The 144,179-nt window shown below is 43.9% G+C and overlaps 1 protein-coding gene and 1 long non-coding RNA gene across 7 annotated transcripts; one reads left to right on the top strand and one right to left on the bottom strand.

Annotated features, from left to right (window-relative positions):
• Nucleotides 1-26,340: 26,340 nt before the first annotated feature.
• WT1 (WT1 transcription factor) lies at nucleotides 26,341-72,698 on the bottom strand. Of its 5 annotated transcripts, none has more exons than XM_074372204.1 (10): nucleotides 71,979-72,698; nucleotides 66,198-66,320; nucleotides 65,658-65,760; nucleotides 55,801-55,878; nucleotides 54,725-54,775; nucleotides 36,660-36,756; nucleotides 34,097-34,247; nucleotides 30,866-30,955; nucleotides 30,164-30,247; nucleotides 26,341-27,713 (listed from the first exon to the last, which is right to left on the bottom strand). In XM_074372204.1, the coding sequence occupies exons 1-10, from the start codon at nucleotides 72,421-72,423 to the stop codon at nucleotides 27,592-27,594; spliced, it is 1,344 nt and encodes a 447-aa protein (XP_074228305.1). In that variant the 5' UTR covers nucleotides 72,424-72,698; the 3' UTR covers nucleotides 26,341-27,591. The 5 variants fall into 5 exon arrangements, with proteins under 5 accessions (XP_074228305.1, XP_074228304.1, XP_074228308.1 ...); XM_074372203.1 differs by having other exon boundaries at nucleotides 30,155-30,247; nucleotides 71,979-72,474; XM_074372207.1 differs by lacking the exon at nucleotides 71,979-72,698 and adding an exon at nucleotides 71,460-71,892 and having other exon boundaries at nucleotides 30,155-30,247.
• Nucleotides 72,699-72,727: 29 nt separating this feature from the next.
• On the top strand, nucleotides 72,728-123,199 carry LOC105076533 (uncharacterized). 2 transcript variants are annotated; one of them, XR_836007.3, is made up of 4 exons: nucleotides 72,728-73,120; nucleotides 110,540-110,803; nucleotides 115,384-115,432; nucleotides 122,496-123,199. It is a non-coding gene; the product is annotated as an uncharacterized LOC105076533 (long non-coding RNA). The 2 variants fall into 2 exon arrangements; XR_012509629.1 differs by lacking the exon at nucleotides 110,540-110,803.
• Nucleotides 123,200-144,179: the final 20,980 nt, after the last annotated feature.

The raw sequence follows: 144,179 nt of genomic DNA, 5'->3' as shown, positions 1-144,179 counted from the left end.
GCAAGAGGCACCTGCCACATGCTGGGTGTGGGGCAGAGGGGAAGGATGTCCAGCAGCCCGAGCGACACGGCAGGGAGCCCGGGCGGGGCAATGGGCAGAGGCTGCTGGCTTTCCCCACTGGAGTGAGAGACACAGGGCAAAAGAGGGACGACACACCAGGAGCCAGCTTAAAAGGCTTTCCTTGGGAGACAGATGCGTATTTTTTTCTCTACGCTTGACTGAGGATGGCAGGGCTTAGAACTGTGCTTCTCAGATGCGATGGGCATGGGAACTACCTGGGGGCTTGCTAAACTGCAGCTTCTGATGCAGCACGTTGGAGGCGAGGCTTGAGGTCCAAGTTTCTAAAAGACCACATTGTGTTAGTTCTCTATCGCTGCCTAACACATTACCCAAAACTTAGCAGTATGAAACGACAAATACTTCTCATGCACACAGTTTCTGAGGGTCAGGAAGTTGGAAGCAGCTTAGGTGGATGACTGTGGCTTGGGCTTTGGGGTGAAGTGACAAGCCAGCTGATGAAGTGACAGCAGGCTGCAGACTCCAAAGGGACCATGCAGACCCTTCCAGGCTCAGGAACATCAGTCCCTGCTGGCAGGAGGCTTCAGTTCCTCACCACATGGCTTCTCCACAGGGCAGTTCAGGGTATGTCTTCCCCGAAGATGGAAGCCACAGTCTCATTACACACAATCCCAAAAGTGACTTTTTACTATCACTCTCGCCATATTCCATTTGTCGGAAGTGAGTCGCTAACTCCAGCCCTTACTGAAGGTAAGAGGAATTAAGCACCACCCTTTGATAGGAGGAGAATCAACACTCTGTTGACATATTTTAAAAACCATCACACATGCCACTGCTGCTGGTCCTTGGTCCGTACCTGGAGAGACAAGGGCTTAGAACAGTCCCCATGGTCATAGTACTGAGGTTGGAAAGTCACTTAAGTGACTCATCAGTACCTCATCTGAGAAACTGGCACAATGGAACCTGTCATGAAGGGTTGTTGCCTTATGAGATGAGGCACAGAAACTGCTCAGCACAGCCCTGATGTGTAGAAGTGCTCATTTAATGGTAACCAACGTTACCATTATCCATGATGTCATCATTCGAGAAGCTGACCTGCTCCTCAGTGTCAGGTGCAGGCGGCTCTGGGCTTGGCCCTCCTTGCTCCTTGATCCCAGACTTGGCTCAGCGCAGGCAGCCTTCTGTCCAGTAAAGCAGGAACGTGTGGACCGCACTGTGCCAGGGTTATCGAGAGCCCTCCCTTCTTCCTGTTCTCCAGCTTCCCACACAGGGGTTGGGCGGGTGGGTGAGTGGCTGGAAGGGACAGAAGCGAATGCCTAGACAGCATGAAACCAATGTTCGGGCCGCGGCACAGACAGCCTTAAGGTAGTGATGGCAGGTTTTAAGAGTCATCTTAGAACAAGATCTGCTGAATCAGAATCTCTGGAGACGGAGTCTGCTAATCCGCATTTATAACACACTCTCTAGGATAATTCCTGTGCACACTAGCCTTTGAGAAGCACTGCAGACAGATCTGAGAGATTTATTTGCTCACCTACCTCCCCCCTCACCTCCCAAAGAACGGGAAGGCTTGACTTTGAGTTCCTGAGAACAATAATGAGCTGTCCTCCTGGGGCCCCATCTGAGACCAGAGCTGGACTGGCCTCAGGGTTGACCCGGTGCAGAACTTCTGTCCTGGTGACTAATGATGCAGCGTGGCCCAGCCTGGCTGCGGTTTGTCTGCAGGCCCCGTGACAGGCCCATCCACCCAGATAACCGCAATCTTGTTTTGTGGGATCAAATACTGGCTCAGGATTTATGAGTCCAAGGAACGACATGACTGTGCTAGCAAGGGGGCAGTGGAGGGCGGGGGGCAGCCTCTTCTCCCCTGGAGCCTTGGCTGCCTTACCTAGCTTCGGGCCGCCGGGCAGGCCCCAAAGACAGGCTGCTGTTTTGGGTTGGGAAAGGGTCAAGGTGCCAGCAAAGAGCAAGGCCACTGCTCTGTGTCTCCACCCACCCCTTCCACTTGTGCCAGAGGGAAGACTCATCGCTTGGTACACCCTAGTGCATTTTGTCAGTCCAAAACGAAGACTGGGTTAAAAATAAAAAAGCATCATTCTCCCTTTCTGTAGCCAGAGAACGGAAAAAACGTTTGTCCCTCTATCCCCCCACAGCTGGCGCTGATGGCTCACCGAGGCTGCAGAGCTGCTGCAGGCCTGGGTCGTGACTTGCAGATGGGCATCTTTCTCTTTGTTCTTCTTTTGGGAACTTGAGAGTCTGTGTCTCATCCAGCTCTCGACAATGAGAAAGTTCCGGCAAAGGCCAACCTGACTGTCCAGGCGTTCTGCTTTCTCCGATGGTAGCAGGGCAGCGTTCATTCACTGATTTATTCATGTAGCTGACTTTGATGACATGCTGTTTGCCGGACACTTTCCTAGGCAACTGGGTAAACAGCAACTACCAAGACCAATGACGGAGCGTACGTTCTGGGGGGATGCTGGTGGAGACAAATAATACACAAGGAAACGTGTAAATTAATGAGACAACTTCCAGTGGTGAGGAAGCAGGCTTGGGAAGTGGCTAGGAGAATTTTTAACAGGCATCAATCAACCTGTGCTGTGTTGGAGAAAGCGAAAAATTAGAAACTGATCTGCAACCTAGACTTTCAGTTCTTTTTCTTATTTCTCTTCTGAAATGGTTCCCTGGCTTAAGGACTATCCTTCACTCACTTTTCACTTCCCATTTTGTTCGGATGGAACATCAAGCAGCCTCACAGCCCAGAGACCCCATTAATGGCATGGTTGTTACTACACAGATTTGTCCAGGTCAGGTTTTATTGCTTTTGGCCCAAGGCTGCTGAAAAATTTACAGGACAGAGAGAGGTACAGTGTGGTCTACTGAGCAAGTTGCTGAGTTAGAGTGAGTTTCTGTGCTTGAAGATACTTAGCATTTAAAAGCAATTTCATAAAAGTCATCATTAGACTAATATATCACAATGGCAATTCAACAATGATGTCTAAAAGTTGTTAACTGTGATTTTAGAGCAGCCAGTACAAAAAAAAACCTTGAATATGGGGTTGGGTGTATTTTGTTTATACGTTATGGGGGTGATTGAACCCCCTGAGACCTGTGAGACACCGTGAACCCTGGAAAATTGCACGTGCACTCACATAAAATTTCAGGGTCCATGAACTCCCGAAGTCCATCCATGGATTCCCCGTGGGGATCCAAGGACCTCAGTTTCCTGCTCTAAAATTTATACTCATGGAAAGAAATCCAAGATATTTTTAAATAAAAAAAAATAAATTGCATACCGTATATTCAGCATGATTTCATTTTTCTCTTAAATGCTATATTTACCTGAGGGGAGTGAGGTCAAGGGAAAGGATGATTTTTACCTTTTATTTTATATACTTCATTTTGAATTATTTCATACAGCAAACACATTACTTTTGTAATAGTAATTTCTTGGGAACATTTAGCCTTCAAAAATAGGAATCATGCCCATGACTGAGTCAGACAATGTACTTAACCATTTCTGGGCAACTGGTCTTGAGTGAGAACCAGTGCTTCCAGGAGGCTGTGGCGTGGACAGAATAGAAAGGGCCAGATGTGAGGTCACGTGGAAGGTCTGTCTCAGGCTGCTTTAGAGGTAGGGTGGCTGCATTTAGGAGTTCAGTTGGGAAGCCATAGAATAACTGGGAAATACATCTCTGAATGCACTTGTCTTAAGTGAGGAAAGAGGAAATTGAGCATGTGGAATGGGCTCCTCAGAGCATTTTAGGTTCCGCTGGAGAGGTCTGCAACATACAGCGTTTTGATCAAAGATCTCTGTCCTGGGAGGCTGATGCCAGTAAGAGCCCATGATGAGTCCTCATCAGAAAGAAGCAGGGCTGACCCAGGAAATGGGAGTAATGAACCTAGTTTCCCCAGTTCCAAACCTGGGCACAGTTCACAGGGAAGGCTGACATGTTGGAGAGTATTTGCTCACACACACGTGGATGTAGAGAAGTTGGGTATCTCATGTTTTAAATCATGACCCACCCCCGACCTCCGCCGTCACGTCTGACCCAGAGCTGCTTCCTGCTAAGGTGGTGAGTAGAACAGACAAAGGTACGAAGAAAGACACTTTCCATCCAGGAATCATTGACTGCTCTGAGGATGGGTTTATATTCACACAGTGCATAAAAGGGAGCTCAGCCATGCAAGGAAGAAAGAGACTGCACCCTCCTCTGAGTTAGGTCCTGGCCCGTTTTTGCTGTTTTCCTCCCACCGTGAAACCATGAGCTGTTGAGAGCAGGCCTGTGTCAGCGTCTGCTCTGTTTTCCCTGGCCTTGGGGACTGGAGGCCAGTTACATTTACTGGAGCCACGCCATCTGCTGTGCACTTGGCCAGGCCTCCTTAGCTTAAGCTGCACAGAGTTAATCATCACACTTCACAACGGCTCTTCCAGGGGAGGCAGGAGAGTCAGATGATTAAGTTAGCTATTATTAACCTGATTTAGCAGTACGGGCAGAGCTCCTGCAAGACGGGGCCTAGCCCTGCAAAGATCTACCTGGCATCTCAGGCGAGGTGACACTTCTGTCCCACCTCCAGGGAGTAAGAGCATTTATGGGGTTGGGATCATTCTGGCCCCTCTTATCTTCCATTCCCAGTCCCTCCTTGAGGCCAAGACCATCTTGGGTATGAGGATGGCCCATGGCATCAATAGCCCATCATCCAGTCGCTCACTCAATATTAGCAGCTGTAAGTGTCACCATCCTCCATTCGTAGGGTGCTTTCCAGCCTACGCAGCACAGACACGTGGAGCAGTTCTCTAATCTGACCCTTACAATACATCGGTGAGCCCTAGTTGAGTGTCCTCACGTTACAAATTAGGAAACTGAGGCTTGGAGAGGATAAGGAATTTTTCCCAAGTCTGTTCATCTCATTAGTGGAAGAGAAGACACTTGACCCCAAGTCCAATGTTCTTTCCCCTCCACCAGGTGAGATTAGGCAAGGGACCTCAAGCAAAGCACGGTCCAGCACTGAATCCGAAAGTGTCCCTGGGCGTGATCTGGGTTTGCTCTGGACATAGCAAAGGAAGCAATCCTTTACCCGCCAAACAAAGACAATAATAGCTAGGTACATAGCTCTTACTTTGTTCAGACACACCATGAACAGTCTTTCTCCTGGTCCTCAAACTACCCGAAACAGAAGTTATCAAGATTCATTTCATTAATGAAGAAACCGAGGCTCAGAGACATCAGATGACTTGTCCACAGTCACAGATAAAAAGTTGGGTGCCAGGATTTCATCCAGGCAGTGGACCTGCTAAGGTCCCAACTCTTAACCGCTACGCTTGTCTCCCTGTCCCAGGGGGCTTGTTCCTCAGTCCATTTATCAGGCCACCCACCCCCAACCCGACGCCCTAAGGACCTTCACTTGGTAGCAGGTTAGTTGATTGAATCGAGCTGAATGCTTCCTCCCCATCTGTTAACACCCTTCAGCAATGGCGCGTTCGGGCCCTAAGAGCCCTTAAACCAGCAACACAAAATCCCTTCTTTCTGCAAAATTGATCTTTCAGATGTCGGTCAAAGTCCACGAGGACACAGAGACAGATTCCTCAAACAGGGTCTCACTCGGCAGCATAATTAATAAACGTCCTGAAGAGGGTCAGGGGAAAGATTTGCTGCCGTTTTGCTGGGCATCTGGGGAGTGAAACACAAGCAATTCAAATACATTTTTTATTTCCACTTATTGCCTTTGTCAAGAATCTCCATATTCCCTGCACCAGATGAATTTTTTTTTAATGGTTCCTTGTTTAAGTGAACGATAACTCCCCCTTCCAACCTCTGCCTGATAAAAAGAAAAACCACATACGAAGAAAAAGGGAAAGGCAAAAACCTAAGCCCCTGTTGTTGACAAGTTCCACGGATGAAAAGTTTTCTTTTTATCCAATATGCTTGTCCTCGTGTTTCAGCCGAAAAAAAAAATTTTTTTTCTAAAGGCACTAAATGCTAAGTTGATACAATTTTGGTGGAAAGAAGTAAACTTGTAATGGATTGCCCCCCCCCCCTCCACCAAATGTGCTGATAATGAAGGCAGGATTTAAGATTTTGGAGAAGGTTTTTGCCAAAAAGCGAAAGAAATCCCCGGTGCCCGTGACCTGGAAGTCTCAGCCCTTCAAGTCCCGGAGTTCAGCCTCGGGTTCTGCTGTCCCCGCTGGAGACTCCGAATGATAGCTGCTGTCTCTTTGGATACAACTTGAATGAATTCCCAGGATAATGACCCGGCCTCCCATGATTTACTAACCTCACCTCTGTGCAGCCGCCCCATCAGGGCCGGTTAATCCTTTAATGGTCCCTGCAGTGTGTCCGGGGCTGCTCCGAAAATTCCACAGCCCTCCCTGGAACACCGAGGGGCATTGAATGCCCGGCTCCCCTCCCCTCCGCAGCCCCCCTCCCCCACCCCTTATCTTATCAGGTAGCTAATTCCCACAAATTATTGTGTGATTCCGGCAGAAGAATGAAACTGCTCTCAAATCATAAATTTGTCACTTTCTGGACAGCTGCTAAGTCAAGAAAATCTTGACCAAGTGGGGCTTAGTCACCGTTCTGAACAATTAAGATCCGTCAGTGCATGGTGGTACTCTCTCTCTTAAAGCAATGTTTATTGATGGGACGGAAGAAAACAGTTTATACAGAGATTAAACAGGGTATCCAGTCTTAAGTGGAGTGTAATCCTTCATCGGGGTTAACGTGACTCCCAACATACTGTCGCAGGCAGAAAGTCTCTGTGGTCCACAGCACCGTGTCACTGCAGCCAGCCTTCGGCTCCATATTTGCCTTAAGATGACGAACACCCAGGCTTCCTAAGTCTAGTCCTGCTCGGTGCTGAGAGTAACTTCCAGGGCTCTCAGAGAGAGCTGAGCCTCAGCAAGGACACTAAGGAATTTTTTTATAGATTATATATCCAAGCGTGCCCACTTCTCACTGCCTCCACCACTCCCAGCCTGTCCAAGCCACCTCTTAGATCATTGCAGGAGCCTCCTCATTTCTCTTCGTCCTTATCCCCTTCAGTTTATTCCACACACAGAAACCTGAGGGATCTTTTAATTTTTTTTCTTCAGTTAAAATTCACATATGATAAAATTAAACTTTTAAAGTACACAGTTCAGTGGTTTTTAGTGCGTTCACCATGTTGTGCAACCATCGCCTCTGTCTTGTTCTAAAGCATTTCATCATCCCCAAAGGAAATTCGCACGCATTAAGCAGTCACGGCCCACTCTCCCCTTCCCCCAGACCTGGCAGTCGCTAATCTGCTTTCTTTCTCTATGGATTTGCTCACACTGGACATTTCATTTAAATGGAATCATACGATATGTGACCTTTTTTGGCCTGGCTTCTTTCACTTAGCATGTTTTCATGTCTCATCTATGTTACAGCAAGTATCAGCACTTCATCCTTTTTTTATAACTGAATAATATTCCAGTGTGTGGATAGACTGCATTTTGTTTATCCGTTCATCAGTTAACAGACGTTTGGTTGTTTCCACATTTTGACCACTGGGAGCAGTTTTGCTGTGAGCATGCTCATACAAGCTTTTGTTTGAATATCTGTTCTCAATATTTTTGGTATATACCTAGAAATGGAATTCCTGGGTCATGATTCTTTTAATTCTTGAGTAAGTTCATATTACTCTTCTGCTCAAAACTCTCCAATGGCTTCCCACCTAGAATGAAAACAAAAATCCTTTCAGCTCTCTACAAGGTCCCTCTGTGTTCTGGCTCTTGCAACCTCTCTGAACTCATCTATTGCTGACTCACTTGGCCCCAAAAAACTGGCCTCTTTACTAGCCCTCAAGTCACCACGAGGCCCCCTCCCAGGCCCCCGACACTTGACTGTTCTGCCTGGAATGCTCACTCCTCCCTCACTTCCCTCAGGTCTCTTTCCAAAAAAACGACCCTATTTAAAATGGGACACTGGACACCTAGCCCCTTTGCCCTGCTTTGTTATTCTTCACCTGACCTAGAAAATATTTATTTGGTTTAGTTGTTACTGGTTTTTCTAATTCCTCCAATAGAATGTAAGCTCCATGAATGTTTGTTTTGTTCATTGGCATTCCCACCATCTAGAACAGAGCCTGCAAGGCTAATAGCAACTGGCCTGACCCACCAGAGGGTGGTTCTCATCTCAAGCTGTCATCTCTCTTATCTCCAATTACAGTTCGGGACATTAGTTCAGTCTCTATGCATGTATCAGATTTTTTTTAAAAGGTCCAACACAAAGGACATTAGGCAGCTTACCCAAACAGAAGTATTCTCCATATCTTAAATAATCTTGATAAGAAGTCTATGCATTACCCTAACTCATAGGCTTCTTGTAAAGAGGTTAAGTGACTTGCTCAGGATTACACAGCTAGCAAGAGACAGAGCAAGGATTTAGATGGGGTTTAAATATCCTTAAGCATTATGCTATATAACCTTACTATCTGAGTGCATTGAGCAAATGAATGAGCACACAAAAATATTAGGCTTGGAGATCCAAGTTTTCATTTCAAAAATCAAGAAAATAGGCTTAAAACACTTGCCGCAGTTTGGGGTATTAAACTGTATATTGTTTGACAGTTCAGAAAGCTTTGCATTGTGGCAGGGTAGTTACTAAAGTCATAACATGGGTGGCTTTTGCAGGTATGTGAAGGCAGTAAGCAGAAACAGCAAACCGTGGGGCGGTTCTTTCATTTGATGGGTGCATGTGGTGGGTTTGGATTTCAGCCCACACATTCAAGAGCACAAGAAACAAAACTTTATTTTCCTAGAATGGAACTTAATTCCTATATCAAACTCCTATGTCTTTGAGGTCTAATCGTGGTCGATGTTAAAGGTTCTAGTCTACGCTTCAGGGGATTCACCGCCAAAGCCTGGAAAGTGGTCCTTCCACTCTTCCAGGAATGTGAGCCTGTAGGTGTCCCTGGTCTGCCGGCCCCCTTCAGGCTGAGAGGGGGCTCGACATTCACCCGGCCGCCAAGGGCACTTCACCACCCAGTCTACCTAAGTCCCGTCTCTCAGCCATCCCCTCCCAGGGTCTTCCCTTCTCCCTTCTCAAGCCCCATTTTCTTTTCCCACCTCCTCCTGCCTGAGGGAATGTTTTTCTGGTCTTCAGAAGAAATCCTTCTTTCCTTTAAGTCTTGGTAATTTCTTCCTAAAGTCATTCCCTTTATGATTTTTTGGCAAATACAGATATTAATATAAAAGTTCAAAAGAGGGACCAGCTGGTCATTTCTTCTTGTCATACCTGTTTCCGGATGAAAGGAGCCCAGGGACTGACTGCTGGAGCAGGGAGAGGGAGAACAGAATGCTGGGGGAAAAATAAAAGAGTATTTCAGTATTTCTGAAAAAGCATCCCACCATGGATCTCTGAGCACATCCGTGGGCGGCGCACTGTTCTGGGTGCCAGCGATACAGAAAGGGACAAAATCTACACAGAGGATGTCTTTGTTTTCTACTGCTGCTCTAGCAAAGAAACTACAAACTACCACAAACTGAGTGGCTTAAAACAATAAAATATTTTTGCATAACACTTGGGAAGATCAGCTGTCCAAAGTGATTCTCCCTAGGCTAAAGTCAAGGTATCATCAGGGCTGCATTCCTTCTGGAAGCTCTGGGAGGAAATCTGTTCCCATGCCTCTCAGGGCTTCTAGAGGCTGCCCACATCCCTGTGTTCATGTCCCAATACCACTCTGAGCTCTGCTTCCTTTATCATGTCTCCTTCTCTGATTCAGACTCTCCCATCTCTCTCTTTTTCTATTTATATGTAGGGTCCACCTCAAGAATCCAAGATAATCTCCCCATTTGAGAATCCTTAACTTAATCACATTAGCAAAGTCCTTTTTGCCTTGAAAGGTAACATGCTCACAGGTTCTAGGGATGGGACGTCACTGGGGAGCCATTATGCCGCCCGCTATAGGGGGCTAACGTCTAGAGCAGTGTGGTAAGTACAATAATAGGAGAGATGTGGGATTGTGTGAGGGGTCACAGGGAGAGCCGGTCTGGGGATCAGAAAATGCTTCTCTGTTTAGGCTGAAACCTGGAGGGTGAATAAGAACCAGAGATTTGGGAGAAATGGGAAGAGGAGATATTCAAAGTTTAGGAGAAAAGCTTAAAGAGGATAGAGAATAAAGTAGGTCTTTGAAGTGATGAGTTTTTGGACAAGGTAAGGGTCAGGTGTTCAAAGGCCGGGTAAACCCCAGGGAAGTTTTGGCTTTATCCTAAGGGAAACGGGTGATGAGGCGAAAGGGCTTGCATCTTACACAAGTCCCTTGTGGCGGCTGGGCCAGTATAGATTGCAGGGGGGCAAGCCTGGTGATAGAGAGAGCAGTTATGGGAACAGTAATCCAGAGACAGATGGTGGCGGTGTGGGGCTGGAGACACGTGGAGGCAGTGGATAGGTTTAGGTTTAGATTTAGGGCTCCGTGACTGATTGGACACCAGGTCGGGGCATGTGGGCGGAGTCGCCCAGGATGGCTCCCAGGTTTCTGGCTGGGGCCACTGGTGAGAAGGAGGAGGCGTGGGGAAGAAGATGATGGATCCCACAGTGGACATGTTGATTTGCTGATCCGTGTGGGACATCCAGGTGGAGATGCCTAGGAAGCAGCTATGTCATTGGGTTCTTGTAAGGATCAAACAAAATGGACCATGGAAAGCACTTAGCCCAGTGGCTGGCGCATAGTAAGTGCTTAATAAATATGAGGTGTTATTACTACTTTTTAGTTTTATATTCAGGTCTGGACTGTGCTTCAATAAACCATGCTCTGAGAGCCATTTTTTGGGGGAGGAGTAGAAGTGGGATTAAAAAAGGCAAATAAATGAGAGGAGAGCAATGAAGAGGGTGATTCTGTGGCTACACCCATTCCATGCCCCAATTCTGGGTCCCTTGGATTAACGGAGAACGAGGCAGTTTGCTTGGTGAAGCAGGGGCATCAATCAGCATTAACCCAAAACAGAGAAACCCAGATACCCTGAGTGCACTTTTAGGAGTTTTTTAGTATCCCCTGGAGGAGCCAGGAGGGAATGCAGATCGACTGCTAGGATTAACTCCAGGCTGCTTTGTTTTTAATGAGAAGCTGGGTGGGCGTCAGGAGTGGGAGCAGTCCTTTCTCGGCAATATCAACAGCAGTGACGTCAGCAAAGAGTTGATTCTTCCCTTCGCTCTGATTTCAATCTTGTGTTTTCATCAAAGAGAGTTCTCGTCTACACGTCTGGGCACACAGGCACTTGTAAGAAGACTGGGGCAATCAATTTCTCTGAGGGTTTTAATATTAATACCTGCCTCTCAGAGAGAGGAATTAATTAGTACCTGCCCCTCAGAGAGAGGAATTAATTTCCCTGGGCAAAAGTACCATTTGGTACAAGGGAAACTTCTGATTTATGAGGCACCAGAGGCAATTTATTTCCTTTAAATATTATCATTATGAACATAGCAACTTCATAAGAGAAAAATGGAATTCAAGGAACATTAACCTCTAAACAGTTACAGCATTTCAAATTCCTGTGCTGTCTTCATTGTCAATAGGATAACTTTGGAAGTTGTGACCACAAGGTCAGACAATGCAATGAGAAATATCCAGAATCCAGTTGGGTGTTGTTTTAATATCTTTCATGTGCTGTTGGACTCCAACTCTGGAAAAATATTAAAAGAATGCAACATTCGACTAAGTTTCGAGGTCTTTAAAACTAGACCAGAGACATTTAAGTATCTTAAGAATCAAAGAAATACAAAATCCAGTCAAGTGAAGTAGCAGATTGGGAGGTATACAGACTTCTGTGAATAGACACAAGGGTTAGGAATTAATTGTGTTACTTGTATCCAGGGGAGACTCAGATACAGGACCGTATATAAATCCAATGGGTCCTATCACTCATGGCAAGTTTTAGTCAGCATCCAGACTCAACCATACATACCAAAGGGAACCCCAAAAGTTTCCTTGGAGGGTAAACACTTCCTTAATTCTAAAACTGGGGAGTTTTTTTATACTTAAGTATAAAAATGGCAAGCACATCAAACAAAGATACCAATATTTCTGTATTAAGACATCTGTACATATTTGGTATTTAAAGTGTAATGTTTTAAGAGAATTTGTTCTGTTAGAATTGTATTTCAGATACAATGCACAAATAAAATCCATTCTAATGAATTTTCTTATATTTTCTGCTCCTAGAGTCATTTTCTCTCACTAGTCAGTCTTGGGTGCTTTCCTGAGATCAACTGGAGATAGAATTATGTAATCTACAAAACAGTGATACTTTGGTTATATTTTCCTATAAATCTTAAATGTCTGTTCAAAACATTCCTGTAGAATAGATAAACAAGATTATACTGTATAGCACAGGGAAATATATACAAGATCTTGTGGTAGCTTACAGCAAAAAAAAAAAAAAAAAAAAAAAAAAGAATGTGACAATGAATATGTATGTTCATGTGTAACTGAAAAATTGTGCTCTACACTGGAATTTGACACAGCATTGTAAAATGACTATAATTCAATAAAAAAGTGTAAAAACAAAGTGTTTTGTATTATGCCATTATCTCTTGTCTCCACTTCTCCTTGAATAGTTTTGCCGGTGTTGCTAATCCATGTTAAATAGCAGTGATGACAAGAGACATCTTCATCTGCTTCCATTATGAAGGGGAACTTCATAGTTTCTACACTGAGGATGCTTTGGCTTTTGCATTTAATTTAAAACTCTTTTTTGTTATGGAAGTTTAATGTTTTGGAATTTTTGGAATTTGGAATTTTTGTTATGGAAATGTTATGTACACTAAGCCAGCCAACACCCAGCTGCAACAATTTATAACACGTCTATGATCTTGTTTTACCTGCTGACCCTACTCCAAATGTTCTTTTCTCTTCCTCTTCCTCAAAAATGATGAGGCAGACTGGAGTATTTTTTTAACTGAGGTAAAAATCAATGAAATGTACTAATTTTAAGTGTACAATTTGGTGAGTTTTGATAAATGTATACACCCAAGTGATCAAAACCCCAATAAAGGTAAAGAACATTGCTATCATCCTAGAAGCTCCTCTAGCCCCTGTTCCAGTCAATCTCCATGCTTCACGGGTGACCACTGTTCTGGTTTCTATCACCGTAGAGCTGCTTCGCCTTTCCTTAAACTTCAGCATCCCCCACAGCACAGAGTGAATGGACGGACAGATGACAGACACCTGCTGAATCCTGATGGCAGATCGAGGATATGAGATAAAGATTTCTGTGAAATTTGTTTTTAAAGCCTGCTTTAATTTTTGTGCTTTCTAAGAAACTAAATGTTTTAATGTTATTGTGGAAGGGACTACTTTGGTAAAATTAACTTCATTTTAAACAATTATAATTCACTTTTATGTCATTGCACAAAAACAAGTCAGTGGAATATCTGAAATGTATCACTGAAAAAAAAAAACAACAAAGCAGCTGTGGGCACACGTCTGGCACAGTACCTCCTGGCACACAGACCCGCTGGGCACTCATCTCACTTGCTGCGTTAAGTCTCCCACAACTGAGGTGGCTTAAAACCACCGATGCCTGTCCTCTCACGGTTCTGGAGGCCTGAAATACAGAAGTCTGAAATACAGGTGTCAGCAGGACTGGGTCTTCCTTAAGGGCCCAGAGGGAAACTCTGTCCATCCCTCTCCTGGCTTTAGGAGGTTGCCAGCCATCCTTGATATCCCTTGGCTTGTGACCGTTCCTGTCTCTGCCTCTGTCTTCATCCGGCGATCTCCCCTGCGTCTCTATCTCTGTCTCTCTTCTTATGAGGACCCAGCCTACTCCAGTATGACTTCGTCTTAACTAATGGCATCTGCAGTGACCCTCTTCCCAAATAAAGTCATATTCTGAGGTTCTGGAGAGGACATGCATTTTGGGTCAAACCAACACACGCACCTATCCACTCATCTTGGGAAACTCAATTTCTGATTTTTCTTTTTAACATTTTTTATTGATTTATAATCATTTTACAATGTTGTGTCAAATTCCAGTGTTCATCACAATTTTTCAGTCATTCATGGACATATACACACTCATTGTCACATTTTTTTCTGTGTGAGTTATCATAACGTATTTCCCTGTGCTATACAGTGTAGTCTATTCTACAATTTTGAAATCCCAGTCTATCCCTTCCCACCCTCCACCCCCCTGGTAACCACAAGTCTGTATTCTCTGTCTGTGAGTCTATTTCTGTCCTTTATTTACGCTTTGTTTTTGTTTGTTTGTTTCTTTTTGTTTTTGTTTTTTAGATTCCACATATGAGCGATCTCATATGGTATTTTTCTTTCTCTTTCTGGCTTACTTCACTTAGAATGACATTCTCCAGGAGCATCCATGTTGCTGCAAATGGCATTATGTTGTCGGTCTGATTATAAAACACATGCTTCATTTCTTGCACGCCCCTTGCAGACACTGATGCACTCAGAACACCTGGATTCCAGTTGCTGGCCTGCCTCGAGCTGGAGGGCCTTGGGAAATTTACTTCAGCTTTCTAGGCCTCATCCAAAAAGTGAAGTCAGGATAAGTGTCCTCTAGGGTTCTCTTCAATTTCACTATTCACAAGATTTGGGGAACCAATGAAGCTTCTTTCACGCAGGGAAATAAGGGAATGAATCATCAGGAAACCATGGCAGAGGCCGGGAGAGGGTGTAGATGGACACAAACCGGTGTCCCTGCTGGGGAGCATCTTGGCATCACTGAAGCTCATGGTGGGCGGGGGCAGGTCATCGCAATCCTACTCCAGATCAGCCCGGTCTGCAGCTGCACAGAAGGCATCTCTCAAGGTGTTACTTGCTAATTTTCACCATACAAAGCCTCTGGCCTGTGAGACTACTTTCCTCTGGGGCTTTTACAGGATTTTAGGCTGTTCTTCTGAGCCAGTTTCTCATTAAACAATGGAATTTATTACTACATAAATTAAAGACCTTGGTACATATTTTTTAAAATGTGGATTGATACCCCCAGCAGGAATCAAGAGAGCAGACTCCATTTACTGAAAGTTACCAGGCATTGTGATAAGGGCCCCTATGATGTCTTTCATTTAATCTCTCAACTCTTCGAAGTCTTGTTTCAGTTAGTCAGTTTATTGCCTCTCAGCTCCAAATTCACCCTTCAGTACCTGCTTTGCAATGCTAGACTGGACTCTTCAAGCATTTCTTCTTCACACTGAGCACGATGTTCAGCTTTGTCAGTAGAGGGCAATGGAGAGACATTGCAGGAGAAAGAAGTTTCTCCTCCTGGCTTTGGTGTGCTTTTTTGCTTTTGCTTGCTCCTGGGGCTCCATGCATCTGCTTGGGCACGTGTGGGGACATCTCATGGGGCTCTATCCTACCCCGGGTGTCCGGTCCCTCAGCAACCTCACAGCCCTGGCTGGAGCCCAGTGACCACCTCACTCTGGCCTTCCTGATGCAAATGCTGTAGGCCCTCCCCACCCACCTCAGGCTTCCTAATCCGTCCTATGACTGCCTGCCAGCCTCAGCTTGCCTGCACCCTGGACGATTGTTTCCCATGGCTTCCCAGAGTCAACACCATGAATTCCAGGCCAAGTGTCACCTGCCAGGGAAGTGGACTCCCAACACCCCACTTCCCTTTGCCCTCCCCCCCCCGCCCCCACCCTTGCTCACCTGTACCTGGGCTATTTCCTACTGCCTGGACACTGTGGACCAGCTCTGGGCCAAACAACCCAGCAAACCTGTCTCCCATCTGGTGGGCGCCACCCACACCTTCTCCAACCAAGTTGGAACCTCAGCCTCGGGAAGGACTCCCATCCCATATTTGTCCTTCCTTGCGTAGTTTCCCTCAGCCTTTAGGGTTCTCTTCACATCTTTGTAGTTATTCACCTAAGCAAGTTGAATACTTCTTTAGATTACACCACCCCTGTTCAAGTCACTGCATGGTTTCTGCTTCCTGATTGGACCTGGAATGATACAAGCAAGCACTATTATTATTTCCTTCTGAGGGATAAGAGGAGGAGACTGAGAGAGGTGACATGACTCACTCAGGGTCGCATGAGGAGAATGGCAGAGCTGGACACAAACCCATGACCCTGAAGCCTTTGATCTCACCACTCTGCCACACTAAGAGTCAGTGCAGAGACACCACATGAGACAGAGTGATGGGTGGGCCACCTCCACTCCCCAACTCCTCTCCCATGCTTATATGTCCTGGGTGTTTCAGATTAAAACAAGAGCAAAAAAAATGCAAAAATGAGGCCAGCTCCTAGAGGAAGATTTTCAATACTCAAGAATGTCAATAGTCATCTCGAGCTAGTGGCCAAAATAAACACACAAAAAAAGAAAAAGGAAAAAGAATCTACTTAAACATCACTTTTACACAACTTTACATATGGTCAATATTGTGCTCCAAATACATTTGTTTTGAGGCTAAAATTTGATTTTTGCCAATTTCCCCAGCTTTGTCTTATCTTCGAAAATGCCTCATTTTGCTAAAGAGAAAGATGAAATCCCAGTTTGGGGTCTCGCCTTATTTGTATTAGGCTCAAAGCAGCCAGATTTCTGGATGATGTATGTCCCTTCAGCTCTCAGGGACTGTGGTCCCCACTGGGGCCGTGCTCAGAGACAACATGTAACAGCTTCCATATTCCTGGAAATGAAGCCCCAGCCTCCTCTTACAGGCTCTCCCTTGGGGAACACAGCAATGTGAGTCCTAATTAGCCTCAAAATAACAAACCCCAATATTAACGATCTTCCTTGAAGGTTGTTCCTGTCTGCCAGCTTTGGTAGGGAAAAAAAAAAAATCCGGTGTGAGGATTAACCATTTCCTGCTGATTAGATGCAGTGAACTCTGGGCTAGGATACCCGGATTTGAGTCCTGGTCTTGCCAGTCACTGTGTGGCCCTTTGTCTCTCTGTCAACAAGAAGGGTGGACTCTAAGCTCCCTCCCAGTTCTGTGGCCCTTGGACTCAGACTCCTTTCAACTCCATTTTATCATAGCGAGTTAAGCCACAGTCACTTGCACTGTCAAGGTCTCTCGATGCGCCAGGCAAATCGCTAAGCACCTTAAATGCATGATCTTACATGATTCTCACAGAAAACCCATTACTGCCCACATTTTACAGATTCAGAGAGATTAGCGCATGATGATGAGCCACAGCTGGGGGTCTTCTCCCCGGGGGGGGTCACTGGTTGTCCCCTAACCCAATGACTATGCTCCAAATGGGGTCCAGCAGAAGACATGTGGGTAGATCCGTTACTCTTTTTTTTTTTTTTTTAAGAAAGGCAGCATCAGCCTCTACTCACCAAATGAGGGTAAGGCAGCGGGTGGGAGTAGTCAGGGCAATACGGGAGGGAAAAGACACTCACTGGCGAAGCCAGGCACTTTGCACACACAGTCTAGTTTAATCCTTACACAGCCCTGTGAAGTGAGCTTGTTATTCCCATCACACAGACGAAGAAAATGAGGTTCAGAGAAGTTCAGTAACTTGTACATACTCGCCACCACTGGTCAGCAGCAAGGCCACGAACTGAACGCGTTTTGTTTAACTCCTTCGATCTCACTGCACTGGGACGGCTCTTTGTGGACAGACGTTTCAGGGCCTGAGCAACTACCCACAGAGTTATCAAGGCCAAGACTATGTGAACTGACGGTGAAATAACTGGTCCATTATTCAGTGAAAAGGAGAATAAAATTTTTCTTTACAAAGTCAGTTTTCTTGACATTGGCTGAGCTGGGGTCTTCAGGGTGTGAGGCCCAGCCCCTGTCCTGCAAGGATCCCCTCCTGGACACGTGCTGTCCCACCCACAGGAAAGGAAATGAAGGGCATGGTCCTGGTCGCACTGGGGACTGACTTAAGAAGCCAAAGAAACACAAGAATACGGGCAGGGACACAGTCCTCACAAACCAAACCATCTTCAAATCAGAAAGCCTCGGATTGTTGTTGTCTTTCTCTTTGGCCTCATCTTTAAGGAGCAGCTGTTTAAGAGGAACCGCACAGCAGGGACTCCCTGACTTCCTGGGAGAAGGGACGAACTGACTCTGAGTACAAAGAGATGTGTTGCCCAGACGCTCTTGGGCCGTAGCTCTGCATCCACCGTCCAGAGTGGCCTGCAGTGGTGTGTGTGGACTGGCTCTCTGAAAAACAGACTAACAAGAGCAGCCCTGCTTTGTAGTGCTTGCCAATTTCCACAGTAAAAAACAGTCCCAAGTCAAGCTACTAATGCTTTGACAACTGGCTTGCAAAAGTCCTACCTATTTAACAACTGGCTCTCCCAAGCCAGTGGAAGCCAGCTCTGCACAGTGCTGGGTAGCCAGCCCTGAGGGTACACCACTCTGAGAAAGCGAGAGTCTTTTAGGACATGGCCCAGCACCCTCCTTCCCCACTATGGCTCCAGGTGTACCAAGATATTCCTGGTCCTTTTAATTCTTGCAGTTCTTTCTGCCTAGAGTGTCCTTCCCCTTCTTTTCCTTCTGAGAAACTCTTATGCGTCCTTCAAGTTCAGGCTGAAAATTACTCTGACTGCTAACCCTTCCCTAGCTTCTTTAGGCAAAGCTCATTCTTGATCCTTTGCCCAGGCCTGTATTATCTGCTGAAGTTTCTGCTTCTCCTACTAGACTGTGAGGCCCTGGGGGAGAGGACCATGCTTGCTTCCTCTCTGAACTAGGGGCCAGACACATAGGAGGTTCACGATATATGACTGTTAAATGAATGAAGTTATAAACTCTTCAAGTCTCTGATTTGAAGTTAGGCAGTGAATGACATCACTCCCTAACCTAGTTTAAAGGTCCAGGTCTCTCCAGATAAAGGCAGTTCTAATCGGAGTCATTGGGCAGCTGTGGCTGGTAGGGTATGTCTTTTCTGCAGCTGTGGGCAGGAACTGACCACTGCAAAGGACAGAGCTCTATCTGGCCAACCTCAGCTCTGAAGAGATGTTCTGGAAAGGCCCAAACCACTTCACTTCAGCTGAGCTGGAACTTTCTGGCAATCACAAAAAGGTTGGGGATGGGGTAGATTTCAAGGCCAGAACTTGAGCCTTCTCTTAAGCTCCACCCCAAACCTATAAGCGTTCCACCAGGATAGACTGCGTCCTCCAGGATGTGCCCCCAGGACTGCCATGAGAACCTCAGCATCAGAGGCAAGGACCAGACCAACTCTCTCAAACTGAGAATTTCCAATCTGCAAGAGAAACGTGGAAGGAGGGACTGGGAAGGGGGAGAGTAAGAGGGAAAGTTTAAAGAATAAGAATGACTGGAGAGAGTAGTAATGTTCTCTACATAAACAGGTAATAAAAGCTGATAACAGCAATGACAAAATTAAGAAAATAAAAACACTGCTCTGAAGATTTATAGACCAGCTAACACAGAGCTAAATTGGCAATAACTTGAGCTGATAAAAAGCAACAGGGCATCAACCACATAAACACCCGGCCACTTCAATGCTTCCGTGTATATTATGATGACACTGGTTTGTTGACACCACACTGTCCCCGTGACCCCGGGCACCAGGAATGGTGCCTGACTCACGGTGGGGGGAGGTGGTGCAGGGTTGATGCTGATGAGGAGCTTTTTCGGAAAGACAAGTTATCCTTGACTGGATGCAGATGGCCCAGTGAAAAATGAAATCTGCCAGCGGAGGCTGCCTTTATCAGCTGTGGAAGTTCAGCAGGGACAAGACTTCCCATCCCTGGCTCGCCTGAACGAGCCTCCGGTTTCAGCACCATATCACAGACTGTCCTAATGAATTCTTCTGACGGCTGGAGCCTGCACATATCTGCTTCCAGGAGTGCACCCTGGCGGGCTGGGGCATGGTACCGAACTCGCCTGGTGTTTGCATTCCGCCTTGGAGTCGGAGTGGGCAAGGAATTCTTGCAGCAGGAAAAGGGCTGTCAGACTCACCAGGACTGAATGCCCTGTCTAAACCGGGCCATCCTGCCATTATCCCGAGCCCCTCATTGACTCATTGACTCGTGGGCGTGGGGTGGGGGGCGTGCCCAGGAAAGGCCAAGAGGTGCCCCAGGGCATGCTAAGCCACACACCCAGTGGGTGTCCACAGTGTCAGAGACAAAATGACAAGAATAAGTTGCTATTTATTAACTAACTTCCTATTACATGCAAGCCCCACACCAGGCACTTGGCCTCATTTATCCCATACAACTGTCCCATGAGGTCCATGTTCCATTCACACCTCACAACCTCAGCAAATGGAGGGTTCAGTCCAGCTGTCCACAGTCATGGGGCTGGTAAGTGGCAGATCTGGGAAATGAAGCTCAGTTTCATCTACTGACAGACAGCCTGTGATCCTAAAAGGGCTAGTATGGAGGTAAACAGGCAAAAAGAAAGAAATTCCTGGAGATTCTGCAGTAGATAATCAGATAAACTTTTCAGTTTCCTCCAGGTTTAGTAGCACCCTGGAGATGATCACAGTAAAACATTGGTAAACTATGAGCTGATCATTGTGGTTTAAAAAAAAAACAAACCCACCTACTATAATTTCTGGGTCTCAGGACCCAGGACCAGGAGTTTTTAACCGCCTCTGCCTTTGTGTAAACTGTTGTTCTTCCTGTCTGGTACACCAACCAAGGAATGCAGCCAACTGCTTAGGAAGCAAAGTGTTTCCAAGGACGTGTTCTGTCCCCAAAACTGAGACCCACAGATCTCTTGATTCCTTGATACTGTCCCTCTTGCTGACACACTCCAAGTTTTGCCTCTGACTACTTTCTTCCTCTCTTATTTGGGAAGTTGAACCCAGCAGGTGGCATTTCGATGGGTTCAGAGAGGATCTTTACATGAAAGATGCCTCAGGACACCTGGGCCACAGCCATGATATCTGATGAGAGTGGGTCCCGGCCAGTCCCATCTGCCAGCCGCCTCCTCACCAAGGTGACTGACAGGTGGAGAGGTGATGCTGTGTCCCAGTCCCTTCAGTCTCCTGGCTTGGGGACTTCAAACGAGGATCACAGGGACAAATGTGGGTCAACTGGAGTCTGGCAGGGACCAACTGCCTGCTCCTTGTAGCTTTGCCCAGTGTGGCCCACCTCTCATCTCTGCAGTGAGGTGAGCCACAGCTTGCTCGTGGGGACGGCCCAGGGCCAGTGCAGGCTGGGACCTGGGGGCAAGCTCTGCCTCAGCCCTTCTTGAATGGCTTTGCCCTGCTCGACACACAGCTGGAGACCTGGCTGCCCTGATGGGCACGGAGGCTCAGGCCCTGCAGCATCCCCTTTCGTCTTCAGGACAACCCTGGAGGTGAACAGTGTTGTTATCTGAGCAGAAGCTGAGGCTCAGAAGGTGCTTCACGTCTCATAGCGTGAGTGGCAGAGCCTAGATCCCAGCGCTGGGGTGCTCCTGCCTCCTGGAGGACATGCCCACCCCGCGGCCTCTTTCAGCAATCCTCATCCTTTGCTCTGAGCACGTCTGGGCCGCTCCTGTCAGAGGTGAATGGAGGGACTGGCCAGGGGCTGGATCAGCAAATATAACCACTGCATCTTGTGGCTGGCAGTTGGAATTTACCAGACATTTAGAGGAGGGGCAGGGTCTGACAAGATTCACTTCTCCCCAGCTGCTTCTCCCAGGGCCTAGAAGTCCCGGCCTAAAAACAGTGGCAGCTAGTCTCTGCGTGACAGCATCAGGAGTCTTCCTCAGAACACGCTTTAACTCAGAGGCATCATCAGGAGGAGTCTACGAGAAAGGGTAAACTCTGCCTCAGTCCACCTGCTGCTGGGATGAAGGCAGATGCAGCCCCTCTGACTTCTCCCCCCATGAGCTCTCCATCCTCCCTTACCGAGGTCGCTGCGCCTCGCCTCCGCTCCTAGGGGGAGGTTTCCTGTAGTGGGGGCCAGAAACAAGGCTGTGCCCACTTCGAGTGATAGAGGCCACTGACATGGCTCATTATATTTTTAGACCTCAGAAAAATTGGGAGAAGAGACATCTTGTGACAGGCTCCCTGGCCTTCTTCCTTTGGATGGTAAGGGCCTAGAGACATCTTAGAAAAATGGAGGCTGCCTGCTGGGACCAAGGGGCAATCCTATCCAGGGGCCCCATCACGAGATTCCCCCCTCCCCCACTGTCCCCAGACACTGACAGCTTCCTCCTCCGCCTGCCCCCTCTGACGCAGAGCTCCTTGGGAAAGCAGGATGCTGCTTTTAAAAAGTACTCATTGACCTTGAACTTTTAAATGTGTTTCTCAATTTTCCCCTTTTATCACTGTCCGGCTAACATTATGCTATGTCATTTAAGTTCCGGTATTTAATATAAAATATTGAATGAAAACATACTTTATAAACAGGCTCTACAACTGGCTATGGGTGGAGGGAACATTTTGCCAATCCTGTCTGTCCTTCCTCTGGGTACTTGGCAACCATTCCGAGTATCCCAACAAGCTGGTGGGCAAGAGAGCATCACTGTCGCATTCTCTTGGCATTTCTGGTCCTCTGGCTGGTGGGGCCAACATGCCCTGGGACGAGCGGGATAAATACTGTAGAATGAAGCAGTTAAGAGTGGGGGCTTTGAGTCAGAGCTGAGTTAGAGTCTCAACTCGGCCATGCACAAGCTGTGTGACCCTGCGTGAGGTATTTCTTAGAGCCTCAGTTTCTTCATCTGTAGGCTGGGAACGTTCTCAATAAGAGAATGCACAGAAAATGGCATGAGTCTGCACATCAAGGTCCAGCAAATGGCACCCATTACTATTATTTGCATGTTAGCTCTTGAGCATCTCCCATCAGAGAAGACTTGGTGTGTGTTAACAGAGCTGGTGCAGGTTCCTGCGGGGGGCAGGCCCCATCAGACAGAAGCCCCCTCTTCCTGTCACACCTCCCTGACATCCACACTCCATCCCTCATCTGTCTCGTCTTTCTTCCCAGTTGTCCCCCTCTTTCGCCCCTCCTGCCTCTTTCTCCTGGAGTCCAACTGCCGCCTCAGTGGCTCTGAGAATCCCTGCTGTGTCAGGCAATCCTTCTCGCCCAGTGTCAACATCACCAGTGCTCCCAGGATGTTGTGAAGGGGAGAAGCCCCTTGTTTCTACCAACCCATCCTCTATGTTGATCTCAGCCCCATCCCCTTGGATCACTTTTCAATCCTCTCTCGTGCCATAAAAATATCTCTTTATCTCTTAAACTCACATTTGCTAATTGGGTCTGCCTTAACTGCCTACATCTGAGATCTGCCTGTGTGAGGCTTCCACTCATAGCTGGCTGATTTTCAGTCTGTGCTTAAAAGCACTGACTTTCCAGAGTCTCGGTCCTCAGTGAGGAGTTCATCCTCGTCCCCTCGCCAGTTCCTGAAACCCGACCTTATTCAGGAGGTTGTGCCTGCGTATGGCTGTCTGCTGGCTGGCCTGGTGGGATTCCAGCCCTCTGAGAGATGACCCTTCCTGTGCCTGGCTCTCTCCTTCCCTCTCAAGGTGAGTCTGAGAACACACAGAATCCGGATTTTGCTTGAAAAATGGAGAAAAGCCCAGAGTCCTCCACTGAAGCAGCTACTTTCTCAGTGCAAAAACCAAACCAGGTATGGTCATCATCATCATGATCGTTTAAATTTATTTGAGTTTTGCACAGATTTCAATCACTTGATAAATAAAATGGTCACTAGAAGGAAAGACCTAAAAAAAAGGGGCCAAGACCCGCCTATCTTCTTGGGGATTTGTTTTCCTTACTGTGGTTCTCACACATTTACTGTGAGAAATTCCTGTGAGCTACTCTGCCTGCCGCAAGGCTTTGAAGAAAAATGCCCCCAGTTGAGAACCACTGTTCTACACACACACACACACACACACACACCCGTCCCTGACATACCCATCAGTCCAGAATCAGGAGTGCAAACACCCTCAGGGAGGACAGGGCTCTGGAAGACACTGCCTTTTCCCTTTGGTACCCACAGAAAGAGCTCAGCAAGTGGCTCCTGGTAGAAGCAAGTCATGGGGAATTCCTGCCTGGCTCTCAGGGAACCCAGCTGCTCCACAGCTGTAGGACTTCCGTTTGTGGGTGCTGGCCAGCAGGGCGGCAGGGAGGTGCAGGCCTGCAGCAGAGATGCGGACTGGGTGAGGGCAAGGACTGGATGTGCAGGTGGGGCCTCGCACCACCCTTCTCCTTACCTGGACAGGTCTCCACGCTGTGGAAAGTCACTGACAGAGGACACAGTCACCGTGTCTGACAACAGATCTCCGCAAGGCGGCTTTCCTGACCACCTTCAGCACGCATGTCCTGCCCCACGGCCCCAGGGACCGTCGCAGCAGAGCCCCACACCATTCTTCACGGCCACTCTCTATGGGCTAACAAAGATTCAGGGTGGTCCCAGGATTGTCAAGTGCACAACTCATCAGTCGCCTCTTAGCAAGTATTTATTGAGACCAGCCTTTCGGTCTTTACTTTGGGAAGTGTGGCCCACAGGCCAGCAGGGTGGGCATCAGCCGGGCGCTTGTTAAGAATGCAGTCTCAGGCCCTGCCCCGGAACTTCCGGAGGGGATGTCCTCGTGGAAATAACATGGGACAGGGAGACGGTCTGCTCCTTCCCTCTGGGAGCTCGCACATGGTTAGGAAGATGATATGTAGGTATAAAACTATGGAGCAGGGTGCACGTCTACAACATCAAGCTCGCTTTGGAAAGAAACTTGGATGCAGAACACCACAACCAAGTCCTGCCTCAGCCACTACTGTCGCTGAGCCTCAGCTTTCTCATCTGTAAAGTGGGAACAATACCTGTCCTGTCTACATTACAGATGGTCCTCGATGGGAAAGCACTACAGCCATATAAGATACTGTTGAATGTTACATACTCGAAGTGCTACAGAGGTTCTGGGCTGAGAGAGTCTGGGATGGTCCAGCACAGGCTGGGTGGCCTTTTAAAGATATTGAACCACACACAATAGTAAAGCGAGGTGTAAAAGTGTATGTTTTGACATTTGCAACTAACAGAGCATCCAGCCCCGGCTACAGAGCTCCCTCTGGCCAGTTTTCACTCTGACAATCTGCTCATGGTCCACACCGTGGGGCTAGGAACACACACTCAGTGCCAATGGGTGCTTTACAAAAGACACAAAGCAAACAGACGTGTCTACATAAACCCTGTTGCTGCAAACTTAGCTCTTGTTTGCAGTGTATGGAAATGGACTTGTCATTTTGCAGATCTGACCCGTGAAGATGTCTGAGCACTGCAAGAGGATGCCCGGGAAGGGGTGGGAAGTAAAGGAAATCAACAGGTGAGTTCTCAAGGGCATCATTTTCCCAGATGGTGATCAGATCTTTGTTATGTGCTAGATGTTTTCATGCTTTTTTATTCATTTAATCCTCACTCCAACTCTATCAGGCAGATAGGGACAAAAAAGTCCCCATTTCACTGATGAGGAAACTGGGGACTTAGCTTCTGAACCCAGGTTGGTCTGCTTTCCAAAGGCCATGACCTTAACTGCAAGCTAACCTGCCCAAGCAGTGTGAGAATCTCTGCTCTTCCTCCTGCAGTTGAAACAATGTGACTGCTTTTGTTGAGAAACCTGGCGCGCTCTGACTCCCTGATGTTTGCCATGCTTGTCCTGAGCTTCTCCAGAGAAATGCTGTCTTCTGGCAGGAAAAGATAAAAACTGCTGATACAAATGAGTCACCACACTCGCTATAATTAACAACGATGCAAGAGCCAGATGCAAACTAAGAGGGGCCCTCAGGACCTGACTTTTAGGCAGCCCAAACTGAGCTACACTTCAACGCAGAGAAGGCTCTGTGCTGGGGTGCCGTCTGCTCGAGACACATTTTAAACGAACAAATGAAGCCTGGAACGCACGGGAGCTCCCAGATAATGGAGCCCAAAGGGGCGGCACCAAATTAATCTCCTTATTTACAACTGAAAAACCTTCCACTGGGACCAGAAAGAGAGTTTATAGTTTACAGATATTTGCTTTCACACTCGGCTGCCCTGGAAGTCTGAGCAGTTTGCAACCTGCTGAGCTGATTTATAGCAACTACGGTTTTAAATTCGGTTGTACTAGGTGTTCAGTTGACACCCTCCAGATTGCAGTGTGTGCCTGTGAACTTTTCAGCGAAGACCAGTTATCACCTGCATCTCTCTATTCTCTTTTGCTGACCTGGAGTAAGAAGTGATGTAATGATAGCCCGATTAAAATGAACCTGAGAACACAATTCCCCCTGTGCCGTCCACAAGCCTATCCGACCGTAGCACAATGTCACTTCATGATGAGCGGTGAAGGCGGTGCTCTCTGGCTGCATCTAAGACCAGTAATTGCCTCCTGAGGTTCAACAGAGCCTCAAATAGTGGTCAGGACCTAGACACACCTAATTAGTGGTCACTGATGTCAGTGGCAACTTCTCTGCTTAAAAAAGACGCAACTGTCCTCAAACTGAAACACAATACAGCTGATAGAATCTTACTACTTTCCTTTTGAATAGACTTTAATTGAGAGCGAAGTGAAAAATGCAGGTTACATTTTTAGTGTTCTCATCAATATGTTGGAAGATCAACACCAGTGACACATCTAACATTTATACATTTCCTAACTTTAGTTGTCAAAGAGCAAATCATTATCAGATACATATATTTACACAATAATTTCAAGCAACAGTACATAATAAACTTCCCCCCCTTAAAAAACAAAAACAAAACACACACACACACCCAACCACCTTTAAACAATGGATTTCCTCACACTAGTAAGCCTCATTTTTTTTTTCACATAAACTTGTAGACCCAAAGTTACTTAAGTTACTCAAGAACAGTCTTATCAGTGGAGATACTGGACCAGCCCTTATTTTCTTTTGAGTCACTTTAATTTATACAACTTGAAGCCACATAACCAGCGTGGTCTGTACACTATGGAGGACACCCCAAATGAGAAAAATGAACTCCACTTCCTTTGTGTGAGGAGATTTGTACATCTCTGAAGATGTGCATGATTACAACTCAGAAAGAAACAAAAACAGAATCTCAGATCTTCAAGCACGGTTTCATAAGAGCACTGTTCTAGTGTTAACATCAAACTGACTGAACGGTAAGATTCTTTTAGGTAACTGCAGAGGTACTGGTTAGTTCTGATTCTTTTTTCAGCTGCTTGAAACGCTTGAGTTTTAAAAGCTGCCTGGTAGCACTACATCCTGCCTTCCAGGGCAGCAGCCTGCCTAACCTCCGGAATGTCGGCTGGGACTCACCCCCAGTGCCTTGCTCTCTGATTTATTTCTTGCTGTTGCTGTTAGTAAATGGAAACCATGACAAAGTTTACATTAGCAGACACATCCAAATGCCCTGGCCTATAAATATTCTATGATGGAAAATGGTACAACGACTCTATTCCTCGTGAAAATGAGCATAAATGGAGAAGGGGAGGGCGGGGGGACACCTTCAACAATGGCTCTTCTTACACTGGAAAATCCAGACCAAATGGTGATGGGCTTTGAACTGACCGGACACTGTGAGCCACTTCTCCAGGGCCTTCTGAGTCAACGAAGAGTTGGCCAAGCAGAGACCAACTCCCTCCGGGCAAACCTGGTAGGATCCAGTAGCACAGACATCTTGTCTTGGAAGCTGGATGAAGAAGGTCAACCGCCAATTCCTTCTGAGAGAGGAATTTTAAAGTCAGCTCTGAGTCCTGCCTGGGACACAGAGCGGCGCCCTGGGACGGGGGTGCCTCAGAGTGCCAGCTGGAGTTTGCTCATGTTTCTCTGGTGCATGTTGTGATGACGGACTAATTCGTCTGACCGGGCAAACTTTTTCTGACAACTGGGCCACCGACAGCTGAAGGGCTTTTCACCTGTTGACACAACGGCCAGTCAGAGACACGTGTGGCGGAGAGACTAGGAGCAAGTTCAACTATCAAAGTCCCGCATTAAACCATCACAAGGCACCCACTCCAGGTTCCCTCCAGCTCGTCCCCTCACCTACCACCCCGGGCTCATCTCACAGGCAGTCTGGAAATGGCAGCACCTCTGGGGCCTTAAGGGTTAAAATATTGTGAAAATTATAAACTATGAGTAAGTCAGAAGACTTGGAAAATAGGAGAAAAGTGATGAATCGAGTTAACGGAAATGTCTGGGCAATTCGTATTTAAATAAGGGGGGAAAACGTTTGGCTCCACCTCTTCTGTTAGGCTGTTCCGTGAGCTGTGCGTGTGAGGAGGGAACCGAGCTCCACTGGGAGGCGAGGGCTTCAGGATCATTGCCCTGGAGATTGTCCGCTGACTGCTACCCAGGAGCGGAGCTGGGGCACTGGCTTTAACATCTCTGTTTCTGTAGATATTCCAGCTGGGGTGGGGGGAGCTGGGTATTTTTAAATAAATTTTTGACTTTTACCCTAAAATGTTACTCAGAGCATAACACCTATTATACAGAAGGCTCTAGCTGAGGCGCAGTTTTGAGTTTTTTAAACAAGCTTGCCCCAAAATTGAGGCTTCTCCACCTAGGACTCAGAGGTTCCTTCCAAGCCTCATTCTGGGTAGGGAAGATAATGAGCATTTACTAAGAGCCTAACAGACCCCAAGCCTTGTGCTGGGTATTTTATATATGTATATATATAAATATATATTTTTTCATGTACTCCTTATAACCACCTGTAAGGGAAGCATTATTATCCCCACTCTACAGATGAGGCTGGACCTCTGGTGAGGGCAGACCCACGCAGGACTTAAATCCAAAGCCCACACACTTTGCTGTGTCACACCCCTCGGGCCTCAGCATAATGAAAATAGAGCCGCCGTGGCTTTGTCTTAAGTGAAAATGCCACAGGAGCCAACCCCTGTACCACCCGGGGATCTTCCCAGGATATGGCTAGTCCCACTTGGCTTTCTCTGAGAACGACCAGTCAGGAGAAGCCCTAAGAAATGTCCCAGGGGGGTGCTGTCCCAGGGTCAGAACTGGGGGCCGATCAAATACAATGTGAAACAGTCTGCTGGTGACATAGGTCACTGTACAAATGCAGATGTACACAGGGTTGGGGGCGAGATACCAAGAATGGTAACTCCTTTCCACCAAATTATGAGCTCAAGACTAAGGCAAAGAAGTGACACCAAAAGCACCCGAGTAGGGGAACGAGGTGCCCATCCCGCCAACTCTGGGGCACAGGTGCTTGGATTCCATGTGGAAGTGCAGCCTGTGGGAGCTGAGAATCCAGGACTGCATGGGGCTCCTGACAGGATTCCCCTCACCTCCGACTCCCCGTTCCTCTGCTCTGCCTGATCTGGCTCCCTCTCTCCATCAGCCACACCATGCTGTCAAAGGTACCTCCTTATGGACAAATCCCAACCCTTCCTCCTGTCGTCATCACCCTCCCCAGCCTCTCAACGGAATTCAACTTTGCTGATGTTGGCTTTCTTCTTGATTCTCTATCCTCCCTGGGCTGTAAGGTGGACCCAAGCTCTTTCTCCAACAAAGAAGGCAGCGGGTAGGTGGGCTGGGAGCTGACAGAACCGGGTTTGCCACTTACTGGGTTTGGGACTTTATTAGACAAAATAATTTCGTCACTGTGTGTCTCAGTCTCCTGATCTGTAAAATGGGGATAAAACATACCTACCCTACTCTTCTTCCAAGGATGTTGTGAAGATAAAATGAGGTAACCTAAGCATTGGCCCTCTTTCCAAAGCTAGAGAATACATGACAAAGATGGTGGTATTTTCATTACAAATCACACCAGCCTTGTGAGAAGCAAAAACTTTCAGCAGCCAGTGAATAAATGTCCTAGTCCCCTCTCTATACTAGTACAAAGGAAATAATACCTACGCTTTGAGAGGAGTCTGGCAGAAACCATGACTGCTCGTGGGGCATTAACTTTTAACAGAGCAAGGGTCTGGGTCTCTGAAAATAGTGTCACGAAACGTGAGCTTCAGGAGAATAAATGTTTGGCTTGCTAGAATTTCTGCTACTTTTCTGTAATGTTGATTATTGTATCAAACTGAGTGATAAAAAGATGATGCCACAAATTGGGAACAACAGGGACCTAGCTTATCTCTTCATTTCACTCTGGACATTCACGAAAGGAGTTCTTTTCACATCTCTTCTGTTCTGTACCCTCCACCCCCATCCCTTCTTAAACAGTGTTATTATTTAAAGGTAGCCATATACTGTTCTTTCTCTCCTCTGAGTCTAAACCTGCTTAGAACCTTCACACTCATCTCTTCCAATCTCGCTCATCACAAGCAACTCCATTCAACAGTAGTTTAAAAAAATAATGAAAAATAAATGTGAAGAAAAGTTTACGCACTTGTTTTACCTGTATGAGTCCTGGTGTGGGTCTTCAGGTGGTCGGACCGGGAGAACTTTCGCTGACAAGTTTTACACTGGAATGGTTTCACACCTAAACGGACAGAGAAGGTCTAGCCGCGGCCCTAACCGAGTGGGGGCAGAGCAAGGCCCACAAGGCCTGCTTCCCGGTGGCCCGAGGAGCCGGGCATTTCCAGCCACACCTGCAATGTCTGCCTTGCCCTCAGATTTCCCCAATACCCCAGGCCCAGAAGGAAATCACCTGATTCTGTACAGTAATCCTTGAAGACCTGTTGCTTTGGGAACAACTATTGCTTAACCACAAATGTCCAGCCTCTCACCAAGGCCTCAGCTGTGTCTGAGACTGAAAAAGTGAATCACACACTACAAAGGGGATTCTGCTCTCCACCACCCACCCGTGTTCTTTACTGACACTCAGTGTGTCATCAGCAAACTGCCAGTGGGAATATCATGGTTCTGTGGTTTGCAGGGGAAATGTGGGATGTTGCCTTTTCTTTCCTTTCTTCTTCTTCTTTTTTTTTTTTTCCTTAAGAGAAAGTAAATCCCCAGAAGATTAGGGGGCAAAAAACTATTGGAGATACGAAACAAATGGCTGACCCTCTCCCATCCTTACGGAACAACAAAGAGCATCACAAAATCAACCATGACCCGAGGGAACACACTGCCAGCAGCGAGAAGTGAGCCTACAAACCTGTGTGTCTCCTTTGGTGTCTTTTGAGCTGGTCTGAACGAGAAAACCTTCGTTCACAGTCCTTGAAGTCACACTGGTACGGTTTCTCACCTTGGGGAAGACACATATTCCGTTGGAAAATGATACTGGAAGTGGGGATCTCATTAGAGGCAACTTCTTTTACTGGGACTGAAGGGATCCCAAAATGCCAAAGGCACTCGCGTGGAGGTTTTTAGGGATGTGCTTGAGGTTAAAGGCTCATCGCTACATACGCTCGTGGACTGGAGGCGCAGAACAGGGGCTAAGTGAATAAAAATGGTCCCTCACCCCCGAGGTAGAAGTGAACGGGAACTCAGGTTTCGAGTCTGACACTGGGGTCACATCCAGCTCTCCACTCACAGCACTGGGTGAGGTACTATTTCCTCACTGTCAAACGGGGCCAGTAATCCGACAACTTCTATGGATTTATCAACAGATTACAACAAACCACCCACATAAAGGGCTTAGCCCAGTGCCTAGCACAGAGGCAGTGCTCAAAAATTACTGGCAGAGAATATTTAAACAAATAATAAACCAAAGCAGTTTTAACTCCTGGACTGAGCCTGAGGCCGAACTCTGAGATGGACGTGCCTTGGAGCCAGCCCTGTGAAGTAAGTGCTTTATGTCTTATGGCCTGAAGATCTGGCGTTGGCTGCCACGGACTTCTCAGGCCCAAGTCAAGCATAAACAGCTCCGTGGCTGTGAGATGCTCAAGTCAAACCAGGATCCAGAGGCTTCAGAGTTTTGGGTATCCCTTTATCTGAGCGAAGTCAGGAGTGGGATTACACAACCTCCTGTCTCAGGACAGAGAAGCCCCACCCCTGCCCTCGCTAGAGAAAGTTCAGCCAACTCCTGGGAACTGAGCCCCATGAGTGCACTGAGCAACCTTGGGTCTTCCCACCTTCTTATGAGAACTCTGAGTCATCAGCGTCCTGGAATGGAGAGCAAGCCATCCCAGGATCAGCCGGCTTAACCTCCTCCGTCTCCCTGATGAATCTGTATTCCTGCTGCACAGAGCTCACCATTCCTGAAATCTGCCTTGTACTTTGCTCACACTTCGTCTCTCTCTCCGAACTCCTACCCGTCACAGAGTCTACTGTACGTCCCTCACGAATGCCGCTTCCTCTGCAATGCCTTCTTGGAAACTTTATGTTCAGATTGAAAGCCCTCCCCCCCCCCATTACAGAATTTATTACAGAACATCTAACATGATGAGCCATGTCCAGACCTACCTTCTGCTGTGGCTGGAAAATCCTCAGGGTAGGAGCCTTTCCTTAACCTTCTGCTGATACCCAGCCCAGTGCCTTATGCTGCCCCTCTGCCACCTGCAGAAAGCAGCGCCCCCTTTCATTCTCCTTTCTCTTCCCCACCTTTATGCTCCTGCTCATCCTTTACTTCCTTTGCCCAACCTTGCCAACCTTTCGATGGTTAACCCAAGCCCTTCCTTCTCCAAGTAACCTCCCGAGATGACTCCACTCAAATCTATGGCCTCTGAACAGCTCTTCTCGCGCCTCTAGAGTCAGTCTATCATCACACACGGTCTCAGTCCCTTTTCCTCTGTGTGTGTCCTGGCTCCAAAACAGACCATGAAGGGGGCTTGTGACTTAAGAGTTAAAAGGCATGAGTTTGAGTCCTGCTTCCCCTATATCCTGACCACCTGAGAACCATTTTATGTGTGAGGATTAAAGGGAATAATGCATGTAGAGAGTCTGGCACATAAAAAGTATTTAATATAAAAGTACTTAATATAACAGTCTGTACTATTATTATAAATAAACACAAAATGATTGCACTCTTTCAAGATGGGGGCCACAGTGTTGCTAAATGCCAACCTCCCCTCCTCATTTTCTGCAAGGAGGAGTTTCTTGAAGGCTCCAGAAGACCTGGGAGTCATGCATCTTGTCCACTGCCTTCCCTTCAAACAGACAGGCATCTACACTCACTGTTTTCTAAGTCCCTCCTTCCTAGTAAAATTTCTACCATCACACTGCCTTCAGTGTATTCTCTTGCATTTTTCCAGGCAGACTTTTACTTGATCATTTTCCTCATAATCTTAACAGATGCTTTTTAAATGATCCCACTTGGGGAAATATATAAAAATATAACATGCCACTGGTTCTCTCATCTTCAGCCTCCACTGTGTGCAAACTCAGGTCTGTGCCAGAATTGCATTCTCCGGACGCAGTGGCTTAGCAAAGACCAATGGTCTAAACAGCTGAATGCAGCTCACTTTCTCCTCTAGATTCCCCAAAGTCAAGTCCGCAGTAACAATAGAATAATAATGCTAAACACTGCAATGAAGCTACCCTTCACAGTCGTGGAAAGAACTGTACCAGCTCCCCAGTAGGAAAGCCTGAGCTTCACCCTACTTCCCTGTAGGGGACACCCATCTCCTGCCCACAAGGCCACGAGCAGACATTTGTGAAATGACTGTGCACATTCAAGGTGGCCACAGCCAGACGCGGCCAATCCTCTCCTTCCCAGAGGCAGACCCCTTGACCTGTGGGAAAATCCAGTTTTAACACATCATCAAAAATCATTCTCTTTTTTTTAAGATTGAAAACAAAGATTAAACCTATAATCCATTTTCCCATTCCTGCCTGGGAATTGGGCAACTCGAGTAGTTAAGCTTTTCTTTGAATCATCTCTTCCTAGCTCTTAGGACGACCCTGCGCATCAGTCTCTCAGAATATCTGCTTACCAAACTCCCAGGCTAGCTCCTCTTTATTAAGAGATGCTAACAGTATTATAACAGCAACTATCATTTATTTAAACCTGGTGATATAGAATACTGTACTAAATGCTTCATATCTGAGTCTTTTAATTCAATTTGATTTAAAAAGTTAAGCTAGTCTCAACAATTGTATAAGGTAGGTTATCATCTCCATTTTCTATGTGAGGCAAATAAAGTTCAAAGAGAGGTTAGGTCACTTGCTCTTGAAGCCAGAATTCAAACACAGATCCCTTTAAGTCTGTGAAATTCTCTTAGCACCTACTCTGCTCTGCCCTTCTTTAATAAAGGATGGACAATCAGGATACAAAATGGCCTGGCAGCCTTTTTACACCACCTGGGCCAGACCTTTGAAAGCAGTGCCACTCTCCATCCTAGAAGTCACCTGTGTCCTCACAGTGCAATCTGTGGGGAGCAGGAGATCCTGAGTCACTCCTGCCCAAAGGCCACCGGAACCAAGGCTGGATGGTGGACACACTTACCAGTGTGCTTCCGGCTGTGCATCTGTAAGTGGGACAGCTTAAAATATCTCTTATTGCAGCCTGGGTAAGCACACATGAAGGGGCGTTTCTCACTGGTCTCAGACGCCGACCGGACAAGAGTCGGGGCTACTCCAGGCACACGCCGCACGTCCTACAAGCAGAGCATTAAGAGAAATGGAGGCTTTAAGCCACATGTGAACATTCATGCTGGTCTCAAGGAAAGTGAGCACTGAAGTATATCCAAAGAAGAGATGGTGGCTAGGAGACCTAAAACCACTCCTTTCCACACCCCAGGTGCCCACAGCAGACATCACTAATGGATGACAGATCAGGACATTCTACAATGCAAGCTCAAACATCCTCACTGCTGATCAACCAGAACTGGGACTTTAAGTCTGTCTGGGGCTGCTGACCCAGAGCATCTGCAAAAGAAATGCTGGTGACTGGAAGCGCTCCCGGTCCATCCTGTCTCTCAGCTTCTCCACTTGAGGCAGTGAGGTCTAGAAGTCCAAAGTCGCAGATTCTATTCCATTCCCTCCCACTGGGATAGACAGCCACATGACCTTGGGCTCAACCTGCAGTGGGTGGGCAAGTCCTTATTAGAGAAAAACATGGGATACTAAGTGAGCCCCCAACTGAGCAGACCTTCCTTGTGTGAGTAAATGATGAGGAAGAAGTTGCCCCTGGGACTTGGGGTTCTGTCTGTGAAGGGAGCTGAACCCACAGAAGGCCCATGGTGTGGCCAGTGCAATCCTTTCACAGAGACACAAGGAAACGCTGTGTCTGCCTTCTGTGCACTGTACATCCATCACAGGGCATCCTGCTAACCCCTTTATCTTGTGGGGGCAAGTGTGGGTAAGGCTGGTCTTCCAGGAGGAGCAGAGAACAGTGAGGCCAACCCCTCATCCCGCTCTCGGAATCGATCAGTCATAGACACGAGCAGTGGCAGTGCCTGAGGGACCACTGAATCCCCCTCGTCCTCTTACAGGTGTGCAAGTCAAGGCCAAAGAGCACAGCCATGTTTTGGGTTAAAACCTGGAACCACTCCTGAGCTCAACCCACGCCTGCCCTGAGCATTCTCCACACCCCCTCAAGCTTACGTTCTAGTTCCTACTTCGCACTGCCTTGCACTGAGAGACCTTTTCTGAAGAAAAGGTACTGTAGTGACATACAAAGCTGTATCCTACTGATAGGCCCCAGTGTCTCAAGGCAAAAGGTGGCATAAATTTAAACGGTCAGCCAGCTGGGTCCCATCGGTGTGCACTAGGCGAAAATGAACACTTGTCTGGTCTGGAGTCTGTCAGAGGCCATGACAGTGAGTCTGACAACTGGGCCTGGTGGAAAGGAAGGCAAAAGGAGCTTTGCTCATTTCCTTTAATTCACCCCAGAGGCGGCGCACAGGGCAGTAAGACATAAAACCGAGCTATCAGTGTCAGCCGGGGTCCTGGGGAAGGATTCTTCTGGCACTTGTCGGAGGAGAGACTGGATGACTCTGTAGCTCCAGCAGGTGTCTGTGTTTCTGTAACCCTGCCCTTATTCTCGCCACTGGGAAGCCTGGGATGAGGGAGCACGCTGTTCTATCCCCACACTCTGGAAACATTCGTTGGAACATCTCAGAGCTGCCTGGCTCGCACACACCTTATTGCCAGGGTACCGACTAGCCTGGTGAGGGCAGCACAGCCTTATTACTCAGGTTGCAGCCACTGAGTCACACGCCAAAGTCACAAACGCAAACCCTTGGGAATGGAACATGGTTCCCAGTACCCAAGAGAGACTCCACAGAGGTGGCCTTCCATTTTCTGAATTCTCTGAAATGGTAACCTTTTTACTTTACCTCTTCACTCTCCCACAGAAATGCACAACACAGGAAGTGAACCCTAATGTAAGCCTCAGACTTCGGTTAATAATGTATCCACATTAGCTCATCATTGTAGCAATACCAGTGCAAGACGTTAACAACAGGGGAGACTGTGTGGGGGTAGGGAGGGGGCCAGGGGGCGGATATGGGAATTCTCTGTACTTTCTGGACAGCTTTTCCTTAAACCTAAAACTGCTCAGAAAACATTAATTCTATTTTTAAAAAGTCCACAAATAAAACTTAGCACCACGCCTGGCCCATAGAGAGTGTCCAGCCATACGTGGTACTGATGTTATTGTTATTGTCATTATTAGCAACAGTAGAGTCTATCTTTGGGCACTTTACCACGCAGACCAAGTCTTCTTAGAAGTCTCTTCTTAGAAGGTCCAGGTCATTAATTCAAGTCCATTTAGCCCCAGAACAAGAGGTGTGCAGCCCAGCCTGGAGAAGGTGAATTAAGCAGTAAAGGAGGAAAGGAGAGGGGGATTCTGCGAGAAGCATCCTGGTCTGAATCAGGGAGGCAGCCACATCCACACTGGCCTCTGGAGTAGAGGCCCCCTGACCTGGCCCAGTGGAAGAGGAGGGGGTCCCTGCTGTCACAGAAGCCTATAATTAGGAACAGACTTGCCAGAGCCAAATGACCATCAGCAAGGAAGTGAAAGGGTGTTGAGAAGGAAAGAGGCAGCCGGGCCCCAGCGCACTCACCTGAATGCCCCTGAAGACGCCGTGGGTGTGTATCCTGTACTGGGCGCCACAGAGGATGGGCGTGGTGTGGTTATCACTCTCGTACCCGGTGCCGTGGCTGCAAACACAAAGAAAGGAGAACAAGCCTCAGGTTGGATCACAGGCACCCTTTGGAAACGCACATCTGCAGCAGGAGTGTTCTTTAAAGGATCACGGGATTACACAGTTGGTTTCTGCCTCCCTCCATTGGGGCTACTTGGGAAGCTGGAGTTTGTGAAAGGCGGGGCTGCCCAATCCTGGCGTCTCCACCATGCAGCCCCTCACGCTCTGATTCTGGCAGGTGCACCATCTGGGTCTATGCCTCTCAGACAAGCCGGGGAAAGTCTCAGTGGCAGGATTTCATCCCCAGCAAGTTGTTTACCATCAAGCACACAGCAGGGCTGACAGCTGTGAATACCTTAGGAATGAGCAGTTGCCTCAAGTTTCACACTGAGTGCAAGGAATTTTTGTCAGCACCTCATGACTCAGTTTTTACCAAATAGCACCAAGAAAGTGATGACACTTACAAGAATAGATCTCATCCTCCGAAGAGGGGATTACACACCTGTGGCCCTGCTCCACTTAACCCATAGATCTGTTTTCCAGATCAACTTAACTCTTCACAGCCAGCCCGTACCATAGGTGGACACTGAGTAGATAATCTTTCTCCAGCATTAGACTCACTGGTCAGAACTCAGGTTAACTTTGGACTACTAGGGAAAGCTGATGGATGTAGAAAATTGAGAAGAGCATCTTGGAAGGGGTGGATGTTCTGCTCTAAAGTATCCTCCCCTTCAGGTAAAAGCTGGTATCTGTTCTGCTGTTACTTCCAAACAAGGCAGAGTGAGGATTCTAATCCACATGCACAGCACATTATAATCACATCTAGAATCACCATGGGGACTTTTGATGAAATGTCTGTACAATGATGCAGCTGCTTCGGACAATGGCTGGCAGTTCCTCAAAAGTTTAGACAAAGTTACCAAGGACCCAAAATTCCACTTCAAGGTGTACAAACTTCAGAGAAATGAAAACACCCGTCTGCATAAAAACTTGCACACATCATTTATTAGCAGCATTACTCATAATAACCATAAAGTGGAATCAACCCAAATGTTCATCAGCTGATGGTGGATAAAAGATACAGTATATTCCCAAAATGAAATATTATTTGGCCATAAGAAGGAATGGAGTACATGATAAAGTGGACAAATCTTGAAAACATTATGCTAAGGGTAATAAGTCAATCACACGTGACTGCCTACTGTGTGATTCTCTTTATAAGAAACGTCCAGAAGAGGTAAAATTACAGAGACAGTAAGTAAATAGGTGGTTGGTTGCTGAGGACTGGGGAAGGTGAGGGGAAATGGAGAGCGACTGGTGAAAATGTCCTCAAATTGTGGTAACGGTCATACAACTCTGTATGACATACTAAAACCATTGATTTGTATGCTGCAAATGGGTGAAAGCTACAGTATGTGAAATATATAAAGCTGCTTGAAAAATTATCTTTGGGGATTGGGGTCAATGCATTTTTTAAGCCTCTGGGTGCAATTAACTGGCTGTCAGGGCTGAGAACTTCCACCCCTGCCCCCATTACTCTAGAGGTTCCCAGGGTCTGGGTGAGGGAGGCAGGTGGCCCACTCTGTCTGAGGCTGGCTCAACTCTCACTCACCCAGGGGAGAGAATTCCTGAAGGGAAGAGTGTCTGCCAGGACGCCGGACATGTCCACACATCCTGCGGCCACAGCAGCTGTGGCGTTTCACATTTGGTTCTGGCTCCCAGCTTTTTAGAAAGAATTGCCTGTCTCCTCTGCAGAGCAATGAGAGCAGCTGGGGGAGGTGGGTGGCAGCTCTGCTCTCTCTTACGTCCTACACCTTGTCTCCACGTCCTTCAGGTGACATCTCCGGGGGAAAATGTCCCAAAGAGCTAACCCAGGGTCAGACACAAGAAAACTGGGAAGAAATGCCAAACCCAGATAGCGTCTGCCTTTCAGAACCTTAGCATGTGCTTGCCGAGAGAAAGAGGCCCCGCCTGCCCTCCTTACAGTGATATCATATAGACGGTGGGGAAGGCAGAGCTGACGAGAGTGGCAATGTGGTGGCAGAAAGAGGACAGACAGGACAAGAAGGGTGCTGCCAGGACATTTTGCCTCAAAGGCTGTGAAGAGATGCTGACTTTGCTTGGTTTAACCTTCTTCATGGAGCTAAAATGTGATTTACACATTTTCTAGGGCTTAGGGATTTTTTAGGGACCCAACAATAGAAATCTGAATTATTTTAAAGTTCTGCCATCAGAGGGGATGAGTTTGGAATCTCCTGTCTTGGCAGCTAATCTAGGGGTGTTATATGGATTCCTGGAGGTGGGAGACATGGGAAATAGACTTTTCTCAGGATACTTGTCCCAGGAAATGAAGTGTTGCAGCACTCAAAGGGAATGTCATGACCCTCCAGCCAGATGCAACCAACAAACAAAAGAAGCAACAAGATTGCACCTGCCAAATACTAGATTCTTCTACCAGGTCCATGAACAAGACAAACAGCGGGACCCTGCCTATTGGCTCTTATAAGACAAACACACCAATGCAATTCCACACGGTGGAAACCCTGCACCCCCACGCACTTCCCAGCGTGCTCTGCCCAGAACACTGAGTCCAACTGAGCCATTTAGTACGGTAATAACTCCCTCTAGATAAGAAAAGGAAAGCAAGTCGAGGGGCTTGGAACCACAGGTTCACAGAAGCAGAAGAGTCATCTACCCTGACCTCCACAAGAAGCTCCTCCAGCTTAGCCTCATTAGCTGGAGGACATGACTGGTGACCAGCTCTCAAGGCGGCTCATCCCATCTGGGAAGAACTTTAATTGTTAGGAAAGCTAACCTGAGCAGAAATCTGCCTCCTCACGTCTGTCTTCTGGAGAACCAGAGAATATTACTATTCAACAGCCATTTTTGAGTATCTCCTCCACTGTGTGGCAAACTTGGCCTTGAGGACAAAGAGTGACCCGCTCCGTTCTGTACTCTTGCCACTCTGACTGGAGTAAGGCGCACAGTCCAGAAGGATCCCGCCAGACGGGCTGAATCTTAAACGCCTCTTCCACGTGACAGTCTTTCAGGCGTCTGAGGACAGCTCTCCAGGCTACAGAGCTGGGGCTCTCTCAGCTCTGACAATGTGAACTGGTGTCCACAGTTTATTTGCTATCAGAATCATCATCTTCTTGAGCCCCTTTATTTTGTTAAATTCCTCTCCCAAGTGTGTGCTTAGCACGAAACCCAGTACCTGAGAACAGTATTTACATAAGGGACTGAAAAAGGAGGGTCATCCACAAACACCGAAGCCAGTGGAACCAGGGAAGTAACAACTAGCTAAGACCTCACCCAAAGAGATTCCATTCCAAATGTTTCAAAATCAGAGTGTTAGTCAACACAGTGCATTATGCCCACAAGCTGCCAGGGCTCAGCTCCCAGTCGGGGTGTCTGGGGCTTCCCCTCTCAATCTGGGCAGAGTACTGCCATTAACACACCTAAGAGCCCCTCCCTGCTTAGCACTCAGGTCACAGTGAGCCTTCCTCAGTCAGATAAAATCTCCACCTCCCATCCCAGCATGAACTGTAGGTAAGGCAGGTATCTCCAACTTTTAAGCTTGAAGGCTTTTTTTTTTTTTTTCACTGCAATGTACTACACATTTCTCCTTCAGATTTCATTCTATTTCTTTTAGGGAGCCATCCCCTACTGTTGAAAACTGTTCAACTCTTGATTTGGCTTCCAAAACATTTGCTTTCCATCCCATTTCATGTTATCTCCGTATTTGAAAGTTACCTGTTCTGTGTTTTCATAAGAGGGAAGGATCTTCCTTGCTGTTGTTGGGAACTATTACGTTTACAATATGTGTAACTGTTCTCTGGTGTTCCGGCAGTGATAAGATTCTAGAAGGTCTCTCCATGGGACAACATGAGGGAAGCCATCATAAAGAATCTAGTCATTTGGATGGGGTCCAGTGCAACAGAGCATACATTAAGTCTTCAGCAAACCTTAATCTAGGACAGAAAGGTTCAGGAATACAGTGGCTGCCATTGGGCCAATAGCTATTGTTAAGACCCAGCTGCCCGCTTAGATGGTCAAGTGAAACCAAGTTTTACCCCAAGAACCATCAGCCTTTAAAAGTTCCACGCTGTGGATGAATCAAATAGGAGTGAGGGTAGGGTTCTAGACATCTGAAACCACTAAGCCTTCCAAGAAGGGCAAGGAGCTACCAGCCTAGAGAAGAGATTTCTGGGGCCAAAGAAGCACCTTCCAAATAAAGGAATCACAAAGCCCTCGAAAGCAGGTTCTAGAGCAGAACATGAATCCCACCAGACCAAGCAATTGAGAGACCCACGTTTCCCTTAGGGTAGGAATGCATGCAGTGACTAAGCTTCCTTCCAACCCAGATAATGAGAGGAGAGTAAAGGAACCGTGGCACAATACACAGCAAGGCACGTGCCCCAAGCCTGGGCAAGGCTGGACTTTCTTAGGACAAAGACTGGTGCTTTATAAAATGTTTTCACGTTTTTTCTGTTTTCTTGCCTCATAAACTTCTCTTTGACAGTAAGATATTGGATTCGGCTAAATGACAGGGAAAAAGGATTTGATGACTCCTTGGCCAAGATAATCAGAGAGAATACAGGGATGTACAGTGAGGTGTAATGAGGGAAGCTGTGGGTCCAGCAGGTGGGGAGGAGAGCTGGTGGGTCAGGTGCAGGCAGGCAAAAATATGGGAGGCAGGGCTCAGAGTAATGTGACTGCTTCTTCCTTCCTGCCCCAGAGCACAGAGTGAGCAACCACTTGCCAACCTGATGAAGATATTTAAGACAGCTCCTTTGGTTTTATTGTTCTACCAGGCACAAATCATTCATTTAAGCACTTAGCCTTTAATTCTTTATCTTGTTCAAAGGACATCACAAATAACTACCAGATGCATTTTGGCAATAAAGATCCACTACATTAGTGCCCTTGCACTGAGACTAGTGATTCCACCACAAAGAGAAACAGACTTGAGCACTGCCTTATATATGATTAACACATCTTAGTTCCTAATGCTGTTTTCTTCCCTCTGTGCTCCCCAAAAGACAGCTTAACAGCTTTACCAAGAACTCATGCTAATCTCACTGCTCTGTGGTTTCCAGAATCTATTGGGGTTTTTTTTTCCCCCTACTTAAACACTAACATCTTTACCTCATTTAAGACTAAAACTAAGACAAATGTCTCAACTCCTCTGTCCACTCTCTTATTCTCCATGAATTTCTAGACTATTGGCCGAGGGTCAACAATTTTGCTAAACTGGTGAGAATATAGATTTGGTATTTTTTTCTTTAAAGCAGAGCCACAAATTCAGGTACCTACAGGGGCCAAGTAAGTGAGAAAAATAAATGAAGGCCTTGGAGAGAAAGACGGCACTGAACTGGCAGAGACAGCCACCCTGGCCACCTTACCCTCTGCCCAAAGACTAGGACTCTGCTCTACCCGCAAAGTATTGTCAATAATATTACCTCCTCCAGAAAAGCTGGAAATCAGGATTTTGATGTACAATCAGTTAAGGATTTAAAGAAAAAATGGGAGGGGGGCTGCTTTTTTGGAGGACGTAATTAGGTTTATTTATTTATTTATTTATTTATTTATTTATTTATTTATTATTTTTATTATTTTTTTTTTTAATGGAATTACTGGGGACTAAACCCAGGACCTAGTGCATGCTAAGCATGCACTCTACCACTGAAGTCGCCTGAATTTTAAATTCTGGCAAATAATTACAATTTTATAGAATCACCATCAGGTCAAACGAAACATACCTCTGGGCTAAGGGTCACCAATTTGCAACCTCTGCTTTAAAAGCTGAGCACTGAAGTTTAAGCTGCAAACTGGAAAGCTCCATCTGAGTTCTGATTTCTCCTCCCACATGGCAACAAAGTTTGGGAACTGAGTATCAGAATCTCCCAGACCTTGAAAGCTTGAAAGCAGGAATGGCCAGTGCTGCTGGAGCAAAACCCAGAAGTTACATCTGCAGGGGTCTGGGGTTCACCTCTCAGTGTCACTGGCCCACTTGAAAGTAGGTTTAACATTGAAATTACAGATAGAAAACTGCAGTTGCTGAGCAGTAAGTTTGAGTGTATCTGTTTTCTACATTCGCTGTAACAAATAACCACAAATTTTGTGGCTTAAAATGACACAAATTTACACTCTTACAGTTCCTGGAGAGCCTCACTGCACTAGCATCCAGGTGTTGGTGGGGCTACTTTCTTCTGAAGGCTGTGGGGAGAATCTCTTTCCTTGCCGTTTTCGGTTTCCAGAACTCATCTGCAGTCCTTGGCCCCTTCTTCACCCATCTCTGACCTCGTTTCCTTTGTTGCATCTCCTACTACCCTTCTGCAGTCAAATCTGCCTCTGCCTTCCTCTTGCGAGGACAGTTATTTTATTTAGGGCCCACCCAGATATTCAGGATGATCTCTTCATCTCAAGATCCTTAACTTAATCACACCTGCAAAGTCCCTTCTGCCACATAAGGCAACCTTCACATATTCCAAGGATTAGGACTTGGACATTTCTCGGGCTAATTATCCAGCCTACCATCCCAGATTTACTGGGTTTCCTACAGATACATTTGAAAGAGCTGAATTACCCTGGATCCTTTATCTCCAAGTTAATCTGAAGCACTAGTCTGCAAGAACATGGGTTCTGCATCTGAAGCCTGTGTCCCAGGCCCACTTTTAGCATGTATTGGCTCTGTGATCATGGGTGCGTCATCTAAACCTCTCTGTGACTGAGATTCATCCTCTGTAAAATGAAACCTATTTTATACATTGTTTGAAACTCAAAGAGCTTAGCTACCTGGGGAGTAAAAGTTATATATCCCTTAGTAACCTTATCCTAACAAAATGTTCAGGTCTATGGTTATATGCATTAGGTGACCAACAACCACAGAAATTAAGTCCCGTATGCTTCTTTTAGCCGGGTGATCGAGATCTATAGGATGTACATTTTTAATCCTTAGCACAGTCCTAGGAGTCATCAAGGGATATCACCTGAGGCAAATGACTTCGCCTCCCTGGCCTAAGCTTCTGGTAAAATGAGAAAAACAGCACCTCTCCATCAGACTGTTAACAAGTTCAAATGAGATTCGGCAAGTAAAGCACAGTGTTTTTGCATATGGTTATGCCCTCCATAAATGTTACCTAATGGTATTCTACCCATTTTACAGCAAAGAATACTGAAGTCTAAGGGGAGGTTGGGTTATTTGCCTAAAGTCAGGCAGACGGCAAGTGGCAGAAATGGGGTTTGCCTCCAGGTCGGGGGCAGCTCTTCTTCCTTCAAAACCAGCTAGACTGTTCCGGTGGGGCAAGCCCATCCTGGGCTCGCTTCTATCATCACGACACTTGAATAACTCCCAGCTCTTTTCTCCAGGGGTATGAATGAAATTAGGCATGCAGAAGGTTTGAAAAATGCAGCGGGAGTGGGGAGGGTAAGAGGATGGGGGCTGCCAGGAGGAGCAAGTTCAAAATATGCACTCTTAGCACCCTTTGGCTTCTGCTCTGAGGCACAGTATTTATTTTGGTATAAGAGTGAGGAACGCTGCAGGAAATGGCCTGCTTATATGTGATAGAGCAGTCGAAACCAAGCACAATTTTTACAAGAAAATTTCTTTCTACCTAACTGGGAAAATAAACTAAGCAGAAGCTGTTATCAGCAGAGCATACATCTCACGACTTCATTTCTGGCGGTGGTGTGGACTGTACATTTTCCTAAACAGCTTTAAAATGCATTAAAATGTATCCTGAGAAAGTTTGCTTTTCCTAGACAGCTTTAAAATACATAAACATGTGTCCCTAGAAAGTTCGCAAAAAGAGAAAAATGTCCCTCATATAACACAAATTATGAGCCCTCTTCATGCTAAAAACTTGTACATTGAGGTTCATCCCAGAAAAAAACTTAATGTTTAAAAGGTAGCTTCTTTAGAAATGATTAATTTTGATATTCTGCAGGCACAAGAAGATTAATAAAAAGGAATTGAGCTTTTACAGTTGAGGAAAACCAGAGCTGCCCTGAAATCCCTTATCAACAGAAGAGGTAAAAAAAAAATTTTTTTTTCTTTAAAAAGCACCTTTGGAGGGCAATTAGCATTTGATATGGATATTCAAAAGGGGGAAACCTCCACCTGTGATTTCTCTCTCCCACCTCTAATCCTTGGCCAGGTAGGCATCCCTCCATCTTCACCTCTGTCTTCTCACATCTGCAGAGTTAAGTCAGATGAAAGGGAAGCACCCAGGAAAACCTCACACTCTTGTGCATCCAGAAAATGGAATTTCCCCATCCATCCTTCTTCTCTCTCCATCCTTGACACTTATGGCTATATGTGAGATGCTTAGGTGCCTGATTACTTTTGGGGTTGAAAATATACTTTGCTGCTGGCCTTGAGAACCATCCCCCCAGCTAGTGTGCCACTTCTGTGGAAAAGAGCAATGGAACCATGTTAAGAAAGTGTGTGCTTTCTGAAAGTTTAAACACAAGAGATGAGACTGAACATACCACTGGCTCCTCAATTATTCTTGCCCCCCTAAAAAAACCCCAAATCTAATCAAGTCTATTTATATAGAACATACAGGCGATCGACGGCTAAATTTAAGACTGTAATAGGAAGCAATCTGCCAAATCCTGATTGTGAGATATTCCACTGACCAATTGACCTGCTATCTCCAACAAGTCAGAGCATGAGCAACAGAGGGTGTGGGGTGGGGAGGACAGTTACATGAGAAAACAGAGGGCGTGGGGCAGGGAGGACAGTTACAGTATAAAAGAGACTTACGGGAGGACAACCAACAGAATAAAACAAAAACCAACAAAACAATAAGCCTCACGCAAATGCTCACCATGCACAATGATGAGCCAGAGAGAGCTGGACCTGAAGGAATCAGTCCTCAAAGCCTTGGGGCCAAAAGAACCAGGAACTTCCTCTAAGAAGCCTTAGTGATCACGCCAGAATGCTTAGGTTTAAAGCTTCACTGAATGAAAATCAAATTTCCCTGTAGCCAGAGTAATTTGAAAACCCGTTTCATATCCCCTTATAAGATCTGACTTGGGCTTAAAAAAAATTTGACTTGGGAAAAAAATAGATATTAAAATCTTTTTGCACATATTCAGAGCTGATGGCAACCTAGCACAGCTACCTTTAGTTCAACATGAATGCTCTTTTATTCTTTGCTTGAGGGTGATGAGCTAAGGGTAATATGTAAATAAAATTCTGCACAAATACCATTAGCAATGCCATCTAGCCATCCTCTTTTCTTTGTGTGATTTAATCTTTTATAGTGGAACTATAACAAATCAGTGTATATAAATATATAAAATATTATATATAAGTGTATAATGTACGTTTTGTATAGATACGTATTTACTCTGCTCCAGAGAATGTAAACATCAAAAGATGCAGTTTTTTTTAACTAATCCAGCACAGAAAGCAGAACGTAAAAATAAAGTAATTAAGTTAAATTTGATGAGTTTAAAAAAAAAAACCACAATGTCTGTAATCTGATAATTCGTGGGTATAAAATTTTCTTAGAAGTACAGTCTACAGAAAACAATTAGCCATATTTTTACTTCAAAAATTTACTTTCCTCCTGCCTCAGGTGTTTCATTTCAGTTCAGACCTCAAGAAAAAGATAACATTTTTTACTTCTAATTAAAATATAATATACTTTTATGTCACTTTTAATTAAAAATCATACTATGGTAATAATTCTAACTATTGAACTTTTTAATGAACATTAGAAAGAAGGCTTCCCCCCACTCCATCCTTCATTTATTTTCTATCCAGGCATTGTACATCTCTGCAGCATCCAGCTCCACATCATTTCTGGAGGGGAAAAGGACTCACTCCACTTTCACTAACTCTTGACTTTTTAAATTCTCTATTGAGTATATTCCCCCCAACCCCAACCTTCCTCTGGTAATGCAGTCTTCTTTCCCTTTCAGGGAACCAATCCTTTTTAATCCCACCCTCAGGCTCCAGGGGTAAGTACATGCCTAGCCAATCAGATCACTGCATTCTCTAGCCACACGACCCAATCCAGGCCAATCAGAGCCCTCCTTGGGTCTTCTGATGGAGAAGAACCAACAGGGAGGCAGTCTTCTTGTAAAGCTGTAAGTGCCAAAAAACAGAGCTCTTTTTGCCACAGTGGAGAGAGCCTGTCTGAGAAGGCAGCCAACACAGAGGAGAGCAGAGACAAGAGACAATGAAACAGTGTTCTAATGACACTGTCTCAGCCAGACAAGGGGTTTTAAAATACATACAATAAGCTGCTAAATTTAAATTCTCCTTTTGATCTATGCCAGTTATAACTGGGGTTCTGTTACTTGCTACAGAAAGAATCCTGATTAATACATAACAGTTATCTAAAGGTAATTAGATTTCTTTTTCAGCAAATATATCAAAACATGATAGTTATAAATAAGCACTGTGAAAGATCCCTTTTGGAAGATTCCCACTTGTTCCAACCATGCTAACCATTATTACTAAAACTTGTTTGTATTCCTCGTTTGAAAGTTTTTTATAGTCACAGCTCATATGTCTTCACTTCCAAGCATCCTAGCCGTTGGCCACTATTTAATCGGGAATACAGGCTGAGTGGTTAATAGCCTGATAACGACGCTTGTATAAATCAGCCATTAGGAACCATCAGGCTTTCCTCAGCATTCGAAATGGTACACAAACCTCCTCCAACTGACTTTTTTTTCTTTTATTTTACACTCAGAACAGAATTAAAAGAAGTTTTAAATCTACTTTCCCAAGACAGTTTGGGGAGAATACAGCACTCCCCCCCCCCAAAAAAAAACCCCACAATGCTTACTGGCCCCTACTGCTAGGAACAATATTTTAAGGCATGACTTTCCTTCCTACTTCAACACATACAAACAGGAACATTCTCAAAGACCACCTCATCAGACCATGCAAGAATATCTGGAGCTCCCCTTACATGTGTCTGGTGTTGAGATAGGTGCTAGTTCATCAGAATCTCAATTTCATCTAACTCACTGGGTTCTGCAGTTCTGTATTCTCCATGCCGTAGCTCTATGGCAAGAGACTGTTGTGAGTCTCACCCCAAGACAAATCCACATAGACAAAAAACCCTACACAGGAAAAATGAGCAGGAGCTTTTCAGCCTGAGTTCTCAAAGGCTCCCACCCAGCTTGCTCACACACTCTTGAAATTGAAAAGGTTTACTCAACCATGCTGAATGACATAAAAAAGCCCTCCCTGAAACCCTGGCATCCTGCATAGGGCTCTTAAGACTAAGCCCTTTCCTGCTCCTCCAGTTGAAGTGGAGGTCTGCAAGTGTGATGGCCACATGCACAATCACCTCTTCCACAGGGACCACCTTCCAAGCTGACACTACAAAGTATTTCAAGGTGAAGAAAAGGAAAAATTGTGTAATATATTCAAAGGAATTACACTCATTCTCAAAGAGACTTTGAAGCCAGAGGCATTAGTGTTAAAAATCCTGAAAGGAAGGAAATTCAAAATAGGGACATCTGACATAAAACACAAGACTTGGAAAAAAGTTGAGAAATACCATCCATGTTCTTAAAGAAAGAATTAACAAATTTTCAAAAGTCAGTCTTCTCCAAAATTAATTTTTAAACCTGATGCAATTCATTAAAAATTCCAATTAAGCATTTTTTAAAATAAACTTATTGTTTTAGAAAGGTTCTAGATCTGCAGAAAACTTTCTAAAGACAGTAAGACAGTTGCCACATACTCTGTACCATTTCCTCTATTAACATCTCACATTAACACAGTGTATTTGTCACAGTTAATGAGCCCATATTGATAAAAACTTTCTTTGAAATTCACAAAATGAATCTAAAGTTCATCTTGAAGAATAAATAAGAGACAATAGCCAGAAATAGTTTGAAAAAAGAAGTACAATGTTAGGGAACATTCCTATCAGATATTTAAACAGACTATAAAGTTACAGCAAAGAAGATAGTCTGATACTTGGCAAAGAGTCAGACCCATCAAAAGAAAAGAATAAAGAGTCTAGAAATGAATCCAAGGAATTTGATAGGGTCCAAGGATTGATAAAGGTAATGTGTGAAGTCAATGAGGAAAGGATGGATTGTTCAAAATAGCTTGGGGATACTAGCTAGACATCTAGAAGCAAATCAAGGTGGAATCCAATTGCCAAAAAAAATTCAGAATGAATTCAATGTTTAAATGTAAGAAGTCAATCAAAAATATACCAAAATACACCAATAAGTGAATTAAAAAAAATCTTGAGATAGGAAAAATCTTTCTAGGTATAATAGAAAAGCCAAAAACTTTAAACTATGAAACATAAACTGATAATTCTTACTACAAAAATAAAAATTTCTGGCAGAAAAAAAATCAGTAAGATTAAAACACAAACCAGAGAATACATCTGCAGTACATATGGCAAGCAAAAGGTTAATATCCTTAGAAACAACCCTTGTACATCAATATTCTTACTGGGCGAACTATCCCAGTTCCTAGCTAACCAGTCTCCAGTTGTCCATGGAGTCCTTTGTCTCTCAAGGTCCTTGTTTCAGCAATTCTATCCCCTCTCATCATTAATTTTTTTCCTCTCTTCTTGATCATTCTCATCAGCAAACAAACATGCAGGTATTTCTACCTAAATATTAATTAAGTACATCAAAACAATAAAACCCACCTTCTCCTGACCCTTTCTCCCCACTGAACTAGAACCTCATTTCTTTGTTCCCTTTTGTGGCAAAACTCCATGAAAGTGTGTTGTCTCAACACAATGCTTCCAGTTTATCTCCTCCTATGATCTCTTAAACCCATCTCTATTAAGCTTTTGTCCTTTCCTTCTAGTCTTTCCATAGGCAACTATAGTTAATAGTTCAGTAAATGTTTCTAGAACTTCTTCTCTACAGATACAAATATACTCCAATATGTTTAAAAACTAGTTATCTCTGTGTGGTGAGATAACTGATCGCTTTTCTTTTTTCCTTTATAGTGTTTTGGTACTGTCTGAATTTTTTCAATATATAATAAGCCTGTGTTACTTTTATAATCAAAGGGAAAAAAGCTGTTTTCATTTTGATAAAGTCACTATCTAAGCCCTAAGAACACTACATCTGTGGCTTTACTTTGAAAATGAAGAGTTAGAAATAAAACTAAAATAAAAGAACTTGTTAGCTTTTAATAGGAAAAAAAAAAACCTACTAAAACAGGCAGTAGCCCCTCATTTGAGAGAAGTATTATTTGGATGACTTGTGAGGAGCGCAGCTTCTATATCAATGTTTTCCTAGCTCAAGGTTATGAATTTTCCTTGGGTAGATGACAGGGAGAAGGATAAACAGTCAGTAGAGGGTCTCAGAAGGGCCCAAGATGGGATCATAGACGGGACAGGTCCAAAAGACTCCGTGAAGTCATGAAAGATATCCCCCACTCATCTGTTATACCTTCTTGCCCTACACACACACACACACACACACTTTTATTAACAGATTGGAGCCCTCATTAACCCCACTTCACCTCCCTGCACTGACTCCACCATGCTCATTTCCAGCATGGCTCCTTCATCACCACCTTCCCTTTCTATCTTTTCTGCTTAGCTTCTTTCTTCTGATCTGAAGCAACCTGTCATTTTTCCTCCCCTTTATGAGGTAAACTAATTCCTTGTTTTAAAACAGAATAATGAGAAACAGAGTGTGGAGATGATAAGTCTTTGTAGACTTTTTAAGTGAAATATTTTTTTTAAATTTTTTAAAGCTTTTGGTGGGAGGAATTAGGTTTGTTTATTTACTTTCACTGGAGGTACTGGGGATTGAACCTAGGATCTCATGCATGCTAAGCATGCGCTCTACCACTGAGCTGTATACCCTTCCTCCGTTATGTATTTTTTTGAGTTTGAGAATATTTTCAAAAATGCTCTCCTGAGAGTCAAAACACAGAACTCCACAAAGGCCTACGAATAGACATTTGCTGAAACAGATCTAAGCAGAAGCCAATCATTTGGTATAAGAAAGAAAAGGACACAAATGTATATGTATGCATGGAAAAAGGTCTGCAAGTGTATGCAACATAGTATTAATAGTCGTGTCCTCTGGGCTACTGGGAGGAGTGTTAATTTCCTCCTATAAAGTTGTATTTTCCAACTGTTCTATAATTTACACATATTAATCACATAACGAAGAAATTAAGTAAGTTAATTGAATATATGCCCAAAGAGATAAAGAGGGAAGGACTAACAACAGGGAGGGGAAAGTAGCTGCAGGGACGTGAGAATCGAAAGCAAGGAAGCCGTTGAATTAGTTCACATTGAGAGGAACGGTGCACAGTTCTAAATCAGAGTGCCCATCTCTGTCCTGCAGATCCAGGAGAGCCCCATGCTTTCTTCTGGTTAAGTATGGCCAACAGAGCCTAGCCAAGTCCCAAGCAGTTACAACACATAATTGTAACCATATAAAAGGAGAAATTAACAGCTTTATCCTGGGATTGAGGTGGAGGAGTACCCTCGGGAATGCTGATATTCCCAGAGCTGCTTCTCTCCACCTTTGTGTTTGCATCACAAGCTCCAAGAGCCACTTAAAAGCAGGCTGTCCATTTTCAAGAAGTAAATCTCTCGGACGAATACCTTCTGTTCACGAGCTGGAGAGGGAAGGTGCCGGGCTGCGTGCTGGAACTCCCAGCCAGTGAAGACAGCTATCTCTTCTGGCACAGGTTCTCAGGGATGAGACCATGTCTAGTGGGGATTTTCTCCAGATTCGACAGCCTTGGCCCTACCAAAACACGCAGCTTTGTTTTCACCGTACATCACTCATCCTGAGCCTTTCGCTTTTTTCCTTTCAAGCATCCTCAGGTCAAATACTACGTGTTCCCAACATTCTGAGTTTCTTGGACCAGCAAAGGGACATTCATTTTGCTCAGCACTCCTTTCACATTTCTATTGTGTTCTATTTCCCACTCCCCCTACCCAAGTCCCCAGAGAATAACTTCTTCCTTGTTTTAGTAACTTGGACCACAGTCAAGGTTGATGTGTTTCTCCATTTTGCAGGATATTTTCTTCAGAAGAGACAAAACAGAGGCTGACAGGGTTGCCGGGCTTGGGAGCAGCGTTAGGAAATCAGCAGGCATTAGAAACACACAGAAAATGTTTCTAAAGAAATAGAAAGCAGACAACAACGTGGGGCGCCATACACAGAATTATTCCTAAAGGTGGACCAGTGCTTAGAAAGAGTCCCTGGCAATTTTTTCTCCCAGTGACCCACTTAGAAAATTTAATTTCATTTGTTGGTGGGTGAGGAAAAGGGTCAGAGTTAAGAAAGTGGTTTCATAAAGAACCTTCTCTTTGACTTAAAGTGAAATGCAATGTTCTTCCATTCAAGGTCATAAAAGTAGCTCTGATCCTCGGGGGCACGCAGAGATGAGAAAATGAGTAAAGGGAGAAGGAGGAGGGAGGAGCAGATCAGTGGCAAGACTCCTTCCTCCCCACCGTATCATGTTTTCTTGCCCAAGCTCTCCCTAACATCCTCCCCCCTCCCAGAATAACCACACTGCTCCCCAACGTCTAAGGAAAGATGTGTCTGTGGACACGCTTAGGACACAAGGAAACAAACTTACCCTTTTTTAAAAAAAATAAAATTTCCCAGGAAAGAAGACAAGAACAAGTATTTTGTGGCTGTTAGTCTGAGGTACATGATCTTTTAATAAAAACATGATAATGCCTCTCTTTGATGAGCAATTTAGAAGTTATATTATTTTTCTCCAAAACATGACTCACACCTCCAGTTTTACTGTTACAGATCTACCTTGTCACCATGATTTTTCTTTCCATTCATTTCAAATAGTGCCAAGATACTAGCTATAGGTTAGTGCAAAAATAGTTATTTCTCTATGTCTTCATGAAATCTTTCCTCCAATGTATTTTCCATGTTAACAGTGTTTTCATACCATGGCAAAGGAAAGTAAATTTGGTATCACAGAGAGGAAAGAGAACTACCCAGATTATATCCTCCCTGGGGAAAAAATCACTTTCTACTGGGATAACAGGTTCAACTGAATCCAGTTTTCAGCTATTTGTGGGCTTGGAGGAAAGAGCTAAGGAGATGCTTACTTTTAATGGCTAAAAGAGAGGCAAACTGTGGCTGACGATACATTAGTGAGTTGTAAAATCAATCCACACATTACAATCAGGATTTTTTTAATCGAATAAAGTAGAAAACATCAGTAGGCACAGCATGTAGTAAGGGTAAGTATTGTTTTGTGGAAACTGTGTATGCATGTGTGTATATTGGATCTCAATGTAAAAGATACTTAAAGTTTAAGAAACTCTAAATCTAGGGCCCAGATCCTGGACTCAGACAGAAGTGGGCTCCAACGTGGCTCTGCCACTTACTCACTAACTGAACTTGGTTAGGTGGGTTGATCTCTCAAGCCTCCTCATCTGAAAGATGGGTGTGACCATACTATCCTAGGATTGTCCAGAGATCAAAGAGGAAACACATACAAAGCCCTTCACACAGAGCCCAATAATGTTAGCATCCAGCTTTAGATAAATGCTCAGTTCACAAATGGAAGCAAACGTTATTCGATTTGCAGTATGTGCTAAAAGGATAAAAATCCAGTGTGAGACAAAATGTTAGTAAATCAGACAAGTGTTGTTTTCGTCCTCCTAAGAGTTACTCTTCTGCAAGACTAACTATTGGAGTCATTTGATGCTTTTTATACAGCTCTCTGAATAACGTATTCAAGAAATCCATTTTGACTTCAGAAACCCGTTTCTACAATGTAAGCACCAGACCAACAAGAGCTCTTCTAGGTGTTTTTTTTTTTCTTATACAGGATTGAACAAAACAAATTATTCACACTTCGTGCTTCATCCTTAATAATATAGCTTCTGACCCCTTAGCAAGTGACTAATAGCATGTGTCTGAAGACCTTAAGAGATATCAAAATTATCTCACCTATGTAAAGACCTAGATTCAAATACATGCCAAGGTTCCTTATCTGAAATGTTTGAAAAAAGCAAATAAACCAACCCTGTACTCCAGCATGAAGAAATTTAAAAAATTAAAATGCACTGCTCACTTCACAATCATGTTCTATCTATTCTTGGCACATAGTTTGGGGAGAGTTCCTGAATTCCGAGTAGAGAAGAGAGAATAAAATTGATGGGGCCCAGGAAGAAAGGGTGGGAAGCATGGAGAGTCAGTGGAAACACACAATGCTGAAACTGTCAGCAGCCCCTTGGATGGAAGTGGGGAGAGAAAAAATTCAAATCAACAGTAGGCTTTTTACTCTTGGGTCTAGAGAAAGAAAGGAAGTGGAGATTTGGTTAAAATAGCAGAAAAGTTAGAGGCTGTGGGTGGAGAGAAGGATCTAATAGTGAGTCTTAGTAGATGGAAAACAATTCTGCTGATCACTGAAGGATGATCCAAAAAACAGGACTGAGCCAACAACAACAAAAAAAGAAGGATGAGACGAAGGAGGCTGGTTCTGCTGTTGAAGCAGAGAAAATAAAATCAAAAGGAACAGTTAACAGAAACACCCCAGAGTAGATGCTATAAGGCTGGGGAAACAGATGTTTAGGAATGAAAACAAAAAGTCTTTGCAGAAAGTCTCACTTGGGGTAAAAATTAAGTTTTCCCTGAGAGATTTTAAGGTAAATAAAGAAAAATCAAGTATGATAAAGATTTGACTGATCTAACAGGAATATGTGTAATGCCACAAATTTAGTGTTTTTTGAAACATTTGCCAGGAAATGAGCACGGTTCCTACTGCATCATTTTTAAAATTGTTTTCCAGGAGCATGTTGATGAGAAATGTCACCACCTCCATTTTTACCCATGGTTTGTCTACAATAAACAAGAAGAGGCGGAGAGAGACAGAGAAAGAAATGGATAGATTCTTCCCATCCCTGTGCACCAACAGCTACCCTGATTACCCACTGTCAGTCCTAACTCCTGCATCACCCCAGATACCAGTCAACAACGCCTACGTCATTTGCTCTGCCATCATCGCATTGTCCACTCACTTGCTCTGCCCTTCTGTCCATTTCACTGAGCTGGAGCTCCCAGCAGCAACTCTAGAAGAGAAGAAGAGGTGGGCAGTGGGGACTGGAGCATGCATGGCTCTAGCAAGCCCCCCAGATCCCAGAATCCAATGAGAAGCCACCAAATACACAGAGACATGAAGCCAGCTGTCTAGGCAAGAGCACTAAACTGAGGCCTCGAAGCCCCCAGGGCTGATGGTGGGGTGGAAGGCAATATGGGGGACTGGAATCAGATCAGGTCTTAGAATCTCGGCTCTATAACGTAGTATGGTGTGAACCTGGGAAGATACTTAATTCTCTGAGCTTGACTTACTTATTTGGAAAACAGAATAACAGTTCCTAGGCATCATAATGCTGTCAGGAAGATTAGATGTGGTGATCTAGAAGAGCACCAGGTACACAACAGGTGCTTCGTGAGCACCACAGTCAACTGCTCATCACCTCAGATTTGAAAGTAGAAGTGAGTTCTTTTACTGTCTAAAGCAAGTTCTACCTGCATTCTCTTCTCATTTCTAGGTGCGGAGAACTGCCCTTACCTATGTTTGATTGCTGTGTTCTCCCTATTCTGGTCGAGTATCAAATGTAATAAAAGTCTGTTGGTGCAACCAGGAATGAGCACATCTGACTTTGGATAGTCCAACTCATCTTCTCTCAAATAGGAGTTTGGATCCTGGACTTTGTAAACTCAAATTATTTCGTGATAAGATAAAATAATGGTTAACAACTGTCATATCACTAGCGAAAAATAAACATTAAGTACAGTTGAATGGACACAACTTTAGAAAAACTCTAAAACATTCAGTAAGGAAAGGCCAGATTACGTTTTCCCAATATTCTCAACTCCCTTGTTCCAGACAAAAGCATCCCCTATTTATATTCCTGAAAATGTAATATGAACACAACTGACCAACTAGGGGAGGGAGGAAAGCATCTTAATTCTATAGAAAGCCACACTTATGCTTCTAAAACTACTCGCTTCACACGTTATAAGGACATTTACAATGGTTCAAACAGGTGTAAGTTACCATTTAAGGGCAATGGAATAGAGAAGACCTTACCCCTTTAACGTGGCTCCTAAGTTCATCTGATTCCAGGTCATGCATTCAAGCTGGGAGGTCATTTGGTATAAATTGTCGCTGTTAGAAAAACATCCAGAGTTAGAAATGCACAAGACAAAAAAAAATATGCAATTGTTTCTTCAAAGAGCAATGGACTTTTAACTTTTCTTTACAGTGAAAGCTTCCACATTCTCCAGGATGACAGAATACATGAGTCTGAAATGATTTTCATTTCATATCACCAATCTCTGCACAGTTATTCACTTCACACACAGCAGAAAGGATGTGAGAGTAATTTGGAAGCCTTTTTACAAAAAACCAAAAAAGTCTTAGTAGAGCAAACACTGAAGTTTCTAAAGAGGTATTAAACCTTTGAAGGGAAGAGGCTAAAGGGAGTGAAACTGAAAGGCAACACAGGCTGGATAGCTCAACATTAAAGTTAAAAGCCTGGAGCTGAAAGTAAAAAGACAGCAGATTAATTATTCGTGAAAAGGCCATTAAGTTGTTTTAATCAAAAGGATAAGTATCATGTGGATTATGAGGGCCTGAAAAGTCAAAGAGTGATGGGTGATGGATGGTCTAATACTCAAGGATGTGACAAGCAAAAAAAAGAGCATGATAAACTTTAGACACAACTGAAGGAATCATTCTCTGTAAATTTTATAATCCTGGTATAAGTCAAAGGGAGTTTTTTTTTAAAGCCCCAACCCAGTTCTATATTCTATGAGGGAAAACAATGGCTGATCATTTACATTAAGACCACAAAGGAGAAATATACTACCATATGAACCAACCAACTCTCCCTTGTTTTTCCTTTTCTTTGCACTTACAACTCTGATAAATATCTTTATTACATGTTTTAAAACACTTCTCTAAATGCATTATAGAAGAGCTATCATGTCTATTCTGTGAAACGACACTTCTCAAAGTTTTCTGCATGTACAAGTCATGAACATCTTTATTACATGTTTTTATTTTTATTAACCAACTTGTTTATTTATTTATTTATTTACTATTTATCTCCTTCCTAGAAAACTAGCACATAAGTCAATTATCAGATATCGTCTAAATAACCAAGCACCATTAGGAGTAAATTCAGTCCTGAACTGAAATGGTTAATTATGAAATTTGAGACGCAAGAGATTAATGGTTTTGTCTGGGAACCCTTGGTCTAAACACATTACAGAAGAACATTTTCCCTCCACCTTCATCGCAGAAGGGAAAGAAGGTAAGCAGCTTTCAATACCTAATATGCTATGCCAGATCGCCAATTCTGGACAGCCTCCGCCTTGTCACGACATTCCTTTGGGCTGTTTCATCCATCGGGCAGAGGCCAACACCGAAGTTTAATTAAGAGAAGGTTTTGTCAGGCTAACCAGACTGAGAACTTGTTGGGGGATGAGGGAAATTACAGCATTTACCCCTTGGAATAACTGAACACTGTGCTCTCTCTCAGCCTAGCTTGATAAATCATGGCGGAGTCCATCTGCCTCTCATATAATCACTCTGAAAATTATTTGGAACTCCTCAGTGGTGGGTACCTAGGATAAGGAGGAAATCAGATTCCAGGAGGGAATTTTACATATGAAATGTGAAGTGACTTCAAACTCAAAGTATGCGTAGTTTCATTAGTCAGTGCATATCTGGGCCCCATCATTCATCCCCGTGTCTGACTGGCTATTATGCTACCACAATATCCTACATATCAATGAAAAAAGCATGATTAGTTTCTCCTGCAGCTTCCTTGTTCGCAGCAGCGGCCGGTGCTGGTCTGTGCCACTACGTTTCGCAATTCCACGAATTCTTGCTGTAAGGCCAGTGTAATTAATTCCTGAAGGACCCCAATTTTTATTAGAAGTGCCAGCCTGCTGCATTTAACACAGGAGAGTTTCTTGAACTTTCTCTAGGCTGACAGTTCATTAATAAGCGGCCTCCTCCACAATCTCTACTGGTTTTTGTTCTCCTGCGCCTTTTCATCAAGCAATCCATTTATTAATCTTGCCATTAATCTCAGCCAACAGGCATTGTATTCCCCAGGCAGGTCTCTATTTTTGTCACTGATTTTTAAAAAATTGTTCACCAACTAAAATCACTCAACCCCAGTTGACAATTTTCCGAGGTCCTATTGGGATGTGGGATCTTTCTGAAATTATTTCATCTTTGCATAAGACTAAGAGCATCATAATTTTCAAGAGGTCTGAGAAGCAAGATGAGTGACACAAGTTTACACACATGAGTCAATGAGTCCCAAATATCTAACTTTATGATTCAGGAATTTTCTCACAGACTTAAATAGTCCAGTGGATTCCTATGGGTCTCTATAAAGAAGTTCCCCAATGGGAAAATAATTTTAAGGACATTTTCTTGGCCCCCAGAAAGCAACCTCTCTCAAATACAGGGTCTGTGTCTTACACATGTGTCTTTCCAATGGGTGCCTGCTAAACATCTATACCGCACTGCCCAGTGTGGTAGCCACTAGTCAGACATGGCTACTGAGCACTTGAAATTACGGCAAGTGTCACATGCTGAAATAACATTTGGGCTTTTAGGTTAAATAGAATTTTAAAAAAATTAATTTCCTGTTTTTTATTTTTTTCTTTTAGTGTGGCTATCAGCAAATTACATAGATGATGTACATTATGTTTCTATTGGAGAGTGCTACTCTGTAAGTTTTAGAACCTTGAGCAAATCAGCTCAGCTCTCTGCACCTCAGTTTTTTAATCTGTTAAATGGGAATATGAGTTTCAATCAGTCTAACTTTATAGGGATGTTGTGAAGCTCTAATAATGGCTCTTTCAAGACTCTACAGACAATATATTTTAATTTTTTCTAATCTGTCAAATTTTGCACAGTACATTCACACATCCCCAATACGCTTCACAATAACTTTGTGAGGCAGGGTTAATAATGATCCCCGTTTATCTGAGGAGGACTGGGGCTCAGAGAGGTGCCTAGTGCTGACTTGCCTGATGCCTCCACCTCCACCTTAACCTGCCCCCTTAAAGGCTTCCTGGCGTTATTTGGCCTCTGAGCCTTGTCCTCTCACTACCATTTAAATAATAGTAATAGTAACATCATCATCATCATCATCATCATCATCATCATCATCATCATAATACAGACAGGAGTCTGGAGATGAAAGAGAACATGCTCAAGGCAGCATCATGAATTATTCTGTCTCCAGAAATTTACAAGATGCCTAACAATGCCCCCTTCAGCTGATTAAGAATAATGGGCCGAGATCTTCTTGATTTTAGTGGTCCTGACAGCTCAGCTTGCAAAGCCTCAAAAGGAGAGAGAAGGTGGGATGGGCTGATGGGGAAAGACTTTCAGAAAATCCCCAAGCAAAAACAAACAGACAAAAAAAACCCAAAAGACAAAAAAAAAAAACCCCACAAACAAACAGGTTTCCTGAGGCTGGCGATGGGATGGAAGCACAATTTTAACCATATCCTGCCTTCTGTTGGCTGGGGCTCCCTAGCCGCTCCGTCAGTCGGATTGGCTGGCACCATCCTTCAACTGGAAGTCAGTGACAGCAATGACAATAGCTACTGCCGGGAGGGGACAAAATGTGAACTCAAGCTAAAAATACTGGGCCCCAGCATGCTCAAGCTCTGATCTCTTTGGGCAGTCGGTCAACTCCCAGCTCTCATCATGAAAACCCACGGAAAGAGGCAGCACCAGTCAAGGAATATATGGCCCCTGGCAAATAAAGCATCTAATTACTAAATAACCCCTGTAGGTGTCAACCACTTCATTCCCAGAGGAGATCAGATAAGCAGGTGGTTTGGCTCACAGCAACCACAGTGGTCACGTAGGCATTTCAGCTCCCCGTCTAACTCTGTCTGTTCGGAAGTGAACTCTGAAATTGCCGGCTGCCAAAACGTATTCCAAAAGTCATGTGTCTTTTATATTTTTTTAAAGTAGATCTTTAAACAAAACAAAACAAAAAAAAGGCACTGGTTTCCTACGTAAGAAATGTTTGAAGTTGGAAGCAAGGGAGAGAGGAAAGAAACTTCTATAACTGGGATTAATGCAAGTTGGAGTAAAATAAAAGGAAGTCAGTCCTAGCAAAAAGGGGAACTTAAAAGGAAATCAGTAGTAGATCATATAGAGTTTGTTTTGGCCTGGACTGCAGTATTACGGAGTTCTCGACCTCTGCACAAAAAGAAAGGAAGAAAAAAGCTCTCAGCTATTATCTGGACCAGAACTCCCTCACTCTTCAAATGCATGTGTAACTCAAGTACATTTTCATCTTTAAGTATGTTTACTATGTTTAGCAGGACAAGGTAGAAAAGTTATTGTCACCACTGAAATAGAACTATTGAATCTGATTAAGATTGGAGTTACCCCTGCCAGATGGTTGCTGGCTGGCAAATAGCATGTTGGTGGAAGAAAAGTGTTTCCCCATGGGATGAAGAAAAAAAAATGCCAAATAAGAAAAAGGCAGATGTAACTGGCATCTGTGATCAGTTCAAGACATTTCCAGCATTTGCTGTAATAGCTCTGCCCTACACCAACAGAAAGGCCTCTGTGGGTTTACCTCTACCTGATAACCAAGGGTTGTGTGCAGAGGCTGCAGCCAAACTTCGCTGCCACCTTTTTCCTGCGTTCTTCCCTCCAAGGCGCCATGGAGGCTGCCTGTTCAGAAATTTCTGCCCAGCAGGCCATGGTGAATAATTATTTTACAGTCAATCTCTTGGTATTGTAATGTCTCTCAAGCTCACCAGTTAACCAAAGAAAAAACCCACTGGGGATTCAACTTCTATTAATAAACACTTGGTCAGCACAAAAGTTGCAGGAATATTTGAAACTAGATTTTTCCCCCTCCCTGGAGACAAGTCCAATTCAAGACTTTCTTTGGCTTTGGTAACACTGCCCACCACCTTGGAAACCATTTCAGACTTTATGCCTTCATCCTTACCTACATGGGAAGTATCAGTAGTGTCTTAAGTGAAACTTGTACACCATGTAAAGTGTACCTAAATGCACATGCAAGAAAAGGCATTATTAATCATGATTTTATGTGTCTGGGTGAGAGCAGTCCTCTGATTTGTCTACATTGAAAGCCAACCTAAATGGTAGACTCTGCACTTTTCACTGACCAGATTCCCCAGAAGCTTCATGGTTGCAGAGGAAATTTCTCTCACAAGAAAGACAATCTACTGGTAACAGGCTCCACGGTCAATGTCACCACTGGCAAATCATCAACATTTGATTAAAATACTCAAGTCAGAGTTACTGCTTCCCAACTGGAGTAGTTTGACCTGCTACAGTGAGAGGTGGGCCATATGTATTATCATTTAAATTGGTAGCACAGTTGCTAAAAATGGACATGCAAACCTAATAAAAGAGCAAAAAGAAAAGGAAACTAGAGCATCTAAAAAAAATAGTGCATATGGGAATATTTTTCAAACACGGTGCACAGAACTCCTTTTCAAAGTAGCTGTGAGAATTAACCCATGAAATGGGCACGGTCAGGGATTGGGGGCTCCAACGTCAGCAAGCAGTGTGGGGAGAGGAAACTTGTGGAAGAGGACTCAAGGGAAGTGAGCAGGGAAGGCTCAGCTAGCTGCCTGTTCTAAGTCAAAATCAAGGGAAAACTGTTTAGTGACAGTGGACTTCACTACTCTGTCCCCTTAGGGGAGCACGGGGTCCAACCCTTCCTGGGACCATCTCTGAGCACGCACCAACCAGGAAGCAGTTGCTTGCCTGGGTCTGGATGGATGGGGAGAAAGGTCTCTGCCCTCGTTTCTTCACCCAAGTAGTTCATGCCCACTGAGTGGTAAAGGCAAAGTTAGAGGAGTTTGGAGTTTGAAAGACAGCTGCTCTGTCAGTTAAGACCGGGAGAAAGCTTAAGTTGGCTCCTACAGTCCTCACTGGTGAAAATATTACGTCCGATCTACTGAGCGATTTCAATTGAAAATTATGGGTAAAACTATTGGATAATGGGGTTTCTTTCACACATGTGGGGGATAAAGACGTTCCTCTGGTAAGACCTAGGGCAGATGCTACCTTTGGAAAGAAAATGGCACTTAACCATCAGGAGAGGCAGCAGGGTGCAGAGGCACAGAGGATGGATTCTGGGGCCTCACTACCTGAATGTGAACACCCTCTCTGTCCCTGACTCTGTCACACTGGGCAAATTCACCTCCAAGGGCCTCAGTTTCCTCCTCCGTAAAATGGGGGTGATAGCTTGTTGCTTATCTTCAAGAGTTTCAGATTAAATGTACATTAAGTAAGTCAATACTTGTAAGGTGCTTAGAATGGTTTCTGGTGGTAGTAAGTTTAAATAAGCATTCACTCTTATTATTTATTAGCAAAAGCACTGGCACAGACTGTATAAGGGGAGTATCCCAGGTGGAGGACACTGAGTGGCCTGGAACTCCTCAGCCATTCAGAGCATATATGAGCTTTGACGGCAGAGAGAAGGAAAATCCAATCCTGGTTCTGATTCTCACTTGCTGTGTGACTTGAGCAAGTTACTTGGAGTCTCTTGAACCTATCTCCTCTTCAGGAGAGGGGCTTACCTCTTTGAGTACCTACCTCATAGGTAATTAGAAGAATGAAATGAGTGAACTGAGTGAAGCATGCAGCACATAGTCATATGCAATAAATCCTACTTACTACATAATAGGGGCCCATGCATTCACCCAACCATGATCCCTGGGTTCTACAAAGGCCAAAATCTGGTTCCAGAATCCTTACTGGCCTTTAGACAAAACTCTACCCACATATAATATGCGGGAGGCAGAAAGGATGGAGAAAATCATCTCCTATCACTTTCCATGAGTTGATTGGGGGCATGTTCTATTTACTGCTCATCACATCTGTGTACAGCTGGAACTTTTCAGATCTGTTACCTGAGAGAGAGGAGAGAATCACTTTAAAGCTCTCTCCTAATGGGAAAGAGAATTTTGAGAATTTCCTCAAAGCAAATTCCAACTACACACTGCTTACTTAATGTCAGTTCATGTATCATTATCTTTATGTCCTTTATGTCATGTGGGAAGGGAGACTAAGTCCAAGATGGGGGTAAAAGAACCTTTGGGAGGGCAGGGGAAAGAAACTGGGCAGGCTGCCTTAGGGGGTTAAGTGCAACAAGGCAAACAAAATACAAGCAAGCTTTTCCCAGGAGGTCCCAATTTTAGAAAGAAAAAGTAATGGAGCCAGGGACCAGCAGAAGCACTGCTGAATATCTAAAATCCAAAAGTTTAGCCATTAAGTGATTAAAGTTTAGTCTATTTCCCATGCTTTTTCAAACACACTGTTCACAAAAGCATTTACATACCCTTTAAAACTTTAAAAATACCCTTTAAAACTTTTTTTAGAAGTAGGAAAGAAGGAAATGACATAACAGTAGTACTGTTGATGCATAAACCCAATTTTAAAACATCCCCACACTGCAAGTGAAGTACCTGATTTTTGGAAAGTGATTAGAAATATTGTGAATTTAGGGGGGATGGAGCTTCAAAGACTCAGTAGGTACAGACTTCAAGGGAGCAAACTGTTTCCTACAGGGGTCACAAATCCTTTTTTAGGAGATGTTATTGCTTGGAAATTTTTCTGCAACAAGACAAAATGGTATTTTTATGACTTTCATATAAAAATGAGCAAAAAAGCTCCAATTATGCAGAAAGAAGGGATAAGCAAATATTTCTGAAAGATGAACCTGACAAAACTGCTTTATACAGTGGCCAGTTAGAAGCTGAATTAGAAAAAATGTGAAATTTTAATGTATAAGCTGCAATCTAAGTGACTTTTCCTACTTCCATAGCAACCACAAATTCAGCTCTAAGTCAAAATCTACCACAGAGACTCGCTTTGGAGAACTGCTATTAAACCAGCAGTTGTGATCATTTTATCTCCAACTCCTTTTCTTTCTAGCTTGTTCAGTCCCTCTGATGGGCCCCTTCTTAGGGATCCACAGGGTGGATCTAGGCTTGGAAGAGGGGGGAGTAGGAAATGTGAGTAGCTATGTCAGGACTGAGCCAGACTCCAAAGCCTCCCAGACCTCAACCTCCAAGGAGGTATCCTAACCCATCTAAACAGTACCCACTCTGACGTCAAGGTCTTCCTCTCTGCTTGAGGGGAGGCATCGACCAAGAGCCAAGGAGGAAGGACTGGGCCAAGGTCATCCCACTGGGAACCATTCCAGCTGCACCCCCAATATCTACCAGAGTAAGAGAGATGCCACTCTGGTAACGAGCAGAAGCAGCTCTTCAAAAGGAGAGGCAATGATCCCGTCATGGCAGTTTTGCTTGGAGAGGGGGTTCACAACAGATATTTCGGATTCTACACCCATTCCAATGAGCTGACCCACCAAGGGGAGGTGCAGAGATGGTGGGATTGGGACAGATTACAGGGCCTGTGGTGCCAAAGAACAGAACTGGGTTCTAGCTAGGAAGAGAGAAGAGGATCCGGGAGGGTTCTAGCTAGGAAGAGAGAAGAGGATCGGGGGGTATGCCCATTCTACCTCTATCTGGGCAAATTGCATGCATTTGTTTTTGGCTCCCTCCCTCTAAAATTTAAAAAATATCTGGGGGGAGGAAAATAAAGGTGATCTTGAATCCAAGATCAGACTAGATATGCCATATTTCCCGATCAAAAGAAAAAAGGTTTCCAAAGTCTGTGTGCCACAGGCTACAGAAGTAGAAGGGCTGGACCCTGTCCTGCCCTGGGATAGGAGTATCAGACCAGTTCTAGGCTCAATTTCACAAACACGCCAGGACAGTGGGATGAGCCTCTGAGGTCTGGGGAGCGAAGTCTCCTTCCCCTCCTCCACCTGTGGGACTGGATGTCCCCCAGGCGCGGCCATTCCTTCCACCCAATCTCCCAGGGCAGGCGCTTTTCCTTCCTTTATTACCTCACTACCTCCTTCCCTTGACGTCAGCCTCAGGTCCTCGAACCGAGGGGAGGGAGGATGGAGATGAGTTTGGGGGCAGTCGGTATCAGGATCCCCCAGCACCGGGTGGGGTAGGGGTGGAATATGAGGTAATGCGCGCCCAATCCCGGGCCTCAAAGGCTGCGAACGGCCACTTCCCTCCCCCCGCCCCACCTTCCCGCCCGGCTCCGGCCGGTGTAGTTACTAGGCAACCCTATCGGCGACGCGGGATGCCGGCCAAGTTCACCCAAAGTTGAAGAATAAATTTGGGGGAGAGATGGTGGAGGGTGGAGCAAGAGCCGAGAGAAGGCACGAGCGACAGGAAAAGAGCTTGGGAGGAAAAAGAAGCTGATCTTCCGCCTCCCGGGAGCAGGAAGAAGGGCGGGTGCGGGCTGGAGCTGTATCCTCTCAGTACCGCTGCCACCGACTACAGTACCGCTCATAGTCCAGGGTAGCTGGGTGCTAGGAAAGATGTTCACAAAGCGCTGCCGCAGCCCAAGACTCTGGGGGACAGAGGTGTGGAGAAGGCGGTGGCCCGAGTGTACGCGCCTTCGACTTGGCTGGCGGGTGTGGCCAGTGCGCGTCGAAGGATTTGAGGAGTGAGAAGAACCGAATGGGAGTAGACCCCGTGTTTAATCTTTGATCCCGAGGAAGCTAAAGTCCTCCCAGCAAAGACCCCTCAAAAAAAAAATTCCTTAAAGCGCCTCTCTTCTTCAGCTCCAAAAAGTAATCGCCTTAATTTATATTCAAAATAAAAACACCAAGAGGCAAGGAAACCTACTTCTTTTAAGTAGGAGCCAAGAGATCGGTTTTAATTTGCATTAAGGAGCCGACTGGGCTAAAGGCGTCTGCCTCAGAAACCCTGCACGTCCGCACTCGGGGCTGCCCCGCGTCGGACGTTCCCGCGCCCGCCGGCTCGAGCGCCCCCTCCCGGGTAGCGGGGACCCAGACGTGGCGCCAAGGGCCTTCCTACCTGCTGTACGGCGTCCTGAGCAGCAGGGCCTGGCTGCCGGTGCAGCTGTCGGTGGGGGTGTGGCAGCCGTAGACCGGGGGCGGCACAGAGTACTGCTGCTCACCTGCAGAGAGCCGAGGAGAGCGGAGTGAGCGCGCGCCAAGGGCTGAGGGCGCGAGGCCGTGGGTAGCGGCTTGGGGAAAGAGCATCCCGAGCCGGACTCCGAGGCTAAGGCTGAGGGCAATGGGCCTGGATGCGGGGGCCGTGCAGAGAGACTGCATCCGGATCGTACCGAGCCAAGCTGCTCACTTCACATTCTTAGTGTAGAACACTGAGAAGGCTCTCTGGACTTTTTATAGCCTCGGTTGAGTGAAGCTGTCTCTACCATGCTTGAGGTGAGGGGAAACTTTTCTTTTGAGTGAGATTTAGCTAATTATTTCTAAAATTCATTTAGAGGTACCCTTCTCCCTTCCACAGTTTGCCTTGAGTTGGAAATATCTCGGGAGGGTGGGGTAGCATGGAAGAGGGGAGAAGGACCCCACATCATTCCTGCCCGCTTACCCAGGGAGCCCTGCTGGCCCATGGGATCCTCGTGCTTGAAGGAATGGTTGGGGAACTGAGCCGCGTGGTGCGAAGGCGTGTGACCATAGCTGGGAGTCCCATCGAAGGTGACAGTGCTGTATCCTGCGGGCGCGGACGAGAGAGAAACAAAATCAGCAGAGGGACGGGGACTGCGTGTCTGAACCAGAACCCGAACGAGGAGAGGCCAGCCCCGCATTCGGATCCCGCTCCACTAGCCTTCAAGGCTTTCGACGGTTTGCCGAGCCCAATGTGACCTTGGTACAGGCTCAGTAAAACCCAGATCTCCCGCCGTTTCCCAATTTATTTATGCCCTTGTCTTTCATGGTGTCTGCTGCTTCTACACCGAACCTCCCGCAAGTATGAAGACCGCCAAGCGCTCTGCGGAGAAAGTTGTCCTTCCCCCAAAACGAAACACCGCGCCTCTCGCGCAGGGGCAGCGCAAGCCACCGAAATGAATCTGCTTAGATGACCCGGCGCTGACTCGGAGCCGTAAATCAGAGAGGCCCGCGCACCAACTTTCATTAATTACTCAGAGCCAGTTTAACGGCGTGGGCTTTAAATGGGGAAAGTAATTATGGAGTAATGTTATCTGTCTGAGGCTGCGCGACCTGACACCACTGACACCCAAGGCTCTCGGGAAAGTTGGTGAAGGGAAAAAGAAAGGGCCTTTCCAGTTGGACCCGCGGGCCTTGACCCCCCTTGGACCCACCTCACGCCCAGCGGGTCCGACTCTGACCACTACTGCCGGGGTCGACTTCCTCAAAGCCCCAGTCAGGGAAGCCTGTTTGTTTCATTGAGCCTGAGACCGTACCTCCCTTCTCCTCCATCAGGTTTGCACGGGCCCCCTGCCTCAGTTTCCCTGGCGAGAAACCGATGGCCATGTGGCCCGTGTTCTTCCCCAGCTCTCCCAAAGTGAGAAAAAAATGTGGAGTCTCAGTTGAAAAATGTAGTTTCCTAAAATTATTGTCATTAATGCTTTAAACATTTACTCTACCAGCTCCTGGAAACTGTAGCTGCCTGGCAGGGTAGGGTAAGCATCCTCCAGCTAAGATAAAAATCAGTTCTGAGCCCTGAACCCAATGGTGGGGTCCCATCCTATGCGCAGGCTTGGTAGTCTCTGGCTCTAGCCTGAATGAGATTGGTCCAGATACTCATCCGCTGGCTGCAGGGCCGCTGGGCAGGACCCAGTCCCTTCCTTGCCCCACCCCTGGTCACTGTGCTGCGTTTCCAAACCCCACTCAATTCTCCGGAGTGGAGTGAGTCAAACAGCACCCATTTCCCCACTCTTGCTTTAGGCAAAATCAAGGCTCTACAAGTGTCCCAAAGACAAGACTTCGACTGGACAGATAAAGGTGGCCATTACCCACATCTTCCAAACACCCACCCCCCAAAACAAAAACAAAACCAGGCTTCTACAGTCCACTCCAGGGATTGTGGTGTGTCAGAGGGGGAGGGAGGGTTGGAGCAGGTCTTAATAACCGGATAGTACAGGGCAGGCCAAGTATCACATACCAATTGGCGCCACAGGGTGACAACTGAAGAAGCCACCAGCTTTTATAATTTGCATGACCCCAGAGGCCTCCATTTCTCACCTGCTAAGTGGGCAAAGAGAACACCCCATCCCCAGCCAGTTAGCTGTCAGGAGTGGGTGAGCACGCTTGCCCTTCCAGGCACTTTCTTTTGGGAGCGGAGGCCAGGCTATGTTTGAGGCCTACCAATAGCTGACAAACGAAATTTGGCTCCGAGCACCAGGTTTGCAGAGGAAAGGCCGAATTTTGAAAGAACAGTTTTCAAAAAGGAGAAACAGAAGCGGCAAAGAAGTTGTCTCTACACGAACCCTTCTCCATCCCTTTGAGCCTTTGAGAAGTTAGTGGCTCGGGCACCGTGCTGTCCTCGGAGGCGGGCTCCGCAAACGCCCGTGCGCGGCAAGGGCCACGGGTTGCGGGCTGCAGCTCCTGCGCAGGCGGCGTCGCCTCAGCGCCTGGCAAGGCTACCAAGGCCCCCTCCCAATATAGGACCTGCAGACCCCGATGGGCAGGGGCCAGCCTCCAACCCCCTCCCTCAGGTGCCCCGGGGCGGGGGTGCTGCGGTGCAAGCGCCCTCAGAGAAGGGAGGGCTCTTTAAAGTAGGAGCTTATCCGACATCGGACGCGGGACAGATTAGAGCGCGCTGTCCCGGAGCCTCGCGCTGGGCCAGGAGCAGAGAGCGCGGGGGCGGGGGCGGGACAGCTGCCTGAAGAAAGGGACTGCGCGTTCAAAGGCTCCTTGTACAGGCCTTAGAGGGAGAGGCTCTGAGCCGCCAAGGTAGAGCCTTTCCCACGGTTAGTCTCGACCCGGGAAGGGAGTGCAACCTTGACCGCGCAGAGAGAGGAGACATGCTCTGAGCCTCTCTCCCCCGCCTGCGGCAGCGGAGGACCCCGGGACCGCCCGGCCAGGCCAGGCCCTGCGGGAGCTGAAGGGCGGAGTAGATAGCCGGCTCAGTCAGGAAGGTGGTCGTAAGGCTTAAAATGATGACTGCAGCTGCGGCAGCAATCGGGGAAATCTGTCCCGCAACGAAATTCTCTCTCCAGTGCGAATTGAGGGAAGATCCCTTGGCCCTCCGGCTGAACTGGTGTCCCCATGTGACCCTAAGGTGGTCAGGTGATGCCAAGGCTTACACCGGCGCTTGGATTCTGTGCGCCTTTGGGGCTGGGGGAATGGCCCTGATTGTCAAGCAGTCCTTGTTTTGCCTTCTCAAACCCCGCGCTTAGTCTGGGACTACCCAAGTCCTCACCTGTCCTCAAGTCTTCTGCCCTGACAAACCCTCCAACCTGCACACACATACAGTGGGTACAGGGCCCATCCAGCGGGGAAGAAGAAATCATCTCAAGAGTGGAGCCAAAATCCCTGAAAAAGGAAGTAGAAATAGCCTAGAATGGTCTGGTTTGAGTCAAAGCTCTGCCACAGAGAGACCTCTTGCGCACTTTATTTCTCAGAGCCTAGATTTCCTCATCCAAAAATACGGGGCTCTTCTAGTGTCAGGCTGTGAGCTTCTTACAAAGGCTGAGGCACACTGTCTTAGCATCCAATCCCCAGTGCCTGACACAGAGTAGGTGCTCAATAAATGCTTGCTGAAGTAGTATTTACAAGATTAGGATACAAGCTATAATATTTAAGAAATTGTAAAAAATAAACAAGGTATGATGCTTTGGTGGGGTTGGGAGGTTCAAGGGTGCCAGCAATCGTCCTTGCCTGTGACCATGGCTAGGTTGCCCTGCTTGGGGACAGGGATCCAGAGTCTTGATTCTTCGCTGGGGTTTGGCCTCCAGCTGCTGAGAGCCATCCATTCCCACATTTTGGGGAAGGAACTGAGGCCCTTGCTTTCCCCAGCTCAAGCCTCCTATCAGGCCCTGCATTCCTGGGGCAGCTGCAGGAACCCCAGAAATCAAGAGAATAAATCCGAAATATCAGAGCCCACCCTGGCTGCCAACGCAAGGGCTGAGGTGGGTGCAGCTTCTCACAATCCATCCCAGCTCCCAGCTGCCAGGTGAGTCCCAAGGACTGGGCAAGCGTGACGCCTTTTATGTTTTCATTGCAAGAGAAAACCCAAGTCTACAGACAGGAACCATCTTACTGGCTGCGGCCTGGCTGTGGGGTCACCTTTCTACTGGGTTAGTACCCAGAAAGGGGAGGGGAGACTCCTTTACCTGCTAGTCCTGGTCCCCAGTTCCCAAGCTCTTTTTCTTTTTGGCAACCCAGGCCTGTTAGAGAGGAATTCAAATTTTTCCCTTACGTGTAGTGCCCACTGTCTAGGAAGCCCACAGTCTTATCCCTGAGGCTCAGTTGATGGGATTCTGCACACCAGACTATAGAAGCTTGGACACAAGGGCCCAAGCAAAGCCACAGAGCCCAGGTTCCAAAAACCCCACAGAACCTAGATAGACTCAAATAAATGATAATGGTAGTATTCTGCACAGGGCAGGGGCTTAGATCAAATGGCTTCTCAGGTGTCTCAGAATAGCACACATCCACACAGAGACCCACATCACACACCGGCATGCCAGTCTTGCTGTTTCTGGTCCAGGCAAGTTTAGATGGGCTACTGCCTTCTGTATTTAGAACCCCAAGCAGGGAGAAAGTCAGATTTTTTGCTTCAGGCACAGAACTTCAGGCTGGACTCAAACATCAGGTTGCCCATCCCTGCTCTCCTCTTAAAGATAGGGAAATTGAGACCTGGAGATTTGCCAAAGGTATCACCAGCCTGCTAATTAGAGGTGGCATGATCACAAAATAAGAGCCTCTGCAATGGACATTGAGCTGTTCTAACACCCCTTGAGTCTGAAACACTAATTTCATCTGCTGAAGACCTATATTGAAGGGACCCTGTAGGTGGGCCTGACCTTCTTCCTTGGGACATGGATCCCAGATTCCTCCAACGAAGAGAGGAGGAGGGTTTCGGTTTGGTCAGGGCATCTCATGGGCCAGGTGCTCCAGGCTGGGCTAAAGTAGGAACAGCCTGGAGATAGGCGTTTAGAACATGCATGCTAAGGCGGGAAGAACAGAGCACTTTTCCACCTTGGGAGCCACGACACCTCTTGCAAACAGTACACACTCTGCTTCTCCCAGCCCACGCATTCCAGAAACATCCCAGTCCTTAGGCTCAAGCGAATTTTTCCTCTAGGAATAGCATCCGCCACTGCGTTTGTAAAGCATTTCCTAAAATATCAAATAACCTGAATTGGTTTAGTTCTCAACAGTGTAAACGTCTAATTAGAATAAATTTAGAAATCAAAATACAGAGGTTCAAGATGGTTGGTTCCGCGCTGGTCCCTGAGAAAGAGAAGTGACCGGGCACCACCGCATTGAGGAAACTACCGGCTGTGTCCCTCGATGTACAGTGACTGAAAACGGAAAATAAATCTGTCCTTATTTTATTACCTCAAAGTCCTGCAAAAATCTTTCCCCAGCTAAGCCCCGCGTTCAACGACGAGGAGGCGCCTGAGGAGGGCTGAAAGGAAAGCCAACGCTCTGTCTCATTCCACTGCCTGTGATAGGGCCGGGTGCTGTAGAGGTTGGAATCGGATAAACCGGGTTCTCTTCCAGCTCTGGAGCCCACGTGGCCGCCACCTAAGCTGGAACCCAGGAGAGATCCACTTCTACACTACCATACGCTGGAGCCATATGTGGACATGGACGTGGGTCCAGAAAAGCCACTACTTAGTCGCTAGCTCATTTGCTCATTCTAGTGCTCCCAGGTACTTACTGTACGTCTAATGTGTACCAACACCGTATTAAGAGCTAGTGCGGCTCGTCACATTTTGGCGCGGCGGAGGCGGCACAGGCTGCTCACGCTGCGCTGGTCTCACTCAGAATCCACAGTCTAAATGTCTAAAAAGTCCATTGCCTGGCGACAGTTTGGTGGTGCCTTCAGAGACAAAGCCTCTTCCCGAGGCAGAGCCAGACACTGCACCGGTTCCCGCTTCCCACTCCCACGGGGACTTGCAGACTTAGAATCTCCCGGTGTTCGAGGGGCCCCAGATGACCTCCCGGCTCAAGCGAACAGTCCGGTTCTGGCGCTGGAGGATGTCAGGGGCCCATGCCGAGGGCTCCCTTTTCCCGGCCTCCTCTCCCCCAGCTGCCACTTCCGCTACCTTCACAGCTCTGTGGGCGGCAGCCGGGTAAGTGCTGGGGTCAGGGAAAGGGTAGGACAGGGGAGCACGCGCACGGCCACAGCCCGGTCGCCACCGCCCCGCGTGTAGGGGGCGCTCCCCATCCTGCTTACCCTGGTTGCGAATAGCGGGCTGGCTCTCGAGGCAGCTGGGCAGGTAGGGTGCGTTGGGGAACATCCTGGCCTGGCCTGAGGACGCCTGGCTAGGCGGAGGAGGACCGAAGGGTCCGTAGCGACAAGCTCCAGCCGTGCCAGTGAACTGGCCTGAGAAGTGGACGGTGAAGGCGCTCAAGCACTGCTCCTCGTGAGGCTCCGCGCCTCCCCAACTCGGCTCTTGTTTGATGAAGGAGTGCGGCGGCGGCGGCGGTGGGGGTGGCGGCGGAGCCGGCGGCGGCGCAGGACCTCCCAAGGAACCGTAAGCTGAGGCGCCGGGGGGCGCAAAGTCCAGCACGGGCGCCCACTGTGCGGCGCCGCTCACCGGCAGGGCACAACCGCCGCCACCACCCAGCGAAGGTACCGCCGGCAGCAGCGCGTTCAGGTCCCGCACGTCGGAGCCCATTTGCTGTGGCTCAGACCCGGCTACCCCGCGACCCCTGCGGTTTTGCAGACTCTCGGCGCTCGACTCCGCCGCTCCTAACTTGGCCCAGATGCCTCCCGAGCCCCGGATCCCCGGCTGCTCCGGCTGCTGAAGGCACCCAGACCCGGAGCGGAGAGTGTGCGAAGAAGCCGGCTCCGGGGCACACGTGGAAGCCGGCTCTTGCGGCAGGAGGAAGTCCAGGATAGCGGCGAGGCGGCGGCGGGGCCCCGGCTCCTGGGCTGCCGTCCCGGCTCTGGGTGGGTGGGTGGGTGACTGAGTGGGAGGGAGAGCGGGAAGGGGGGAGCGGGTAGGCGGTCGGGTTGCGAGAGCCCCCGGGTGTGGGCGCTGCCCTGAACTCCTTACCCCAGCTGCCTGGCTGCCCCCAGCTTCCCAAAGCTCAAATAAGTGGGGACGGCGGCGGGGGAGGAGGAGGAGTCAGGAGTCTGGGCCGCTCCATTCACCTCGTAGCCCTAGCGGATTCCGGCAGCGCGCGCTGCTCCTTGGGGGCGTCCTCGCGGTGGGGGTGGGGGGCGGGCCCGAGGGAGCGTCCCTCTCAGACACTTTCCTCTCCTGCCCGCCATGCGCTCTCCGCTGGCCTGTGGGACACAGACCTACCCCCACCTCCCCATTTCGGCTTTCAGGAGTGTGGACGCCTCAGGGCACTAGCGAGACTCTCCAGGTAAGCAATGAATATCCCCTCCGTTTCCTCGTGTGGTGGGGGGAAGGGATGGGGTTGTTAATCGAGGAGGGCGGGTTGGAGGGAGGGACAGAGGACTCCACGAGGGCGGGAACTTCATGAAGGCGCAGAGAAGTTTCCCGGACTTAAAAGAGGCGGATTCCCTTTCTTTGCGCTTGCCAGTCTGGCTCTTGCTTTTAAAGCCGTCGGGCTGGAATGGTGGCCATAATCTCGGGGTCACTGGGGAACGGGGTGTCTCCTTGTGGATTCCGGAGGCCAGACTCAAGGCGAACGTGGGAGACCTGGAGGGTGCATCAGTTGTGATAAACGGGGCGTATTTCCATCGTCTGGTAGTTGGTTACATGGTGAGGTCTGCGCCCAGAGAAGGGCGACTGTCGCCTCCTAAAATCGGTGTCAGGCGTACTTAATGTCATTTTCTGGTGAGAAGTATTCAGTTCTTCTACGGTGAAGCCGGGAAAACAGCGGCTAGTTTGGGAGGGAAGAAAACCTTCAGGGAAACGCCCAGATTCTGGTCGGAGAATTCTGGCGCCGAGTTTGAAGAGTAGGGGGTGGGGACGGTTTGGATACGAAGTTCGCGGGGCGAGTGTTGGCTCCTGGAGCCGCTTCCGCTTAGCTCTGCCTCCTCTCACTCCAGTCAGGAGTGTCATTCTGGATGCTCAGTGACTGATGGGGAGGCGCAATCCCGGTTAGACGGACCGAAAAGGAGAGCCTCCAGTGGCCCATGCAAGGCAGAGTTCGCACCGTTGGGAACTCCCAGAGTCTGACATCGCCAAATCAGATTCCTCCCTCCACCTTGTCATTATTTGGGAACCCCAAGCCCTAGAGCAGGTGTTTGAGGTTTTGTTTTCTATCGGTAACAGACCTTAGGCAAGGAGAAACACCAGGAACCTGGATTGGAGTGCGTTTCATGGGCGCGTGGAAACGCCCAGGAGACAGCGGCGACGGCGCAGACTGGGACCGCCAGGAGCGCGGGGTGGGAAGCGGCTGTTGGCTGCCAGACCTCTTACTCGAGTCTGGCTGGGGATGGGCCCCAGAACTTTTCAGCGAAGCCCATGTGAAGCAACCATCAAGGTAGTGGCAGTTTTACAAAAATGCCGAGCGTTTTAAAAGCTTTGACTTACTCTCCATTTCTGACGCTTTGGTTTTAGTTAATTTGCAGTGAGTAAACGGTAGCCATGAGTTCCGGCTACGGACCCGAAGCATGTGCAGGCTCAGGACCTATACGCTATGTGCAGTTCCCTCCTCTTGGAGTCGCTCTTCCTGGAGTCACAGGAGATGATGAGGGCAAAGGTCGGGAACATGCGCTACTCGTTTGATCGTCGGACCTCTTTTCGCGGTGATGGGCACTACTTTGGTGCCTGACTTTGCTAAGTCTCCACTTAGACACTTTTTCTTTCGTTCATTCGTTCTTTCTTTCTTTCTTTTAAGAAATGAAAAGGATCTCGAGACCAGCTCCTTCTCCCTCTACACCCTCTGTGGGCCTCCCACTCCGCTGCCGCACGCTCCATCTCTAAACCTGCAGCGGGGCTACAGGGCTGGGCAGAGGGCATGCGCGTTGTGTCTTTTTGATGGAGAAAGGTCCTGCGAGATTTAACTTCTCAGGCCAAGTTGCCCCTAGAACGCCCTAGGCCCGTCTCACACCTTCCACTTCATTTCTTCTTCGAAGTCGTTTTTTTTCTTAAGTAGAACTCACTCAAGCGCTACGAGGAAAGGCGAGCACTTTATGAAAAGCCAGAAATTTCCATTTCTAAAAGAAAAAGGCCGAGGTTCCTTTTTTATCCTCCTTTGTAAATTTTTTGGGCGGTATTTGGAGAAAGGTGGCTTGATTGTGAGCTTTTGTGGTTTTGAATCCCAGATGGGGCAAGGGCGCTTAACCTTCTGCCTTAAAAAAAAAAAAAAAGTTTTTGTCTGGGGGCGGAGTGGGGTGAGGGGAAAGGAGAGCCGAGCAAATTAAGGACTTCTCTCTCGTCCGCCGTACGTTGCCTGCGAATCCTTGATGGAGACAGAACAGTGGTGCGATCCCCATTTCAACCCTGGGTACCCCCTCGCCACGAACTTGTATTCGGAAGCGGTGGTAGGAGTTCCCTATGACCCACGGGGCCAAGAAATAAGTGCTGCGTGCCCGAAGCCTCGGCAGTTAGAGGGCCTCATCCCGAGAAGAGGTTCCTGAATGCCACCCACTGCCGCCCATCCCCATGCCCGGGAGCGCAGACGCCCCGGGGCCAACACTGGGGAACCCGCAAACTACTGAGCTAATTGGGGGCCCTAGGCTCCTCACTTCTTCCTCCCCGAGATAACGTTCACTGCGGGAGCTGCGCGGCTACCCCGGCAGACGCGCCCGCTATGCCGGCCTCGGCGCCCAGCGCTGGGCCAAGGGGCAGACAGTCGTGAAGAAGGTCCACCCTCCACCCGCCCCAGCAGGCAGGGCGCTCTGCTGCACCTCCTGCGGCTCGAAAACTGGTCCCCAGAAGCAGGACCGCGGAGACCTGGCCGCTCCCTTCTCTCATCCACCTTCCCACCCTCGGATAGTAATGAGACCTGTTGCAAAGGATGTGGTCTGAGTCACTGATTGGCAGAACTGGAAATTCAACTCCCCATTCTATAGAAAAGGAAACTGAGGCCCAGGCAGAGCGAGGAAGGGCAGCTGTAGAGTGCAATGGTTAAAAGCAACGGATTGGTGGCCAGAGAAAGAAATCTCAGCTCCACCAGGTAACCAGCGGCTGTGCAACCATAGACGAATTCCGTAGCCTCTCTGAGCCTGTTTCCTTATTGGTCACATGGAATAATGGGATACTAGTACCCACCTAAGGGGATCCTGAGGATTAGACAGAAGATAGTGTTGGCCTATGGCCTCAATAAACGTTACAAATTTTGTTACTATTATTGCTAAAGTACACAACAAATTAGAGGCAAAACCGAGCTGAAACCCACGTCTTTCTCTAGGTTTAAGTCGCCACCACCCCTCTGCCTCTTTAGAGCTAATGCAATGGGGAGTAAAGAAGAAGAGGGGGAGAGAGGCCCTGGAAACCCACATGGCTTTGTATCATTGGTAAAGCTCATCCTGGCCTGGAAGGGACTTAATTATTGAAAGATCAAAAAAATCGAGGCTGAGTGGGAGGAGGTCCTCTAAATGCCCCACTTTGACCCCGGTGCTGTCAATTGCATCTGACCAAGCGCCCACCCTGGCCCTGCAGCGCGGCCCCAGGGACCAGCGCGTATTCCCGAGCTGCGCTCTGGGCATCACCCCGCGGCCGCCGACAACTGAATAAACACACCGAAGCGCTGCGATCTGTCAAGGGCTGGGGCCGCCGGCGGGTGCCCGGGGCCGCAGACAACGAAAAGGAGTGGTGGGGCGCGTGCCTCAAGGGAGGAACCAGCGCTGGATTAGCGCAGGGGCCCGTGCCCGAGCTCCACGCGCTTGACCGCTATTCCTCCCCTCCCCGCGGACTCCAACTCTTAGCAATCTGCCTGTCCGGGGCCGCTTGTTTCCACCCCCTCACCCCGTGCAGACGGTAGAAATCCCAGCTTCATTATATTAAAAAATTTTTTTTTGAAAGTAAGATAAAGACTTCTGTTGTAGTCCACCCCCAGCTTCCTCTGTTCATTTGAAAATTAACTCGGTCTTTTTTTTTTTTTTTTTTTTTGGCCAATTCCCCATCTACAGTTAAAACTCAGTTTTTTCACCGGGTTTCGGGGCCCAGGACCGGTGCACATTGCCAGGTGCGTGGAGCAGAATTACCCCTTTCCCCAGTTCTCAGTGCCTGGAGCCGTCAGGGTTACCCGTTTGTTTTGATGCCACCGCGAGATGGTCCCCGAGCTCCGAGAGAGTCCCCAATGAAAGGATTCCGCAGCGTTGCCTCTATTATGGTACCGTAAATCTTTTTAAATTCTGGAACTAATTATATAGAGGATATGTCTCAATTTGTTCTGCATTAATGCCACAGTGGGGATGGAGGCCGGGCCATGGCCAGAGCAGATACGCAGGCCCATGAAATTGATGAACTGAGAGTTGCTTCCAGTCCTGTGCGCACCATCTGGAATTCCAGTCTGAGGTTACAATTAGAACTCCTGACCCCAGATTCAACTTTGCAAACAACAGGAGAAAAAAATGGGAAAAAGAAAAAAATCAAGGGGAAAAAAAAAAAACCCAACTTACTCTGCACCTGTGAAAAAAAAATCCCCACACAATCATAAAATCTTCCCACCTTAAAAGATCCTTTCCAAGTATTTCTTTTGTTTTTTAACCTATAAAAGATAATGGAATATATTTTATAGATTGGATTTTACCTTATCCCCTTTCCTTCTCCCAACTGCACTCAGCTTAATAGTTGTCAGTTTTTCCTCAGTGTTGAATTTAATTATATAGGACCAAAACATACCTCAGTAAATTAGCTTGCTAAATATTCTGTCACTTTGTGATTCTGCCTTTGAGAAACACCTTAATTACAGAAATCTATCTGAACCCAGGAACTTCTTTTTTTGACTGTTGCTACACCTAAACTGTATCAGATTTTATTTGTGTTGTAATTTTATTTGTGTTCTAAATCGGTTGTGCCAATTTCTTCTTTCTTTAGTAACACGCTGCTTTATTTTCCTCTCACTTTGACCCCCTGAAGAAAACGAAGGACCAGGCAGTACTGGGGAATCTGTTAAATTTATTAGCATAAATGCTTAGACAAAACGAGATATAAATCATTCAGATGTATTAAGCCATAAAGTATATTCCAATGAAGTCAGTCCCTCGCCAGGGTCCTGGTGTATAAATGTTCATATAAAACAAGGTATCAGTATTATCTTTCAAACTTAATATATATCGTAAAAATATCTAAATGTTGAGTAGGACTGGGGGCGATGGCAGGGCAGGAAAGGGATATTCTTTGGAGCAGCCTGTTAGCATTGTGGTGGCTCAAAAAGTGGGACAGAAAGGAAAAGTCTGAACAGTTTGCATTTAGACTATTTAGTAGACAGTTTTTTAAAGGATATATTTGATGGGAAGCACAGGAACAAGGAAAGAAGAGATAAAGAGCAAAAGGCATTACTTTCTATAGAATGCATTTTTCCCCCCAAAGGTCAATTTAAATTGAAAAAATATCTACTCAGAAAAGGCACTGGCTCTTCATACAGATAACGGATGAGCCATTAGTGGAGAGCCACCTGGGCCTTCGTCTGTGAACCCAGACTTGCAGCTGGTCTGCAGAAGGAGGCGTATTCACTAGAGGTGGACTGGGAGAAGAGGGGCAGGGGAGTGAGGAAGGGGAATTGCCAGAATTGCTAGCAGAGGTTTACCAAGACAAAAATCAGACAGAACGTTTAAGGAGCAATAGCTCGCAAAGCTCATAACCGCGGGCTCTCTGTAAATCTTGGCAAGGCAGGGTGGTGGGTTTTTTTTTTGTTTGTTTGTTTTTTTTACCATTTAAAAATGATTGCTCTGAAGTTTAAAAAAAAAAGTCAAGGAATCTACCAGAGAAACGGAATAGTCCCCTCTTTTTTCCAGCAGGGGCATCCTTACCCTTTCATTTCCACTCATTCACCACACAGCAACTATTCATTGGCACTGCCTTGTGCCAGGCATTGTGGCAGGGACCCGGAATACAGCAGTATGGGGACAGGCTTTGCCTTGCTCTTGTGAATCTTACCTGCCAGTAGGAATGACAGACAGATTGCAGCAAGTCAGATGCTTCCAGATCGTGGTAACTGCTCTAAAGGAACAAGGAGTCCTGCTAGACCAGAGAATGGCTTAAGGTGGAGTGGGGATGGGAGCAACATACCGCCTTCCTTAATTCCGCCCTCTACCCACACTGCCGCTTTCCAGTGTGTTAAGTATCCCGCCCCACTGTCAAGGTGCAGGAAAGGGTCGAAGGACTTGGAATGTTTGGTCTGGATAAACCTCTACCTACAAGGCAACTGGACTGTATGGAATTAGTCGGGCAGCTCTTTAGGTAGGGCTGGGTTTAAGTTGCCAGCACTGGCTGAGTGACTGAAAGTTACTTCCAGTGTGAAAAACTCGATTTTCTCCTCTTCAAGGTAAAAATAACAGCACCTATTCAAGTTGTGAGAATTCAGTGAGGTAAGGTATGTACATTTCTTAGCCCATTGGAAGCGCCCAATAAATGGTGGCTGTTACCTATATTAACATACATTCTGGGGTTGGGTGTTTTTGTTGTTTGCCTCTAATTAACTGATGACTTCTAGACTTGAGAGTTGTTACTGGTTCGAGTTAAGAAAAGACAGCAAACTGTTGGATCAGGGAGACGGGCAGGAAGGGAAGCCCCTTGCTAAAAAGTCTGACCTTAAGCAAGGATGTTGCCACCTTAAAGTAAATTGAAATAATTTTGTTCTACCCTGGAGCCCTGAAACAGGAAATATATGGCTCTTGCTTCAAAATCTACTTCTTTTCCTTCAGTACAGAAGTCTCTAGGCTCACATCAGCTGGAAAGTTTAGGATTGCCTTCTTCCTTATAGTCAGTCACATTTCAGGTGTGCAGCCTGGTCCTGAATAAAGAATCCTGGGCCAGCTATAAAAACACCCAGGCTCAAATCCTGTCTCTGCCGATGACTATGGCCTTGGGGAAATCACTTAAGCTTCTGATTTTTCAGTACCCTTATCTGGAGAAGGAGGTTGATGATAACAATGAAATAAAGCATGCAGAGTGATCTGAAAACTGCAAAGTGGTAGGCAATTCACAGAACCATCAGGACCATCTGTAACATGGGAACTAACAATGGAAAGGAATACTCTTGGGAGCACTGGGGTCCATCCCTTGCTGTCCTATTTGTTTATTTGTAAAGTGGGCTTAGGCCCTTTCTCCTGGGCTTGTGAGAATTAAATGAGATAATATATTCTTTTGGAACAACACTTGGCAGAGTGTGTGCTGTTACTGTTACTATTACCCTTCTCTGGTCATTGTCCTGGGCCGAGAGGTGGGCCTTATGTTTTCACACTGATAGCTTCTTATTCTGGAAGTAGAGAATGTATGAAGAATTTGGCTTAGGAATCAGATGGCTGGGGTTTAAATCCTCCTCTGCTACTTACTTTCTGTATGACTTCGGGTGACTTCCTTTTTCTCGCTGAGCCTTAATTTTCATAACTGTAAGATGGGGCTCATAATACCTTCGCCTCACGGAGTTGTTTTGAGAACAAATATACCACGAAACATGTAAAATGCTTTCGTCTTCTTTTAAACTACTCTGTATCATGTTGAAATCTCGCTATTTTATATATGAAAGACTTCGCAATCAAGGCATTGGCAATGTTTCCTTTTTGACTATGAGCCTGTTAGGTTAAAAGTTAGAATCCTATTTATTTTCACCAAATTTCTTTGCAGAACATCTAGCATATATCAAGGATTTGGGTAATCTCATGCTTTTTCAAAATAAGCAGGAAACTGTTTTTAGCCAATGGAAAGAAAAAGCAGTTTGACTCTTCCTGGAGTTGCCACGTAACATTTATTAATAGCTCTGTAAACAGGCTTGAACACAGTATCAGCTTGCTGCTCAAGATATTGCAAAAGTTTATGAGAAGTTTCTTAGGAAAAACAAGATAGAGTCATTAGAAATCTGATACTGGTCAATAGTGCATTTATTCCAAGTCTCCATAAATCACAAACAAATGAAACTTCTATTGTGATCACTGTTCCAGATCTAAAGGATCCCCTTCACCCTTTTGGTAGAAATTAAGTACATTTAAGAATGCCTAAGTTTTTTTTTTTCTCTACTGACATGGAAGCTAATCACAAAATTTCCCAAGAGATAATAAATATTAAACTCTAATCAACAGATTGACACATGATAAGTAAGAAGCACATAACTTTGATTCTCTATTTAGGGCAAATGTTTATCTTTAATTATCCCCAACCTGGGAATGGACTAACTGCTGTTATCTGTTATATTTATTATCTATGTCTAGAGTGACACTACATTTTGATTTTGCCCAGGACAGTATCAGTTTAAGCTATTATCCGAGCTTAATTATTAATTGTTTTACTTTTACTCCCCAAAACATCCTGGTTTTGGTGGTAAATGATAAGGACTCCACTTGCATAAAATTTTATTTTATAAAAAAGACAGATTTAAGAAAGCTGTTAAAACAAAAGTGAAAGATAAAGAGTTAAGTAGGGCTAGTGGGAAAGAAAGACTGGATTAATATTAGAAATGAAAGGATGAGGACAGCTAATATAATTGAGCATAAATCTTAGTTCTGAGCTTCCTGACAGCCAGGTCAAAAAGGGAAAATAAAACTAGTTATATATCTCTTATTAAGCAATAGAAGGAAGAAACCTATTTTTTCAGAAGAGACAAATGTTCTTAGCACTAAACTTTTAAGAGGAACTGAGCTCTCGCTTTTCTATAAGCATCATCAGCAATGGTTAGTAACTTCAATACTATTATTTCAAAAGCTGCTGAGACATTCTCTGCCTAGTGGTTTCTCATTTCAACGCAATGGCATAGTATTAAAATTGTAGTTCTATAAAGCTTTTTCTAAGAGGGAAGAGGCAATAACATTTTCCTTTTTTTACTGTTTTCTGAGGATCTAACCTGATTCAAATTAATCTAATGTGTTAATTTTAAGAAACTTCCAACTGATAATTTTTTAAAACATCTTTTATTCATTAATCATCAAATAACTTCGAACATGAATCAAAACCCTGCTAAGGACCTGACACCCCCCCCCCCGAATCCATGATCTGATCTGGGGAGAGCTGTAGGGCAGTGGTTAACTGAAGTGATTTGCTCCCCACCCCGGCGAGGAGGGAACACTGGGCAGCATCTAGAGACATCTGTGATTGTCACAACTTGGTGGGAGGAGGAAGGTGGATGCTACTGGCGTCTAGTGGGTAGAGGCCAGGGGTGCTGCTGAACATTCTTAAATGCACAGGGCAGTCCCTCTATGAGAAAGAATTATCCAGCCTAGAATAGCAATAGTGCTGAAGTTGAGAAACCCTGCCCTAGGGTATCGTCAGCAGAGGAGCTCATCATTTCTAGCAGGGGTAAAAATGAAAAAGTTTCATGGAGGAGGGGCCCTTGAACCAGATTCCCCCACCCCAGCCTAGTGGAGCTGGAGGATGCCTCTCCCCAGGCTCAAGAAGTGGTGGGAACAGAAATAGGCAGGTGAGAAGGGGTAAGGCATGTTGCAGGGATGCCATCCACAAAGGGAACTGTGGGTAAACCAATTTAGCTGGAAAAGAGGGAGAATCCATGTAGAGCAAATAGGAGAGAAAACCAGAGAGTACAGGCAAATTTAGGGCAAAGAGTTTCTGTTCTGATGTTATGCACCAAGATCTCTAAATATTGCTAGTGTTTTTTAAAATCCACACAAATCAAAGGCAGCATAAACTTTTATGTTCACAGAGATCATTTCTTGAATACTGGCTTGGGGTGTATATATGGATAGGCACATATTTTGCTTCCTCTCCCCCACATCATTTTTCACCACTTACATATTAGAGATTCCTTGGAACTCAGTTTTATATCTCATTAAATTAAAAAAATGGGTGCCTGCTTAAAAAATACAGCCTATCAAGGCACAGAAAATTCTAAACCACTGCTGTAATTAATAGAACATTGTAGGAATTGCCATTAAGAAATATTATTCTGACCCAGTCTGCCGTGTCACGCTGCAGATTGTCCTTTTCTTGAATCATGGAACTCTTTGTGAGAAGAGACCACAAAGCTGGGTCCCTCGATATTAGCCATCTCAGCCCTCAAAGTTCAGCCAGGAGTGGGACAAAACCCTCCTCACCATGTTGACATGTTTATTTCTGGAGTAAGAAAATATTACTGTTGCCCAATTTGGTTTTCCAGCCCATTCACTTGCCTGGAGTCGTATATTTTATTCTTTCCTTTGATGATTTACAAATAAATTAGCACTATCCACTAAGGGCTGCCAACATATATGCGTTACTGGAGAACTCTTGAGATGTTGAAAAATGATTGCAATTTATTGTATCGCAATACTTTCTTCTTCAGGACCAAATAAACAGCACAAGCTAGTTTATATACCTGACATGTTTACTGCAGTATTCCCACTGAGCACTTCCCATTGTCATGTGTTCTCACACATTGTTTTCACAAATTGTGTTTTGAAAGAAGTCAAGGGAAATTCAGCCCAGAGAAACAAGATGTTATCTTTTGGAAAGGATGAGCCCACTCTAATGGAAGAAGATAATCCATTCAGAGGTTTGGAAAGCTAGTGTCCTCCAGTGGGTGTGATAAATCCACAGAATCTGAATCCAGAATTTTGCACTGGGACCTTAAAGTCAGCAGGAACAATGTAGTCGTGTTCCAAATAAACACAGTGTATCATTATTATTATTGGAGAGGCATGAACATCTGTTAGGTCAATTTAGCCCCATTTCCTTTAGGCAACTGGATTCCCTGAACACAGTTCTAATTATGTCTATCACAAATGGGTCTAAGATGGGTATATATAATGCCATAGCTGCTCCTTGATCATCTCTGTGTTTGAGATCAGGTTTAAAAAAGAAAAAAATCCACCTGCTCATCTCAGATGGGTCACTTGTGTGGAGAATCCTGTAGAGACTTCAGTTACCTTGTGAATTCCATCAATAGAACCATTTTCAAAAGATGAGACTATTTGAGACAGCTGGACTTCTTCATTTTTAAAGAAGCATTGCATGTGCTTTAAGTAATTAATTATCTGGAGCAAGAGGAATCTAACTATCACTTTCTACAGAGTTCTTCACCATGTCCTTTTCTTAACTAAATATGGTGACTTCCTGGGTACAACACATCTCACACAGGATATGTAAGATAAGGTATCTCTGGGGTGAAGCAGCAGTTTGCAGCAGGTTTCAGCTGCAAGGGACTTTGAAAAGCTTCTCCTATCCCTTGTTTCTCAGATAAGACATTACATGACTTACGAAAGACTGCAACTAGTTAGGGGCAGAGCTTTCCCTAAGACCAGGCTGGTTGGGAGGTGAGAACCACCTTTCTGTGGTAAGATTCACTCATATACTTTACTGAGTGCCCATTATAGGCCCAGCAACCAAACTGGAGGTACACGGTCCTTGCTCTCGACTTGCTCGCGGTCTAGCTGTGCTGTAGGACTTGGTCCCGATGGAGGCAGGGTGTGGAATCTGTACTATGAGAAGTTTCCTTTTACCAACGCTCACTTACACCAAGTGTAAGAATTCTCTTCAGCTCCTCCATATGGTGATCAGGGAGATGAAAGGCCACTTCAGTAGGTTTTAGAGAGGGGGCTTCTGGTGGGTCTGTAAAATAATTAGCTAATCACAATATTGTTAAAATTAGGAAAGCATCATTGTACTATGTGGAGGACTCAAAAGGTGCTTAACATGCTGACAGCATCTTTTTGTTTGAATTAGTCAGTGATGCCTCGTAGACGTTTAGCAACAAGGATACCCCAAGGGGGAGCTCTTCTGGTTTGGAACTGAATTGAAGCGTCCGACTGATCAAACCCAAAAGCACAACAAGCCTTTCAGAGCTGCATTTAGTAGCATAGTCAAAGGAAGATAACCAGAAAGCCACAAAGAAGCCATTACTTCTCTCCACTGTGTATTTTGGTTGTTGCTTACTCAAAGCTGATGAAATCCTGATATCATAAGCGACCAGGGGGTGGGGATGGGAGGGTTGAGTGTTACACAATGTGCAAACATCACAGACATTTACCAAAGATCAAGTTCCAAGATGTAAAACAAAATAAAACAACAACAAAAAAAGATTTCTCCTAATTTGAATCCCAAAGGACCTGCAAAGCATTTCAAACGTGTCCAGTAAGGCATTAAAAATAATCATCTCAAGGAGTAAGCACTCCCTTGGTTGTTTTAATGTATTTTTGTCCACAAACAAGAGAAGTTTTCTAAACTGCTCCATTGGCTTACTTTGAAAGGTCTCTAGAACAAAAGTACTTTGGGTGACCCCAGGATACCTGGCAGCAGTAACTGAGGATGTGGATGAGGCTGAGAAAGATAAAAACAGATGATGCACTGTTTGATGTCAGACCTGAAATGTATCATTAAAACAGAATAAAATGCTGAAGTTTTGAAACAAAGAAATAATCCCATCAGGGAAATTAGCAAGCTTATTTAAGAGAATGTTGAATACGATTTCTTTAAAGGGTTATAAAATCACTCTTATGCTCCCCAGATGTCTGTGCGGGTGACTTCTTTATATAATTAGAATTAGCCTCCTTCCCTCCTTCTTCCCTCCTCCTCCTGCTCTTCTTTTCAGAGCACTTATTATCATCAGCCATCATTTATTAAGTGCCTAGGCTTCCTCATGCATTCTATCTACTTCTTATAACAACTGTTCTATTTAGCAGTTATTATCACCATGTCCAAGGTGAGGAAATAGATGCCAGGAGGTTTGGACTGTCCACTGTTGGCCACCTAGAAGGTCGTGCAGCCGGGGCCCCCGTTTAGTATGTGGTGTAGCAGCTGAATTCTGGAAGAACGTGAAGTGGTTAAACATTGGGGATCCACTTCGGCACCAGCCCTTGGCCTAGACAGAGCTTATCCTCAGAATCAGACTTATTATCCAGCCCAGTCATGACAAGATCCACGGGCCAAAGGAGAATTGAGTTGCTTTTGCCACAGAATCAGTTTCCCCCCACACAGTGTCAACCAAAGTCTGACCCACCCACTTCCTGTTTATATAAAATTCTGGCATACCCTACTTCACACAATGGCTGTGTCCCTGAAATTAATTTTTTTGTTGAATACGTGAATAACTGTGTCGGCACACTGTGGGGGAGTTACAAAAAGAGTGTGCTATTTCAAGGAATCCCAAGGTGATTTTTTTTCCCTCTCCTGAATTGTTCCTTTCTCCCTCCATCTCTCCAGACGTGAATTTTCATATGCCGGGATGGGGTCCAGAGCAGAGGAGGGATGTAGGCACCCACTAATCTTGTGTCTAAATAAAGCAAGAGGCAGCTCGACTGAAGCATCCACTCAGGTTTTTAACAAGGTGGCTCTCAAAAGATCTCAGAGCTAGGCCATTTCTGGTGGTCACAGGAAAAAGAAAATGCACCTTTATAAACTCAGAAACTCATATGTATGTATCAATGTTCACAGGAGCGTGTGTGTACATTTCTGACATTTGCAGAGCTGGGCTTTCTCATTTTTACCTCCCCTGAAAAAAGCAGCTTCTATTTATACCTCCTCTCCCATCCACACACCCCCGCCCCACACCCAAACAATCCTCAAGTTTTGAGCTAAAGGAATATCGCAAATTTAGAAAGGAAGATGGCTTAATACGCTAAAAGACAGAACTTCAACAAAGTTGACTTTCTGGAGTTTCTCATGCATTGGTTTGGAGAGGGGGTTAAATGTCCCAGGCTGGGAGTCAAGTCCTCCAAAGCTAAAACAGCTCAACCTGGCTGAGTGCCTTCAGAAGAGAACCAAGGATTCTCTGCCAGGTATTTGGAATCGCAGCTCTTCTCAGAAATGCATTGTGGTTTCAGTTTCTTCTTTATCTCTGGCAAAGAACACTGTGATTGTGAACTAAGGACTGTGGGTGGAACTTGGCACCAGCTGACAGTGGATGCTCCTCCCCGCCCATCATGGTCCAACCCCAAAAGCAAGAGCAGCCCTCTCAACCCAAACCAGCCTCAGGGCTGGGCTCGAGGTCTCACCACTTGGTTTATTTCCTTGTGCATCCCATCAGTATTCATAAGTGAGGGGTTGAGGCTTACGAGGATGGCATCCTTGCCATTTGGGTCATCTGGCCCCTTTGAAGTCTCGGCAGCTCTTGGCAGGCCAGGAATGGCACAAGGATAATAATAAATAATCATAACTACCTTTTGTTAAGCACCTGTTAAATGCTGGCACTGCAGGACATTTTTCCTGTATTAAATTCAATCCTCATAGAACCTCTGGGAGAAAAGTCACACAAACATCCCCATTTTGCCTACGAGGCACAGAGAACTTGTCATTTGTCCAGAGTCCCACAGGTAGAAGATGGCAGAGCTGGGTTACAAATCCAGGTCGACATGATCGTGAAGCCTTTTGTCATAATGGTGCTGCCTTCATTGAGTGAAACCATCTACTGGTCATCCAGGCATCTGCTTTGGTCAGCGTCCTGCAGGAAACAAGTGACATACTCAGATGGGGTAACGGAGGAACGTTTAATGAAGGGTCTATTTAAAAAGATATGGGCAGGGTTAAGGGAGACCAACAAGGGGTGGTGGAGCCCCCTGACCCTAGCCACTGCAGGGATCCTGTTACCGTCCCTGGGGCTGAGAGGGGGTAAGCAGAGGGAGCGGTTCCTGGAACCCAGACAGAGGAACCGAAGTTGTTGGAGAGAGTGGAGGGGACCTCCTTGCAGGAATGTTAACCTTCTGTAAGGAAGTCAACCTGAGCTGACTTGGCAGGGCAGGAGCCAGGGAACAAACAGCCTGACCTCATCTTCTTCCAAGCTCTGCCAGTATTTCCCACTGGCCAAATCCTACAGGAAGAGGAAGGCGAGAGAGCCCACTGATGCAGTCCATTCAGGCCAGTCTCCTGGGGCCCAGAGTGGGGTGAAGAAAGATAGAGATGGATTTGGAGGGGGCTTGTATTTCTGAAAATGACATTATTCTAGCCTTTTCTTGGCTGATGTTTGGCCAGTTATATAATGACAGATTGGAAATCATTTTCCCTTGAAATTTTGAAGACTTTGCTCTTTGCATTTTAGCTTCTAGCATTGCTTTTGAGAAATCCAAAGTCATCTGGTTCTTGAGCCCAGGTGTGAAATTAGCTTTTTCTCTCTGGAAATTGCTAGGATCTTCTCTTCAGGAATCCCCCAAACTGCCCAGTTCAATTCCCAATAATCTTTGTTAGAAAGAATCTATTAAATAAATTGCCCCAGCAACCATTTTAGAATGGTAATTTATAGAAACAGAAAAAGGAATTACCCATTTTTGGAGAAATCACTTTTCCCTTAAGTAGCATTTAAAACCCAATCTAACATAGGTGTTGAATTTTAAATTCGTTTTAAAATACACATTCTCTGGGTAAATAATGTTAAGCAATGAAGAGAAAAAAAATTCATGATAGCAGGACATCCAACATCACAGTATTTCTATTCAGCCTCTAGAAATGCCTGTTATTCTATCCTCACATGAAAATTATTCTTGAATAAGATAGGCCTAGGTTAGCACTAAACTATGTGTCTTTTCAATGACAACTTGGGGCCGCAGATTCTCCCAAATGCAGACTTACCAGACATTTCTTCTAGAAAAATGAAATGTTTTATTCTGAATGAGCTTATTATTTTATAGGAATATATTCTCGTTGGGAGAAGAGATTGCCCTGTTGTAGAAAACACTATCCAATAAATTGTGGCCCCAGCACAGAACAATTGGTGACAGACACTCTTTTGTGGCTTGTAGTTCCCTGATGGAGCCAAAGTTGGCTGGCGTGAGATGATCTCCACGGTCAGTTGAACACCAGAGATGAGGCTGGCTCTTGGCTACAAACCAGACTGCAGTCAGTAAGACCTGTGTCCATCAACCCAAGTATGCTCTGACTTCTGATTTTTTTTAACAATAGAAATGAAACTGCCCCAGGGAGGAGAGAGAACAATGGTGTTTTGACAAATGGAACAAAGATAGAGCTTGACTGACCATTCAAGTCAGAAAGAAAATGAAGGCACAGGAAGACTGATGTCGGTCAGCCTCCTTGCCAAGAAGCAAACACTCCGTGGGAGGTTTCCACCAACAGGAGGAACAGGCTCAACCATGGCCATTTGGATTCGGCAGTGTTGTTGGCTATTTTCTGGCAAAAGAGCACTTTTTCTAGGACTTCAAACAGAATGAGAGTTTTAAAAGGCACGATTAACACATATAGACGTAGTATCCTTGAGACCTAAGGAATGAAGGCCTGGTGAGAGCTTAGAATCACTGGGAAATGTGGTCCTGTTTCCCTGGAGATCTTCTAGAATGGTTCAGGTGGAAGGGGGTGAGACTAAGAAACCTCTGGGTGCCCTTGCTAGACTTGTAATCCTCTAAAAAAAAAGGGGGGGGGGAATTAGGCAGCATTCATTCATGACCTTGAAAACATTGTTTATAAAAGCATATTATAATGTATCAGTAAAATGAGCTGGGAAGAGGGTTTATGTGAAAGTTCACGTGAGAAATGCAGCTATTAGCACGCATGCCATTCCCCACCTTGACCCCAGCAGGAATGTGTAAGTGGTGACATATGGAATGTAAGCATCTGTTGAGATGTTTCATAAATCTGCCTGGCAACGAGCATCACAAGGCTCTGGGTGAGAACAGGCCCCAGAAAGGGAGAGACGGTAAATGTCGCATCTAACTTTACGCTATGAATCAGCCCAGAGTCGGACAGTCAAAAACTTCCAGATAATGCTCTTTAATTATATTGATTTATTTTCTGACAAGGTGACACTTTTTCAAGGGACCCACCCCAGGAGTAGGTAATAATGCTCATCCATCCACCCATCCATTTAAGAAATACTTGTTGAGGGCCTTTGGCACAGAAGGCAGTGTGCTAGGTACCACAGGTACGGCAGGGGACAAGAGAGACACTGCCTTGCCACTGTAGAACCTACTACATGTAGGAAAACAGATGCTAAACAAATAATAATTTAAAAAATTTTATAATTACAATTTGGATACCTGCTGTAGAGGAAAATAATAGCTTACACTAACATCACAGGCACTCTTCCAAACTTTCTACGTGGATTATGTCATTTTATACTCATAACAGCTCTGAGTCGTTAGCCTCACTTTAGAGATGAAGAAACAGAAGCTTGGAAGTCTGCATGTCTTGTCCAAGGTCACAAAGCTCATGAGTGGCGGGCCTAGGAATATGGGGTCAAGCGGTTGGGTCCAGGCCCAAAGTTCCTGACACTACGGCATTTTTTATGACCTTAGTGGGGAAGGGGCACTGACTTAGATTTTGGGGTTAAAGAAAATTTCTTTCAGGATATGATTGCAGGCCGAGCCCAAGTTAAGTGGGAATTAACTGGGCATAAGAAGGTAATGAGTATTCCAGAGTTGGAACGGCAGGTCAAAAGGCCCTGAGGCAGAAGGAGTTGACCTTGGAGACCCATGTGACTGGAGTGGGGGGGCAGGCATGAGAGGCAAGGCTGGAGAGGTGGGCAAGGCTCTCAGCAGGTGGGACCTTGTAAATCCTGCTGAGAATCTTGGACTATATCTTGGGAAGAGTGAGAGCTCCTGAAAGGTCTGAATTTATCTGGGACTAAGAGCTGAATGGCTCCAGGTCTAGCCGCTACAGCTGGGAGAGGAGAGGTGGTTTCGCCATGGAAACTGAGGCTGCTGCTGGGCCAGCAACTCACCCCTCCTTCTCACCATCTTCTGTGGGAGTAAATGGATGCCACACACTTCTGTTCTTGTCAGACCTCTGTCCTCTGGTGCAGTTAAAAGACAGTGATGTCAAGACAAGATTCAGGCTATGGATTTAATGTTTGTGTCCCCACAAAACAAAAAATTCCTATGTTGAAATCCTAATACCCAAGGTAATGGTATTAGGAGGTGGAGCCTTTGAAAAGTGATTAGGTCATGAGGGCAGAGCCCTCACAGATGTGATTAGTGCCCTTACAAGAAGAGGCCAGAGAGCTAGCTTGCTGTCTTTTCGCTATGTGAGGATACAATGATTAGAAGTCCCCGGTTTGTGTCCTGAAAGAGAGCTCTCACCAGAACCTGACCTCACTGATGTCCTGATCTCAGACTTCCAGCTTCCATACTGTGAGAAATAAATTTGTTTTCTATAAGCCAGGATCTATGGTAATTTGCTAGAGCCAGCCAAACTGATTGAGACAAACGGCAAATCCAAAAATTCATTCAGCACTGAGGTCTGCTTAATATTAACCTCAGTTTACCACCAGTAATTTTGGCATTGCCCAAACTGTAGGACCCCCGTTAAGATTTTTTAAAAAAGATTCCCTCCAAATTTCCATGATAAAAATAGCATTTCCTTATAGTCCTAAGAAAGATCTCTATTATTCTGTGTATTTGTAATCAGTTCTTTCAGTTATTCATTCATCAAAGATGTGCAGCCCTATTGTGTGACAGAAGTGAAAGATACAAGAGAGCACTCAGACCATGTGGTGCTGTCGCTCCTTGTGGCAGGCAGAATAATGGTATCCCAAAGAGGTCCACAGTCTAAACTCTGGCACCTGGGACTGTTACATTGCAAAAGAGGCTTCGTAGAGGTGATTGAAGATCTTGCTAGGAGATTATCCTGGATTATCCAGGTGGGCTCAGTGTAACCACAAGAGTCCTTTTAAAAGTGAAAAAAGGAGACAGGAGGGTCAGAGACAGAGAAAGAGATGTAAGGACAGAAGCAGAGTGAGAGTGGTGCAATTCCTGGATTGGGGCCACAAACCAGGAACTGTGGGCAGCCTCTGGAAGCTGGAAAAGTCAAGGAAGGGATTCTCCACTAGAAAGAACCTCCAGAAAGGAATGCAGCCAAGCCCCTACACCTTGAGTTTAGCCTAATGAGACCCATTTGGGATTTCTGCTCTCCATAACTGTAAAATAATAAATTTGTGTTGTTTTAAGCCACTAAATTTGTAGCAATTTGTTATACTAGGAAATAAGTACACTCCCCACTTCAGCCAGGACCTGGCCCAGGACAGACATCTCTAATCCCTCACAATTTCCCCTTGGGCCCGGATGCAGCCTCACGATCTTTCTCAACCCAGCAGTCCCGGCAGTCACTCCCAATAAATCAATGAGGTGCAACTCACCTGCTATCTCATGGGGTCTGTACAGCAACTTACACCAGATTGTGACCCTGCCACCATTGCCGCATATGTAAATATTAATTACTTGGGTATCTCTTGATAACTCCTTTTCAGATTTGGATTCCTAAACTTGTTCCATCACTTAATTACTATGTGTCAGTGGGCAAATAACATACATTTCTGTGCTTCAATTTTGTTCTCTCTCAAATGAGAGCAGTAATTTTTAACTCTAAGGTTATGAAGATTAAATGACTCAGATATTCAAACATTAAAAACAGTGCCTGGCATGTAAGAAGTGTTCAACAAAGTTTAACAATGATGGTGATGGTGGTTATTATTCCCCACAGGGCTTAACATGAGGCTTAAAAGTCCTTTTTGGTCATTCTGTCTACAGTGTGGGACATACACTGAACAGGAAAGAGTGGGTGCAATTTGATAGGAGCTAATTGGGATGGGATTGAACTCGGGTGAAGATGGTTGAAACGGAAAGAAGTGGGTGGACTTGAGAGATACTGCAGAAGTAAAATCAACAAGGCTTATTGATGAATTGCATTTATGTGCCAAGGATGACAAAGTCAGAAGCCTTATAATGCCATGTTAATACAGCATGGAATAAATCCTTATTTTGCTTTTTTGCTCCTCCCACCATCTTTTCCTACTTTGATACCTCTTTCCTTTCTTGTCATAATAAAGAGACATCAGAAAAATAAAAACCAGGCCCAAAAGACTCACCAGGTTTAGGAGAATGAACTATTTGGCCATATGTAGCAAAACCAAGAGACTTCTACCCAAATTTTGGCTTTTTGGTGCCTGTGTTTGAAGAAGGCATTATATTTGGGCAGAAAGATGGGGTGTATAACAGGAGATGAAGAAAAATTGAATTAAGATATCTGACTTGATTTTTAAATAAATGAGTTAGCATAATAAGCAAATGGGATTTTATGTTTACTGCCTGTCATGAAGTTGGGCTGGGGCTGTAGGCAGCAGGCGGGGAAGAGAGGCACCAGGCCCGCTGTGGCTGTGCTGGGTACGGGGTGGGGCTGGGGGCTGAGTGATGGGGAGGAGGAAAGCGTTCTGGAGATGGATTCAGCAGAGATGGTTTCTAACCCCTTGCCACCAATGCACACTTGAGCATGGAGTCTACCGTGCAAGGATTCTATGGAATAGCCCTTGCATTCATGAGCTCTGTAAAGTTGGAGGGAGCTGTAGGAAGGGGTACAGTCCTCGGGAGAAGTGCATCTTGCTGGCACGTGAGATGCCTCTAGCTTCGCACTGGCCCCACCAACTCGAGGGTGGCTAAAGGGAACCACCTTCCCCCGAAAAGACCTTCACGCCCTTCTGCCTTTGCCCTCCCAAAATGACTCCTATTAAAAATGGAATGTTTCTGAGCTGACCCGCCAGGAATTGCTGACTGGTGGAGTTTATTTCTGCATGAAACAAAACATGCACCCTCCCCCTACCCCACCCCCGCTTTTTTTACCCCCCTTATGCCTGGGTCTCTGACTTGGCTGTGCTCAGCAGAAGGGAGGCAGGAAAAGTACACTTGAAATTGTAGCGAATATTTGAGCAGACTGAATTCAATTTTGGATACAAATGTCAAGGAAAGGCTCCCTTGGCTCCTGCTCCCTGTTTATTGAGGCGCGATGCGATGCTCCATTGAAAGGCCTGCTGATCTTGCCAGCGCCGGGCTGATAATGATACAGTGCACGGAGCGAGGGGCAGCGGGCAGAGCAGGAGGAAGGATGACCTTCCCCAGGATGCCTGGAAAGGCGCTGCCGGGCTCCTCCGTGCTCACGGGGACAGGGGACAAGAACTGGGGAGCTTCTCAAGTCCCAGCCTAGTCACACATATGCTACGTGGCCTCTTCACGCAGCTTTGTCTTGATCTCCCTGGTCCATAAAATAAAGGGACTGGAATAGATGATTCCTAAGATCTTTTCTTTCTGATGTTTTATGATTCTGGCATTTGGAGCATCTACAGATGCTGGCAAGGAATGCCAGCAAAGAGTGTAGGATATAATTTGACCCAACCATTTGGGAGGGTAATTTGGCATTAGCTTTCAAATATTTTAATGCATACTCCTTGACCCAGAAGAGTCAATTCTTGGGATGTATCCTATGGAAATACATACTTATGTATCATAAGTATGCAGACACAGATGTTTATAAGTGCAAAACATCAGAAACAAACTATGTGCCTATTAGTAAGGAAGTGAGTAAATAAACCTACTACACAACCATTATAAAAAAATGCAGATCCATATGTACTGAAAAGGAAAAATATCCAAAATATAGCTTTAAATGAAAAAAAATTAGAGTAAAATATATAGGATGATTAAGAATTTTTTCTGAAATGAAATCCAGATAGGTGTAATATACATACAGCTGTTTATACACTTATATGTATATGCATAGAGAAAAGATCAAGAAGTTTCTATACCAAACTTAGAACAGCAGTTCCCTCTAGGGCTACGCGGTCCAATACGGTAGCCACAAGCCACATGTGGCTGCTGAGTACTTGAACTGTGACTGGTGCAACTGAGGAATCAGATTTTTAAAATTTATTTAATTTTAACTACTTCATGTTTAACTTAAAAACTGGCACTTCATTCAATTATTGGAAAACTTTTAAGTACATTTGCAACAACTTGGACATGTGAATCTACTTTCTCAACTGTATGTTTTAGGAAATCTCAATATAGATCAAGTTTTTTCAATGAAAATTTAGCATCCCAATTGAGAGGTGTTATGAATGTAAAACATACCAGGTTTACAAGACTTGGTACAGAAAATAGTGGACACTATCTCAATAATTTTATATCTCATGAATAATTTGCTAGTGTTAATTACCTGTTGAAAGAACAACATTTTGGATACATTGAAGTAAATATATAACTAAAATTAATTTCACTTGTTCCTTTTTACTTTTTTTAATGTGGCTATTAAAAAATTTTTAATTATGTATGTGGCGCACACATGTATTTCTGTTTGGACATTGCTGCTTTTGGGGAGTGGAATAGAGGAGAGGGCTAGATTTTAACTTTTTATTTGATATACTTTTGTATTGCTTGATTTTGTTACAGTAAACCTGGGTAACTTTCATAATTTACAAACAAAAATAGTTTTAAAATATGAAAATAAAAAGTTAATTTCTATGATATATTTTGATATATAAAGAAAGTTATTGAGAAAATAATGCCTCTAGTTCATCTTTGCAGGGATGGTGTGTCAGGGGCTTAAATAAATATGTTGCCATCAGGTTATTAGGAAATGGAACTCTGACTGTGGTGTCTCTGTGATTTACCAGCATCTACTAATTGCTGACTGTTTTTTGGATGACTGCTCTCCTCAGCAAGGATACCTCTGCCTGACAACCACCCCAGCTGTGTTGGAAAAGGATTGTTTCTCTGAGAGTAGGAGTTAAGCCCAGGAGGTTTAGAAAAAAAAGAAAATAACCCTTAAAGAAATCTCCCTTCTTCTCTCAAGCTCCTTCCTTCTCCAGTGTCAAGATTTCCCAAGGCTTTGGGGATGGAGAGTTCTAGGCTGAACTTCCTACCTCATTAAATGACAAGGCCAGGATGTTAATGTTCCCCACACAGACACATCTACATTATACATAAAGATGTCTGTGTTACACATAAACACGTTATGGCTGTAACAATATCACTTTCAAAGGAGCACTAATCCGCTGAAGTCATCGAATCGGAAAACATTTGCTTCTCCATGTCTTGTGTCTGAGCTGTGTGTGAGAGAGAAAGTAGGAAGGAGGGAGGGAGGAAAGGATGAAGGAAAGGAGAGAGAGAGAGAGAGACTGCACTTTATAAAACCCTACCTTGCAGAGATAATTTTTAAAACTATCCCTCTGGTTTCTTATTTATTGTGGTGTCACTCTTACACTATTTAGTCTCTGTTTAAAAAGATCACAATCTTTTCTATGCAAACTTACAGATCGACAGATAACCCCACTCAGCATTTTAGGTATGAAGTTGTTGGGCTTGAATGGATGTCACAGGGTGACTTGGGTGGAGAAAAAAATCAGCTGTAGTTCTCACAAAGCTCAAGATGTTACTCACTTAGTGCTTCCCTAAAACCCTGTACCACCCATATCATAGCTCATGTCTCCCTAGGTCATAGTTGCCTATTTTTGTCTTTCCTGCAAGATACCTCCATCCCCAACAGCTAGCACAGGGTCTGGCAAGTAGTAGGCTCATTTTTTTGTTTGTTTAGTTTAGTTTTGTTTTTTAATGACGTACAGTCAGTTACAATGTGTCAGCTTCTGGTATACAGCACAATGTCCCAGTCATGCATATACATACATATATTCGTTTTCATATTCTTCGTTTTCATATTCTAAATAGTAGAATCTTAATAAAGATTTGTTGATTGACTGAATGAAAGAATGAAGACATGAATGGATTTATCATTCAAAAGTGATCCATTACCTAAATCATTTATAAAATTAGAGTTTCAGCTCAAAAAATGGACTTGTAAAATTTTTCATCTTATTAGCACTACATTTATTAAATGCCTATCATGGGCTAAAGCTGGTTAAACATAGCCAGCTTATAAACACACACACACACACACACACACACACACACACACACACACACACACACACACACACTCCCTGCTCTTGTGAAGTTTACAACCAGGAACACACACACACACACACAGTCCCTGCTCTTGTGAAGTTTACAACCAGGAGAGGGAAGGCAGGGATCAGGCATAAATACATAAAATAAAAAATTACAAATGGTAATAAGTGCCCCCAAGGACATGATCAGGGATGGTGATAGAGAATGAAGGAGAGGGCTTTATCAATTTAGCCAAGCCCATTTGTCTCTTCTCTGAGGAAGTGACATTTAAGCTAAACCATGGGGGATGAGAAGGCATCAACTATTAAACTATTAAGCAAATTTGGGATCAGGGCCGGGGTGGGGAGGGGTACGGGAAAGAGTAAAAGCCTTTCACACACCCAGGAACAGGGCCTGCTGCTTCTGTGACTCACTGCTCAGTACGCTATGAGATTCAAACTTGACTTGATTCATTTGGGTTTTAGAGCCCATGCTAATTTGCATGCCTGGCTGGGTGTCAATATCTGTTGGAACTGATGAGTGTAAAGATGGAGATTTCCCTAATGTGAGGGGCAGTGTGATTATGAGGGAATGTTCTGAGAGTCGGCTAGAGGGTGGCTAGCAGCAGGCTGATAAATTCCTTTCACTTCTTTTTAGGGTGATCTTGTGCCCCTTCACCTTATCTTCTGTATTTCAGATCTGCTCTCTCTATTCCATTTCTGCTTTAAATATATATTTTTTGTTGAGAGTAGTTGTATGTGGAGAGGATTCTCAGGATTCACAAAGAAGATTCTTACTTTTAATCTTATACTACTCACCCTTTGGGATATCTTTTAACTATGAGCCTTAATAACTTACATCATAAAACTATAAATAAAATTATAAACTACATACGCGGTTCAGTTTGATATGTCACCTTATGACCACTGCTGGAATTTTTTTTTTTCTGATTATTAATACAATACAAGCTCAATGCAACTAGATTTGGGGAACTCAGGAAAAAATAAAAAATAAAATACAGTTTGTCATAACTGAATGACCCGGAGATTACCACTAATATTCTCTTGGTATACAGAAGTCCCCTATTATTTGAGGTTTCGCTTTCCATGTTTCAGTTACCCATGGTCAAATGCAGACAAAAAATATTAAATGGAAAATTCCAGAAAAGAACAATTCATAAGATTTAACTTCTGAGTAGTGTAATGAAATCTTGCGCAGATCTGCTCCATCCTGCCCTGGATGTCAATCATCTCTTTGTCCTTCGTATCCCACCCCTTAGTCGCTTAGTATCAGATCAGCTGTCAGGTGTGGCAGTGCGTGTGTTCCAATAACCCTATTTTACCTAATGATGGCCCCAAAGCTCATGAGTAGTGACGCTGGCAATTCAGATATGCCAGAGCGAAGAGGTAAAGTGCTTCCTTTAAGTGAAAAGATTCTCTACTTAGTGAAGGAAAAAAACAAAAAACAAACCATGTGCTGAGGTTGCTAAAATCTACAGTAAGAATGATTCTTCTATCCGTGAAACTGTAAAGAAGGAAAAAGAAACTTGTGCTAGTTTTTTTTTTTTTAATTTCTGTTAGTTTTGCTGTTAACTCCTCAAACTGAAAAACTTACAGCCATAGTGAGTGGTAACTGAGTTAAGATAGAAAAAGCATTAAATGTGTACAATGAGATATTTTGAGAAAGAGAGAGACCACATTACATAACTTTTACTGTTATATTATTATAATTATTCTATTTTATTCTTAGCTATTATTAATCCCTTACTGTGCGTAATTTATAAATTAAACTTTACCACAGGTATGTACATACAGGAAAAACATGTTATAAACAGAATCCGGTACTATCCATGGTTTCAGGCATCCAATTTGGAGTCTTGGAGCATATCCCCCGTGGATGAGAGGGGACTACTGTATTTCTTTCCCAATGCGTTTTAAAAATAGGATCAAATTCTACTTGTTAATTTATAACAAGCTTTTAAAACTCAATATAGGTTAGGCACCTTTCCATGGCAATAAATGTTGAGCTTTTGAGTGGATGCATCATAATTTAACCAATTATGGGCATTTAAGTTGCAATTTTCAGCGCATAATTAATTTTTAATCTAAGTTTTTATGTCTGTCATCATCCAAGAGTTTTACCTGATTCCTCAAAATCCAACAAACAACAGTGATACTTACTTGGTAATCAAGAAATAAGATTTTCTTTGCAGGTACATAGTCAAGTACTTCACGCAATGTTCCACTGGGTGCAAACTTGATACATGAAAATCTGGACTAACTGAATCAAATTCAGGATTGTTTCTTTAAACTTAAATAGTAAGTTTCACCTCTTTTACTCCCAAGTGCGCTTTCAAAAAGTATCAGCGCTTTCAAAAAGTATCAGCTTTTCAGAAGGTTGGGAGTGAAGGGTAGGAAAGGATGCCTCTGAAATGTCTAATGCTTTATTATAAGACTGGCTCATGTCTTTTGTGTAGAGGTGGGGCGGTGGCGGGGGGCAGGGGAGTACTAATGGAAACCACCGCTCTGATCACAGCTGTTACCAACTGACCAGCAATCAGGCAGGTGAGGGGGTTGGGACAAGAGGCAGAGCTCCAGGTGCCCAGGAATCAGAAGTGGGTAGGCTGGAAGGATTCTAGCCGTTGAAGCCCCCACATGCCAGAACTTGAAAAAGGGAACCTCAACTGATTACTCTCCAACAAAACAGAACAGCAGCCAGGGCTGCTTCATGCCAGATCAGCCTGTCTGTCTCCAAGCCAGCAAATACACAAAGATCCATTCCACCCTCAAATCTGACATTCCGCTTGGTTACAATCCAGCGATTTCCAAAAAGATTATTGTCTGTTTCTTTTCAGCTTAGCAACCTGCTCTCTTAAATAGCTTCTTTATCTGGTGGGGCAATTACAATCTGTGACTAACAGCTGCGGTTCATAAACATGAGTTTCACTGTTTGGGTCAGTAGTTTTTAGTCTTTTCTGAATGGCAACTCCCCCAGCTGATCTTGGCATTGAGAGAGGAACCTTCCTTCAGCACTCTGGTTGGTCAGTTTACTGATGGAGGGTTCTATTCTCCCATTACAAAAGAGGTGACATTTTTATTTAAGTTGCAAGTCCTCGCATCTAATACCAAATGTATTTCTGGGTGTCAGTTTTACTACTGATTTTAACTTTCCCCATTGAGTTTTTCTTTGTATTCCAAATGGTCTTCAATAGGCTTTCTTTCATATTTAGGAAAAAATGTGTTTTCAAAAAAGTAATTCATAGCTATAAAAATTTTAGGAGAAAATCTGCAGGATCTAGGGCTTGATGAAGAGTTCTTAGACCAAAAGCACAATCCATAAAAGAAAAAAAAATCTATAAATTAGACTTAATCAAAATTAAAAGCTTTTTCTCTGTGAAAGATGTTAAGAGGATGAAAAGACACGCTGTAAACTATAAGAAAATATTATTTGCAGTGACTGCACATCTATGTCTCAGGATAGGAAGCCCATTTATTGAGCCCTTATGATGTGCCAGGCCCTAGACTAAACCTTTACATTTATCATCCCACTTCAATCTCACAGCATTTCTATCAGGTAGGGGCTGTTATTATTTCCACGTTAAAATTCAGAGGCAGAGGCACAAAGAGTTTTAGGGTCCAGTCCAAGATCATATCACCACTGACGGGGCAGGGCCAGGATTCAGCACAGACCTGTTCATCCAAGTGAACTAAGAGCATGGACTCTGGAGCCAAATTCCTGGATTCAAATCCTGGCTCCCTCCTTGTTAGCTATTTGATTTTGCCTCTATTTCCCCATCTGCAAAATGGGGTTAATAATAAAACCTGCCTCATAAGGTTGTTGTAAAAATTAAATACGTGAATCTGTGCACGGCCCAAGAGGCATGTGCCTGTCACATAGCAAGGGTCATGTGGCTGATCACTAATGTTATGGTGGTGTTATTATTCTACCCTTAAAAATTGAATGGTGAAGCAGGAAAAAAGCAAATGACCCAAAGAGCCACCACTTCATGTTGCCTCAAGAGAGTTCTCCTGGCCATGCTGCCTCCAGGTAGATGCTCCCAGCCCCAGGGCTTTCAGCGAAGTGAAACCAGCCATTTCCAAAGCCAAACTCTTCAGGTGTATGTAATATCAGGAAAGGGGTGGGGGTGGGAGAGGATAATTCTTTCCTATAAAAGCTAGCAATGGATTTCCTTTGAAGAGCCTTGCCTTTTATGAGTATTTGCTTAGGAGTATCCAGTGTATTTGTGTATCTCTGTTGCCACAACACAACATGGACTGTCAGCATCGTCTTTACGACAGGAAATATGGTCATGAATGTCTTTAACTCTAATCAGATCAGAGAACCAATTCAGAAAATTCATCTTTAAGATTCTCTCCTTCTAGAACCACTCTAGATACCTAACATTACCAAAAGATAACATGAGGCGTTACCTGCCTAACAGTGACTGGTTACAAAAGTGAACAGTCCTGGAGTTGAGCCTTTCTTAACTCCTCCACAGTGGTCATGATTATCACACAAGTGATGGCTTCAGTAAGGGCCAGAGAATTTCATTTTCAACCCTGATCAACAGCCCAATGAAAGACTTCTTTTTGAGAGGCCCTGAGGTTGCCTTTTGAGATGGGAGCTGAGGGATGATGGACCAGGCTTAGTGCCCTGGGTGGGCCTCACAGAGATCAGGGGGCTACAAATAGAGAACTTTCTGGGCACAGGAGTAAGAATGCTAGCATAGGACCCTGTGCCAGGTTTATAGCTTGGAGTTCCTGATGCAAACTTTAGGTTATCATGGCCTTCAGCAAGGACAGGGTTTACAGCTGATCTAGTTTAAAAGGAAAGAGACCTTTTACTAGAATCCCTGAGTACAAAGAACACCTGATTTGGGGGGAAAAAAAAACCACCCCAGGACTGGCGTCCAAGAAGAATCCCCTTAGAGTCCCCAGGATTTTGTTTTCATCTCCATAAAGAATCATAAGTCTTCAGGATTATGGAAACTTATCTTAATACGATTTTATCAGCATCCTTTATCCTGCATGCTGGTGGAAGGCACTATCGTCCACGCCACAGTCACCTCATTGAACTCTTCACTTTATGATGAAGAAACTGAAGCCGAGAGTCACACAGCAAGATAATAATAAAGGCCTGGAACCCAAGACTGCTGTCCAGTTCTCTGCCCTCTGAGCCACCGTGCCAAAACAACAATTTAAAAGATGATTTCCTAAACAGATCACTCCTTCTCTCTTTTACAAGGCCACTGGGTCACTTCCCTGCAGATAATTCCATCTGTAAGCCAATTCAGAGCCCTCTGAAGCATGGCTCATCATGGACTAGAGCTTCTGCTGGGATGGGAAGAGAGGATTCAGCATTTTTTGGGGGTTGGAGGGTACTGAACTCACTGAAAGATTTAGCAGAGCAATCCTGCTGATTCAGAATGGCTAGAGAACAGTCTTTCTGATTATCTAGTGGTTTTTCTTTATTTGTTGAATGACTGAATATAGGGAGCACTGAAATACAATACCAGCAATTCTACTGAATTTAATTCAGTCTTTCTCCCCATAGTATGTCAAGGCTATCATCATGAATATGGATTACCACTTTGGAGAATTCAGCTAATGGAGAACAGAGGTTGGCCATCTTTCCTTTGGTGTATTTTTGGTAATTTGCTGCCCTTGCTGTAGGAGGTGAGGGTGACCAAGCTGGCTCTTCTTTCTCTCTCCTTTAAAAGTAAATCCCTCTTATCAGTTTGCTTATCTTTCACTTATCCCTTTCTTACAAAAATATCTTGACATATCCATACACATACCCAAGTCTAGTTTTCTGATCTCTGGTTGACTGGAACATAGTTACCCAATCAGTAGGACCCATCACACAAAGGATTAGGTCTTAAACTTTTCCCTTGAATTCTCGTTTAACATGACTGAAGACATGGGTCACTGAATCTTTTTGCTTCATTTAGGAACATGAATGCTGAAGCCAAGAGGCAGAAGCCAGCCAACTGACACAGCTGGCAACTAGACACAGAACAACTTAGTGGCACGTTCAAGAAAAATGAGGTCAATTTAAAAAAAAAATTTAACTCAATGTCCAATACATTTTTTTGAGCAGGCAACGCATTAAAATGCAAAGAACAGTAAGCGGAGAAACATGTCAGGTAAATTACATAGCAGAGGCTATTAGTGAAATCATTTTTTGACTTACTGCTTTTCAGCTCAAGCTGAATATTTTTAAATTTTTAAGTTATTTTTAAAGTCATAAATCAAGATTTATCTACATTCAGGTAGGTTCTGCCGGCTTATGTCCAAAAGGCTTGGTCCTCTGGGAAAAAAAGTATTCCTTGCTCTTTCTTCAAGTACTTGTCAACACCTTTTAGTTGTCAGGAATTATTCTAGGTGTTGAGGCTATGAAAGACTAAGACACAGCTCCTCTCCTGTGGGGTCTGACATGGAGACTAAAAAATGCTCAAACATTTTCTCACCCTCACCATCATTTTCCTTCTTACAGTGCCACCAATCGGAGCTTTATAGATAATCGTATGGTTTCTGTCTAGGGTTTTTGCACACTCGATAGTGATCCTTAATTCAATTCACCTGACCTCTCAAAAATCCTCTGTGCTTTCTTTGTTCCTTTCTTTAAGTTGTTTTTTCCCTGGGTTCTTTCTTTGGTGCTAGCTGTCGCTCTGACACAATGAGGAGCTAAACCAACAAGGATCTGCTCACCCCAGATTCCCTACATAGGGCTGACTGGTAAGGGTTTTATTATGTACTGTCTTTCCCAAATTTGCTCTAGCCCATTTATCCCTAGACTGTTTTCTTTAACATTAATAAACCATCATTATTATTTGCTGATGCATTACTGGTCATAGTTAAGGAAAAAACCACAGCAGTTACCTGTATCACCATCTATAGAAATATGGTTAAATAAACTATGGTATATCCATACAATGGAACCCTCTCCATGGTTTAAAAAGGGTGAGAGGTCTCTAAAAAACTTGAACTCATAAAAGCAGAGATTACAATGGTGGTTGCCAGAGGAAATGGAAAGATATTCATCAAAGGGTACAAAGGTTCAGTTATACAGGATAAATAAGTTCTAGAGAGCTAATGTACAGTATAGTGACTATAGCTAATAATACTATACTGTATTCTTGGAATTTGCTAAGAGAGAGCTTTTCACCACATACAGAAATATGGTAACTATATGTAAGGTAACAGATATGTTAACTAGCTTGATTATGGTAATCAATTCACAGTGTATATATCTACATGTATATACACACCAAATTATTACGAGAGCACCTCAAATATACACAATTCTTTTTTGTCAAGTATATCACAGTAAAGCTGGGGAAGAGAATGAGAGATTTGTACGAGCAAGTATCAATGATACATTGTAAAGTCAAAAAAAAAAGACAAGTTACAAAACAATACGTTGTGAGACCCCACTTAAAAATACATACGTGAATCTGTGTAACATGCATCTGAATACACACACACATAGTACTTAATGGAAAAAGTTTTAGGAGATACACAAGAGTATGCGCCTGGGAGCTAGAGAGTCTAGTGAGTGCGTTACGGAAGGAGCTGTAACGGACAAAGACGGACTGTCGCTTTCTAATTCTACATCTCTATTGATTATTTTGACAATGAATAGATGGACTTTTGTATTAACAATAAATAAATAGAAAGGAGAAACGTATTATTTTCCTAGATATTTTAAAACTATACATTCTTCTAGAATTGTATAGCTGTTGAGTTTTCATCCCCTTTGACGATACATTTATCTCCTTTTTATAGCATCAGGGAATAAAGGCCCCAGACTGACAAGTGTGTGCCCTTGCTTCCCTATCTGCCACTTCTGCAGGTTCCCCAGCCCCTAGGATCATGAGCTCTTCACAATTACTTGCAGCTCCCAAGTGCCACCTGCCAGCTCTGTAACCATTCTGCACTTGTCTTTTGCAAGCAATGTCATTTCATAGCTTCAGTGTGCATCTCCTGCAGCTCTGGAGCATTCCTAGGGTAGATAGGGTTTTGCAGTATTTCATTGGGCTCAGAGGAGTGAACAGTCCACCCTCTCTATCTGTGGGTGCGAAACCTCTGGATACCTCGGGCCACTGTGTTTGTTGTCCTACACCATTTTATACAAGGGAGTTAAGCATCCACAGATTTTGGTATCTGCAGGGGCTCCTGGAACCAATTCCCTGCTGATAACAGAGGGAGGACTGTATTTCATTCAGGCTTATCATGTTCCTGGAAATCTTGGTCACATCATAGACTTGGCCCTGCAAAATCTACCCACCAGTCCCTGAAAGCAAGCCAAAGAGGTATTACTCTCATCTCACAAGCCAGGAAACTGAGGCATCAAATATTGACTAGGGCTGCCTAGGCACATGACAGGTTAAAGGTGATGGGGTGTTGTGGGAAAAGTATTGGGATTAAAACCTAGAATCTGATTCAAGTTCTTGCCATATTATATTTTCTTTAAGCAAAATTTGAGCTCCCTGAGCCCCGGTTTCCTTGTCAGTAAAATAAGAATTATAATACCTGGCTCCCAGAGTAGTGCTGTTACATGAGAGTATATACAGTATTTTGCATTTTGCGTATATATATGGTAGGAGGGCCAACAACCAGGAAATTAGATCTGAATAGTCATACCTTCATGGCTGCATATCCAACTAGATTTTTGTTTAACTTTTTTTTGTCCAAAATTAAAATTTTAAAATTTCTTCAAAGCATCTTAGAAGCCAGTAGTCTTGTTTTTCAAATTCAAGTTTTTTTTTTTCCTGTACCCTAAATATTTCTCCAAATGGGTTTTAAAAGGGCCCAAAGTATCAGTTCCAGGAAGAAGGCAACAACAGGCTACCAGAATGCCATGCCAAATTGCATAGCACTCTGAAAGCAGATTAAAGTTGTTTCAAATGCATCAAAGAGAAGGAAAAATCTAATCCCCCAAGGCTTCCTTTAAATCCATATTCCTTAATTTCAGAAAATTTCCCAAGTCTTTTAAAAAGGCCCAAATATCATTTTACAGTTTGGAAGTAGTAATGTAGAAAATTTTCCAATTTTTTTAGAATGATTTTTTCCCCCTAAAAAGGGCTCAGTAAAACTGGGTCTCCCTCATCAAGGAGCTGGCCCGCATGGAAGACAACCTGCCTGTCTTAGGCGGAGTGGGCGCAGCCACCCCAGGGCCCTGACTGGAGTGTATGGCTAATGACTACCTGGAGAATTCCTTAAAGAAGCAGAGTCAGGCGTCTTCCCTGTTATTTCTGGGCGAGATTCGCTTGTCTGTCAGTCTGTGGAAGAACGCCCAGTCCCTTCACTCTGTAACATTGAAGGAAAGAAAGTTTCCAAATGAGAAGAAAAACAAGAGCAGTTACAGTGGAGGTAAGTGGGACCATTTTCATTGCTTCAGGAAAACTGCTCTTCTGAAGCTGTCTTCACCTGCCCAGAGAGCCAAACTGTTTTCCTGAAACACTTTCCCTAATGCTTCCTTGCTGACCTATGAAAAGTCGTAAGAGCCCCAGCTGCAACAATGAATATTTGTTGAGATTAACCACATACCAAGCACTGTGCCAAAGGCCCCTACTGCTGTATTTCATTAAATCTGCTCAGTAGCCTTGAAGCAGACACTATTATTAGCCCCATTATACAGATGAGAAAGTTGAGGTCTAAAGCGCTAATTAAGCCATCAAATGATTTTGCAGCTACTTAAGTGGTTGATCAGGGACACAAACCCAGATCTTTCTGACTCCAAAGTCCAGCTTTAACTGGAATAACATGCTGCCTAAATACAGTCCCATGGCAGTTCAGGGAAGGGCCCTTGCTGAACACGCCTGTTCTACCTACACTCTGGAATTTTATTTTAATTAGCAATAGCTGCCTGGGTCCCAGCTAAGTGTGCTAAGTGGTTTACATGCCCGCTCTCAATGCTTCCCAGCAGATTTCAGTGGTCTAAACTACCCTGGAAATGATTTCTGCCACTTCTATCAGACTCTTTTCTTTTCTCCTTTCTTTCTCCCTCTCTCTCCAGCTTAGAGACGTTGAGTGCTTTTGATTGCATTTTTAACTTGCCCTCACCCTGGCTTAAAATGCAGACTGTGTGCTGAAGAGATAGGTGCGTCTTTCCTGGTGTCTCCGCTTTAGTTTGAGGGCATTTGGTTACAAGTGCCATCTCTGCTCTCCGACTTCGGGACACCTCCCCATGGATAGGGCCAGAACAATGACCTCAGACCACAGCTCGGATGCTGATTACAAGTAATCCAGCTCCAGGGGTGATAGAGTGACCTTTCTTTAAAAAGGAGATAAAAATAGCTAAGAAACAACACTTTCCTTAGTTCTCTGAAAGGTTGGCATCCTTCCAGGATAGACTTATGTACTTTTTGTACTTGGAGGAAAAAAAGAGATGGGATTTGATCCAAGAATGGTCCTACAAACGAGAGAAATATGGAGCAAGCAGCTGGAGCAGAGCGGCCAAGTGGTACCACCAGCTGCAGGCCCATTAATTAACATCCCTGGTATGTAGCAGCTCCAGTGACCTTGATTCTTGTTGAATTCACAGAGATAATTTTTACAGAGTCTCTACTTTTCTCACCACGGTATATTTATCCAAGGAGTACCTTGCATATTTCCCCCCATCTCTCCGAGCAGTAAATTCATTCTAATTGCAAAGAGATATAGTAAAAAGCCTGATTGAATGCTTGGCAGTTTATAGAGATTTATTTCTGGAGCTTAAGGGGGGTTTTTAGAGTGTGTGACTTGAGGGGAACTGCGGAAAGGAGCCCAAGAGAAATTGTAGATTTAATGGATCTATAAAATGACCCTGCACTAGATAAATGCTTGTTCCAAAGAAGCTTAAACAGCCTGACCCAAACCAGGGTCTGTGACAGCCAGTCCGACACGAGGTGTCTGAAGCATTGCATATTTCTCTATGGGTTTTCATTTCCATATGAAATTTGTTATTCCCCAGACAAAGGTGAGAGAGAGGGGAAATCTGTTTTCCAGAGGGAAGAAGGCATATTTAACTACAAATTTCTAAGCACTAAAGGCTATGAAAAGAGGAAAAGTCAACCTCTAGCATCTGCCTTTAAAATCACTTTGCCTTTCCTCTAACTCTCTTGAAGCTGAATTCTGAATTTTAAGCCTAGGATCCTGGAAGGCAGATCAGGAGAGCCAGCCCTTTGTACCAGGATTTCTGCATAAGAACCAGCAGCCTTCCCAAGCCCGGTTATCCCAGGCGCTTCCAGCTCGTAAGGAGACAGAGGGGCACTATCGTCCAGCAGAGCCTTCTGCTTAGAATAGGCTTTGCATGCACACACTGCTGAACTTTTCCATGAAATCCTTCTAGGCTTTTGATCCCATGAGTGGCATTCATCTTTTTTGCAGCTGTTTTGCAAGTTTTGCTGGGGATGAATTTTAGGGCTTTCAACTGTTAAATCTGTTATATTGTAAATCTAATCACTACTAAAATGGAGATGTTTGTTCTGGGGGAAGAAGCAAAACACAGAAAAGAGTCCAAAGTAGACACTAGTGGGGAAGTAGGCTGGAGAGTGAATGTACTGGCTTCTTTGGCCAGAGGCTGAATGGCGATTGGGACAGCGTGTCTGGGGGTCCCCTGTGTCAGCTCTAATAATACAACAGCGCCAGTGATCTCACCAGCAAAAGTGAGTTTATTTGGTAACGGCCAGAGGAATTGCAATTCAGGATACCGAATTATGGCGGACCATAGGCAAATCCAAGGAACAAAGGAGGGAAACTAGCTCTTACAGGGAAAAGGAGAGTTGGGTGGGGCTATAATAACCAAGGAACCATTGGAGGAAGCTGGGAGTCCAAAGTAGGGAGGCTTCTCATTGGTTGAGCTGCTGGAGTCTCCAACTGGCCAGCTGTCCTTCAGGGAGCGAAGTTACCTTCCTCCTGCTGGATAGTGAAGTAGGCAGCACCTTGTGGGAGAGATGTAGCTGTAGTCTCTTCCTGTTTGGAGTAATTGAGGATGCATGGTGGGCATCAGAGCTCCTCCTGCAGGCCTGAACTGACTCTGACTTTAGCTGAGTTTTCTTTAATCCACATGGGTGTGTTTGCTTTTTTCAGGAATTGACATAAGGAGACCTTAGGGGAAAAAAATTAAGCCTTTTAATTGTGACGTTTAACACGCATATAGAAAAAGGCAGTTTAACGTGTTGTTTTAAAGTTAGTACCCAAGTCAAGAAGTATAATATTGCAAATTCTGCCCCCCAGCATCTCCTGAGCTCCTAGAGATAACCACTATTGGAGCTTCTATGGGAATCACTTCTACACTTTTTAAAATAAATATTTAGCAACTAAATGTGCATCTATATAGAATATAGTCTAATTTTATGTGTTTGAGCTTCATACATGGAATTAATGCCTGGTTCTTTTGTGTCTGGCTTCTTTTGCTCAATCTCATGTTTGTTAAGAGTCATCTAGGCTTTATGCAGTTGTGGTTCATACTTATTACAGCACATTTTTATCTACCCATGTACTGTTGATGAACATTCCAGCTATTTCTAGCTTGGGGATGTCGATAATGAAGCTGCTGGGGGAGCATTCTTGTGCATACACATAGGGAGCGTGTGAATTTGCTCAGCCTGCCTGGTTGATGTTGAACAACTTAATTTGAACACATCTTGAATCAAGTCCTAGGTTTAATTGCAAAATGAGCAAGCTTTGTCACTTGTTCCTTCAGTAAACACAAACCAAACTTCTATGGTGGTAATAGAAAATATGTGACACAGGCTGCCTCTCCTCCCTCCTGTGCTCAGGGAAGACATTACTAGTTCATAAGGGTATCCTTTCCTGTTAAGTCTGGGTGTGGCTTCAAATTGTTTGCAACACGGTCCTCAAGGCAGCCACTGCTAAGGATCAGAGATGGTGGGGGCATGATGGTTAATTTTCTGTGTCAGCTTGGTTAGGCCACAGTACCAGATATTTGGTCAAACATATTCAAGACGTTTCTCTGAAGGCATTATTTTATTTGAGATTAACAGTTAAATCAGTAGACTTTAGTAAAGTGAATAACCTTTCATAATGTGGATGGGTGTCCACTAATGAGTCGAAGACCTTAATAGAAAAAAGACTGAAAAGGAAGAGGGAATTCTGCCACCAGACTGCCTTTGAACTCAAACTGCACATCTTCCCTGGGTCTCCAGCCTATGACCTACTCCCCCTGCAGATTTTGGAATTGCCAGACTCCACAATCCTGTGAGCCAATTCCTTACCATCTCTATGTATAGACACACATCTTTTGGGCTCTCTCTGGATAACACTTGACTAATAACAGGTGGCATATTATTTGCATAGGACTGTCTGGCGACGCAAGAACAGAGAGCCTCTTAAGCTAATTTAAGGAAAGGAGATTTTCTGTTGATAGAGTGGAACCTCTTAGAATCAAATACCAGAAAATACTTTTAATATTCAGTACTATCTTCCTCAATACCAATCCATTATAATGCTTTTATAGCTGAGATATTTTCCAAAATAAAACTGCGGTGGGTGTGCATACAGTTTCTCCCCAGTTTCTGAGGGTCATCAGTTGCTGTCAGCCGATGAGATCCAGAGCAAAGAAGCTACTCTGTTCTTAACACACAGTACTGGGCTGCTTCCAGCCAGTGAGCTGAGTTGAGTGTGTTTTGCCGTGTATGTTGTTTATTCTGCTCTGGTTCCCTTTCTGCCATTGCTTTTGTGTCCTGGCAGTCAGTATGGCCCAGCCTGACTGACCAAAGGAGCATAGGTGATAATACTGGACCGACTGTAAATCAAAGGCAGAGTATCGTGCTGGATGTTAGAATATGGGTTTTCCAGAGGCTCTCGATCCTCCAAGGCTTTGGCTCTAGCAGAGGGTCTAGCTCAGCGGGCCAGCGGGGATCGATGGGAGTCTCTGATGTTGTGTAGGGCCTCATACAGGCCAGTGCAGCTCAGAAGGATTGACCAACAGGAGCCGGAAGAAATTATGGTGGGAGAATGGATTGCCAGTGTGCAAACCTGGGTCACATCTCTATGAGGACTGTGCCAGTGCAGGCTCCTACAGGCTGCTACTGAAGAGAGCGGGTGTGATGGCCAGGCCTCTGCTCCGTGTCTGTGTCTGTGACTGTGCTCTGCTTCTGCTCCTCTGCCACATGCTCCCCGCTGCAGGTCAGCCCCTCTGCCAGGCGCATGCTCCCTGCAGCCCCGTCACTCAGGCTCGGTTTGGCTTTGGGTGACCGTAGGAGGTGGTGTGGATGTCCTGCCCAGATTCCCGGGCCCACCTTGGAGTTCACATGCGATGGTGGAAGACGGCCTCCCAGAGACTGGTGACTCCCCACCTCAAGCATCCACATCTCTGCACTTCTCCAAGAGCTTCCTCCTGCACCAGTGGGCTTGCCAGGCAGCAGGCACGTGCAGTCCCACCCAGTGGAGGTGAGGAATCACTAAATTCCCAGCTTCGGGTCTTCCAGTGGACCAATTCCGAGGCACGTCTCACTGGTTTCTCAGAGGGTTCCAAAGAGGGAGTAAGCCACAGTTTCCCAAGGCGGTCACCTGCTCGTGAATGTACATTTCATTGGCTTTTCTTCTTTCTGTCTCCCTTTCCCCACCCGAACTTGCGCTGCCTGGAACAACCTCCCAAATAAACTTCCTGCACCCAAGTTTTTGTCACAAGGTCAGATTTTTGGAGGTCAGTTCTATATGATCTTCCAGCGGCCACACTTTCTGATTCCTAGTTTTTATGATTCTAAGTACAAAATTCTGTGAGGAAATCTGGCTTGTCCAGATCAAGGGTCTCATGTTCATCCCTGGGTCACTTAGTTATGCTGCTGGTGGGGAGGTGGACCTTAGTGTTATTTGGGACACAATTGACATTTTAGCACACCTGGCTTCTCTATGCCAGGTGTTGTGCTGAGTAATGAAGCACAGAGAGAACAAGACTCAGTTCCTGCCTTTAAGAAGTTCTAGTTGGGAGGAAAACATAAATAATACTTACATTACAAAATGCTAAGTTCTGTAACAGCGGATGTACAAGTGTTAGGGGAGGAAAGTAGCCATAGGTGGGGCATTGAAGGGTGGGTAGAAGCCCACCAGAAGAAAGGGTGCAGAGAGGACTTTCCAGGCAGAGGAATAACGTTGGCAAAGGTACTGCGAAATGAGAGAACACAAACCACTCCTTGGCTGCCTGGCTTTGTCAGCGCCTTCTCTTTGTCTTTTGTTTTCTCCCAAGAAGCAACAGTGAGGCACTGTGAAAGAATCTTAGATACTCTGGGCTCAAGCCTCCCATTATTTTCCACATCTATGGGGAAGGTGTCCGCATGTTCTGAAGTCAGAGAAAATATTACTTTACAGTAAATGGAGAAAAGGTTTAGAGGAGGTTAGAAAATGGAAAATTGGAGCACAAGTCAGTGATAAGTCGGTTCATATGGCATGTAGCAATTGCTTCTGGAGTCAGCAGGAGTAATGCTTATAATCAGGATAAGCTAATGCTTTGGATGATTTCCTGTGATTCTTTTGTTTCTGGGAAGCCAGATTACCTCTGTCTTCTGCAGACCTGCAAGAGACTTGTCCTCACGTGGAAGAGACCTGAGAGTTGGGATGACATTCAAATTATGTAACCAGTGGATAGTAGCTACCTGACCAACTGGTGGCTACTGGGATGGCCGGACCCAGTGTATATATAGGCTGAACTTCAGCCCTGTCTTAGGGACTAGTAAACCCAGCGTTTGTTTTACAGAGAAGGTTGAAGGGCTTACCTGAGACCATGCGGTGGCAGGGCAAGGAGTGGAACCCAAGTCTGCTGTGTTCACCCTCTAAACCTCTCCCCTGCAGCCCATGGCCTCAAAGCCCTGGTAAGGCAAGCGGGGCGCCCTGTTGGTTTCCCATAGACTCAACTCACACCCAAGGCTGCCCATGGGGAGGATGTCTGAAGCTTTTGTACCTTCACTTTGAGAATTACAGCTCTTACCCTGTTCATGAGTAACACGCTGAAAATTTTTTATCCACTAGTTATATTAGCAGGTGTAACTTATTTGCAAATAAAATATATTAATAATATATTATAAAGGATGCAGGAAAATAGTTTTAAAAAGTTATCTGTCAAGTGTACAAGATGTCACTATGATTTTCCTTAAATCAACCTGATTCTGACTCCAAGTCCCCATATCCTGGCAGGCTTGGGTGGAAGGTAACCACCCCCCTCTCTCCAATCCACAGACTGGTGCAGAAGTCTAGAGGTTTATGCAACATCAGGCCCTGCCTTAGCATCAACATTCACTTACTTAACAAATATTTCCTGGACACCTACTACATGCCACGGCCTGCTGTGGGAGCTGATAAGTAGTGATGTACAGAAGATGTCGAATCACTGCCCTCGGTTCCAGGCTGAACAGGCACTTCTGTACCTCACCCAGGGCCCAGGAGGGACTCTGGCGAGGCTGGGATCAGGACTCCCTGAGAGCCAGTGCAGCCCCTCCCCACAAGATGCTGCCCACCCGGGCTTCGCCAGGAGGCAGGGGGCACATCCCCTCTAGACAATTCTGCACTCTTTCCTGCCAAGAAATCTCCTCTTCCAGACTCATCACTTTCTCAGAGGCCCCACCCTCTGTCCTCCCTCTCTAGAACACCCTTCACAGTGCCTGAAAGTGTAAAACTCTTGTTTAAGAAAATAAATGTTATGTTTATTTCTTGTTATAGCATAAATATACCAGAATCCTTAGAAGAAAGTGACTTGTATTTAATCCAATCAAGTTTTTTTAGAATTGTGGTAAAAATTACATAACATAAAATGCACCATCTTAACCATTTTTTATTTGAAGTATAGCTGATGTACAATATTATATAAGTTATGGGTGTACAATATAGTGATTCAGAATTTTTAAAGATTATACTCCATTTATAGTCATGATAAAATACTGGCTCTACTCCCTGTATTGTACAATATATCCTTTAGCTGTAACCATTTTCACACATTCAGTGGCAGTGAGTAGCAAGGTGCAAACTTTGACCAGGAGAGGCTGCATCCAATTTTTTGCCTGGCCCAAATTTTCCAGACAAAGCATTACAAGTTTGCATGTCTGTTTGAAAGGAAGCAATTTAATATTTTAGTCAACCATCCTGCCACACAAACATCATAATGATCACACCAAGTAACTTGTCTACGTTGAACTTTTGATATCAAATTCCCAGTGTACACACTTGGTAAACACGAGTGTGTGTGGGTGGGTGAGTGGGTGGGTGGTTGTGCATGTGCGTGTCCCATGGCTGGGCCCTAGGAGACACTTGACAACCTCAGAGGTTCTTTCTGGTACCAGATCCCTGTCCATTCAGAGTCCTGCCCCTTTTCCCTGATCTCCTGAGTAGCCCTCGACCCCCACACCACCCCAACCTGATGCCAACCCTGGGTTCCACCTCTGTCAGCTAGCCTAGAAGGCCCCTGGTAAACCCACGCCAGGTAAGGTACTGTCTGATCAAGGCCTAAGGAGTATTTGGGGGCATCCATATTGTAACTGGAGACACTGGAAACTAAAAAGCTTCTAAGACACAAAGGAATGGATCTGTAAGGATGGAATTTCATTCATTGTGACAGGACAAGACTTTTGGATGGAGAAATAGTTTTGTGCTTCACTTTCTTACAAGGATGAATCATATGATTTTCACATGTTCATCAGGCAACTTTTAAAAAAGATTTTGCAGCATTCTCTTACCTAGCAATCTTATCTCTGCAAGTGGTATAAACTATTGCTGTTGTGCCAAGGACTCAGATTTCTGAGTCTCTCCTACCCCCTAACCCCTGTCATACCCTGAGTTCTGTATATCCAACTTCTTGCTGGATAATTCCACCAGGATATACTCATGGAATCTCAAATTCAATGTGTATACAACCAAAGTTATCATTTCCCCCTTAAACCGAGCCCTTTTCCTGGTGTTTCTATTTCTATTAATGGTATTATTTTCCCCGTCCTCGGTGTTTACAATCTTCAAATGATCTCTAGGTTTTTTCCTTTTCCTTTGCTCCCTACATCTGGATAATTAGGACATTCTACACACTCGATCTCTTTAAGATCTCTCAAACCATTTTTTCCTTTTCATCCCTGCTGCTAGTCCTCTGGATCTGGTGCTCCTGAATTCTTGCTTGGACTATTGCAGTAGCCTCTAAGTTTCCTTCACAATGGTGTCTGGCCCGCCTATAATGATCTAGATCAATCTTCTTGGGTAAATTTTCCATCATGTTACTAGATAATGAGGTCTGTGTTTTATTCATTTTTATGTCTCAGAGTCTATTACATTACTTGCTACAGTACCTGCTACATAGTAGATACTCAATAAACATTGGGTTAAGTTTATGTTACTTTTCTACTTAAAAATTTTCAGTGGCTTTCCATTCCCTACTGAATGAAGTTCTAGCCTGGCATTCAGAGCCCTCTGTGATAAGGTTACCATTTAACTGAACTACATGCTTTCTGCAAATCCTCTTTACATCTCCTGCTTCACTATCTCTGCTGGTATTTTCTCTTCCATTTGGAATGCACACCTATTAAAACTCTAGTCATTCCTCTTTATTTTTTTCTATATTTAGAAGTTTTAAATGATTTTTATGACTAAAAAGGTCTCAACATTTTAAGTGTACTAAGTTTGAAGTATCTCATGATAAAACTTGAATTCTCCCCTTCTGAACTGTTATGTAGATGTTTAAATTTATAGTTATGGGCATTTATTATATTATCATACTGTTCTTTTTACATTTTTATGTTTGAGATTGTCATAATAACATTTAAAAAATTAGTTACCACGTCTATATAAGAACATAAAAATGTTTATAATGTTAGGTGAAAAAAGCATGGAGTAATTGTTACTAATTGTTAGTGGGGTTCCTGAGCATTTCCTTGGAGTTAGGTGACCCTCAGACTTGCCTTGGTCAATTGAAAGTGAATGAAAATGATGTGTGTCACTTCCAGATGGAAGCCTTTAACAGCCAGAGTAAGATTCAGCATATTTTCTCTCTCCTGCTACAGGACTGGTGATCTTCCTGACGGTCAAAGCTCCATCAGCCTGAACCTCTGAGTAAGTATCATATGGAGCAGAGGCCCTGCTGACCTGGGAGGGATATGTAGCGTAAAAGAGAAACAAACCTTTGGTTTGCAAAGCCACTTGAGGTTGTTTGTTGCTGCAGGACAAGGTAACCCATTCTGACTGATAAAAAGCAGGAGGTAACTTCCAGCAGTGTAGATAACTAGACACTCTGAAGGCCTTCCAACTACAAAAGAACTGGATAACTTTTTAAATGAATTATTGGGCTTGTAAGTAGTTAAGGAATTGTCTAGGGACAGCTCTTATCCTCAAATATGAGCTGAAACCAGAACTGGGATCCAAGTGTGCTAAGAAAATAAGAAACTTGGGTTGTCTTAAAGGCCAGTGCCATTAGTAGCACTGAAAGAACTCTAAAGCATCAGAAGGTGGGGAAGCCATGAGTCTGAAACCCCTGCTTTAGGCCAGGACACTCCAAAAGGGGCGAAGTGTCTCAAACTGGTGTTTTCCTTCTGCCTCCTAAACAAAGCAAATACAAATCCTCACAGTAGGAAAGCCATTAAGAGCCACCAAATTTGAGTTTAAATCCAAGGTCACCAGGCACTCCAGAAGGAGGGAGTAAGTCAGGGGGGAAAAAAAACATCCAGCTCAGACTCCAAGAACTTTGGATATATATGTTTTCATTTACAAAAGTGTATAGAGCAGTTATTAACTGCTAGGAATATTGTAAAGATTTTTTTTCAAGTTTTAACTTAGTTCTCAAAATGACTGTATGAAACAGGTACCATTGCTATTCTCATTTTATAAATTAAAAAGCTAAGACGCCGAGAGATTAAGTAATTTGTTCCAGGTCAACATTTCTTAAGTGACAGAGCTACAGTTTGGATTCAGGCAGTTGATTCTAGAGTCTTCACCACTACATTTTGTTAACTTTCTAACATAGAATGTCTGCATATGACACATTTAAAGACATAAGGAGTGAAATACCAAAGATAAGCAAGCAACAAGAGATCGTCATGGATGACCAGGTCGATTTGAAAAAGAATAAAAAAGAAACAAAAACAAAATGGTTGAAAGTACACATTTCATAAACATGTTAAATATCTGAAGAAATAATTAGTGAATTGAAGAAGTAGCTGAAGAAAAGGTCCAGAATGTAGCACAGGGAAAAAAAAGGAAATGGAAAATACATAAGAGAACTCTAAAGAGATGGAAGATAGAATGAGAAGTTCCAACATAAATTGAATTGGAGATTTGGAAGTAGAGGACGGAGAGAATGGAAGATACATGATATCTGAAGCAACAGTAGCTGGGAAATTCTCAGAACTGAAATACAGCATATCCCTAGCAGGATAAATTAAAAGGAAGTTTATGCTTCGACATGCTGTAGGGAAACTGGAGAATGCCAAAGACACTGAGAAAATCTTTAAAGCAGCCTGAGACAAAAGAAAGATCACTTGCAAGTGACTAATGATTAGACTGTCAGGCTTATCAAGAGTAAGAGTGGCCTCAAGGAGACGGTGGAATAACTAACTATTCAAAGTGTTGAAGGGAAATAACTGTCCATTGCGTATCCAGAAAAGCTACACTTCATGAATGAGAGCACAACAAAGTCATTTTCAGACAAAAAAAATTCTAAAGGAACTCAAATCCATCTTTCAGGATTCATCTCAAATGCTATTTCTTCCATGGAATGCTGACCTTTGGATCCTGGTAGCATTTTATTTGAGCCTTTCTCATGACACTTATGAAACGCAGACATAGACTGAAGTTATATGTGCTTTTTTGTAACACCCTCTAGCCTCTGCCACTGCTCTTATCCTCTCTTATTAAATGCCCCAGGAATTCTTTGGTGTCTAACTCACCTTAATTTTTTGTATAGTTCCTATCATGATACTTGCATGCAGTAGGTGCGCGGTAAGTATCTGTTCAAGTCTATTGGTCAGTCCTCTCCTGTGTGTTTCATAGACCATCAATTCCAAAAGATGCTCCCTTCCAAAGGGGTTTTATGACCAAACCCTTATCAGGCATGCTGAGATCCACAGTTTAATTGGTTTAAGTCCACATTTCCTCAACTTATTTGTCCACAGAATAACTCCTTCCACTCTTTATGAATAAATATCCCAAGAGACTGGTGTTTCTAAGAACATATTATGGAAAAATATTACTGAAGACACTGATTTATTTAAGTGTCCAAGGCCTAAAGTCAACATCTTGGATCCAGGTTCTAGTCAAGGCTAACCACATAATTAGGTCTAAGTCATTTATCCTCAGGTTCCTTATTTATGACATCATTAGCACCTGACCCCCCTTTTAACTGTAAAATTCTATGAATTAAAGGGCATTGCCTCTTATAGTCAATCAGTCGTTCTGTATGTCTTCAGTTCCTTCCAGATGGCAGTGTGTAAAATGCTGGGCATATACTGGTGAACAAGACTGGCACAGTCACCACTTTCATGGAGCTACCAGCTGAGCATGATTTTCCAGTGCTCACTGTTAGGACATGGCTCTTTGATTTCCAGAATCAAATTTCTTCTAGTTAAAAATTGGGAATTTACTGTTTCATTATTATGTATATCAGGTTGTGGAATAAATCTTTAGAATCTAAACATATAGTCTAACTAGGCTGATGATTGTTACCCCTAAGAGCTCCATTGTAAGAATTGAAAATTGAACATGATCTCTTAGGTGTATCTAGTTTAAAAATTTTCATCTTTAAATTTCCTTGTAAAGTCTCAGTCCTCTGTAATTTAAAAAGCAATTTCTAATAATATGGCATCAACTGAGCACTGTTGTGTGTAGACACTGTTCTAAGCACTTTACAGTCCTTACAACAACCACAAGAGCCAAGTACTAACACTATTCCCACTTGATAAGAGATTAAATAACTTGCACAAAGTCATACAGCTGGTGACGCTAGGCTTTGACCGCCAAGTAGTATGGATTTTCAGTCTGTGCTCTGAACCTCAATTCTAAATTGCCACTGTTCTTACAGTCAAATACTGTTCAGTAGGTGTTTCTGCTGCAAATTTAAGGGTTAACATTTCTGAAGAGCTGAACAATCACATGGGATTTTTAAATGTCTAACTCTAGCCAGGTAGTATACTGTGGAGGTAATGAAAAATTAAAACTTTTTTTTGTTTTGTTTTGCTGAGCACTAGTCTTCATGGTTACTGATGTGCCAGAGAATATTGCGATAATAAGTTAACATGAAATTGGTGGTATAGTCTTAAACCTGACAGCTCCATGTGTCTGATACGTTTTCTGAAAGTAATTTTAAGATAAGACTCTGCTCTCAAGTCTAAAATACGTTATTCAAAGATTGCCAACACCATTATGTATTTATGTAATTGTATCAATTATATGGAGAAAAAAATGTGCTAGGAGTAGAGGAGTGTTTTAATCTTAAAATATTAAAATAACAAAAATTTAATCAACAAAATGCAACCCGTACAATGTCAGTGAGAATTCTTGGCATTTAGTTTTAGAAGTCATTTTGCATGGAAATGAATAAAATATAAACACAGTACTTTATCTAGGATATGACAAGAAACTTCAAGATTGTAGTGTGCATTAAGATAACATTCCAAACCTATCCTTTCAAGTTTTCAGCCAAGAATTTGTTTTTATAATTTCTTTGCAGTTGGCAAACACTAGACTACTTGAGAATATCAATTTTCATGCTTATGGTCCCAATCCCATTGTGTGCAACTGTTAACTCGCTGTGTGACCTTGACTGAATTACTCCCCCAACCCAACCCAAAAGAAGGAGCGGAATCTCTCAGGCCCCTTCCGGTTTTAAAATTCTGTGGTTCTAGCCTATAGATCATGACATAAACACCATAAAAAATGCTTGTTAGAAGATAAGATTTTTAAAATTGGGTCTATTTAAACACTTTTAAAAATTGGGACTATTTAACCATTTTTAAGTGATCAGTCTTACAGTCAGCTGTACAGAGAATAAAAACCATGGCAGCAGGACCTATGGGTGATTTACTTGGTTTTGATGCTGGTTAGCAGCAGCTGTGCTGTTTCAAGTCACCAAGCACCTTCTGCAGTTCATGGAAACAGTCCATCCACGTGCTTCCTGGACTCCCCGACACGAATGGGGTCTGAGAGATTCTGGGCAGAAGAAGCAGTGATCCCAACCGCCATGGTCCATGAGATGGCCCTGAACACCCTCCGAGCCACAGGAGGTGTGGACCCCGTGATCCACGGCTCAGATTCCCTCCTGGAGACTGCAGCGCTTGTGCCCCCAGCTGCAGGGAGTGTTGGCTCCTGCTGGTTCTTCAGCTGAGACCCTCTCTGGAGATAGCCTTTGGCTGGATAGAGCTGCTTTGCTCAAAGCCACACCCATTTCCGGGGCAGCCTACATCCAGGGACTGCAGATTCTGTGAAGGGGCAGGTTAAACGGCTGTCCTCTTGGCCCAATGAGGTCCAACTCTTACGGGCCACGCCAGTGCCAGAGCTCCTGCCTGTAGGGTGGCCTTTGCTGTGGCCGTTCACATCGCATCACAGTGCAGTTCCTCCCTCGGCCCACAGATGTCCCCCCCGAGCACTCTCCACCAAAATCTGTCTCCGAGTTGGCTGCCAGGAATCTGAATCTGCCAGAGACGTACCGACCTGAGTTCGAATTGGATCTGCTTAACTCTGGATCCAGGAGTAAATGTCCTCTTCAGTAAAACGGTGGAATAACTACCTCACTGAATTGTTTATTATACGGACACTAGGAAGTGAATCCAAAGCACATAGTAAACTATTATTTGCAATAATTAGACACTTACATTTATTTCCTGTATGTCAGGTACTGGTTTACATACTTTACCACATAAGAACCCTATTAGGAAGATAATATACCTGTTTTACAAATGAGAAAACTGAAGCCCAGAGAAGTTAAATAATTTATCCAATGGCCCACAGCTAATAAAAGTCAAGAATTCAAACCCAGACTACTGGTCTGCAGAAAAAGCTTTCTTGGCTAAAAACTCTGCCGCTGAGAAAGGGAAATCGTTTAAATATTTGGATGATGATAAATAAAGCCCAGTAATGTCACCTGATTCCAGAAGTACCTTTAAAACAAATCAGTTATAAAAGGCTTTACAAAGTACTTATGCACTTGATTGTTTATATTTTTGTGTTGCTATAGATTATGTTTATTTTTGCTTCAAATCAACCCTTTTTCATCAAGAAAATGGATGAGACAGTTGGACAGTAGGGGACCTAATCTGATGTGACAGTGGTTGCTCCACAAGATAATGTATTTTTGCCATTTGTTTCTCTTTTAATGAAACATGTACTGAGTTTCTATTTTAATGAAATGTGCTAAGTACAAGGTCAAAGAATAAATAGAACAATGACATGTTTCACTATTAGGTAGTAATTTTGTGTACTAATAGAGTTTAGGTTATATCATATTTCCTACCATTTAAAATATCTCCCTCCCCTGGATCATTATAATGGTAGTTCATTGTGACGGAAGAGAGGGACACTGTCACAAGGATCCCTGCTATACCCCTCCTGACCCCTCATTGATAGTTTATACTTGTGTTCACTTCAGACTAGTTGTCTGTTCACATCCAATGGAAGACATTTGTTTCACATTTCACTTCTAATCCGAAGGAATTTATACCATAATTTTTATCTTCAGGAATAATGTGTTAACAATGCTTGTCTGGATCCCTGTTTTACTTTTAAGGTCAGTGAAGTCTCTTTTTTTCTTTAAGGCACAAGTCTGTTAAAGTTTTTATGATTTGCAAACAAAGTGGTTTTTCATCTTCTGCTATTAGATAACTAAGGTATAAGAGAGTTCCTTCTACACCAAATAAATTAAACATCTAAATAATTTATAGCTCCAGGTACGTTGGCCAGACTAGCATAACTGAATAAAGTCAACAGATTAAATGTTCCCTTGGCAATCTGCAAGGGTATGAGATACAGCACCTGGGCTGCCCCGCTGCGTCTCATTATTAAATCACAGGCAAGAGCTCAGAATCCCAGGGTCCCAAGGGACAGGTAGGAGCAGACTTTGGAGGACAGAGCTTTTGCTTCCCCCAGGTATCATAGCAGCCATTATTCCTGATCTTAGGAAGTGGAAAACTCATAGTACAATGGAGAGAGAGAGAAGGGCAGAGGGAGGGAGGAAGCGAGAGAGACAGAGAGGGGTGAGGGGGAGAGACTGCATGTTTCAACGAAGAAAGCCTCTAGTTACTTTTATGGCACTAAACTGGGAATTCGTAAACATAACAGTGTATATTTGCAGAATCTCAGAGCAAAAATTAAAAAGAGTTAGGGAATATTTGTATATGGGACCACTATTTATCACTGTCAAGGGTCAGAACAAGAACTAGCTTCAAAAATAGACAGTATTTCCCTCTTTCTACTTCCCCGGTTTTGACCAGCACCTGCTTTTGCCTGGAGAAGGAAGCTGATGGCAACAACAGAGAAACATCAGAGCTCAGAATTTAGGGAGTTATGTGTAATATCCAGTCCACTTCTTGCGAGGATTTGAAGTGCCAGAAACCAGTCATCTCATCCTTAACAAAGGGAATTTATTAGTCAAAATATGGTTTTAAATTTGCACATTTAATGATGGGAGGGTTCAGATGATCAGTGAAAAGCTGAGGTGGGAGGCAGCAAATATATATTTAGTCAGTGGAAATCCTACTTTTAGATCCTATTCATTGCACCCAGTAGACAAACAGGGTCCTGTTTAAGAAAAATAAGTACCTCTCTCTCTTCTCAAAAGGTCTCAGGAAAATCTAAGTGCTACAAGGAAAATATGGAAGGTAGAACTATGCTTGTACTTCTAACTGTTGTTGGTGCAGCTTGTCTGGAGATGAATGGGATAGAGAAAAAGATTTTTAAAAAACCATCCCAGGTGTATTGTATACTGACACCTCTAGTGATTACCAGACTTCTGTGATAGTCCTGTGATGGTCGCTTTGGGGAGGGGTGAGAAATGGAGGGAGAGAGGGTGAGAGTGGTGGGGTGATGGTTTCGAGTGCCTAACCTCCAAAGTATCTGAACTTTAGGTAAAACCATGGCATCGGGTTCACTGCTGAATTTCACAGGATGCGCTAACCTTTTCATTTTCCTTTAGGAGGAAAGGGTGGAAGAGAAGCTTCTCTTGCCTGGTTTCTGAATGTGGCCTTGAAAACGTCCACAGAACTATTGTTGTCTTGTTGAGTCTGCAGCCAGGAAGGCAGAAATCACTGTGGCAGAGCAGGTGTGAACATCCCCCTACTTCAGAGACAGCTCTCTTTGAAGCTGGAAAATCAAGGACGCTGGTACCTTCAAGGAAACAAGGATATAATTATCGCAACACCCAATTGGCCAGTGACCTTCCATTCCTCAGGCCGGCCCTACTCCCTTCGCTGGCACCAGCCCAGGTCCTCACAGACTGAGCTCAGACGGAGGAGCGACCCGCTCCCGTGCCCTTTGAAAGCGTTCTTAATCTCTTTCCACTGCGCGGGTCTTGCTGACATAAATCCGCCAGCCCAGGGGGCCTCTGAGCCCCCCACCGAGGGAGGGCCTTCAGGCCAAGTGGAGTCTGGGCAGCTAAGGCGCAGAATTTATGCTTCCTCTCACCTGCGCCATCTGTCTGTGGCCTCTACCCCAGTCTGTTTGTGAAGGTTTGAACATGACCTCCCAGCTCCCCGCCAAATCAGCCGGCATCATCACCTCGGCCACAGAGGCCGACTTCTCAAGGCCACTGGAAGCTAATAACAGGGACTCTCAACTTCGTTATTGTATTTGAAATGTTGAAAGCAGAAGCCTAATAAAATTAGTTCAGAAAAACAGAAAGAGCTATAAATTGTCATTTGAAAGGAGTAGCTAAAGACCTCAAAATACCAAGGGGCTATTTCTCAATTACAGCAATAATCCAGTATTTGGTTTCCTTCCCTTCACTGTGCAGAAGCCTTGGCTGTGTTCTCTTAGCACAGATGCTCGTCTGCTTCTATGATCAAGTGTCTAGAATCAAGAGTTACACAACAAACACTCCCTAGCCAAGTCCTTCACACACACACACACACACACACACACACACACACACACACACACACACACGCTCCCCACCCAGCCTTGGTCCTAAAGGGTCCACTGAACTGTACTAATTCTTTTTGACCACAAAGAATTTATCTTACATGATCACCAATCAATATTCGTCGCAAATTTACATTTTATTTATTGTTAGATAAGAGTAAAATTCTATTTCCTTCACTTCACAGAGACTACCTATGTTAAACTGATACCTTTAAAGGAGAAACATCAGAAGCACTATTCCTTGTAAAATCAGAAGCAGACTAGGGACGTTTATATCACTGTTATCATGATACAGTGTTTTGGAAATTCTCAACCAGTGGTTCTCAACAGGTGGTAATTTTGCTTCCCAGGGGACATTGGACACTGTCTGGACCATTTTTGGTGGTCACAACTTTGGGGAACTACTGGTATCTACTGAGTAGAAGCCAGGGATGCTGCATCCTATGATGCACCGGACAGCCCCACAACAAATGATCATCCAGCCCCAAATGTCAATAGTGCTGAGGCTGAAAACCCTTGTCCTATACAACGCAACGAGACAGAAAACATAAATGAGAGAAATAAAGTTTAGACAATAACTAATTTTCATTATCAGTAATTGCAAATAACATGTATAACCTAGAAAACAAACAAAAAACCAAGTAAACATTATTAAAATGTATACAGTAGTAAATAACATAGCTGGATAAAATGTTTTCAATTATGTGAGAGACCAGTCTTTAAATTTTCCTATAGGTTTATTTATCTATCCTACATTTTTTCCTGAGAACAAAAGAATTAGTTTATAAAAGAATACTCAAGAGGTATAAGAAGACTTTTTTATTTCAAAACTGTGGAAACAACTAAGAAATTTTAATAACCTTGCCTATAATACTGTAATACAAAACATTTTAGGAAACCCAAGTAGACATATCTGCCAAAACTGTAAGTTGGAATTGAGGACTTTTTTAAAAGGTTGTCTAGAGCAACAAAAAATTGTTTGGAGGCAATGAATACACACATACAAACACACACACCCCTTTGGCAGATTAAAAATTTCCCTGGTAGTGTAAGTGAGGACAGTATTCAAATGCATCACTGGAAACCCAGATACTCTGTAACAGTGGATCATCATGGCTCAGCAGATCATATTGTCAGTAGATGTAAGCTTCATGAGGGACGGGCCCATATCTTACTGATTTCTCCATCTCCATAATTGACACATACCAGGAGCCAATGAAATAAAGAAAAATATGAGTAATGAAAGATGATCTTTGAATTCACTAGTCAAAAGTTAACTTACAACTCTAGTAATTGTGATTCAGAATCTAAGAACCCACATCTGAAAGTCTGAATAAATAGTCAACATTTTAATAAACGGTTTTGCCTCATGTTATGAATATAAAATATATAGGGTGAGCCAAAAGGAATCAGCCAGTGATGTTTCAGTAAGAGCAGTAAACAAGTTTTAAGTGTTGAAGACTTGAAAGAAACTATAAAATGTCTATATGACATACCTACGTATGTAAAATATTTCCTTGATCTTTCAGTTCATCTTCGTGATAAGCCTTCACAGTTAGAGGGGAAGAGAGGGAGGAAAGAAACAAAGGAAGGCCAGGTAAAAAGTAACAATCAGAAAATAATCGAAATCTTCACTTAATCCCTTCCATCCATTTTGACAGCCTCTCCCTAGAACCCTGAGGACTCTGGTCCTGAATGTTTAGTATGTGTATCCCATAGTTTCAAGGGATGAAAACCCACAATCCTGTGTAATATAAGGTCATCTGAAATGCTGTGCTGGGACAGGTTCATGGTCCAGAAAGTCTCAGACAACTTCACCAGGGAACACGTTCCGGAAGTTCATTGCTCTCCTTGACATAAACGTGGAAGATTAGGGATAAAAAAAACTTAAATGTTACTGTTTATCGAGCACTTGCTTTATGCTAGACATCCTCCTAGACACTTTCCTAAGGAACTTTTCATATATTTTTCAGGCCAACCCTCACTACAGCCCTCATCTCCCGATGAGGAGACAGATGATATGGAGGTAACACTGGAGGGCCACCTAGAGATGAACTGGCAGAGCCAGGACGGGAATCCATACCTGTCAGCCTCCAAACCCAGGCTCATAAGTAGCACACAGCAGATGTCACCACAGCATCACAGTTCTCTCAATAACCCAGTTTCATGGATTAGCCGTGAAGTCTTCAAGTCAGCCAGCATTTAGTGGGAAACTATTAGCACATGAAGGGAGAGAAGGAACATAAAGGAAGCACATGAAACAGTCCTCAACTAGAAGGATATACTGTCTTCTTAGAGACACATGATAGGAAACAGGCAGCAAAAAATACCAACTGTACTGAGTGCTGAAGGAAAGTTAAACACATGTCAAACTGGATGGTATAGCCAGCAAACATACGGATGGCCAGGCCGCAGAAACAAAGCACCGGATGGCATTGGTAGGCAAAGTCTCATTGAGGAGCTGAGATTTGATGGGACTCTCACAGGATTTGGACAGAGAGATGAAGCAGCAAAGGTTGTTCAGGTCAATCCCTGCCCTCCTGGGCTGATAGACCACATGGTGGCCAGGCTGCAGAGCATGGAGCAGAGCTTGGCCAAGAGACAGTACCCAGGGTGACAGCTTATCGGGACACATGAGCAGGTCTAGGGTGTGATGATCAAGTCTACATTCCTGTGATCAGTTTGACTGTTGGAGACGTTAAGTCCTATTGCTTGTTTGTCATCTGCTGAGGAGTGAATCTCAGCTTTGCCACTTACCAGCTGTACGACCTTGGGAAAATTACTTATCTTCTCTGTGCCTTGATATCCTCACCTGTAAAGTGAGTATGATCATCATACCCACCTTGTAGGATACCTGTGGATGGAATAGGTTAATCTATGTCACCTGCACGGCACGGAGCCTGGCGTGTGCAATTGCGATGGAAGGGTTGGCTGTCTACACTTCCTTTCGCATTTTCACCATTTCAGGCTCCAGAGTCACACTTTTGGGGTGTTGAGGTGGGGCAGGAGCAGAGAGGGAGGGTTTCACACAGCAATTCCTTCTCCTAATTACCTGAATTATTTTAAATGCCTCTTTTTGGATACTGTCCAGCTCCTGAATACCTTTCCTGTGTTCTCCAGAATGACAGAGAGAAACTTGTCAAGTTTGCTATAAGACTGCACCTTTATAACAGCTTTGGGTTCCAGCATCCATCCCATCAGCAGTATACTGGGCTGATGTCTAAGTGAGCAAGTCCCTTTCTTACGTTCAAACAGTTATGACTGCTAGCTTGGGGTCCTCCACCATTCTTTCCACGTGATATGCATTATTTCAGCAGCCTCAGTAAGAAAAAGGATGAGGACAAGGAATCAAAAGAGAATGATTGGTAAAGAGGAAAAGAGTAGAAAAATAAAGTGAGAAAAGGAATTTCCTTGCACTTGGCTGTCACTTTTCTAGCATCTCAAAAGGCTTGTTGCCACTACCCAAATTGGGAGAAGGCAAGGGAATAAATATTTATTGAAATCTGCTGTAAGCCAAGCACAGTCTCATGTATTTCAGACACTCAAAGAGGTTAAATGTCTTTTTCGTATTCACTCAGCTTATTAAGTGGGAGAGCCCGGCTTTATTTCCAGCTCTGGGATTAATTCAATCCAATAAATATTGATGGAGCAGTTCAATAAGCCAGGCACTGTTTCTAGGAACTGGGGATGCCACAGTGAAGAAAACAGACCAAAATCCCTGCCCTCGTGGAGCTCACAGTCCAGTGGGCAGACAGATGATAAGCCAGATAAGCAAGTAAAACATAAAGTGCATTGAACGCAATGAGCATCACAGAGGAAAAAATAAAATGGGAGAGGAAGATAGGCTGGGGTGGGGAGGGGGCAGTTTTAGAAAGAACGATCAAGGAAGGTGTTACTGAGAAGGTGACAGTGGAGCAAAGATACAAAGAAATGAAGTGAGCCAGCCAGGTGTGCATCTGTGGGGAGAACCTTCCAGGCAGAGGGAAGGGCAAGAGCAGAGGCTTTGAGGCAGGAGTGTGCCCGAAATGGTGAGGAGGGAGCCCAGGGTGGCAGGAGCGAGGTTAAGCAGGAGGACAGTGGGGGGAAATGCGGCAGGTAACGGGGCCAGAGCACCTATGTCTCAAAAAGCCCCAGTAAGGACCCTTTTAGGGAGCTGGAAAGGAGCTGGAGGTTTCTGACACTATCTGCCTTGTACACCTGAACAGCCTCATCTTCCTGATGTGTTAGAAATAGACTGACGTGATCAGGATAAAACAAGGGAGAACAAGAGAGGGGATACTGTAATACTCAGGAAAAAGATTATGGCTAAAAGGTGGCAATAAGAGTAGTACACTTTGGATATATTTTGAAGGTATAGCCAATAGGATTTCCCAGCAGATTGGGCAGGGGTGTAAAAAAAAAGGCCAGGAGACAAGAAGGACCCCAAGATTCTTGGGTCCAGCAAGCAATAGAATGGAGTTGTCACTAAAGGAGCCAGAAGGAGGTTCAAGGTGACTGTTGAACATCAGGAGTGGATGGAGCAACCCAGGCTGCAGGTACAGATCCGTCTCAAAGCCCATGTTCTAGCTAATATCTTAAGAACTCAGAATTTGGGGATTTGTACTTGTTCATGAGAGTGAGAGGAATAGCTTTCCAGAAGTAACAAGAATGAAAAAGCTGATTATAAAATCTCAAAAAAAAATTCACAGTTTGAGTTCTGACTTTTAAAGTCCTGATCCTCTCAAGCTTTTCCTGATTATCTGGGTCCTTCCCTACCCTGCCACCTCAAATAAAATCTGTATATGCCCGAGTAGGTTCTGACCGTCACTCCCAATGGGAATGAAAGTATCTTTCCACAGTAAACTTTGGAGAAACAGTGGTTCTCCATGTGTTGACACACTTTGAGGACCACCATGGACTCAGGCCCTCCTTCCTCTCTTCTGTTTGTTGGGCTACTGGCTGCCGTGGACCTCTTGGCCATTTCAGAGTTTTTCTAGGTTGACAAAGGAGGAGGATGGCAGGTCAACTTAATCATTCAAATAACCCTGTAGTACATCAGGCAATTCCTCAGAGTCCTTATCATTTGTGTTTTCTTATCTTGGTTATAAGTCAGGGTCACTGTGATTTTTTAAGACAGCATATGAAGAGAAGAGGCAATTGATCATTGTAGGAATAAAAGACTGAGGTAGACCCAAGAGCAGATGTCTTTTCTCATGAATGTAGGGAGTCTTATGTGCTGGCATCCTCACTGTTCATTGCTTGAGAGCTGGACATGAGATTTGGATTCAATATTTATTGATCTCCTACCCAGCAGAGGTTAAGTGCTCCTGCCCCTGTTAATCTCGCTTAATCCTCGCAACGCTGAGCGGAGGCATTACCTGATGCTACAGTGGGAAGAAACGAGGCTCAGACCGTGAGCAACTCGCTCAAGGCCAATCCACCTGTGAGTGGCGAGGCCCTGCCTTCCAACCCAGGTCTTTAGGGGCTCTTCTTCCCATGCCACTTTTTTTTTTTTTTTTTTTTTTTGCCTCATAATATGAGCAAGCAATGAAAGATTTAAATGCAAAACATAGTCTCTAAGCTCAGTGCTAGCCAAAGACGAATCTTCCCTTTAGAAAAGAAATGCCCACGTGGGAGAAATTTCACCTTTGAATAGGGGGATCACACGCTCATCGGCCAGGAGGAAGTGAAAGAAACACTTCTATTCAATACCTAAAAGATGTGATAACCAAGACAGGAATTTTCTTTTTTCTATTTGCTCGAAAGAGTGTCCGAATTCACAACCGTAAGACACACACACAGTGTATGTTTGTGTTGTGAGAGAGGGAGAGAGAGCGAACACTAATAAATGCTAACTCTGAGTAGATACTCTGTTAAGTGCTTCCCATATGTGATTTCTCTGAATCTTTCATCAATTCTGTGAGGCAAACACTATTATCTCCCCATTTTACAGATGAGGAAACTAGGATCTCTCAGGTTAAGGTCTGTGTACATACCTGCACTACACAAAAGTTAGGAGACCTAGGATTCTAACCCAAATGGACCTGAGTAACTTCCCATTTCCTCTTTAGCCCAATGCACACCATTTGAAACCAGAACTCCAGTTGAAATGGCTACCCTCAAACTTCACTCTGGGGTATGTAAAGTGATGTGTTCTCAGGCTGACACCTTGGCAATTTTGATCCAACCATAAAAATAAACACATTCTTTTGCCTCAGCCATTTCATTTCTAGAAATCTTCCCTAAGGAAATAATCAGGTGTTTGTGTGCAAAGATTGATGTTCAAGTAAATTCTATACATTGTTATTTAACTTATTTATCATTTGGTTGTTAATACTATGTTATTAGACTCTAATGTTTAAGAGGAACTAGGCTAGATCCATTTCCACATCCATACTGAAAAGATAAGAAGCCATTAAATATCAAGATACACTTAAATGAACACAAGCAGATCCTACCCCAATTGTGCAGTAAACATACAGAGTATATAATATGGATTGAAAAAATACCAGAAGAGATACACTAAACTTTCTGAAAAGACATGACCTCATTTAATTTGGCTCAAGGCTGACCAGAGAACTATTTTAGCTAGAGGTTCAATGCTGTGTCTTTGTGATGTTCTATAAGGGTCAGTATGTCTTCCCATTGCTCGTGAAACAAGGTCTAAACTTCCTAACTTAGGCTGTAAAGTCCTTAAATGACTCTAGTCTTCTGACCATCTGTCCTCTCTCTCTCTCTGCATTGCTCACTAGGCCTCACCCACACAGATACTTTTTAGCCCCTGGCTTGTACCTGCTCAGTCCTACTTCTGTGCAGGGCCTTTGCACATGCTGTCCCTTCTGCCTGGAATGCTCTTCCCCACTCTTCTCTAGGCTGGTTTCTTTCTTCAGGTCTCAGCTTAAATGTCACCTCTTCAGGGAGTCCTTCCTTGACTATGTAGTGTAAAGTTGGCATTCTTTTATTCTCCCCCACAGCATCCTGTTCTTTTTCTTTGTTAGCACGTATGATATTTATAATGATATATTTATGTGTTTTACTTGTTCCATGTCTGCCTTCCCATAGAAGCTATGTCCCATGAGGGTAAGACCTACATCTGTTTTGTTCAGTGCACACTAGGTGCTCAGTACATGAATGCATGAATATGAATAGCTCAGAGGCTATTCATGGTGAGTGCTTAATAAAGACTTTTTGACTGAATGAATAAACGATCAAAGTTAACACTAAGTTATTAAGCTCTGACTCTGTACCTAGCAAAGTGCCAGAAACACTCAGAAGCTTGCTGGAGAAAGAAGAGAGGGATTAAATAGTAGGTGGCTGATAATCAGTGTAAATCAGTATACTACACAGGCTAGAGGAATTCATACAGGGAAATGCCTCACTTATTTCTAAACCATTTTCTAAGAATGGCTCACTGGATCTGAACTGTGTCTTGCATCCCAGAAGTAACGTGAACTGAGCGAAATATCACTGAACACAGGTCTTCTGTTTTCTAAAGGTATCTAGGGTCAGGCACATAGGTTCATGTGGAGCCACGGGACCACTCCTTGTGTGCTCACAGCCTCTTTTGCCTCCCACCAACACTCAAAATCCACCTTCCTTCTTTAAACAAGGAAAGGGACCTGCAGTCCTACAGTCTGAGAGCCTGTTCACATCCATAGAGCAGTAGTTCACAAATAAAATCCATGTCTCCTGAAGCACCACACGATATACTAAAGTAGTGAGGGAGAAAAGAACAAATCACTTTTGTGTTAAAAAATTTCATATATAAAATCTTGTAGGAGGCTTAAGAAAAATTATAGGAAAAATAAAACATAATTCTACACATTCTGAATGCTTCCTCCCCCTGCAGATTGGAAAATGGCAACATTTATTTGATTTTATCAACAGAACACACAGGGCTAGCTTAGGGTCCCTCAGTGTCCCTAGGGCATGCTGTCCTCACACATGAAATTCAGTGTTTGTGGTGGGGGCTGGAAGGGCATAAATATTTTCCAAGCCTTATTGAAACAGCAATATCTCTCTGCTACCATGCTATCAATTTTTCCAACAGTTGATTGCAAATTCACCTCATAAATCAATCTGTACAAGAGGTCAGAAGCCAACCACAGCCAATTAAAACCTCTCAGCAATAATTCATCCAAGATCTGAGTAAGGATTTTTTTTTTTACAAGTCCTAGGAGGCTCTTGTTTATTCTAATCAGATCAGTAGAGGAAGAACTAAATTGGGTAGGACCTGCATTTTTCTGTTATCCCAGAACACAAACTCAGATGTTTTTATAAGGAAAGGAAGAGGAAGAGGAGAGAGATAGGAGGAGTGGGCTGGAGAATTTAGAACACTTTCTCCACACCAGTGTTCCCGGGGCTCCCCCCAGGCTGGGCTGGCTTCTACCGGCTTCTGCTGCTTGACCTGGGGAGCTCCTATTCCCACCTTTTTGGGGTCGAAGGCCCCGTCAGTGTTGTGTCCGACAAATAAACATGACTGACTACTATTTAGTGACATTACGACAACTATCTGACTTTAACCATAGTTTCACCAGGGGACTGTGTTGGAAGCTGAGTGAACTTGGGCAAACGACAGAGCTTTCTAAACTTAAAATGTTTAATGTTTCTCGTTGGTAAAAAGGGTAATACTAGCAGTTGCAGCTCGTAGGCATGTGGTAGACTAGACGAGAGGTGTGCAAAGCACCAGCATGCCCTCTGGCCCCCGGGGTGCCCGCTCACCCCCAGCTCTACCTAGAACAACATCAGACTCGGGGCCCTGCTGCCGTGGTGCCTGGTTAGCAGCTCATTTGGTTTCAAGATTCTCCCTGAAGCCCCAGGTCCAGGCAGACTCTTGATTGATCACTCCCCGGGTCTGCAATGACATCTACTGGAGGTCAGGACGGAGGGAGTGCAGGCTCCCGCAGGCCAGCTGCCCTCAGCCCCTCCCCGAGGGGGGGGGGGGGCGGCCTGCGCTGTGTCCCGGGGGCTCCGTGCGCCCAACACTCTCCCACCCAATTAGCAAGGCCCTGATTTCACCCCCCTCTCAGCATCCCGTGTGCAAGCAAACTTCCCAGCTCCTTTTTATAAGAGAATGCTCTATTTTCTAATTATAAACATAAAAATAAATACTCATCATAACAATTTGAACAGATTTAAAGTGTATGAAGAAAAAAATTCATAGTCTCCCTGTCTCCAGCCCCTTTCCTCCCCACTCCACTACCCCCATCCTCAGGAAACAAATGGCAGTCACTCTGTGAGAGGCCTCCCAGGACCTGTAAATACTTAAAAAGCACCCTTAAAGTGCTTACACAAGCACATGCAGTCATACGTGTGTCCCATCTACAATATTGCTTTCTCTCCCCCACAGTCCAAAGTGTCATGGACATCTTCCCCAGTTATTATTTAGAAATGCTAGACAAAATTGTGAGATCTTTACCCAAGTTCTGCAGGACATTCAACCAAGAAAATGAACGTATTGGCTTTGTCTTCCTGATGACTATCTTTTAGGTTTTGTCCAAAGAGGTCCCAGGCTTCAGGTTCCAAAAACATTTGGGATAAGGAAGTAAGTCAAAAAATTCATAGTTTTTATTTCTCTGTAAAACCAGAGTATTTATGGCTGTTGATGATGTTTCCCTTTCCTAGGAAATTCTCTTTGTCTTCAGCTTTTCTCTAGGTTTTGAGACATGTGCAAAGGAGAGCTGGTGGCAAGAGACACTGTCTCCCTCTCAGAGACCTCCATACATAAACCACACTCGTCCGATCTAAGGATGAGGAAACGGTGTGTGTGCCGAGCAGACACACTTTGTCCTCTCTGTGGTTGCCCGGTGCAGCGTGACTGGGCCCTCGACCACACCAGCCAGGCACGCAGGGCCCTTCAGGAAAACACATCCCAATAAACAGAGTATATCCGAGACACTGTGCTGTTGGAACAGCTGGCATTTCAACGAACCTGGCTGAGGAGAGTCCAAGAATATTTAGAAGTCACCTTTCTCATCCAGTCCTAAGAAGTTCCTGAGAAAAGGAACATGAAGCCAAATCCTGTCCCATCCCTAGGACTCCAGAGAGACAGGAGGGAAGAGTGGAAATCCACAGGGGTCACGGCCAACCCGACTGTCTTCTTCTCTGGCCCTGAACTCATCCCAGCATCATCGGCAGGAAAAGAACCAGCTAAAGGGACGAGGATGTTCTCGGCACAAGGTACTCAGGTACCTATCTCTTCAACTCTGCTAGGACAAGACCGGAGACCAGCACATCCTCACATGCACCCTGTGTAGGGACAAGAACATAATAAAGAGACACAGCTGAGTGAATCGGGATAGGATCTAAGAAAAAGTAATGTATCTTGGGAGAGAAAACTGTGCCCTGGCACCAAGCTTAAGCCCCTAAGTCCTGCCTCGCGCTAATAAGGATAAGGATGCTCCTTCCAGCTGGAAACAGAACGGCCCTCACAGAGTTATTTATCACTCTCCCACCGTGTTTATTATTGTCTGAGAGCCAAAGAAAGTGACTGTGTTTACGGCAAGTGGAAGGGAAATCAGAACATCCACATGGGATTTGTGAGACTCCTGCAGCCTGATGAAGACTGGAAAGCAGAAGTCACATGGCCTGGAGACCCACACTAATAGACACACAGACACGGTCCCTAGTCATACCCTGTGAATATGTCCATTACTGGACTGTGAGCTTCCTGAAAATAGGGGCGATGCTTTATTCCCCGTACATCCTTCCCCAGGAAATTAGACTTATGAAGCAGGAGCTCAGTAAGTATTTGTGAAATGAACTCTGTCAGAGAACAGAATCTGTTCTGATTGTCAGTGAAAGCAGCTTAATCTTCCACTAATACTATTCAGAGTCTGGTAAACCAGGGACTAGACCAGCCAGGGCACGAGGGAGAGACAAGGAGATGTTAAAGAAGCTGCTGCTTCCAGCCTTTGCAGTGGGTTGAGTAGAGGACCAGCTTTCACAAGATGAGTGACTCCGTCTATCAAAATATATATATTTTTTACTTTGTCACTAAAATTCTTTTAATATGGTGGTTAAATTCCTTCCATTCCTCATTTTAGACATGACGCTTAATATATAAATACAAATACAAATATAAATATAAATATAAATATAAATATAAATATAAATATAAATATAAATATAAATATAAAAACTTGAGCCAGTGCCTAGTATTACCATCCCCCATCCCAGCCCCAATGCTGCTTCCCTTATCCTTTCCTCTATCCTGTGGACTTTAATTCTTGGAAGTTGGAGTAAATTGACACAGATTCTTTTCCAAGCACAACTTGGCTGTAGGAGAGAGGATGAGGGCCCGGGAGGAGTATCAGTGAGGAAATGGGAGAAGAGTTCTGTTTTGGTGGACACTGGAGTTTGCCTGCAAAAAGTACACGTGGGAGTATCTGCGAAGTCAGTCACTTGATGCTTAAATAAGCATGTTCAAGAGAAGTCTAGCTGATGGGGATGTAACTCAGATTTCCCTCAGAAAACTCTATGTTATACATTGTTATTTGTTACATCTAGTTCCTCATCTTCCCACTTTAAAAAAGAAAACATGTTGACAGACTTTATGAAGAATTTCATGTTGACTTTCTTTGAACACGACATAGAAAAAAAAATAATGACAATGGAAGCTGTCCCCAAAAGCTGGTAACAGAAAGAAGTGAAACCTTCCCCTGTCCTTGTCCTCTAGCCCCACCCTGACTTTGAACAATGAAATTTAAGCTATTTGTAAATTTAAATTATTTGTGGGCTACTATGGATTTACTTAGAGGAAGCATGCAGATTTATAACGTGAAATAATTAAATGTGTTATTTTGTTTAAAAGCTTGTTAAATTCTGCAATGAGACACAGGAAATGGAAAGAAGGCACCTCAGATTCTATAGAAATAAAATATATATATATGGATAAGAAATGGTATTATGGGTAACTCTGCTTTCTAGCTAACTTAGCTTTGATATGGGTATTACTCAGTTTTTGAGAAGTCTTTAACAAATTTGGCATTTCTCATATTTGTGTAAGAATCCTTAGAAGTACTTGGTTGAAAAGTTACAGAATTTGGTCAAAAAAGCCAAAGTGAAAATCTGAAGCCATTTTCCCCTCTGATTTAGCTAGATTCTGATAACATTTTTTCTTCTATTTTTTTTTCCCAGTCATGTTTATCCAAGGCCATCATTTTAGTTTCAAATACTACCGTAACTGTGCTTTTAGAATATCAACATTTTGCACTGACATATAAATGAACTCTTTTATTCAGTAAATATCAATTGAACTGCCAACACTGTACTGAGAACTGAGTTTTAGAAGATTAATAACATCGTTGAGCCTACCATTTCCTATGGCCCTGCTTTTTAAAACCATTAAGTAATGTTTCATATACTTTTAAAAATATACCCTAAAAAATAAAACAAAATTAACCAGGATATAGAGGGAATTTAAGGTAGATTGCAAATACTATAAATGAATAACATTAACTACACCAAAAGGGGGAATGAAAAGAGCTGAATTAAGTAGCCACAGAAAATAGTATCTTAACTGGATATTGTCACATCGAAGACAAAAGGAACTCCCTGCAAATGCTGTATTCTATTTAGTAAACACATGTCTCATTAAATGGTTTCTAGAACAAATAAGTACATAGGTTGTAGATAATCACAGCCTGATTTCTCACTATTGGTGAAAGAAGTTACAAATAAGGAAAGGGGAAAGGTTAAAATGAACCCTGTGGTGTTGGACTGGAATCAAAGGTGTCAACATAAACTCATAATATGGTATGTATATATATATATATATATATATATATATATATATATGTATATGTGTATACATACACAACACACATATCCAACATACAGTGAGATACATACAGAAATATAGATGCATATAGATGGTATTAATGAGTATATGTGAATGGTTTATAGATACATAATTTCCTAGCTGTCTGCTGAGAGGGCCTAGAAGCAATGGTACCAGACTCAATGATCAGATCTAGTGCCTAGATCTTGGTTTCTAAACATAATTCTCCAATAAAAAGAGCTAGGATTCCTTGAAGAAGTGGCAGGGCAGGGGCAGGGAAAATACAAGATGAGTCTGGAAAAATGTGTGGAGCCAGAAAGTAGGAAAGTGCTCAAAATAAGGTGAGGGCATGTCAAAAGAAAAAAAAAAAAAAAAACTCCACCTGAAGGAGCTTCTGATGGACAAATTAAACTATTGGAAGACAAAATAAATACTGATGCTACTGGACTTTGCCCATAGAATAAAATAAATATCCATGAGTCTAAACTCGTATAAATATATAATTGAATAAATAAATAAATTGCTAAGCAGAGACAGCTCTTCCTCATAACAGAATTTCAATGAATAAATGTGGAAGGAAAGAAGGAAATAGAAAATCACCATTAGGCAAATATCACAGTAGTACTTGTTGCAGACAAGATCCACAGATGGATGCTAAAAAAATCAGTGGGCAAAAGTTTGAGGATCTGCGAAGTCCCAAAATATCTCCCTCAAGATATTTATTAGCTACAAAAGGAAAGATAGTAACTCTTCAGTGGAGAAACTTTTCAACACCACCTTAACCAAACGATAAAAGTTAAAAATTACCAATAATGAGATATACTGACATCATGTTCCTCTTGATTTGAGAAGGACACCTCATCATTTCTAGCATTCTGGCACAAAATTTATAACCACACTCTCATCATGAGAAAAGATCAGAAATCCAAATTCAAAGACATTTTATAAAATGAGGGATACTCTTCAAAAATGTCAAGGTCATATAAGATGTAAAAAGCCTATGAAACTGTTACAGACTAAAAGAGACAAAGAAGAATTAATAACCAGATACAATGCAGGATGCTGGATAAGATCTTGGACCAGAAAAACAACATCAGTGGAAAACCTGATAAAATTCAAATTGTATCAATGTTAATTTCCTGAGTTTGATAATCATGCCATGGTTATGTAAGATGTTAACATTTGGGGAAACTGTGAGGTGTATACAGGAACACTTTGCACTATTTTTGCAACTTTTTCAGTAAGCTTAAAATTAAAAGTTTAAAAAAGATTCAAATTTGTTTTTTGCCCTCAAAGAGAATTTAATAGGAAAAAATAGTGGAGGAGATTGGGGGTTAGGACACTTCACCTACATAGTGCATTGCCGCTTCTGACAGCTTCTTGCTTTGTTTACCCATATACTTACCACCTTCTAACATATTATGTAATTTAGTTATTTGTTACATTTATTGCATGCTCCCCTACTAGAAGACAGGTTCTCTGAGGGAAGATATTTGTTTTGTTTACTGGTTTATCTGGAGATTCCCGAACAGCATCTGGCACAATGTAAGCAATCAATATATATGTTTGATAAATGAATGCAAACGTATTTGCAGAAGAACAGATGCAAGACAGCCTATGTTTAGAAGGTGTAGCAAGCTCCAGATGACTTTAGGGCTTGGCCATGTAACTTAAACATGTGAAGGGGTGTCTGTTTTGTTTACTGATACATCTCATGTGGCCAAGACAGTATGTGGTACATAGAAGATATTCAATAAATATTTGCTAAAAGAATTAATATGAGACATTTTTTATTAGTTAGATGCAAATTATACATCTGAAATTTTAGCAGTGTTTTGATTGTGTAAACATCACTATAATGACTTACACAAGATTTAAAGAGGCTAAAATTAAATTTACTGGTCAATGCAAAGATATTCTGAATAATACCCTTTTTTTTCTGCTCCATACTAAAAATTTCACTTCCTCTTTGATTAAAAAAAAAGAGAAAAGTTTGTGGAAAGGAAAAGATATTTCTCAAAATTGCTGTACTAAGATGCAGTGATAATATCGCATATTGCTGGTGGCAATGTCAGTTGCTGTAACTTTTCTAGAAAGCATTTGGCACTATATATCAGGATTCTAAAAAAATGCACTGAAGTTTTCACATAGCAGTTCCACTTCTGAAATCTATCTTCCAAATTCAAACATGTAGATATAGTCATCACAGAGTTGGTTATACAATTGAAAGAGTAACAACAGAAGTAAATCAACAAGGTGAAAATGGGTAAGTACATAATAATATATCCAAATTATGGACTATTTTGTAGGCACTAAAATATATGTTTATGAATCGCTTTTAGGACTGTGGGAATGTGCTTATGCTAGAATGTTAAATGTTAAATGAAAAAGAGGATACAAAATTGTATAGGCATTATTATCACAGTAATATAAAATATTATTTTTAAAATTAAAACATGCACTATGTAAACTCTTTGGAATTTTTTTTCTCTGCTTCTTTATACTCAGCTTTTCGTTCTGTCTACAATTAATAACTGTGGAACTTTTACAATCAGAAAAGATGCCAGTAATAAAACATAAAAACATTTGATTGATTAATATTAAAAATACTGTAAAATAAAGAAAAAGTCAAATGTCAAAATAAAATTTGTTTAGAAACTTACAATATCACCACAATAAATGCTAAATGGATCCAAGATCTAAATATAAAAAATAAAGCCAGAGAGTTATTGAAAAGAAATATGGATGAATGCCTTTATAATCTGCAGTGAGGAAAGTTACTTTCCAACTAGAACTCAAAGACTGGAAGCAATAAAAAGGAAAAATAATAATAAATTTGAATAGACTGAAAACTTTTTATGGAACAAAATAACACTATAAGTAAACTACAATAGTAATAGCAACAAAAGACAAATGATGGAGCCATGTTTGCAACTCTTATTTATAATAAGGGATAATTTCCCTAATATAAAAAGGGCTCTTAAGAAACTGAGCAAAACAGAAATGGGCTTAAAACATGACCATGCAGTTTATAGAAAAAGATACACAAGTAACTCATAAGTATATAAAATGTTCCCCTTCTTTCATAATAGGAGAAATGTACACTAAAACTGCAATGAGACACCATTTCTTCGCCAATTAGCCAGCAGAAACCCAAAAGCTTGGGAACACTGTGAGGCTGTGGGGGAACAGACCTCTCACACATTATTGGTAGGATGCAAAAGGGTGCATGATTATATAGGAGAATTTGGCTATATCTATCAAAATTATCCATGTATTTACCCTTTGACAAACCATATTACTGATAAAAATCTCTGAAGACACGCCTCCTCAAGTGTGAAACAACGTGTGCATGAATAAATATAGCTATTCACTGTAGCATTATCTAATGGCAAAAAACAGAGATGGCCCACATGTCCATTAAAAGAGGACTGGCTGTATGATCCACGTAACAGTGAATTCTGCAGACATAAAAGAGAAAGTGAACCATTATAGAGAGCCCTCCAAGGCATATTGTTAAGTGAAAAAAAATCAAGATGCAGAACTGCATGCATAGTTTACTACTTTTTATGTGAGAAAGACAGGGGGATATGAATATATATATATTTCTTATTTTTTTTAAAAAAGAACTATAAGAAGATAAACTGCAATGGGTTAAAATGTTTATTTATGGGAAGAGGGGTTGGGGATGGGAGTGAGACTTCTCTAAGGATACCTTTTTATGTCACCTGGACTTCCTAACACTATAAATGTTTCATGTGTTCTAAAAATATACTTATATCAAATGGAGAAAACAAACAAGCCCTAAAATGGAAGCAAAGCAGAAATAAATGAACCTAACTGTACATCAAATTGATATCATAACCATACAGGGGAGAACTTTTCAAGGTATCTTTTGAATATAGTATTATTTACTGGGATTTATTGTAAGGACCAAAAGAATTGTACATAAGTCTTAAACTTTACTCTGGTTTACAGAGAGCAAGAGAGAAAAATATCAAGCAAACATGGCAAATATTAAAAATTGTTGAATGCATGTGGTGGGTAGGCTGTTCATTGTACTATTTTTTTCTGCTTTTCTGTAAGTTTGAAATTTTTCAAAATAAAAATTTATAGCATTTGTTAGCACTGGCGTGACTATTAGAAGATCTGGGCTTCTGGACCTAACAGTGCCACTTAATTTGCTTTGTGAACTAAGAGTCATTACGCTTTCTTCTTTTATTGAAGTATAATTGATTTGAAATATTATATTAGTTTCGGCTGTATCACACAGTGATTCAAAATTTTTGTACATTACGAAATGGTCACCATGGTAAGTCTAGTTACCATCTGTCACCATACAAAGTTATTCCAATGTTATTGACTATTTCCCTATGCTGTATGTTACATTCCCGTGACTTATTTATTTTATAACTGGAAGTTTGTACCTCTTAATTGCCTTACCTGTTTCACTCATTGCCCCATCTCCCTCCTGTCTGTCTCAGGTCCCTTTCAGCTCTATAGGTGTGATTGGATGACCCACAAGTCAATCTCTCACAACACTGAAAAACCCAACCGCAGCATAAAACTCATTACATGAGGGGACGGTGGAAAGAAGTTATCGGTTTTTAAAACATTTTTTTTTAACTGTTCTACTGAGTGCTTCACAGAACACTTAATCATTTAAGATCTTTGATCTATTCTTTGTGCTAAGTCTTCTCCTGCCAAAAACTGCCAGGAGTTTAAAATTTTTGATATTGTTTTATCCCCAACATTAACCCAGGAAGGAAAAACCCCAGAAATGTGTTCTTGGTAGGACTTGCTCCCAGGAGTTGTTCCCAAATTCTCACAAGCAAATGAAAAGCAAAATAAAGCAAATATCAGTGAGGTCAAAAGTCATCTCATTAGAATGAAAGTGTTTAGTACAAAGATATTCCCTAGTATTTTAATTAAATATAAACTTTTTCATTAGTTGAACTTCTGAGTTACTCTATGAAAAGCCAGCTCACACACATGTGTATGTGTGTACATATATATAAAGATATGCAAACGTATATAAAATTTAAAGCAAATGATTAAAGACTTTTATTTAAATTTTTCAATAGAGACCATATAAGCCCCAAAGCAACATCACATCTAGAAAAATTATCTGCTTAATCTTCCTTTTATTAGATATAATTACATTTTATTACAATCATTCATGGGTTCAAGTTGTGTGTGTGTATATGTGTATGTGTAAGAATGTGTGTGCACACGTGTGTGTGAGTGTGCATAGGCAGTGGGAAGAATGCCCTGGTCAGAAGCAGCTGTGTTATTCCCAGAATGCTCCTTCCTCCTTCCTTCCTTCCTTCCTTCCTTCCTTCCTTCCTTCCTTCCTTCCTTCCTTCCTTCCTTCCTTCTTTCCTTCCTTCCTTCCTTCCATGCACATTGACCAAAGTCCTACCACATGCCAGGCACTGTACCAGGGCCTGGGCAAACAGTGTAGAGCAGCACTGTGTCATCTCTTGGAGGAGACACCTGGGTTGAAAGCCTGGGTCAGATTAGCCTAAGAGGTGCTCTTAGGAAAGTTCTGCCTCCAGCTGCTCCTGAGGACATTGGACATGTGTGCTGTGAACAGAGGCAGAGACTGTCATGGTGGGGAAAGATGACATTCACCGCAAATGTGTGAGGAGGGACTTCTAGGGTCTCAAAGCATGTCATGCTGTGGCTTGTGCTTTAGGGAAGCATCGCAAAGTCCAGCAGGAGCTGGTGTTTCTCATCCTCCACTGTCAACACTGGGCTCACCACCTCTCTGAGACTCATTTCCTGTTTAGCAAAATGGAGTGAGGATTTAACAACAACAACAAAATGTCAGGCACTAGAACTGGCATGCAGCTTATGCCCAAGTTGGGGAGAGAATCAGAACTTTAATCCTGGAAGTGCTTAGGCTCACTGCAACTAAGCCTTTCTTTCATTTATTCTTCACCACCACTCTATGAGATAGCTGTTATCATCACCTCCATTTTACAAATAAGGAAACTAAGATTCAGAAAGTTGGGAGACGTGTCCAGGATCCCATAATTAGTGGGATTAAGAATTCAAACCCAAGACTGTCTAAGCCCAAATTTTATGTTCTTGATTCTCACACCATAATGCTTGTGGGAAAGGGAAAGTCTGGAAAGATTGTTTTGTTCCCCGACCTAAAGGAATAAGTTGACCTATAAAGCTTTTTCTTTTGATAGTTTTGATCCATGACAGCTTCATATTTGTTAATATTATTTCTATAAACCAGGAGTTGAAAATTATTCCTACAGCAAATTGTCCTATACCTAGCCTGATTCCTCATTTTCATTACCCACCTCTCCCCTTTGACAACTGAACTTACGGACTTTTCACAGACCTTTTATATTTCTTATATTTATTCTTGCAAAAAGACTTGGTGTCTCCACATAAAGACATACATGAATCTTCATAGCAGCTTTCTTAAAATAGGGAAAAAAAACTGGAAGAAACTCAAATGTCCATCAACAGGTGAATGGATAAACAAATTTTGGTACATCCATACAATTAAATATTGCTCAGCAATAAAAAAAAAAAAGAACAAACTATGGGTACACATAGAAATACAAATGGGTTTTTTAAAAATGTTTCACTGAATGAAAGAGACAAGACACAAAAGAGTACATGCTCTATGATTCCATATAAATGAAATATAAATGAAATTCTAATCTATGGTGGCAGAAAACAGATCAGTGGTTGCCTGGGCCTGGAAGGTAGGATGGTTGGTGAGGACTGACTATGAGGGACACAGGGAGATTTTTAAGGTGATGGAAATGTGCTATATCTTGATTGCACTGGTGGTTACACATGCATTTGGCAAAACTCATTAACCTACACACTTAAAATAGATGCACTCAATTATATGTAAATCATACTACAAAAAGTTGGATTTTTTTTCAAAGCACCCTTGTGTCCAGTTTTGGAGTTTTTGTTGCTGTTGTTGTTTTTAAATTCTCTTTGCTCCATAACACTGTGTGCAGTTTGTGGCCATTGCGCTGTAAAGATGTCCTAAGGAGACTGGCTCTTAGACTTGCCACTTCCTACAAACAGATCTCCCTGGGAAAGATCAGATGGGTCTGTTTGGAAGTCAGCGCTGTTTTTCCATCACCAAGGGGATGGCTGCGGAACACCGCCCCCAAAGTTCATTATCTCAGCATTTAATGTTTTGTTTTTGTTTTTTCAAAATACAGAAAAGTAATTAAAAGACATAATGGGCAATAACCTCTGTGCCAAATTACCTTGTTTTAATTTGATGACGCTTTTGAATTGTTCAAGCTCAAATAATTAATTTAAAAACTGCCAGTCTCAAGATAGGATTTTTATTTTTGGAATGTGCATGCCAAGTATTGTAAGGAATGTTTTTCACGGTAAAATCTTAACCCCTAAGACACACAATGACCACCGGACCACTGATCTGCTTCAAATATTCAAGAGATAATAAGCCACAAGCTCACGGGGGGGAATTATTGCCCGGCCAGCCCCTCGCAGTCTAGGTGTAGACTATTTCTTAGTGACATTTATAAAACCCTATTCCTTTAATCAGATCATAAGAAGACCGAATCAGGTTTCAGATTCACTCGGGGTTGATAATTGAGCTCATTCCTGAAAGGCCTGAGGAGCACTAAAGCACTGAAGTGAAACCATGGAAATTAGTGATTTGAATAGGAGAATCGTGAACTTTGGTAAAGAAAACACTCCCCATCGGGGCGTTCACGGAGCAAGCTTCGCGGAAACCTAATATGATTAATGAAGGTAACATTAAGGAAAACACTGTGAATCTTGTTTTCTGTGGGAGAAAAGAAAGGGAAGGGGAAGGAAACCACCAAGCTCATCTCCACCCTCCAGTGTGTCACGAGGGGCCCACGTGGAGGGGCCGGACCCATGCTCCTCGCCCCGCGCTAGAGCCGCCATCAGTTCTCTGTCCTGCGGCTGCGAGGGCTGCCTTGGGAGCAGCTGGCCTCC

The sequence above is a fragment of the Camelus bactrianus genome, chromosome 10 (assembly GCF_048773025.1).
Source record: "Camelus bactrianus isolate YW-2024 breed Bactrian camel chromosome 10, ASM4877302v1, whole genome shotgun sequence".
NCBI classification, from domain to species: domain Eukaryota; kingdom Metazoa; phylum Chordata; class Mammalia; order Artiodactyla; family Camelidae; genus Camelus; species Camelus bactrianus.
This window is presented reverse-complemented; position numbering and strand designations above follow the sequence as displayed.

What these genes read in the sequence shown, in the direction of transcription:
- WT1 (XM_074372203.1), bottom strand. Translation starts at nt 72,423, where the DNA reads ATGGGCTCCGACGTGCGGGACCTGAACGCGCTGCTGCCGGCGGTACCT. An exon ending in CTCAGGACGCCGTACAGCAG is followed by an intron (nt 55,879 to 65,657) that starts GTAGGAAGGCCC and finishes TTTTTCTAACAG; the next exon opens with CGACAATTTATACCAAATGA. An exon ending in GACTCATACAGGTAAAACAA is followed by an intron (nt 27,714 to 30,154) that starts GTGCGTAAACTT and finishes TTGTGTCAACAG; the next exon opens with GTGAAAAGCCCTTCAGCTGT.